The 144,179-nt window shown below is 34.1% G+C and overlaps 9 protein-coding genes and 2 non-coding genes across 15 annotated transcripts; 3 read left to right on the top strand and 8 right to left on the bottom strand.

Annotated features, from left to right (window-relative positions):
- Nucleotides 1-5,732: 5,732 nt before the first annotated feature.
- On the top strand, nt 5,733-14,549 carry LOC120623490 (chromatin-remodeling ATPase INO80). Of its 2 annotated transcripts, XM_039889532.1 has the most exons (7): nt 5,733-8,802; nt 8,869-9,080; nt 9,319-9,523; nt 10,575-10,696; nt 11,326-11,504; nt 12,985-13,088; nt 14,175-14,549. In XM_039889532.1, exons 1-7 carry the CDS (start codon nt 5,844-5,846, stop codon nt 14,474-14,476), a joined length of 4,083 nt encoding a protein of 1,360 aa, XP_039745466.1. In that variant the 5' UTR covers nt 5,733-5,843; the 3' UTR covers nt 14,477-14,549. The 2 variants fall into 2 exon arrangements, with proteins under 2 accessions (XP_039745466.1, XP_039745476.1); XM_039889542.1 differs by lacking the exons at nt 11,326-11,504; nt 14,175-14,549 and having other exon boundaries at nt 12,985-13,078.
- An 810-nt stretch (nt 14,550-15,359) lies between these two features.
- Nucleotides 15,360-22,716, bottom strand: LOC120625658 (putative uncharacterized protein DDB_G0282133). Of its 2 annotated transcripts, XM_039892777.1 has the most exons (7): nt 22,605-22,716; nt 21,657-22,000; nt 19,955-20,094; nt 19,346-19,521; nt 18,986-19,175; nt 16,923-18,523; nt 15,360-16,889 (listed from the first exon to the last, which is right to left on the bottom strand). In XM_039892777.1, the coding sequence occupies exons 1-7, from the start codon at nt 22,667-22,669 to the stop codon at nt 15,422-15,424; spliced, it is 3,984 nt and encodes a 1,327-aa protein (XP_039748711.1). In that variant the 5' UTR covers nt 22,670-22,716; the 3' UTR covers nt 15,360-15,421. The 2 variants fall into 2 exon arrangements, with proteins under 2 accessions (XP_039748711.1, XP_039748701.1); XM_039892767.1 differs by having other exon boundaries at nt 15,360-18,523.
- A 3,575-nt stretch (nt 22,717-26,291) lies between these two features.
- Nucleotides 26,292-43,522, bottom strand: LOC120626112 (hyaluronidase-like). The gene is made up of 6 exons (XM_039893404.1): nt 43,458-43,522; nt 35,277-35,620; nt 33,616-33,755; nt 31,291-31,463; nt 29,465-29,654; nt 26,292-28,499 (listed from the first exon to the last, which is right to left on the bottom strand). The coding sequence occupies exons 1-6, from the start codon at nt 43,514-43,516 to the stop codon at nt 27,579-27,581; spliced, it is 1,827 nt and encodes a 608-aa protein (XP_039749338.1). The 5' UTR covers nt 43,517-43,522; the 3' UTR covers nt 26,292-27,578.
- A 9,374-nt stretch (nt 43,523-52,896) lies between these two features.
- LOC120624387 (ATP-sensitive inward rectifier potassium channel 1-like) lies at nt 52,897-61,149 on the bottom strand. Its single transcript, XM_039890902.1, has 9 exons — nt 60,426-61,149; nt 58,224-58,350; nt 57,281-57,469; nt 56,900-56,971; nt 56,189-56,296; nt 55,356-55,462; nt 54,738-54,890; nt 54,000-54,119; nt 52,897-53,355 (listed from the first exon to the last, which is right to left on the bottom strand). Exons 1-9 carry the CDS (start codon nt 60,971-60,973, stop codon nt 53,010-53,012), a joined length of 1,770 nt encoding a protein of 589 aa, XP_039746836.1. The 5' UTR covers nt 60,974-61,149; the 3' UTR covers nt 52,897-53,009.
- Nucleotides 61,150-62,643: 1,494 nt separating this feature from the next.
- On the bottom strand, nt 62,644-73,036 carry LOC120626776 (ATP-sensitive inward rectifier potassium channel 11-like). Its single transcript, XM_039894488.1, has 10 exons — nt 72,353-73,036; nt 70,482-70,623; nt 69,550-69,741; nt 67,079-67,150; nt 66,703-66,813; nt 66,284-66,390; nt 65,869-66,018; nt 65,128-65,247; nt 63,669-63,767; nt 62,644-62,805 (listed from the first exon to the last, which is right to left on the bottom strand). Exons 1-10 carry the CDS (start codon nt 72,847-72,849, stop codon nt 62,682-62,684), a joined length of 1,614 nt encoding a protein of 537 aa, XP_039750422.1. The 5' UTR covers nt 72,850-73,036; the 3' UTR covers nt 62,644-62,681.
- Nucleotides 73,037-81,143: 8,107 nt separating this feature from the next.
- Nucleotides 81,144-103,680, bottom strand: LOC120626772. Of its 2 annotated transcripts, XM_039894472.1 has the most exons (10): nt 103,523-103,680; nt 100,916-102,217; nt 100,520-100,681; nt 99,798-99,996; nt 88,425-88,644; nt 85,487-85,614; nt 83,244-83,377; nt 82,565-82,655; nt 82,072-82,118; nt 81,144-81,300 (listed from the first exon to the last, which is right to left on the bottom strand). In XM_039894472.1, exons 1-9 carry the CDS (start codon nt 103,617-103,619, stop codon nt 82,100-82,102), a joined length of 2,352 nt encoding a protein of 783 aa, XP_039750406.1. In that variant the 5' UTR covers nt 103,620-103,680; the 3' UTR covers nt 81,144-81,300; nt 82,072-82,099. The 2 variants fall into 2 exon arrangements, with proteins under 2 accessions (XP_039750406.1, XP_039750396.1); XM_039894462.1 differs by lacking the exon at nt 82,072-82,118.
- On the bottom strand, nt 93,450-94,347 carry LOC120626778. Its single transcript, XM_039894520.1, has one exon. The coding sequence runs from the start codon at nt 94,341-94,343 to the stop codon at nt 93,828-93,830; it is 516 nt and encodes a 171-aa protein (XP_039750454.1). The 5' UTR covers nt 94,344-94,347; the 3' UTR covers nt 93,450-93,827.
- Nucleotides 94,488-95,832, bottom strand: LOC120626777. Its single transcript, XM_039894504.1, has one exon. It carries the CDS (start codon nt 95,448-95,450, stop codon nt 94,494-94,496), a length of 957 nt encoding a protein of 318 aa, XP_039750438.1. The 5' UTR covers nt 95,451-95,832; the 3' UTR covers nt 94,488-94,493.
- A 6,200-nt stretch (nt 103,681-109,880) lies between the features above and the next one.
- On the bottom strand, nt 109,881-123,450 carry LOC120624643 (NADPH oxidase 5). 2 transcript variants are annotated; one of them, XM_039891313.1, is made up of 20 exons: nt 123,414-123,450; nt 123,055-123,149; nt 122,450-122,561; nt 121,757-121,854; nt 121,408-121,528; nt 120,982-121,132; nt 120,637-120,847; nt 120,300-120,526; nt 119,227-119,415; nt 118,501-118,694; nt 117,977-118,113; nt 116,523-116,707; nt 115,549-115,654; nt 115,076-115,227; nt 114,796-114,904; nt 114,511-114,713; nt 113,284-113,423; nt 112,362-112,571; nt 111,041-111,238; nt 109,881-110,746 (listed from the first exon to the last, which is right to left on the bottom strand). In XM_039891313.1, the coding sequence occupies exons 1-20, from the start codon at nt 123,423-123,425 to the stop codon at nt 110,549-110,551; spliced, it is 3,048 nt and encodes a 1,015-aa protein (XP_039747247.1). In that variant the 5' UTR covers nt 123,426-123,450; the 3' UTR covers nt 109,881-110,548. The 2 variants fall into 2 exon arrangements, with proteins under 2 accessions (XP_039747247.1, XP_039747238.1); XM_039891304.1 differs by lacking the exon at nt 123,414-123,450 and adding an exon at nt 123,272-123,333.
- Nucleotides 123,451-123,703: 253 nt separating this feature from the next.
- LOC120627524 lies at nt 123,704-123,908 on the top strand. The gene has a single exon (XR_005658929.1). It is a non-coding gene; the product is annotated as a small nucleolar RNA U3 (small nucleolar RNA).
- A 19,736-nt stretch (nt 123,909-143,644) lies between these two features.
- On the top strand, nt 143,645-143,717 carry Trnar-acg. Its single transcript has one exon. It is a non-coding gene; the product is annotated as a tRNA-Arg (tRNA).
- Nucleotides 143,718-144,179: the final 462 nt, after the last annotated feature.

Raw genomic sequence — 144,179 nt, 5'->3', positions numbered from 1 at the left:
AGCATTTTTACTAACAAGCGAATCATTCTTATTAAATTTATAGACTCACCGTAAATGTTAATTGACAAGTCAACAACAAATACGGGTATATTAGCGATACATTTCACAGGCCCCGATTTCTGGTGTCATCCAGACGTCATAGTAACGGGAGCGTTCAGACCTAGTCTAAAAGCCTCGAGTCTGTCAGGGGGCACCCTTGGTTCACCCTATGCCTCCTGGCAGTGGCGTGCATTGCATATATGCAAATAAGCAGTGCATACCCTACCCTCAGGGTCTTAAAGAGCCTTCAGATAGGACCATTAAAGTTTTGTAATTAAAAAAACACTAAGTAAAAAATATATGAAAGCGCCATCTAGTAATGAGCGGCCAAACTTCTAGGTCAATTGTCGCTAGACAGGCGACAGCGCAACCAGCGCGCGCGAGGCGTATAGCGTACAAAATAAAAATCTTCTACTTCGTATTTTAATATCTAACCGTAAATGCTAAACATTTACCTTTTAAAACACGTAAAAATACCTATATTATTATTTAAATCTCATGTTATCGATTGCAGGGTAAATCAATTATAATAAATCACTCGACATATGAATACATAGAAATATCAAATAAAATAATCACGCCCAAAGAAAGAATCGTTCTGCTAGATGATGCGTGCAAGTTAGTAGTGTGTGTCGTGTAATGTTATAATCGTGCGCTTGTACTTACAAGATTAGCATCAGTCTTGTGTGAACAGTTTCATTCATAAATTCTCTAAGTGACACTACTAATACTAGACTAGACTAATAGACACCTATAAGACTACTAACACTAGACTAATAGACACCTATAAGCACTGCTTACGGAAGTGGATAATCAATGACGTGTTTGATTTTTTTATGAATAAAATGATTTGCTTAGTTTGTAATTGTTGTATACCGCCATTATTCTTTTTTAGAAATAAAAATATCATTAACAAGTGTAAATACCTTACAGTGTCTTTTAAGAAAATTAAGGAACTAATATTATCAAATTAGTCTTTCGTTTTAAAAATGAGTTATGAAATCAAACGCTGTCTTAATTAGTACGAATGAATAGTTTACGTTTTTCAGGAATCATTGGAAAGTGAGAAAGTTAACAATAAATATTGTTTTTATTTATTGTTTAAAATAGCGTTCTAACCTATACTTACAAAAAAATTAAAAACATATTTTGACTAATTTCGATTGCAATGTTTTCATTCATTATTGTTTACCTTCGAACAATGCTCAATGGCGTTGGTGATAAATAAACGGTTCAAGTGCATAAATTCAGTAACTTATAAAAGTTTGAGTGATAGTTCAATGTGTTATGGTTAATTTATAGTTTATTCATTCATTTTATATTGAAAGCATATTCGTGCGGCCTTTGTTTGGGTTCAGTGTGCCTGGAAAAAGTACTTAGAGAAAACTTTAATTTCTATCCCTATATCGTAAAATTAGAAATCATTCGCAAAGGAAGGTGTGTACCAATGTTACAAATATCCCAAAAAAAAGGTGATAAAGTAACACGTATGTTTAATAATAAATATTACGAAAACTATTCTTGGCTAAGCGGCTTTGTACACATCAATCGATTATTTTGCTTTCATTTTGTTTTATTGTCCAATATACGTAAAGTGTGGAATGATAAAGGATATTGTGATCTTAATAATTTTCATAAAGACGCTAAAAACATATGTTCGAAAAAAATCTTATCATCATCAGTGTGCTTAGAAGATGCTTGCGAATGGTGTGTCATAATTTTGTGACGTAAATCAGGGTATGTACTTTTATTCAATTAGCAGTAGATACACGATAGTATTAAATCAATCAAAGATATAACTTTCGTAAAGTAATTTGATTATAAACCGACATATCTAAAATCTAAATTTTACTTTATGTTTGTGTTGAATACCTTGTGCATACCCTGGGTCCAAGGGCTATGCACGCCACTGCCTCCTGGTCAGTAGTAGTGCTCAACCCCTGGTGAGCTTTAGTACTCGCCCTTATCACCTCGTGATGCTGTTGCAACCCTTCAGCTTTAGTTTATCAGCTACATTCCTAGTATTGAGACTCAAACGGTGCGAAGACGCATCCTGGTAACTTACTCGTATGTCGTTTACGATACAAAATATTATATTTTTATAAAGTAGTGTTTCATGACTAGTATCATCACGTTAATAAAGTATAATGACATATACACACACATTTTGTAACTCCAATCTCCAATCCAAGATGTCCGCCACTACAAAATGGCAAATTACTATTAATATATTTTAAACTATTTTTTTTTCACAACTAATCTATCTATAAGGGTATCAAATGAAAGGGCTTGACTAGTGAAATAATGGGCACTACATTAAAAGTCGGGCGTTTTTAAAATTTTAACATTATAATTATTTAGTAGATCATTACCGTGTTCATTAGTCTGTGGCTCTTCCCCAGGCAGAGCACGCTCCAAACATGTGCGGATTTCGTATCACGACCGGCTAACTAACATAGAGATGGATTTTGTATGCTAAGCAAATCGTGTTGGAGGCAAAACGTGATTTATTTTATTCTCGAATTCATAACAGGACTAGATCAAACTTTCTTGTGCACTGCATATTTTATAAATCCTATTTGTCACTGTCGAAGTCTAATATTTCTTTATTCAAAAACACCCTTTTGATGGCTATTTATGACAAAATAATGTGAACATGGTAGTGAGAGTTATGTAATATAGAAATAACCTTGCTTGTTAAATTCAAGCCCTGAGGACACCCTTGTTTGACACACTACACCCTTGTTATTTCGATTGCTCAACTCCTAAGAGTTATAGATTGGTTAAAAGGTTTTAAACTTATTTCAAGACTTGATCTATCCAACGGGTAGTTTCAGAGATTAGTGAGTTTAAATAAACAAACCAAAGACAAACTCGTTAGCTTAATTATTAGTACTAGTTGTTGCCCGCGAATACTTTTATATACATATCTTCCGGTTATTAAAAAACCGGGAACTTGTAATTATCCCGGGAAAAAGTACCTTCCTAAAACGATTCTTAACCTAGAACGATTTTATGTCCGCTGCAGAGGACTTAAGAAGTCATGTTTCTCAATTCCGCTGGAACGTTACATCCTGCCTTTCGGGGATACAAATCACGGAGTAGCTATCTTAGCCGTTTTAGCGGACGCGCGAACGGACTATCGTTTTAATTTAATTTTATTTAGAACTATTGTTTTAATATAATTCTGAACTGTCTATGAGAAACCATCCAACTAAATAAGACTGTATTCGTATAGGTACTCATTAGTCCGGTAATTTTTGCGGAAAGAGTAGGTAACTAAGTTAGCTAAGTAATACCAACTATCTGCCAAGAGTTTGCTTAGTACTGGTTTTTGATCGAGTTAAAAATATAAATATAAATATATTACGACAACGCACACATCGCCATCTAGCCCCAAAGTAAGCGTAGCTTGTGTTATGGGTACTAAGATAGCTGTTGAATATTGTTTATGAATATAATACATAAATACTTATAATATACATATAAACACCCAGACGCTGAAAAACATTCATGCTCATCACACAAACATTTTCCAGCTGTGGGAATCGAACCCACGGCCTTGGACTCAGAAAGCAGGGTCGCTGCAAACTGCGCCAATCGGCAGTCCGAGTTAAAAAGCCTTTTCTACATACACATTGCATGTCCGAATGCGTGCGCGCAGTTATAATTAGTTTACGTAGTGTCTTTTATCTCCCCTCGAAAGTAGGGGACGCGGTTTTACCCTTTCAGTATTTTACAGTCTAAGAGATCATGTCAGCATACTCCATAGTAGATAAATTGTAGATTTGGTCCATCGTGGAACACATTGCCTGCTAAAAACCCCGCCTAAGAAAAGCTGCCCAAACCAATTTTGATCTGTTCGATCATTAAAATCTTACATGATCTGAGTTCAAACCGGTGTAAGCCAGGTTGGTTTCTATCTTTAAATAATTAAATAAGAATTTTTTAATACGAAAGGATCAAATATTTACAATAATTTTAATTAAGAGAATATTAATAATTTAACTATAAATTACAATTTTGACCCTTTCTTGTTTTTCTTGATTTTACGTAGATATAAGTTTTATAGTTAAATAGGTATGTATTTTGACGTGTATGAACGTGTTCGTTGACTATGGGTATCATAAGCGAATCGGAGTCACACAGTGGGCGATGGAGGGTATATCTAAGTGATTAAATCAGGAATGAGAGATCCGTAGAACAGCCAGGGTTAGAGCCTTGGTGTAACGAGTCGCGAAGCTGAAGTGGGTCCCAAGATGCTGGCATGGCGACTTCGCACCCGTAAACGCAGCGTTGGTAGACCCCCGACGAGTTAGTCAGATGACATCAAACGAGTCGTAGCGAACTGCTGGACCCAAGTGGTACAAGACCGTGTTATTTGGAATTCTCTACAAAATACCTATGTCGAGCAGTGGACGTCAATTGGTTAACATGATGATGATGTATTATGAAAATTACTTTCTTGAAATTACGAGTGGCAGGTTTTGTTTGTCTAGTAGTTTATAATAATATTAAGCGCCCTTGTTGGTCTAGTGGTTCAAAGGAAATCACGAGGCCCTTTGGAATTTAGCGTTGATTCAGAATGCCCCTTGTCTTGGAGAGCACGTTAAGCTGCCGGTCGTGCACCTGATCTCTCTCCGGTCGTGTCGGAGAGTCCCATTGGACTATAAGAGTGAGGAAATAGACAATGCACCTGTTTGCGCACAAACTTGTGTACTGCATATCTCCCGCGTGGTAAGAAATTATCTCTGGAGTTGACCACCGTGGCTAAATCGGTCTCGGGAACTTTTTTTTTTTAATAATACAATTTAAAAAATTAATACCGATTTATATAGTTAATAAGACTCTGTCTCAATAATAATGCCCATGCAATATTGTTATAGTTGTATAATTTAATTGGGAAATGTATACATCTCCTCATGGGCTATACGTGGGGTGTACCAACCCTTCTTCATTAGCATTTTAAAACGGGGGCCACTCCATCAAATGCCGTACTTTGCCACGAATTAATGGAACAATCCTTCTTTTAGTCGGTATCATAAGATACATTATCCTTTAAAGCTCAAACTGCAGTTGAAATATTTTTTTATCGATAGATCGAGGGTTGCCACTGAACACGTTTTTATGAAAGATTTATTGTATTTAGGTCATTCCAATTTTATTTACAAGACAGATTGTGTCAGATAAAGGTTCCTATTGTCAAAAAATTTAACAGTTGAAGCCCATTGTTAAAACGTTAAGAGTCATATTTTCCCTTCACATAAAGTATTGATAAGTTTTGATAAGCCTCATAAAACTTGTATACATTTTAATACGAGATGGTTAAAGCATGACTTATTTAAAAAAAATCAACAGAACTCGAAAATATTCGTTTATTTCGCTTACGTAAATATTAATAATTTTTTGTACAGTATTTTGTTCTACAAGCAATCTAATAAGATTTAGATGCATCTTGTTGGTATTTTTAGATTCGTAATAGAGCAAATGCACTTTTGGCAGGCCCCTCTTCCTTGTTGCTCACGGTATGTCGAAAATTCTCATTGACTTTGCAATATTGGAACTTATGTCTACTGTCATTAAATACAAAATACAGTGAGGAGTATAACAAGTGACATTTTATGGTATGTAACGTTGAAATTTTAGGCCAAGAATAACAAGTGACACACAATTTGATCAGACGAACATAGAACTTGAGATTGAACAGTCGATGCTAGTCTAGAAATTCGATTTTATATTTAAAAAGTGTAAGTTTGTTTCTGTTAAATAATTAGTGATAGTGTACTATCTAAAAGTAAAATAAGATGAATAATAAGAAAAATAAAAGTAGAACACGTAGTAAAACTACCAAAAAGAGTCAGGAATCCGATAACTTAATAGAAAAGTTAGAAGATAGTGAAAAAGTTAATTTGGAGAGTTTAAATACAGATGAAACGAGAGTGCCAGATGTAGTGACTGAAACAGTTACCATCACAGATTCATGTCAATCGACTAATGATGTTCCTAAAAAACCTAAACGAAGTAAAAGTAAGAAGAAAAAAGATCAATTATTTGAAAATGTTCTAAACAAGGAAGAAAACGTTGAGGAAGATATTAAAGAAAATTCGGACAATGTGGAGAATATTTCACAGGAAAATAGCCAAATATCCCCCTGCGTTCGAAAAAACAAAAAGAAAGCAAAAAAAAGTGAAGAAAACTTAGAGCGTGTAAATCTGGCGTTCGATGAATGCACTGATACAGAACCTAATAAAGAAAAGTGTGTGAAACAGGAAATAAATGAAAGCACTGCAAACAATGATCCAATTTTGCAAAAAGATGACGCAACTCCTAAAAAAAAGAAAAAAAAGAAACACCGTCATGATTCAGAAAAATCAGACAAATACTATCCTTGCACATTGGCTTTTCAAAACTTAATTGAAACTCCAATTCAACCCGATAAAAGTAACGATAGAGTTGAAGTGCAAGCAATACATAATGATATTGTTACGGAAGATGTAATTGATTTTCAGGAATCATCACCAGAACAAAACCAGAATAAAGAAATAAAACCTGAAGAATCAAAGATTAAAAAAAAGAATAAAAAGGCTAAAAAGAACCCGCCAGATGAACACATACTCTCGGAAACCACTATATCAGAAAAAAGTATTCTAAGTTTTTCCGGGGATAATAATCTACCCTCGGGAAGTTTAGAAAGTGAAAAAAATTATAAAGAAACAAGCCCTAAACCTAAAGCCAAAATTATAAAACCTGTTCAGAAGAAACGGCAAACTAAGTCCGAAAGTGAATCTCAAAAACCATCAATGGACGAAAATATTGAAACAAATGCCAATGACAACAATAACAACGAAATTTCAAAACCAGTCACAATAATAAAAAATACTGAAGAAAACAAATGTCATCCAGATAACGATATTATAAAAGAAAATATTACCTCATCCAAACCAGTAATATACGATAATAATATGCATATTATTGAAAGAAGTCAGAGTCAATTAATTAAACTAGAAATTAATGAACCGAAAGATTCAAGCCCTTTCACAAACATTTCTGAAAACAAACAAGAAGGTGAAACTGCATTTAAGAATCAAGATGATGTTGGGTATGTCAAAGTAAGGACAGTAAAGGGTAAGAAAAAGCAAAATAAAAATACCTTATTGCCTGATACACCTGAAACGATTAAGATGAAGTCACAAGAGATAGAAAAAGATTTAGATATGTCATGTATGGAAAATAAAAACCAAACAAAATCTGAACAGGTAGAGATGCATAAAAGTATCATACCAGATTTAATTGAATACCCACGTTCTACGAGTCAACAATTTGTTGATAGTAACAATAAAACATTTATTCAAGAAATTACTTCCACAGAAGAAGTTAAATTAGACAGTTCTCATGATACACCAACACCTTTAATTCAAGGATCAGGAGAGTCACCAGAAGCAAACACCAGAAAAGAGACCGTGCTTATAAACGTAACAGAAATTGTTTCACAACCTACCAATAAAGATAAGAATGTGGAAAACGTTCCGATTTCTGAGAAAACTGATATTAAATCTAAAATGATTGAAGTGAATCGAGATATGGAGGAGTTAAGACGATCAATCGAAAGATCATTAGCTGAATTAACTGCTATGGAAAAAAGTGATACTGAAGTTGATAAAGAATTTGAAGAATTATTTCAAAGCCAAACTGCAGACAAAACATCAATAGAGATAACGGAAGGTAAAATTGATGATCTTGGAGATTCAATTAAAATTGTTGAAAATAGTAGAAAAAGTGAAAACATGAACAAGAATCTGGATTCAAGGTCAGACGACGTTAAACCTATACTTACTGATGAAGATATAAAAAACACAACCTTAGTAAGTAACGCTAAAACCGATGACGATACACAAAATGTTCCACCAGTTTGTCCAGCAAGAAGAGACAAAAACAAATCTAAATCCAAGAAGAAAGGAAAAAAAGAAGTCGTCACTACTAACATTAGCACACCCGTCTTTTCTGGAACTCAAACTGCAACCACGGAAAAAGATACTACCAAGAAGTCTGAGAAATCAGAACAAAAATCAGAAAATACTCAAGAAAAAGGCAAACAGCAAGCTTCAGGATGTAAACAAGACTCAAAATCTTCTCAAAACTGTGATACCTCACTAGAACCTATAGAAAATTTTGAAGACGCGTTAACTTCTAGTGTGGATGATATAAACAACACTTTTGAAATTATAGCTAAAGATGCTATCGAACCAGTGGTTCCGTTACAATACCACAATAATCCGAAAATAAATATAATTTCTCCAGCAGAAGACAATAATGAAAGAAAACATCAAAATCCTATAACACTTCCAAAAAACTTGTTAAGCCACCCAAATATTCCTGCACCATCGAATGACAAGGGCTTTAATAAGGAAAAATTTAATCCGCCAAATACAATACAAGCTAAAGTGAAGATAAAAGATTTAGTTGAAATTGAAATGGCTACGAATAACAAATCAAAGATGAACGACAAAAAAGAATTAAAAAAAGAATCTAACGGTGTTGATTTGACCTACGCTATGAAAACTAATGAAGATTTAATCTACAAGTACAGTTTTCGTAGAGTATTTCTTCAGAGTAGATGCCATGTGTGTAAAAAGGATTTAGTTCAAAGGGTGCCTTGTAAATTCTGTTCATTAGTGTTTTACTGCAGCCAAAAACATAAAGATGAAGATTGGTCACATCACCAATCGCTATGCTTTGCGGTATCAACCATTGCTCATTTAAGAGGTAAATATTGAAGCTATTCTACTAAAAATAACATTCAAAAATGCTTATTACTTATTAACATTTCAGAACAAAAACATATCTACGCGGATGCACAAAATATTTTGGGTCATGATTATCGCGTATTAAGAATGCAGACCATACTATCTTGCGAGAAGATTTTAAATAGAAAGCTGGTGCCTTGGGAGCAGGAGGCGCTCCTGTATCCTCGAATGTGTGGGGATATCAAATGTAGACAATGGAGACAAGAGCAGTTAAAAGATTGTGCGGGATGTGGTCAGGTGATACTTTTATTTGAATAATAATATGGCACTCGTACATAGGAGGTAGTATAGATGCTGGCTGAGGCTGTGCTAGATTTTATCAAAATAACCGATCTTGATAATATTTGGCATGTGAGTTATAGCGGCTTATCCGACCACCAAATAAGCAGATACACTCATGTTTTAAAACAAAAGTATGTTTTAAATATAATAAAACTTGAGTCTTATAAAATAATTATAGTATATACAATTTCAGATATCTTTCTGCAACGATCATCCAGAGCATCTACCGTCGTCACATCAGCGTTGGTGTAAATCTTATGCACTGTATCAAAAGATGGTAAATTACCAGCTGACAAAGGGTCGGTTGGAACCGCCACTTCCCACCAGGGTCTTGAACCATTATAAAATTCCTGGGAAGTTAAATGAGGTTTTAGGATCGATGTACAAAGAAAAAATTGGTAAGAAATATTTTAAACATTATTATTAGTCTTTTTTTGTACACCACATGTAGGAAAAGAATTATAAAAGAAAAACGAAACATAAAAATAGAAGAAGAATACGAAATATGGCTTAGTAGCGATCTCTGCCAGACAACCTTAGAGTTAAGATAAAAAAGAGGAGAACACACTGCAGGTGGTACAAAATATAAAATAAATACATACGAATATCTAAATACTGATAGATAAACTAATATACACAAATGCATCTAACATATAATAAATATTTAAAAAAAATAAAAAAGTAATAATATATGAATTATGTCCGACTATTTCTGTGATTGATTAGTTTATCACGTTGATTCTGTTCGACTGAAACTCCATATTTAATTGTGATGACAAAATATCGTATAATATTTACATGTTCATAACACATTCTATATTCCGTTGGTAGCTATTGATCTTCGTGAGGCTCCTAAATATTTTTGAACCTAATTCTTTTAAAATCGTTGAGTTTTTTATTCTGATCTTCCAATGATGCGAGTGTAGGCATAGAGCATTTGAGCTACATATATGTGCTACGAAATTATTTGAGAAGTGAAGACATTACCATACATTACGAAAGTTACTTCAAGAAATAATTATTATTCTTGATAAATCATCGAACGTCAGTGACTTGTCTATCCTGCTCCTGTGCCTTGTCCTTGTCCTATTCCTTGTCCTACAATCCTGCAATTATTAATCCTGCAATTTATACATAACTAAGCTGAGATTAAAATTCGAGAGGTATCTACGTCGCGCATTTTCATCTTTTTTTTATTAAACTACAATTTAGCCCTTGACTGCAATCTTACCCGGTAGTGAGTGATGATGCAGTCTAAGGTGGCAGCGAACTAACCTGTTAGGGAGTTTGTTTCATCTCACAATTAAATCTTTCGCTTTGCTAAACCGCTTATCAAAGTCGAAAAGATAAAGTTGAAACGGCGTTGAAACTGTGTTCAGTTTTTAAGTGAACGAAGATCTTTATGATACAAACAAAGAATGAGTGGAGGTATTTTGACTGAATTAACAGATATGGATGACATCCAATATGCAGCTCTAACGCAGATCGCAACAGCTCCGTTAACTACAGCTTACAGCCATCAACTCTATTCCAGCAAGATGAACTCTTCATACGCCAATGGGGCGGAAAAGGTAAAAAATAAGCCTACCAAAACCTAAAAGTCAGATTTTTGGTTTGCCCGTTTTTCACGCAACAGCGCAATGGATTAATTTGATTTTATATATGTATTTAATTCTGGAATCATTATTGACTTGATTAACTATAAAATAATTAGCTTGCCAACGCAAAATCCAATTTTCATAGGGATCCTTTTTAATCTCCTTAGGGATAAAAATCTAAAAAGCCTTTAGCCTATAGTTTTTCGCAAGAAATGAGGCTATCAAATGCAAAAAATACGTTGTTGTGTTAAAGCAATTTACACCTAAGCTTCCATTGTAACTAATCAAGTTGACACACTTAACTTTGGAGTAACGTAAATCTGACTATTTATGTGGAGCTGTTATATATTAACGTTTGTGCCTCCATACAAAAGGTTAGAGTTGAATCCTGCGGCGCAATCGCACCGTTGAAATGTCTATGAAGCAGATGTACCTATAGAAATCTTAAACCTATAAATATAATTACATCGCCTGAATATTCGCACGACGCGATTTGTTCCGTGTACACTATCCAGTACGTTAGCCTATAGGTATAATTACTATGTAGTTACTTTTGGCCTTGCTAGTATAAACTCACGTTACAATGTCTATATTTTATATAGAATTCCACCTTCACAATCCATTTGGTCGGCATCGAGCTACCATTTGAAGCAGATTCCCTCAACAAATGGGAGAAATTCTTCTTGCATCTGCGATCTGATGTGCAAGATTTGAGGGTGGTGATGGTTGGTCCAGATATTAATTCATCTAAGTTACCACTTGATTTGCTCGGCAAGATTAAGTAAGTTTGCATTTTTAATGTTTGACGAAATGAAAATATAAATAAAATAGATTTCATTGCAATACGGGTCAAACGCTAAACATTTAAAGTGGTTTTACTCTGTTGATCGGGGTAGAAGAATCTTACGACTAAATAATCTGTGATAATGCAGTTAATATAAGTTCATAATATTGCAGCAAATAATTTGGCAAATGAGGTTTTTGGGGAATCTGAATTTCAAAATAATAGAATCTTTTTTTTCGTGTCTTACAGAGTTTAATCATATTTCTCTGATTACAGCGTAGCTTGTTATAAACTCAAACATCATAAAACTTTATCAATATAACCCCTTTCTTTCGTCCATTTTTTTCCTTGCAAGCTTCTAGTTAGTTAGTTAATAAAGCATTCTGAATATTTTTTTTAAACTGCATAGAAGACTAAAGTAGCTTAACTTTTAACTAAATAACAATTTTTCTTTACCTTACGAGGTATGGAATCATCGGTGCGTTATTCTAACTTGCATTTGGTTGGATTTATATAAAACTAGCGGACCTCCGCGACTTCGTCAGCGTATGAGTCAATCGAGAAGTTAGAATATATCTAATGCTAACATCATAATCATCATGGGTAGCTATGTACCTATTATTATTTTACGTGATATTTTAGTTGATACATCCATCCATACATCCATCCTCACAAACTTTCGCATTTATTATATTATTAGGATGCATTCGATCGTTGTCCCATATACCTTGCGACTCGCTGTTATGTGTGAAGAGTTATGTACTTTGTCTCCGACAATATTTATCAGATCCTTATTAAAATAAGACCATACATGCTTGATAGTATACACTTTCAAATAAAAAAGAATGATTAAAATCGGTGCAAATTTAACAGAGATATTAAGTAAAATTGATAAATTTTTCATCTCATTTCCCGGAGGAAACTTATTGTTTATCGGGATAAAAAGTAGCCTATATGTTGACTCGGAATATAAACTACCACTATACCAAGTTTTATTTGAATCCGTTCAGTAGTTTTCACGTGATTCCCGGACAGATAGACAGACAGACAGAAAGACAGACAGACAAAAATAAAATAAAAATCTGTTTTGGACTCAGTATCGATTATAAAGCATCGGTCAAAATTTTCAAAATATATTAAATGTACAGAAATCTTTCAGTTACAGTTTTATTATAAGTGTAGATTTTATATTTTTAAGTGTCTTTAATTTATAGCAGCAAGAGCAAGCATAAATTCGGTTAGTGATTTCTACAGCCGAAATGTTACTTTTCATGAGGTGTGAGGTCTAGTGGATAATATTTAGGTATTAGCACCTATGTAGAGTCTTCATTTTATGTTTCAGTGTATTAGATCTGGTTCTCTTATCTTAGCATTAGTAAGAGGTCTCTAGAGATAAGTTGTGTGCCTCACTTTTGGATATAAATGCTAATATTGACAAAAAAAATGATAAAAAAGTAACTTTTTTATTTATTTACAGGTTATGTGAAAACTGTCGTACAAACAAACGGCGTGTATTATTTGATTTTCATGAAAGCTACCAAGACTATTACTTGAACGACGGTTTCGTTACACCTGATATAGGTATATAACCATAAATTACTAAATATGTATTTACTCATAAATTATATAAATTGTTCCATTTCTTGAATTAGAATGACGAGGAAAACTAGCCATCCTTTCGAACTTTTAACCTACAGAGGTGCTTTGTTTAATATTATATAAGCTGTGTAATTATACCGAGTTTATTTCAGAAGATCTATCTTCTAAGGTAAACACACACTAAATACTATATAGAGTTATTAGATAGGTAAAATTATGTTTTACATTTCATGGGAATATCGAGTTCATCTATTTTTCCAAGTGTTTTACTTCATAGCAAGGTTTCACAGATTTAATCATACAGATTTAAATTTGCAATAATCTCGCTGCGATTAAAGATAATTTTATTAAATTTCGACACATGGATAGCCAGATTAATTTAAACGTTTAAAGATACTACGATGATAATATGGTAATTTTGAAATGCCCCGCTACTAATGCAGAGTGGAGGACCTAATTCCTGTCCTTTCTTTTAGACTAGCAGGGCTAGCACAGGCTGAAGACAAAAACTATATACCCTGACAAGGGATATAATTAAGGTGTCCACCTGCTAAAGCACGGGAAAATGTAATAGGAGAAGCTTACCCCTGTATATTATTACACATATTTGGATTTTATTTCCGCTTGCGCGCCAGTGCTCTGAGAGTTGAGAAAGCTGGGGGAGAAGTAGATATCATTTTCCAGGGGATATAATTGTCTTCGCCCATGCTAGCCGGGCAACCAGAGAAAATATAGAAATTATAAATTCACAAATTATCTACATATAATCCCATATGACTTTATTTGGCAGAGGATGATAATGGAGATGATAATTTTAAGTCAGAAATTCCAGCTAGCTGTCAGTTTTGCTGGCAACAGCTACTTGAACTTTTGAAAGCCATGTACCTATGCTTTGGTGAAACCCAAAGTATTAAAAATCGATTCTGTAGTTCTAAGAGTAACGTGCATAGACAGATGCGCGAAAGGATTTTGATTTACAATAATATGTAATTAGTGATTAACAATTGCTTAAACTTTTGTTAATGTTTAAGAAGTCAGCGTAAGTTTAACATTTTTTTTTTTTTTCAGTTTGCGCTTTCAACCCAAATATACATAGATCATCTGCAAATAATATCAACACATGGCCCACTACAATAAACTTTATATTAAAACAACGAGTCCCATTTGTTCTCACTTCCTACTCGATAGAAGAGTTAAGAAGAGATCTAGGAAGAGTAAGAGAGTGCACAAAAGTAGATTTTAATGTAGTTTCTGAAATAAAATATAATCCTTTTGGTAGTGTAAGACCTGACAGAAATTTTATAACTGATCATGAAATACCATTACTATTTAAAAACTATTGTTTTTGTATTCTGTGTGGAACCCTTTGAATTAAGTTTTATAATTTATGTCTGTTTTGAAACTTTGCTATGCCTATGTGAATTAGAATAAAAGTTGTGTCACGAATAATGTTTTTTTTAATTTAACTAGTATTGTTTTTTGATTTTGTAATTTTGATGATGACCTACATACCCTACCTTATCTCAGAACTTTATGATTGCCTTTTCCGTAATGGATTTTTTCACTTAAGTTTGCTTTCAATTCATTTCAATTCAATTTAATTCAAGGTAGCTTGAACCTAAAAAGTAAAAAAAATATACCGTGATGGGTAAAAAGCTCTTATCTTTTCTAAATAAATTACTGGTAATGTATCTTTTTCTCAAGAAAAAAAAGGTTAAAATTTCATTGCCGGGAAAAAAGCACTGTGTGACGTAAGTGCCTTCTCTCTAAAGTATGTATGTATTTGAATTTTTATAAATCCTGAAAGTTAAATATGCCGTTAAGTGTAGCTAGAAAAGAAATCACTTTTTATCTTTCTGGTTGATGAATAAATAATTTGTTTTTATTTCATTCCAATACAACCCGATAAAAACCAATGTCCTTGCATGACTATTTATGGGCATCAGAACATAGCTCAGAGTCAAGCAGTAGACGATGGAGAGAGCTATGCTCAGGGTATCAAGTGATCAAATCCGATATGATGCGATGTGCAGAAAACAAAAGACAGCCGATTAACATAGCTCAACGAGTTGCCTAGTTAAGGTTGCAATGGGGTAAATACATAACTTGGAGGAATGGCAGAATTCTGTTAGAGTCATCTATTTACAGACATAAATTCAAGAAATAAGTTACTGCGTTTCTTTATTCAGAAGTTCTAGGGCTCTCGCTCTCAACTCGGACGAAAGGACGGATGGATACACATAAGAGTGCATAAAATTCAAGGACTTAGGATACTACCATTTATTGACATCCTAAAAGAACAAGTACAGTTAATACTAATAGCCTGATACATCGTTTTCTTCACTAGCTTCAAAGTTATCAACAGTGGTGTTTTTAATAGATTCTTCATTTTCAAGATTTGTTTCACCTGCGTTACCAGTCAATGGGGTATTTACAAAATAAGTAAAATCTTCTTTTGAAGTTATTAAATAGTCGGATACGTCGTTATTATCGCTAAATTTTGCTCGATTTGTTTCAATATATTTAGCATTTGTTGTTGTTTTCACAATATTATTTAAATCTGCTATTGTTATCAAATAATCGGACACATCATTTTTCCTATTAGCTTTTTCTTTTACGTTGAAAAAAGAGCTGTTGCTTTCGAGTTGTTCTTCTCGATTAACATTTTGTGAAGAATCTTTCGGAAAATTATTTATTATTTCATTGGCATTATCAGTCATTGAGGAGTTCATAGGACTAGAAAAATTTCCTGCTAATATCATTGAATAGTCCGTAATATTGTTTACTTCATTAGTAGTTTTTTCAATGTTAGGATAAGTCTTCATTCGACTAGTTAAATCTTCTGCTGAGATCATTGAATAGTCTGACACATTATTAACTACATATTTTGTGTTTTCAATGTTAGGATAGGTGGTGTTTTTCGTAAATTGTTCTGTAGTTTCAAGATTAATTTTAATGTTATTGTCATTTTTTGTTGCATTTACAGAGTTAGGAAAATTTACTGTTAATGTTGTTAAAAAGCCAGATACATCACTTTTTCCATTACCCTTGGCTTCAGTGTTTTGAAAAGAGGTGTGATTGATTCGTTGCTCTTCTTGCTTAACATTTTGTGAAAAATCTTTCGAATGATTGTTTATTATTACATCAAGATTACTAGTCATTGACGAGTTTGTAGGATTAGTGAAATTTTCTGCTAATATAATTATATAGTCGGTAACATTGATTACTCCACTCGTTGTTGTTTCGATGTTAGAATAAGTGATGTTTTTAGTAAATTGTTTTTCTTTTCCGAGATCTAATTTAGTGCCATTTCCATTAATAGACGTGTTTGAAAGATTAGGACAATTTTTTAATAAAACTATTGAATCGTTGGATACATTTTTAACTCCATAAGTTGTTGTTTCAATGTAAGCGAAGGTTTTATTTTTAGTAAATGGATCTTTATTTTCGAGATTAATTTTAGTGCCATTGTCATTGATTGATGATGCATTCATATTGTTATTAAAATCGACTATTAATGGTGTTAAAAGTCCGGGAACATGATTTTCTTCGATATTTGTATAAGACGTGTAATTTAGAAGTTGCTTTTCTTGTTCTACATTTTGTGCAAGATCTTCCGGAAAATTGTTAATTATTTCATAGACATTACTAGTCATTGACGTGTTTATAGGATTAGTAAAATCTTCTGCTAATATCACTAAATAGTCGGACACATTCTTTACTCCAATAGTTGTCGTTTCAATGTTAGGGTACGATATGTTTTTACTAAATTGTTCTTTATTTTCCAGGCTGGTTTTAGTTTTAGTATCATTCAATGATGCATTCATAGAGTTCGTATTATCTTCTATTAATGTGGTTAAAAAGCCGGATACACCATAAGAGGTGTTATTAAGGAGTTGTTCTTCTTCTTTAACATTTTGTGAAATGTTTTTCGAATAACTGTTTGGTGGAAGTATGTTTATTTCTAGACTGCTAGAATTTTTGAGATTTATATCGGTTTCGACATCACTTATTGATGCATTTATCAGACTTGTAGAATCAGATCCTACTGTTATAAAGTAGTCTGATACATCGTTTTCTCTACTAGCTTGTTTGAAATTTTGTGAATTGGGTTTCGAAGTGTTCGGTGTAGAGGAGGTAAACTCTAGGACACTTGTAGAATCAACATCTTCCAGAGCAATTTCAGTGTGATTGCTATTAATTGATGAATTTTGCATACTTTGAATACTTTCAACAATGATCTCATTTTCAGAACTTATCTCGTAGTGTACGATATTCCAGATTTCACTTTCACTGGAGTTCTTGAGTTCTTCATTATTGTTATCAGTCTTGTAAAAAGAATTGTTTAGTTGCTCCCCCTGTTCTATATTTTTTTTAATGTCTGGAGTAATTTCTGTGTAATTATCAATGACTGATATGTTCGCTGGATTTGTATTTTGATTTGATTTTATTAAATCATTCAAAGGATATGTTTGTGTATTATTTTTTGTTACATTAGAAGATGAAGTTGTACATTCAATTGTTATCGAAAAGGTTTCACTCTTGTTTTTACATTCTTTACTGTCGTTATTAGAGGTTGCATTAGTAGTTGTTGATGAGTTCAAGTTTCGATCTGTGTGATTTTGGACCATAATTCTGGAATTTTCATTCAACTGTTCAATAACTGTTTCAGTAATGCTTCCATTTTCAAAATTTGTTACGTATTTTACTATACTCCAGATATCACTTTCATTAGTGTTATTAAGCTCTACTCCACTGGCATTATTCTCGTAATAATATTTGTTAAAGTGCTGTTCCTTATCAACATTATTTTGGGTAAAATTAGTGTTTAATAGATTTACAAACTTCGTCAAATTGCTTGTAGACAGTTTTAATTGATTATCATTATAACTTCCATTATTATTCGTCGTTTCGAATAACGTTATAAGGTTATCATTTTTATTATTCAAAACATCGGTTAACTTATTTTCAGATATATTCCATATACCACTTTCCTTGATACCTTGAGAGTCTATTTTACTGTCGTCAGTCTCGTAAAAATATTTATTCAGTGGAAGTTCCAGTTCATTGCTATGTGATATATTCTTTGATATTTGTGTAGCCGGTATATTTTCATGGACATTATTGTCTTCACTTGATTTCAAAGTTGTTGTATGTGTCGTAGTTATAACATTAGTGGAATTATTTAGAGAATCATTAGAGTCATCTATATTTATAGAAAGTGTTTGTATTTTATTTTCGCGTAATTTATTGATTCTTTGTATATATTTCTTCGCAATGGGTCCAAATTTACTATTTACATAATTATATAATTGCTTGCATTTGTCAACTGTATCAACATTAGCTGAAGCTCCCCATACAATAAGACCAGATGCATTTTTTTTCTGTAAAATTTCAAGTACTGCAATAACGTCCTTCTGAAATTGTATTAAACAAATATTTTATTATCTTCTCTCAAGTACTTTTAACATGGAGAGGCATTATTACAGCCTTGAAGGGTAAGGCCGTTAAAGTATTGGTTGAGAACATTAAGTCAACACTCCCACACGACTATTTTGTAAAGTTATAACTGTTTGGCTGTTGACAATATCATTTTATTTTTTATCGGTGAGCAATAGTTGAGTGATATGCTTGTGGGCCTTGATGTTTAAATGTAGCTCGTTTGAAATATGTTTATAAACTGGAATGCGTTCCTGCCTAAGTTAAACACATTTTTCAACAATACATGGAATTTAATCACTTCGATGTAACATGCCTTGGAACATACCAAATCTCCATTGAATATACGGCTATCTCACAGACTGCAAAAACTTAGTAAGGTTATATTATTTGACAGTCTTCCAAAAGAGTTTAACTATATTAAAAATTGTGGAAAATACCTCTTTAGTGAAGCCTCCGTTTCTATACGTAATCCCGAAATAAGGTATAACTAGGTCCCCTGCTTTCTTCAATCTATTGGCTTCAGTGAGTCGACCTCTCACAAGCTTCTCAATCTCAGATGTTGAATTACTGGATTTAGTGTATACTGATGGATAGAGAGCTGTGCTTTCGGCCCATAGCCAGTAAGTTCTGGAATAAAAAATCATAAGTAACTTCCAACCTAAGTGTTTTATTTGTTAGTTTACATGATCACATTAATGTTTTAAGGATAAGAAATCTAATTTAATAGGTACTTATTTAGACTACTAAATAGAATAGATCATTTTAAATACAAATGATAAATAATATTGATCACAAACCTATCATTTTCTGCTTTAATATCTTTCGAACAGTGCTCTACAATATTTTTGCCTTCCATATTAAAACAATAGGGGAATCCATAGTAACCCCAGACTGCTTTTGGTCTCATTTGCTTTGCTGTAGACAATGTTTTTTCCATAAATACTCTTGCAGCATCTTCAAACCTTTTTGTCGCCTATAAAAAAAATTTTTTTTTTGAAACAGATAAGTAAATCTATTTTTGGTTTAATTTTTTTAAATATCACTTGCTTTAAAGGTGACGAAAAAAATCGTGAGAAACCTGCATCCATAACTTTCTCAAAGGGTGTTCTACCAATCCAAAATCGGCCAGCGTGCCAGCGACTATGGCCTAAACTGTCCTGATTCCGAGAGGAGATCCGTGCCCGGGGTTTTCATGAAATTAAAAACAATGAGTGGTCCACCTCCGTGCGTAGGTATGTCATTATGTCGGTAAAGCACGCAACGCAGAGCGGGGTCGGTCTTAAGTTCTTCTATAGGAGAGAAGACCTGTCCCAGCTGTGGAATAATTAATAGGCTGAAGAAGTTGATGGTAAAAATAAAAACTTTTCTAGTAAGCCTACTTGAATAGATTTATAAAAAGTTAGTACCTCCATTTTTTGCCATGAAGCAGGCCACCACCAATATTTCCTCTTCTCAATACTAAGTGAAAAGTCAGAGATAGGCGCCAGATTGCCCCATTGCTGTCGGAATATCGGGCGCCAGTCCTCCATATCCAATACACCGACTCCTGAAAACAAAGATTATCAATACATTTCAAATGACAGAAAAACCCACCTACCTACCACTTCCAACGTTGAGAACTTGTCATAAGGTTTTATAACATATATTAATACTTAGATAATACTAATAATATTGATAATCGCTTTGTTAGAAGAAGTCTTCATTTGTCTGGTCTGGTGGGAGGTGCGCTTGCGGATGTCTCGTTATGTGTTTGAAAGTGGACCATTTAGCCGGGTAATGCAGATTATTTTTTATTATTATAAAAATAGTAGGCCTTTCCTTAAATGCACAAATATTTTCCTATTATAATAAATGCAAGTTCAATTTTATCAAATTCTTCACAATTCTAATTAGTTTTGTTTTAAATACGAAAATACTCCCTTTATTATATTTTCCATCAGAAATAATGTAATATTAATATTTTAAAATAAACTGTATGCAGCAAACGATGCTGGCTGTATATTGGCATACCTTGGCGGGCGAAAAAAAACTGTCGCCTTTTTTTTCCGTAAATATTTTTGCTTTTTATCATAATTAAAAATATCGTCTATTAATAATACTTAATTAAAAATGTCGACTTTAAATTTGAAAATAACGCATTAGTAGATTTTTCTCCGCCGAGAATAATAATCGAGGCACGAATGGACTGAATCATCATCATCATTATCAACCCATTGTAGGGCACGGGTCTCCTCCCACAGTGAGAAGGGGTTAAGGCCCTAGTCGATCACGCTAGCCCAGTGCGTGCGTTGGTGGTCTCCACACACCTTTGAGAACATTATGGAGATCTCTCAGGCATGCAGGTTTCCTCACGATGTTTACCTTCAGCGTTGAAACAAGTGATATACAATTGGTTACCATGTAGGTACATAACTTAGACAAGTTAGAGGTGCGTGCTAGGATTCGGACTCGGCCCCCCGAAAGTGAAGTCGAAGTACTAACCGCTGGGCTAACAGCTAGTGAATAACCTGTTTCAACCAAAATCTAGAGAGCTGCCTTCAAAGCTTTCATACTGTGGAAAAACAGGGCCAGTTATTTTCTGATAAGGTATTTAAAAGTTTATCCTGTTTTTTCCTCGCAAGTGTACGATACTAGTTACCCCCTTCGGTTTTCTTAGCGCCTCCACTTTTATATTTTTATATTGCTTATGTATTGCATATACTGCCTCACCTGTAAAATGCAATGTAACCATATTGGATACATAATGTACTATTAATACTTATACCCTTAACGGGTTAGCCCGTTAAACCGCAAGGGTAAACTTGAAGGGAACCCGTGCTTAGTAAATTGCCACTGGTAATAGACCAGAGATACCTATTACCAGGTCAGACAGAGAAAATTTAGAAGTCATAAACTCCCAAAATTTTCACACCGGGTGAACCACTGGTCCAGGGAGGCAAATACAATATTTTCATAATATTCAAATCCTGTAAGTTATGATTACACTAAGTACCTAGTATATAGTATATAGTACCTAGTAGCATAGTTTATGTCATGTCATGTTCATATATATATAACTTCATGAAATTTCACAAATGTGCACCATAATATCTTCTGAAAAGGACTTACCGTTAAAATCTGGATCAGGAATCAATCTTATGATAGTTTCTCTAAGTGCAGCCAAATGCAGCTCCAAATTCCCCTCCTGAGGCAGTCCACCATTACGAACCGAGAATTTTCCACCGTCTCTTCTTAAAACAGCTGGTATTAAGCCCACATTATAAATTATTGTTATCGTTTCGCCTTCGAATCTGTCGTTTTTATTATAGGATATTTTAAATTTACGTAATAAATCGTCAAAGGGTATATTTTTGGATTTACACTGTTTGGTTGGAACATTCCAGTAAATTTGGAAGGGTGTGGTGTCAGCCTTCGGGGCGTCGATATCTGGCATATCGATAACGTAGTTTTCACTGCAACAGTAAATATATTAGTAGGTAACTAACATCTCGGCCGGATTTAAACCACCTAACGAAGTCATGGGCGTATTGGAAACAAATTATATTAGCATTGTATTATAAATATACTTATTATGTTTATACGCACAAACTGCATAATGCCTCATTTATTTATTTGATTAGCCTTAATCAGCCTTTTTTGTGTTATCTAGGCAGCTAGGCCCATACCAAAGACACAAAAAAGAAAACTATAACAATTTCTATATATAAACAATAATCTTATGATACTATATAAGGAAAGGGGGGTTTAGAACTAAGACTATGCACACTGCTCCAATAACTACGATTGGCAAGCTGATTATGCCTTATGCACCAATCCCGCAAGAAGCGAAGAAAGTCTTCGCAATTTCGGGAAGGGTGACTGGGGCTCATTGGCCAAAAGAGGCCAGAATAGTTACTAAAACGTAGATAGTGCTAAAGATCTGTTTGGTCTGGAATATAAAGATTGAAAAAAAAAATCCTTTTCGCGGAAAATAGCAAATTAAGCTTAATGATAATTGCAAACGCATATAAACCGATATAAACCGAACGATAAATTTAATTCGGTAATTATACGTACCTAACAAAACCGCAATGTACCGCGCTAACCGCCATGATAAATGTCCAAAATAATGATATTATCATTATTATAATTCAAATAAATTTGCTATATTAGGTTTAGCTTTATTACAATTTCCTCTTTACTCGTAGCAAGTACACTTTGATACTGGCGTTTATAATGTAATACATTATATTATAAGCCTATCTGGACGATATTAATTATGGTTTTCCCGTTTCCATATCCCTTAACTAATAAATATTATTTGAGACACGTTTAACAAAGTCAAAGTCAAAGTCTCAGTCTTACGATGTAGGTACCTACAATTCCGTACATAGGCAAGCCAAGCAAAGAGTCGCTAGGTACGTTTGTATGTTTCAAAGGGACACACTACTCTAGATTAGATAGATTTAGACTTAAGAGAAGAAGCAGAAGATGATGAAATACTTTATTGCACACACACAAGAAAATATGAATAAAATAAAGAAGTTATAGGGATGCAAAGGCAGCCAGCCTTTTTACTGAAAGCAATCTCTTACCGGCAACCACTTACAGTAAATAACAGCTGTAAGAGAGTGGGATAGTGCAAATATATATATATATATTTATTCAAAAATATATAGACATACATACACACCAAAATACAAATAATACACCTTAACGAAGACATTTGTTAAAATTACTCTACTCATAGGCTTTCAGACGACACTTACTCGTAAATATGGGAAGGGATTGACTTTTACGCCATACAAATTGAAGAGTTACCGACGAACTCTGTCCTGCAAAATGGGAGTACCAGACGGTTATCGTGGCGAGATCGGTCAGTCACACGATCCAGTTAGATAGATCAAATTTCAAAAAACTAGAGTTACCGACATAGCTGAAGTGGCAATGGGCGGGGCACATACCTCGGAGAACCGATGGACGTTGTTGTGATAGTTTCCAAAGTGTTGGACTGTCAACCCCGTACCGGTAAACGCAGCGTTGGTCGACCCCCCACCAGGTGGACAGACGATAAGGGCGGCCCAGAAACGTGTAGTTTGGAACGCCCTACAGAATATGGCCAGCAGTCAGTGGGTTTTTGACCACGGTATGCATAAAGAAGGAAAATGGCATAAAATGGAAAAATCCATCCCTTTTATGAGTAATACAAAATTTTGAGGGTATGCAATGCTTTTGTGCATGTATGAAGTGCACGCCACTGCCAGCAGTGGACTTCAATCGGTTGATTTGATGATGATGATGTTTAATTTGAATAAATACAGTATATGCGGCGCGATCCGATAAAATGAAACAAAATAAATACACTTTTGTGTATAATAGAGTACAATAGAGTACCTACCGTACAATATACTTTTAATTACAGTACGTTATTTTACAGTTGCTTGTTTTTTCCATATAATCTAATAAATACATATTAAGGAAAACATTAACACATAGCCTATTAGTTATTATCTACGTTGAAGTAGCGGTTTAGGTACCGAGTTAGTGATAATATGTAGCGATCTCCGTGGCGTAACGGGGAGCGCTGTGAATTTAAGCAGGAGGTCCCGTGTTCGATTCTCAGCAGGGGCATTTTGGAAATTTATAATTGCCGAATTTGGTCTGGTCTGGCGGGAGGCTTTGGCCGTGGCTAGTTATCACGCTACCGACAAAGAACGCCATCCGACAAAGAACACCGCTAAGCGATTTAGTGTTCCGGTGCGATGTCGCGTAGAAGCCGATTAGGGGTATCACTACCATACTCCCTAACAGGTTAGCCCGCTACCATCTTGAGCTGCATCATCATTTAGGTACCACCACGTGATATTTCTGTCAAGGGCTAACTTATAGAATAATAAAAAAAAGAGCTCTCCGATTTGCAAAGAAAATTTGCTATCAGTCTAGATTGTAAGCAGTGGCGTGCATAGAGGGTACGCACAGAGTATGCAGATGATATAAAATTAAGAAAATATCAATTACGTGTTATAAATACTTAAGGGTACGCTTTTTATAACTCTTACAATACCTATCCTTAAGTTTTTTAGAACTCGTACTGACGATTTTCTTCATTTTATATCATCTGCATACCCTGTGCATACCCTCTATGCACGCCACTGATTGTAAGCAAGTAGTAGTGGAGCTTTTTGCGACAGACGTCGTAAGGAGAAGTACTACCACCATGCATGCTAACACAGCATTGTTGCAATGCTGTGTTTCAGTCTGAAGCTTAACATCTACGTCATTGATGGACCCAGGGTGGCACTTTGTAGGACGTGTTCCTTGCATGCCCTTCGAAGTGTTGCTTATGGGCCATTGTTTTCCACTTACCATCAGGTGGGCCATCTGCTTTGTTCGTCAACTATTACTACTTATTTAAAAAAAAAACCTAAAAGCTATTTAACAACCCTTACTAATTTTAAATCCTTGGAGTAGGAATGTAACCTATTTGCTAAAGTAATCCGTGACCCCATTTTATCAACTGCCATGGTTGTCATTGCGTATTTATGTCACCTTTAATCAAAGAACTGTACACTGTTCTTTGTCTAAAAGTATTTGGTTGGTCAGTTATTGCTATAAAAACAAGTGCTTTATGAAATAGCCTAATAGCGTGTTTCGTCAGAATAGTCATGTAATTTCACACATTTTTATATTCGGTACCTACTAGCGAGTTAGCGACCTCGTTTGAGTACAGGCTTCTGATAAGTTTCTCATACTAACTTTTTGCCTTTATGAAGGTATGCATATTTCGACGGCAGACTGGCGCAGTGGGCAGCGACCCTGCTTTCCGAGTCCAGGGCCGTGGGTTCGATTCCCACAACTGGAAAAATGTTTGTGTGATGAGCATAAGTGTTTTCCAGTGTCTGGGTGTTTATATGTATTTTCCAAGTATTTATGTATATATAATTCATAAAAATATTCATCAGTCATCTTAGTAACCATAACACAAGCTAAGCTTACTTTGGGGCTAGATGGCGATGTGTGTATTGTCGTAGTATATTAAAAAATATTATATTATGCGAACGAACGAATAACGAACCCAGAAACTCGGTGATCAAGAGCAGACGCTCCCGTTGGGAGAGAGTTTAACTAGTGTGGACTGTTAGAGGCTACAGGTATATGATGAGGGATGATGAGGATTAGGTACTTACTTACTTATTATATTTGTCGTACTGACTACTTTGATCTCAAATATCTCCACCGTGTTTAGGAGTTCCAATTTCACATTTATTATATATAGAATATATATATATTCAAAAACTCATTTGTTTTTTCCTATTTTTTGGTTTTGGTTGGTTTTCCCTCCCTTGTCACTGACATGTTGATGAAGTTGTACACTTAAATTCTTAGGTACCCATACCGGGTTGAAGGTGCTATTGAGTTCGGCACCTAATTATAGAAATTTGGAACCCATAGTACGAGTTGGTGGATTAGTTTTGTATCGCCCTGTCTGTCCGTGTATTAAGGTCATTTTTCATTAAAGACTTGAGAAATAAAGTTGAATCTTGTAATGAATACCAGAATTAACAAACTGGTGAAAATAGAGATATTTTTACAGTCTCTTTTTAAACGCAATTAAATGTTACAGCCTTTCAAAGTGTATTTTTATTTTAAAACCCCCACTGAAGTTACCAAAACAAATTGGGATTTGGGTTCTGTGAAAGAAAACAATAAAACTTGTGACAAAACCTTTTATAATTCTATCAACTTATAAAAAAACTATATACATACAACAAACAACATTTATTATACAATAAACAACATTTTTTTAAACCTGTTTGGCACACTGGATTCCTGCTTCCATTTCCGATTGGTTCATAAATAAATAAGTTAAACCATAATTTAACGTAACCGAGTTAACTTGAATCTATGAAATTTAGCAATTCGAGATATATTAATAGCCTATTGTAGGAAAAGAGGTAAAATAATAACGGCCGGTGTTGTTTTGGTAGCTAATCAGTAAACCTATCTTAGACGAAATATAAAGGTACCTATATGCGTGTTGGCACATTTCAGCACAATTGAGTATTAGAAATAAAGTATGTTTATTTAAATCGGCCTGCCAAAGAACAAAATTAACCGGGTGTGAATCTACTCGCAGGTATAATCAACGCGTCGAAATACTAAAATCTAGAGAGTAGCTCGTAGTGGCAGAGCTATTTTCCAGATACGACGATTCGGACGGAGTCCACACGTATGAAGAGACTTCTTCATAAGTCAGTCAGTCAAACAATACTGTTCAACTAGTTATAATATACATAGCCAGCCAACGATACCCAGCACTAATCTGTGGTAAAGGATATTATTCTAATTAAGAACACCAGTTAAAAAAAAAAAAAACTTAATACATTATCAAAGAAAATGGCTTACAGGTAGATTTATTGTCTCTGTGATAGATTTAAATCTATGAAAGCTGCTGAATTGATCTGATCATCGTTCCATGTTTAAGTAGTTTATATTCCCCAGATTCGTACGAAGTGATTTCAACCGATGCACCTAGCTAACAGTCCATTTAAAATATATACAAGACCTCATAAAAAAAAAATTCCTCAATGAAAGTAATATTATTTTGAATCTCCTGGAATTTATTAGAGTCGATGAGCCAAGCAGGTCACAGGTAAAATGCAGTTTGTATCTTAAATGAAAATTATCGGTGGGTATAAAATAAGTAATGAAAACAATATTATTCCCGACAAGGCGGCAAAAATGCCTAATAATTTAAAACGCAATCAATACTCAAAATGCAACCATGATGTCAATTACAAAAACAAGGAGGATCGCAAACTGACGATTTTCTTTCGATATATTATCACTCCCACCATACAATCACTTTCAATAAATCCAATAGTTTGGTTAGCTTTTTTTTTGTTTAGTATTAAACCAACATTAATTTGTAGTGTTTTTCTTTTAAAAATCAGATGACGTCTTCATCGTAACTTTATCGAAGTGCCTATTTATTTCGATAACAATTTCAGCGATCAAATTAGGGTCACTATCATTTACCAATATTTGTAATTAAGTCAAATTAATCGCTGAAGTTACTAACTCGTTTTTGATGTCATCGCTGATAATAATAAAGTTCTCTGAGCTATCTGTTGATGTTATAGTAAAAGCGTCTGATGGGGTCAAATTTTCTGCTGCAGAAATGAAATCATCTTCTATGTCATTTAAATTAAGGTTTGCAATGCTTTCTGTTGTTGCATGATTAAAATAATTAGTATTTTCAACTATCATAACAAACTCATCACTTTTTGTATCTAAAACCTCATTTATTACATTTTCTGTTACAATCATTTCTGTAGTTGAAACATCCATAGAAATAGAGTTTTTCTCATTAGAAGTCATATCAAATATTTCTGCTTTTTCGGTATATAAATTTAAAATATTATTTTCTAAGCCTTTTGAATTTTCTATATTCTGCACACTTCTAACTGTGTGTTTATTATTTACTTTTTCAAAATTAAACGGGTTTGTCACTATATCCCAGAAGGATTTTTCATTATGAGTTATTGAATTCATATTACTGTTATCAGTCTTGTTATCATTACTCATTTCACTGTGTGATATATTTTCAATAATATTGCTTTGTGGTAATACAGCGAAGCCTAAATCCATTTTTATTTGTAAAGCCCCAATTGTAGTTGTTTCAGCAGTTTCTTTCAAAGTTGTTTGAACTGTCGTAGTTGTATCAGTTGTACTAACTACAGTATTATTATCTTCATCATCATAATTTTCGACATCAACCTGCTTTGTTTCGTCGAATATCCTATTTATTTGTTGTATATATCTCTTGATAATCGGCCCCAATGTATTTTCTACGTAGTTATAAAGTTCATTACATTTGTCATCTTGACTTACATCATTTGAACTTCCCCATATAATAAGGCCGGATGCTTTTGTGGTCTTTAACGCCTCGAGTACTTCAATTACGTCCGTCTGAAATTAGAGACAAATTTACTTTTTTACTGTTTTTCTATCTTTTCTTACCTCTTTTGATTTTAACTTCATTCCTAGCAAATAAATAATTTAAACGTTTAATCTATTTAAAAGAGCGATAAATATTCTTCATTTAAATTTATTGGTATATAAATTGGTAAGGATTCCAGTTTCTAACTGCATAATTAAGTAAAGTCTAATAATTTGAGCAGAGGCCATTCTAGTAAATAATAAGTAACTTTATGTAGGTACCTACCACGCAAAGATTATTAACCCTTATTAGTAGGTATGTAAGCATTGGTAGATAATCTTATTAGGCAGTTATTTCCTCGACGGTGCGTGGGTTAAATATAACATTAAGTACATAATATATTGGATATCAATTACTTATTATTACATGAACTGTATAAAACAATTTATATTTCTTTATGATAAAACAGAGGAGAACGCATGTTTTATTAATACTAGTTCTAGCTTCAACGTAATAAGTCAAATTTTAAATTCGAAAGATTGTACATAGGTCTAATTTCAATCAGACTAATCAGAGACCAAGTAAACCTTATCGCCTAGTGGGAGGATAAAATGAAATATAATTTAACAGCCTAACCTAGCAGAGACGTGGAAAGGTTTGCCGAGCAGGCCAAGAGGCGTAAATAGGAAAACCTTGATAGCAGTTTCATTATTGTGCCTTTTGAAGTAGAGACTTTGGGATCGTGGGGCCCGGAGGCTCGAGCTCTTTTTATAGAACTAACAAAATTCTGGCGATCCTAGAGACCGTTACCTTGGCCACATAATTAGTTTGGCCATTCAAAGGGGCAATGCTAGTTTATTTTAGGTAATATTTATAAAACTAACGTGAAAGTGATATTAAAGAAGCATATTTACAACTAACCTAGGTGAATATTAACTACTAAACAAATAGAAATAGTTTCTCTATTTTGAAAAACCTGTTATAAAACACTTACTTCACTCATAAAGCCCGCGTCGCGATATCTAAACCAGAAATAAGGCAGAACTAAGGTCCCGGCTTTCTTCACTCTGTTGGCTTCAGTGATGCGGCCTCGAACTAGGGCACCTAGCTGAGATGTGGAAAGGTTTGCAGAACTGTAAACTGAGGGGTATAAAGCTGTGCTTTCTGCCCATAGCCAGTAGATTCTGGAACAGAAAATGATATACCTAGTTATAGGAGAAGGGTCGTTATAATAAAGACCCTCTACGCTACTCCAATGTGGCTTTGTGGGCTATGACGATGTGATAATAATCACGTTAAAATAACTGGGACCGATGACTTTGCCTGCCGTCCGTAACTCCAAGATGTTACTGAGAATTTCCTTATAGGTATAACTTATGAAACACATATACCTATAGCGAAACGAAACTAGAACCTGGTGATCCGTAGTAGAACTTCTAAAGACTAAAATATAAGGCAGGTTTTAGTTATTATAAAATTGTAATAATTTATCATTTCATCAATTACAATACCTAAATATATCATTTGTTTACGCATCGTACAAATGAATTGCCAAATTCAATAAATTTTAATTAATTCAAAAGGTTCAAGTTATTAATTTCCGTAACTTCACTAGAAAATTTGCTTTTGTTGATTTGGACTAAGAGAACGTGAGGATCGACCTTTAGCATTTAATAAAAGCCGAAAGTTGTCTGCGCATGCGGGAAACGAACGATCGGCGACTGGGAAGTTAGGATCATTGTGGCTTCGGCGAGTAATATTATGTAGCAAAGGTGTAAAAATTTGCTAGTCAAGATGGTTAAAATAGGTATAAAGCGAAATTCTTTTACACCTATATCTCCTAGTAAATATTCCCATATCCTTCCCATATCATGTCATTTATTACCAGACACAAACTACGGTGGCAAGCTCCACCGAATATGCATTAAAAACTTTATAAAATTGTACCTATTTGTAACTACATTAGGATACCTACAATATGTTATTTGGGTAGGATTAAAATATATTTTCCGAAGTACCTAGATAGATTCATCTGTCATTACCAAACAAAGAACACCAACGCGACGCATAAAAGTGAGTACGAAGGTATAATAAACCAGATTAATAGTTTTTTTTTATATATACGCAGTATAAGAAGCCATTTAGAAGAACTGTTTTGTGAACTTATCCTTTGTTAATATTAAATCTTTAAAATAGGAACTGTTATTTTATTATGTACCTACAACAGTTATTGGTAAACTGTTATACATAAAAAATTAAGCACAACACCGTATTAGGTAGGTACAAAACAATATTATAGTACATATACCTAACTGATTATATCGCTATCTGACGACACCACTTTCTTTAAATTATTGGGATAAAATATAAATATTATGAAAGCAACCGAAAAAATGAAAAAAAAATACTAAAATAAATCCCGAAACAAAAAAAAATTACTTAAACATAATTAAAACCTCGTTAAAACATTACTTGCAGGAGAGAGCTTAATATAAAATTCACAACTCTCTCTATGAAATGTTATTTATTGGTAATATCAAGCCCGCCTTTTGATAAATCTGGATCGATCAGCGCTCTCACAGGGTTCCATTTGAAAAGTAATTTTTTTTTTTAATTTTAAAATATTTAATTAGAAATATCTATTTTTAAGCCGAAAAGGTAGGAATAAGTTAACAATTCGGTTGTTTTTTTTATGTTGGTGACCTCAGAAAGATATATGACATTGTAACTGAATAACTAAATAAATTAAAAAAAAAAACATTTTATGTAAAGCGACTAAAAAAGAAATAGGCAATCGTAGGAAATAGGCAATTAACTCACTTATCATTTTCTCCTTTAATAATATCAGAGCAATTTTCCACATTGTTGTTGGCAATGTTAAAACAGTAGGGGAACGCGTAGTATCCCCATATCGCTCTTGGACGCATTTGCTTCGCTATAGACAATGTTGTCTGCATAAATACTCTCGCAGCGTCTTCGAAACGTTTAGTTGCCTGGAATGAAAATATTTTTTAATTAGCTCAGCTATAAAACTACTACTAGCGTGAATAGTAATCTTGTTTCTGCTTCATCAGTGAGTTCTATACCAATAGGTACAGTACAGAATTCAGCACAAAGCGGGCGATGTAAAGAGCTATGCTCGGATTACCTCTAGGTCATCATAGTGATAGCATAGTGGTTCGAGTTTCTGCCTTCCTCTCAGGAGGACTGGCTTCGATCTACTTAAAATCAACGCGCATAACGTTGAAAGAGTTATGCGCGTTGATTTTAAGCAATTACGGTTATCCTTAACCGTAATTGCTTGCATCGGTATCGTAACCTGCATGCCTGACAGTCTTCATAATGTTTTCAAAGGCGGGTAAAGTCTATCAATCCGTACTTAGCTATCGTGATGGACTGCAGCCTAACGGCCTAAGGCCTTCTTGTTCTTAGAGGAGACCTGTGTCCTGTTATAAGCCGCGGTAATGGGTTGACGATGATAATGATTAAATCAGGAATGAGAACATCCGTAGAAAAACCGACTTAGCTTAGTTCAAAGATTCACGAAACTTAAGTGGCGTCGGGAAAAGCTCGGAGAGTCGATGGACGTTGAGGTCTTAAGGTTCGACCTTGCATCGATAAACGCAGCGTTGGAATACCCCTGACTAGGTGGACATACGGCATCAAAAGAGTCTCAGCGACTCGCTTGAAGCTAGTTGCATAAAACCGTGGTACTTGGAACTCTCTACAAAAGTTTCTCTCTACATTAGTGGACATCCATCGATGCCTCGCCTCGCCGATCTGAGACTGCATCAGCACTAACCACCAAATTGCTGTTAAGGGCTAAATTGTAGTTGGACAATATAAATCGCATTGGAGCAGCTCCAATCTTTCTCTCATACGCGATAGGAGGCCTGTGCCTAGTAGTGTATAATAAATAGGTGATGATGATGAAGATTATAAATCAATGACCTGCATATTATAATAAAATCGCCAAAAGCTTGGTTTAATGGTTACGCCACGTCAAGACATGTGCCCATTAATTTGTCAAGTCTTAAACTCTGGTCGTCCCTAATTATGCAATCTGTGTAATTAGGGCAACGATGCCGACCATTTAGGTATAATCACTCTGCAGTAATTTGTTTTAATTGTCGAGTGCGTCTTATGCAACATCTTGCCTTTTAATCAAATTCCCCATAGGTACTGAGCTACGCCTACTGAACCAAATATGGCTATCACGATCGTTCTGTGAATCTACGGATTTGTTTTAATTTGGGGAGTAGAGTAGATATAAATGATTAAAAGCACGTGATATTACTAAGTTCTTTTGTGTCCAGAGAAAATAATCTTCTTACTTTGTAAAAGTAAAAAAAAATGTTTGTTACAAAACAATACATTTGTTACAAACAAATAAGAAAAATTTCAGCTCTATCTGTTGGGGATGACTGCATTAAAATTCACTGGCATGGTTTGACTTAAGGATACTAGTATACAAACATTGCTTATTAAATACTGGCTTGTGAAAACCAGGCATGTTTGACTGGCGTATTAATGTTTCAGCCACTTGGATTCAAATGTATATTATTTAACGATTATAAACCAAGACATACTCAATTACAAAAATAATCTGCATTATAAAATAAAACGAAGAAAATTGTAATACATTTTCGAAAACACTACACACGAGGCAACGTTTATTAACCTTTTTAACGATTATTTTGTTTGTTAAATAATTCGACTGCCATTAAAATAAAACATATAATATAAGTTGGTTATATCACGTTTGTTTTTTATGACTTAATATAAATACGCGGAGAGTATAATATGCTAATTTCTTGAATTATTGCACTTCCCTTTCCCTTTACCTAGTATTATATTTGTTTAATAGATTCAGTAAACGTATAAAAAATAAAGATACATAAATAGTTTTGGTGGTTTACTTTTGGTGGATGGGCTTAACTCGTGGATTAGTTCGGTTATGACTCTGGAACTGGGTATCTCTTTATTTAAAGATACGCTAGACTTTGGACAATGATGCCGCGTAGTAATGAAGTAATGTGGCGATCTTTCAGTTAACGCTTCTCTGAAATGTTAGTTTGATACGGAGGTTTATTGATAAGTTTGTTTCGAAATGTTTTTGAACGAGTAAAGATAAATGGTAATTACCTCCATTTTTTGCCAAGACGCAGGCCACCACCAATGCCTTCTTTTCTCGATATTCATTGATAAGTCAATGTACGGCGTAAGTGTGCCGAACTGCTGTCGGAATATCGGTCTCCAAGACTCGAAATCAATAATCCCGACACCTAAAAGAAAATAAAAATGATACTTTGCATTACGTATTATATTTTACATAATCCCTACTAAAATTATAAATGTCAATGTAAGTTTGTTTGTTACGCTTTCACGCAAAAACTACTTAACCGATCCTCATTAAACTTTCTACACATATTTTTGGAAGTGTAAGAAGTAATATGGAATACTTTTTGTCCCGACATTAAGCTCGGTTCCTTTGGGAGAGGGTATGATAGTGTGTGACGATTTTACACCATAACTTCGACAAATTATAACCGATTTAAATATTTTTTTTGTATTATAGAGTTTATAATATGTGTTTAATTTTGCCCAAACTTTATGTAGATCTGAATGTAGTTGGAGATAGAGGACAGAACTCCTCAGCGGACAGCAGCAAACCTCTCATTTAAGGCATAGCGATACTGAATATTTTAAATTTTTTTAGAACTACAGCTAACTTGAATGCCACATCAAAAAACAAAATCAAACGCAGGCGAAGTCGCGGGCAATAGCTAGTCAAATATAAGATTTTTATGAGCGACTGGCGCATTTGCAACATGCTTTCTGAGTCCAAGGCAGTGGGTTCGATTCCCACTACCGGAAAGTGTTTTTTTGATGAGCATGAATGTTTTATCTGTTATTGTAAGTATTTATGTATATTATTCATAAACATTTTCATCATATATCTTAGTGCTCATAACACAAGTTACGCTGACTTTGGGGCTAGATGTCGATGTTTGTATGGTCGTAGTATATTTATTCGTTAATTTACATTATTAATTTATTTTTATCTACACAGATAAATCATTTTAAGCGTATGTTTATGATTCCGAAATATAATAGCCTCCTAAATAGTCGTTATGGGCAATTGAAAGCATAGCATAACCCAGGTGTTTTTAAACTTGTTCATCTTTTATTTGGATCCAGTGAACCTGATAGTAAATTAACTATCAGGTGAGATTATAGCCAAGACCTAACATAAAAAAAAACCAACATAGGCTACGTTCCTATCTTTGTTTTTATATTTATGAAGGGTTATGTTAGACAATACGGGTTGACTGAAATAACATTAGCTTTCTAGGTCAGCTCGAATAATAAATATTATTTATTACTAGCAGTTACCCGCGTCTTCGGATATCTAAACTAGTTTGTAAATAGTAAACTAAACAAAGAATGTAGATCACTATCTACTTTCTTTGTTTAGTCAAAAATGAAAATGTTCTATTAAAATTAGTTTAATAATTTCTGCGGTATAAAATAGACTAAATCCTTAAAACTTTTGCTACAAAAAGGCCTCTCCCAACGGGAGGGTTTGCCCACGCTGAGCAGACGGGTTGGTGATCGCAGTAGATGGCAGTAGTGTATAGAGGTCGCTGCTGTTCTCCGTTATATTACCTTAGTCGCCTCGCACAACACCTGCGGGAAGTGGGCGGCTTGAAGGCTTATTAGGACGCACTTATTATGAAATAAAATTGGATGCTTTAAGATAAATTATTTGTACAGGTTGAATACGATTTTTAAAAGGAACTTACCATTAAAATCTGGATTCGGTATAGACTTGTTCAAACTCTCCCTGAATGCGGTCAGGTGCAGTTCCAAATTCCCTTGCTGAGGCACACCTCCGTTTCTGTATCTATATTTTCCACTGTCAGCCTTAAATATTGCAGGGAACAAACCCGGGTCGTACATTATTGTGATTCTACCGCCATCGAAAGTGTCATTTTGGTTTTGTATGATGCCAAATTTTTCTAAGTTGTCAAATATCACGTTCCTGGACACGCATTGCCTGGTTGGCACGTTCCAGTAAACTTTGAACGGCGTGTTGTAATCCCTCGGGACCTCTGCCTCTGGCATCTCGATAATATAGTAGTTGTTGCTGAAATTAAAAATAATAGTTTTCGATGAATATCTTCATCGTTATTTCAATTGATTGACTCCACAGCTAGACATAGAGGTATTTAGTAGGGCGTTCTAAAATCTACGATCCTGTACACCTCGTTGGGGGTCGAACAACGCTGCGTTTATCGGTGCGGGGTCGCCATTCCAACACCTTGGAATCCCAACGTCCATCGGTTCTTTGAGCTATTTGCCCCGCCCATTTCCACTCCAGCTTCACGACTCGTTGAGCTATGTTGGTAACTCTTGTTCTTCTACGGATCTCTTATCAGCGCTAGTAGATAATTCCCCGGAAGAGCTCTGTCACAAAAAGCTGTGCAACTACTAAATCCAATTTTGCAGTTGAGTTGCAGTTTCGATATCTGCAGTTCTGCTATCACGGATACGGACTTTATTTTAGAACTTTTTAAGAGATACAATTCCGTCATATATTATTTAGACATAACTTCAACTTTTGCCAACATTTTTCAATGATAATCCGCTTCCATCTAATCGTAACGTTATGTTATATATAGCATATAGCCTTCCTCAATCACTGGATTATTAAACATAAGAAGATTGGTTCAATTAGAACCAGCATTTCCTGAGATTAGCGCGTTCAAAGAAACAAACTGTTTCGATTTATAATATTAGAATAGATTAGAATTGTTTACATGCAGTTTTCCTATAGGTAGTATAGACGAAAACGCGGGCAACATCAAGTTTATAATACGTAGCTATTCTTATGTTTTGCTCCAACGGTTTATAAACATTGCAGCCAAGTCCAACCTTGACATTGTATCAATCTCAAGAATACAGTCGAGTTCAATGGCCGCATTACATCATAACGCGTAGGTCGGGTTACCATGTTGTTAAGAACTATAGTACCTACCGGTACCTACCAGCATATCTAGTGTGCTATGAAATATCATGTTACTCACATAGTTTATTAGTTTACCTCCATATTGATATTATTAATTTAAGAGTATCTTTCTTATTTATTTTATTCCACTACAAGTTCGCCGGCTGCAATCAAACTTGGTGGCTCATACCATAAATCGAAGCAAACGCAGTTGTTGACGCGGGCACCACATGAATTGTTCTTAAATAGGAATTGATCTCATAATTCATAGTACGTCCATTTTTTTATCTTCAATTATTCAAAGGCAATAAGCCAGATACATATTTAACTAATCAATATTCTATGCACAATTTACTCCACTGGCGAGCTATTGATATATTGTATTAAATAAATAGACTTTTGTACACGATGATATCATGCGTAGATGTTGGTTATACATTAGAACTTATTCATAATAATTCCTAAACCTAAACCTCCTCATATTTCATTGTAAGCACCGCGCTATGTACAGTTGACTACAATTACGAATTTATAACCATCACAATTAGGGCAGATTTCACTGTTTTCTTTGGAAACTATGTTTCGTACAACGTGCACGTTTTGGTTCACATTTAAATGTCCAAACTGCAGCCCCAGAATCCAGTTAAACACGTAGAAACTGAGTTTGGCTTGCTTGATCGCGTTTCACGAAATCGGGTCTTAGTTGATTGTTAATATATATAAAGAGGTTCGTTTTCAAACGGAACAGATTTATAAAGTTATAAAAAAACTCAATAATTATATTTCATAATTTCGGAAAAATGAAAGGTTCAAAGCTAAGTCTGCGATGTAAGCATGAAATGGTAAGTTCCGTTCAGGTTTCCCATAATCATCATATAAACCAATGGACTCTATCTAGTCTCCACTGCTAGACAAAGGTCTTTTGTAGGGAGTATATTTGGGTATAAATCGCCACTTTAGCTTCGCGTTTCTACGAGCTACGTCGGTAACTCTGGTTGTTTACAGATCTCCTCATTCCTAATTTGATCACGTAGATATACTCCAAGCATAGCTCTCACCATCGCCAGTCCCATTCGTTATAGGATTTTTTTTTACGCCTGGCACATTGTGTAGTTCCTAATAAGTTAATCACACGTAAAAAAGGCACCTATGTTGGTTTGAAATCTAAGTTTTCATCGTTTAGGTTCTGCAACTATTTATGGTTTGTGGTAAAGACATAACATTTTGCTTATATTGGCATTTTTAAAGTGTAATTTAGTTTGGCTTCGGTTTTGATGTATATATATTTAATGATAAACTAAAGTAGTTTTAGGTAGACTGACAAAAATTTTACCAATTAATTTTGGTTTCCCATACACTTTAGTAAAGGCGATAGCGGTACAGGATATCGGGCTTCCTTTCGAGATGACCTCCTCTAACTTTTGGAGTTTTGTGCGATTTAAGCGATTACACACGCTTAAAAGGCGAAGGAAAACCTCGTGAGAAAACCTGTATGCGTGTGAGGTCTACCACTTGGCCAGTGTAGTGGATAGCGGCCTTAAACCTACTCATTCTAAGGAGACCCGCGCATAGTAGTGGGCTGGCAAGCGTTTGATGATAATGATAACACATTTTTGTTTTCATAATAATCCTTGTAAAGCGACAACAGTAAGAAAAAATATGTTTAATGTGGTCATGTGTACTTCCATAGAACGTAAATATTTATATTGATATGTCAAATGTGGGGCACGATTGTAATACTAGGCTCACGTTATCGAGGAAATCTGATAGTTTGGTTGAATGTGGAAGATTTCGAGTATAGAGTGCTTGCCACTGTGATCTTATAGACCTTTTTGGCTCTCTGAGCGTTGCCTTAACATTGCAAACTAAAACGCGACCATTTCCACAATTTTATACAATTTTTAGTCGCATGTAATATATATACCAATACTTTTATATAAAAAAAAAACCCTATTGCTTTATGTTTGAGGTAACTTTGACATTTAATTCTGTTGAGAAATATTTTAGTCAGACATGTTTTTTGGAGTCACATAACAAACAAGTGTGTTAAAAAAACATATTATACCTAGACTGGTAGTCTTAACGTATCGTCTGGCAAGTAGTGAAAAGTAGAGTATTCAACTCGGGGTATTGCTGCCTACGTTAAGGGCGCCCCTTAAACACTCGATAAACTCAGAATTCTAGATGCAAAACTGAAGTCCAGGGTCCAGGTCTTTTGTAGGGAGTTTCAAATACCGGAGTCTTCTTTCGCTTGGGTCTAGCGGCTCCCTGCGAATCGCTTGATGTTATAACACAAGCTACGTTTACTTTGGGGCTAGGCGGCGATGTGTGTATTATCGTAGTATATTTATTATTATTATTATTATCCGTCCATCTCGTCCATCTTGATTAGAATAGTTTTGTTCAATTCTTAAAACACCGCCCAAATCAGATCTATATTATCAAACTCTAATAATTTATTCTGATAATTTCTCTGATAATTTAGTTCACTACTAAAGCTTTATGCCTACTAATGTTTTCTGGGCACCTTGGATAAAAAATGAGCCAAAACTCGAAACACTGAGATGAGAGATGAAAAAATTGCGTAAATTATGGCTATTAATACTTCATACCATCAAGAATCTCTTTGTTGGGAAATGATTTAATACACAAAGTGAACGACCGAGGAAACCTTTGTGGACTTCGTAGGTACTTCCTCATTCGCATGAAATGAGAAAAGTGGAGACAAATGTAAACGTTATGAAAGTACTGTACATAATATAACAACAATTATACACAAAGGCGTGTGAAATCCACCAATCCGCACTTGGCCAGCGTGGTGGAATACTGTCTTAGCCCTTCTCATTTTGTGAGAAGACCGTGGGTCGCTAATTGGATTGTTAATGATGACTAGGCACTTTTGTACGATAAGGCCAAGAGAATTATTAGAAAAGCAGGTTTTACGCGAAAGCTTCATTGTATCTATGTAGTTAACTTCAAAAGTTTATTATTATGAGTCTTCTAATGGGAATTTGATTAGACTCATTCGGAAATCGAATCCGAAACGTTCATTTGAAGCAAACATTTGCACCGCTGCGCTAGCAATATCATATATTTCCAACGTGATTTTATTATAATATTGCTTTTATCATTTTCATAACGAACCAAGACTTCCGCTATACCTATTAGATACTCCGAGTTTCTCAAAATCGTATTTTAAACGTGTTTTAATTAGACCAATGTAATTAATATTAAAATCTCTAAAATTAGTCTGTCCATCATTGACTGACCTTTACCTTTAGGCTGGAGATTGAAGACAAAATAAGAAAGAAAAGAAAGTTGAAATTCATTAAGTCAAATATTTTTTAATGAAGGTTAACGACAGGCTACATTAATTACAAGCATCCTAAAACGCTATGGGAAACTACTATATAAGGAAACAAGAATGTTTTGTATATTTTGTTATGCGTTCTTAAACTAAAAACATCCATGAATGTCTCTCAGATACAAAACACGTGAGTCATTTATAGATTTCATTTAATTTCATAGAGTTTAGCAGATGAGATTATATTCATAACATAAAAAGTACGTAGATAAAGTCGAACAAGAAGCAAAAGCTATAAAGTTTAATTGACCTAAGATTGCCAACCTTCGTAAAGAGAACAGGCTAAGAAGAATAAGAAACTGATTTTTTTTTTATATGTCCTCTTCTTTTTTAAATACTTTATCTATACTAATACTAGCGGACCACAGCGCCATCTGTCGGGCTGATTTGTGAATCTAAACCATCCAGGGTGCCACCCAAACGCATAACAAAAAATTCAATCAAATCGGTCCAGCCGTTTAGGAGGAGTTCAGTGCCATACACACGCACACAAGAAATATATATGTAAAGATACAGAAATAGGTTTGAATCTCCTCTTTCAAACTACTCATCCTATTTGTAAAGCTTTGTAATTTTTATTTAGAATAGACCATCAGGGAGTAAATAGGCCGTAGTAAACGTAAGTCGACGAAAAAACATAATTATGAATGCTTTCTAAAAGTTGCAGCGCTTTAAAAAGGTTCATAAAAAGGGTATATTATAATATAATTATGTCTAGTCTATTTCACGAATTGATAAAATACAATCGTGTTAACGCGGGTAAAGCCGCGGGGCACAACTGGTGTTTCATAAAATGATATTTGCCATGTTAATTTGACAATTTCTCAGTGACATAAATTCTATTTTAGTTTTCAAATTAGCTCAAGTCTTATCATTTGAGGGGTACCTTAACATGAAATATAGACTTCATATTTTTCATCGGTGCTAACGTATGACTACAGACATCCAATAAATTGCAGGTTTTGTCATAGAACGCTAAATAAGTTTGCGCAATTGTTTGCCACGTCAGAAGACTCCCACGAAAACAGATCAGAGAAAATGCTGTAATAACAAATACCCAGACTGAGAGTGAACTATAAACCTCGACTTATAATTCCACAATGTACACCACTGTGCCACGGAGTCGTCAGTGGCCCATGTTATTGTCACAAGGTGTGATGATAATCGTTTTCGCATTCAGTAGAGCCACAATAGAGCATGATATACCTACCTGTACTCTTAATTGCTCTTCCATATTAGAAAGTTGGCCTATGCCCAGCCATGGCGCGTCTATGTAAATATGCTGAAAATTATTATCTTCTAACAAAGATAAAAGTAGTTTCATTTGAATACAAAACAAAACATCTTACTTATTATCAATAGACCTATACGGTCTATACTATACTGAATTTTATAGATATATACTAATATATACTAAATATACTACGACAATACACACATCGCCATCTAGTACCAAAGTAAGCGTAGCTTGTGTTATGGGTACTAAGATAACTGATGAATATTTTTTATGAATAATATACATTAATACTTATATACTAAACACCCAGACACTGAAAAACATTCATGTTCATAACACAAATATTTGTGTGATGAACATGAATGTGGTATATAAGTATTAATGTATATTATTCATAAAAAATATTCATCAGTTATCTTAGTACCCATAACACAAGCTACGCTATAATATTATCCAGTTGTGGGAATCGAACCCACGGCCTTGGACTCAGAAAGCAGGATCGCTGCCCACTGCGCCAATCGGCCGTCATTGATATTGAGATATTGCCGAGGTTATATCGTAATTACATTTAGTTAATATGAAATGAATACCGTGCAATCCATTCTTTTAACTGTTATCAATAAAATAAAAGCTGACGTCAAAATATAACGGACAACATTTATCTGTTATATTTGCACATCAACACGAACGTAGATAATATTTGGGCGATACTTGCTATCCAAGAAAATTCATTACTTCCCACGGGATATACAAAATATATAAAAACCTTAATCCACAAGATCAAAGTCGAAAGCAACAGTGTATAATAAAACAGCTGACTGAGCATTACTATGTCATTGAGTTTTAACAAGTATTTACTCACATAATAAACGTGATTCTTGCAAGTTTTGTTTTCCTGACAAACGATATTATTGTTATGTTATGTGACACCTTTGTTACCATCGGCAATGTACAGGTATATAATAATAAACAAAACCTCCTAATGTACTACTATTGCGCAACGGAAATCGAACGTAAGTAAACTGATAAAGTATTCAGACCGTGATATCCATAGAGATTCGGAAACCATATCAGAGGTTTAAACAAAATAGCTGTAACTACCTCTTCTTCTCAGTCGACTCTTGTCAGAGCGGTCGTCATTTAAGGGTTGTGGCACGCTTAACTGTTCGTCGCCACTGTCTGGCAGCTGCCTTTCTAGCACACTCATATAAGGGGACAGCCACTGCAGCCTTTATTTGGTCAGCCCATCTCATGGGCGATCTTCCGCGTGATCTGGTGCCCTCGATTCTTCCTTGGACAACCAGACGTTCAATGGAGTCGTTGTCTCTTCTGGATACGTGACCAAAGAACGTGAGAATACGAGCCTGTACTATGGAGGATAGACGTTGCGTGATGCCGAGTTCTTCAAGAATGGCCTTATTGGTCCGGAATGCATTCCAAGGTATTCTTAGCATTCTTTTCCAGCACCACATCTCAAGAACGTCTATCTGTAACTACCAGCTTAGGGTAAAAAGTAAAAAAAAACTACTGTTCGATCATACACCCTTCCTGCCTTTAAAGTTGTTCAGCCTCACGTGCCTGTATCTACATTAGCAGCCGCAACAGGGACAGAAAACAGCAATAATGTTGCTTTGCGGCAAAAATGAGCATGGCGGTAGTAAGTATTTCTCCGGACGAGCTCTGTCAAAAAAAGCTCTATAACTCTACCTCTTCTATAGCTGCATACATTAACATTACTACGAATTCTGACAGTGCATGCTTAGCATTCTTAGCATTCTGCCAATCAGAGGAATGGAAGATCACCTGATATCGGCACCTTCAATTTCATTTGCATTTTGTTATGAGACCGTTGGAAGATGCCGATCTTGAGTTTCGTGTCGGCTACGATGCGAAGAACGCGAGAAATGGACAGACTTGACTTAACAAAATAGCCTGTAGCCACAGGCTATCATTGTCTACTTGAAATAAAGAATATTTGCATTATATTTGATATTACGTGATGGTTTTTCCCGGGTAGTAGAGTACCACGCTGATATACTCGGCGTTAAAAATTATTTGTTGATTAGTGAACAAAAAAAAAATTAATTCGATTTTGTTTTTCATGCCAGGTGCTAACTCAAGAATCTGATGCTAAAAGTTTATGTTTGCAATATCTGGTCAGATAAGGTGTTACTAATTTTTTGTCAAAAAGCTTAAATTGTAAATTTAGGTATAACTTTTCTGATAAAACAAAGAATCCGCGTTACAAAGCTTACTTACTGGGAGGCTTGGTAAATATTTATTTGCATTTAGTTTATTGATAATACATGCCATTATAATAAAAAAAATTAAAAGTAATTTATTTCTTAATTAAAAAATATAAATTTGTAACATACCTAACATAATCGCATTTCACCGCACAGCACACCAAAACAAAAAACAAAAATAACAACATTATATTATAAAATAAAAAAAAACAACAATCAATAAAAATATTTAAAAACGAATAAAAAGGATTAAGTATTGTATCACTGTTAATATTTCTTAGATTAATTAATAATTATTTGAATTTAATATTTATTATTGCGAAAAGTTATGAACGTAAATTTCGCGCCATTAATGAAAATCGAACGCTGCGTGTACTTAAGCTCGCTTGTTCACGACTACAAGCGTTCAGCCTATCCGCTTTGCAATAAATACTCCGTGCAGGCTTCATACTCCAGGAGTATACGCATTATTTTTCACTTACAAGAAACCGACGTGATATGAATTATTTGCGTTGTAATGTTTAATGTGTACCGAGCTTTTATTGTATAAATCTTTTAAGTGTTGGACTTGCGTGGAATCGTAATGGTCTTTATACGAGTAGTCTTTAAACAACGTATATTATCGAAATTCATTGATGATCCCATGTTATAGATTTCATACTGCAATTGTGATAAAATATAACTAATAGTAAAAGAAGAATTATTTTCTCATTCCCAAATTATGACTGCATTTTAACGTGTCAAGAAATAGTCAAGACCAACCTTAGTACCTATCTAAGATTAAACAACCGGCCCTTTTGATCTATTGAAAGCCCACGTTTTATCGATTTTTTTAAACGTCAACGACGAGTTTATGTTTAAAAAGTAAACAGATACACCACATTTGTACTAACGAAAGTAAACAAAATTAAAATAGTATTTACATAGGTGGTATCTAATAATGTTTTGTGAGCTTTGTCGGTACTTTTTGCGCCCAAGTTAAGAAGGTTACATATATTATGAAACTGTGTTGTTTGCCACATAATAAATAACATAACATCATCAGAGTGATCGCAACAAAAAAATAAGGGTGTATTAAAAAATAAGGGGGTAAGCTATACATACTAAGTACTTATAGTAAAAGATGATTCTTATCTATATCTATATATATAAAAACAGAGCTTGAAAATTGTTATTTTTTCGTTAAGGTACAAGATTAAGGATTAAATTAAAAATAAATCAGTTAAATTTATTATAATCGGAAATAAAAACTACGAGTAGTCAGGCATATAGGGTATGCACTAAGCGGGCAGATGATACAAAATGGGAAAATCTCCAGATGATATCAAATAGAAAGCCTACACCTAAGTTTTTATAACGCCAATGCGAGCGGTTAATCAACCCAGTCAACACTGGGCTAGTTGGTCAATTACGAGCGGTCGCTCGTGTTCCTTTAATGTAACGTCATAGCAAGAATCCGGGATCAGGGGATACGAGCGTTTGATCAGAGTGGTTTGATATATATTTTCCCTAAGCAATGCCAAAACCAGTTTAACATAATTAAATACTAGTTTTATCGAAACAGAAGACACACAATTATTATACGGAGGATACATATTTAATACGGAGTTATTGAAGGCTATTTCAATCTACTGAAAATAGATTACGTGCTGAAAAAAGCGGTCATCGCCGGTAATAACTTATATTTAATATTGCCACGTAGAGCAATAAAAAAACAATGTCATAATAGTGGTAATAAAGGCACTGCTTGTGTAAACAGAACAATTAGATCGTGGAATACTAGTTGAGAGTCAAATTGCTACTAATGACTGGCTAGGTACCTACTGTTTAATAGGTATTACTGGTTAATATAACACCTAACGCGCTAAACTATGATCTCACTTGACGACACCTGGGGCCTGATTGTCTGACACATTCTAATTAAAATAAACCACAGTTTTGTAACTATATAAAAAATAATTTGTAACGATTTAAAAAAATTAAAGTAATGAAATACATTGCGTGAGCAGGTAAGATGATATCATTGTAATTTTACCTGCTCACGAAGCCTTTTTATTTGAATCTCGTGAAATGGATAGCTCTGCAACGTGGAGCTCCCTCCCGTGGAGTTAAAGATCTAGGGTCTAGGGTCTGGGATGAAAGTGAGAAATAAAATTAGGCTAAGACCTAATAGGGTCTGCTGCTACTTATAATCATGTTTTTCAAAACGACGAAAATATGATTATTCGAGTTTTAAATATAAAATTCGAATAAAAAGTTCAGATGGACGAATGTAAGAACAGGGATTAAGTGGTTCAAAGTGTTTTCGATATATTGCAAGATATGAAAGTGTTGTGTATGTGGTATATTAAAGTAACTTTTTTATATACCAATCTAGCTCTACGATCTCACACTTGAGATCAGTATGATATTAGTACAGATTACCTGTGCCCTGCGTTTTCACCGTTTTAGCGTAATATTATATAGTCTTTATCAGTAAATGGGCCATATCAAACCAAAAAAAATATATATCTAATGTCACGGGTAGTTCTGAAGCAGGTTTGATGTCAGATAGGCGGTTGGTCATAAAAATGATGCCTCAATGTCTTCAAATTTTTTTTATTAACATTTACAGTATCTTATAATTGATGGACCAAGCAGACGGCCCACCTGATGGTATGTGGAAAACCATCGCATATAAACAGAGCAAAACTTTGGAGGGCATGCAAGGAACACATTCTGCAAAGTCTTGCGTCCATTAACTCGAGTTCTAGCTTCATATTCCTGTAATTACATCGGCAACCGCGCTTTTTAGACCTAGATACAGCATAAAGTGCTGCTTAGCGGCAGTTATAAGCATGGCGGTAGTACTTCCCCAGACGAATTCTGTTACAAAATGCTCTACTAATACTGATAACTAAATTAAAAGGAGACATGTTGTACCGACCCCACAAAGAAGATTGGCAACATAAGTTATTCAAATATATATAATAATGTTTATAATACTCCCTTCAATGGGTAGTTGAAATAAAGACGAAATTGCGTTTCTGTGAAAATACAAGAAACAACATTTAAAGCTCTTAGCTCTTCAGGTCTTTAAAATCAAAATAATTTCTTCTTAAAATAAACTCTTAAATATCTTTTTTAAATGTCACTTATCACTGTAAAAGACATTGCTGACTTTCAATAAAGGTATATGAACTCGAGAAAAGAGTTCTTTACATATATAAGAGCCAACTCTTCAGCTTTATAGCACGACCTCTCTTTATAATTTGTAGGAGGTCACTAGTTTTATTCCCTATGGGGGCTCCTTCAGAAATTCTAAATTGCGTTGCTTCGGCGGTAACTAGTTACTACCTTATCAGGACCGCTGTATTTCTCAACGTTTTAGAGTTCCATTTTGTTGCCACGTGGAGATGGATTAAGGGATATAATCTGCCAAACTATCATGTTGCCATCTTAGACTGTATCGTCACCTATCATCAGTTGACTCCCCAGTCATGTGCCACCTTGTAGAAGAAACGTGTTACTATAAGTAAATAACTTCAGGTTTCTAATCTCAAGCAAATAACACATACTGACTAAAAATAAAATAGGATTACCTACTAAAGATGTTAAGAAAAATTAACAATGTTTGATAAGTATAAAATAGTTTTCAGTTTTATTATACTAAAGTAGGTACTGTCAGTTTAAAAGGTATCATCAACAAGTAAAATATGTTTGTTCTGCAACCTTTATCATAATTAAAATTTATTTGGACTATGGATTTTGTGTATATTTTTGCAAGTGCCCTTAATCCTTTAATTTCGTTAATCATTTATTCAGGTTTATTCAATGGAAAGTTTGTCTCTACCTAAGCTCTTTGTGATTTTCCTTCATTTTATGGTAGCTATGCATTACTATGTACTTTGCGTGGCGTCTATTTTGAAAACTCCCTTTACAACAACTAGACAACAACAGTCTAAATTGACGTCCTAGGAGTTTTTACTGATAGGCCTTTTACTCTACAGGGAATATAAACCTATAGCTTATTTTACCTTTTTTCAGAAAAGTCATTTTTGCTACATTTCCGTTACAGACATTATATTAGTCATAAGAGGTTTTATCACATAAGTATTTACCGTAAAGAATGACGTATTATCAACAGGTAAGTAAAATAGTAAGGCAGACTAGTCAACAAATCTAAAACATTCTTCCCTGTTCTATTTCTGTTCCGTTATGACCTCAGAGCCAATGTGATTTAAAAATTTTATTATATTGCTTAACCACTTATGGATATGATTTCTTCTAATATTCTAAGCGTGTATTTAATGTTTGTATGTACATACATTTCAACAAATGACTGAGGGGGAATAATATATCTTCTTCGTCTTTCTATCGTCTTTGCTCTTGGAGCTTACATTAAAGGAATCAACCACTATTTGAAACCTTCAATCACGTAAACATTGCCAGTCGCAAATACCCGTCCCGAGGACCTACTCCCGCTTTGCCATATTTAAAATACTTTGAATTTCGTATAAGAAATCACTGCATTAATACTATGTGGTTTAATAGCAGCACTAACAATAGCGTTGGGTAAGCAACGTTGACCGAAGTCAGTAAATGGATGGGTGCTGACTTTGGAAGTTTGCAAAATAATTTGGTATACATCAGTCTCAGCTCCTATCAGTAATAAAGAATAGAAATCGTTAAAGGAAGATCGAAATAGCATTGTTAGTTGATTGATATGCTAAATGTTAACCCAGAAAATTTAACTATTTAATATTTTTTATTTAGCCGTAGCACTGAAATCCTCATAAATTTGGCAGCACTTTATGTATTCAGTATCGTTAAGCCTTAAGTGAGGGGTTAGCTGCCGTCCGCTGGGATGTTCTATGCTCTATCTGCAATATAATCTCCAGATTAAAACGAAATTTGAGCAAAACTAAACTTACAGAAGTTCCCATGTCCTACCTCGTAGTATGAACTGAAATGGTGCAAAGCTTTATTTGAATTAATTTAGTAGTTTCACCATGATGCGAGGTTATGATACAAACAGACATAATAAAATGAAAAAAAAAAATTTAGCTTCAGTTTCCATTTTTGAGTGCCCTCCAAAAAATACTTTTTATATATCTGTACAGAATTCGACCCGTTACAGATTATAAGTATAGATTTAAACGAACATTAAATATATTTAATGCAAAATCGTTAAAATACAAAAATTAGGAATCTATTTTACTGGGAATGTATTATACGCAACAAATTGTTTGTCCTAATTCTAAAAATAAAAAGTAATTTATTATCTTGTTTAAATTTTGCAAATAAGCGAAATTTGTTGAACAATCATATTCATTTACATTACTTAGTTATTATTTATGAGGGTAATATTTTTTGTGGTCCAAATGGCCAACGGTAAACCTTAGGATTATAATCGTAAATTTTTATATCTACCGCAACAGCCTTATCTCCTTGACTGATGATTCAGTTAAAAAGAAAGGCGTAGAGAAACTGGTTGCTGTTTTTTTGTAAGTCGTTTATAAATACTATAAGCATAGTGTCTAAAAATCTACTCTAATAATATCCAGGTGTCTTTATCTGATGTGAATTTTCTTTCATTAAAAAAGAAACAAAATAATGAAAGTTGATTTAAAAAAATGTTTCTTTTTTATAACACCTCAATCATGTCTGTTTGCTTTATTGGCAAAGACCTCCTCAACCTTTCTCCACAGATTCCTTTTTGCAGCAGTTTTTACTTCATCGATCCATATCTGGATCGGCTTTCTTGTCATAAATAATTATAAGTGACCTGTCAAATTATTGTTATTTTTATTTTCAATTTTCTAAAGCCCTAAGTTAATAATGAATTTATTTAAAATGTACTCAACCAAATATAACTAACATGGATGATCTATTCAAGCAGGCTAAAGATGTTTTTTTTTTTTAAAAGAACCCATTTCCGACTTATTTTTGGTTTTTTCACTCGGTCTGTTCATTTTTGTCAAAAAAATTGTTCACGTTTTCAGTAAGTAGTTTTCAAATTGTATGTTAATAACCTAAGTTATAATAGACAAATGTCAACTGCTCATAATCATACTGCAGTTTGTCACTCCTTTTTTGTCACGAGCATAAATTGCTTACCTACTATAAACCTTAATCCCGCACTACTAGTGTAATACATTCTTAATTATTGTATAGTTTCGGTGGCCATCCTTGGTCTTCATAATCATCTTCATCACCCTTGGTCGTCAAACTGTGACGTGACTAAATGGTTGTTTTCGAAAGAATTCTCAAATTACACTAAAAAGTACTCAAATCGCTCTAGGTGTTTCTATAACATTTGAAGAGTTCCCTCAATTTTTCCAGGATATCTCCAATTGCAAATTAAAATTTGACCATCTCTGAGGTATGACATACGAGTACCAAAATCGGTGTAAAAATGGCGGAGCAATCGCGTAACAAATATACAAAAAAAACTCAGTCGAATTAAGAACCTCCTACTTATTCTTAAGTCTGTTGAAAAATGAAGTTGTCCAAGAATCCTTTGGAGATTTTACACTTTAATGATTTTTTTTTTACACTGATTTCCCGTAATGTTAAAATAAAATAATCTTTTAACTTGTATGGTTAGCTCTCAGACTACAACAGCACGATCACCTGACGCAGCATCGCACACGGAAACAAGTAATGCCCTACAATTATCATGGTAATTACTCATACAAGTGAGTAATCGACCATTGATCAATGGATAATACACATCAGCATTTTTATCCTGTCTCGCATTCAAATCATTGCAGCTGTTTTGGAGAGCACCGAAGTTTACGCTATCAGACCTTGCTTTATAAAGATTTGCTGATTTGGATTTTAGTATCATCTTTTATTATTGCCGGCTGATTGGCGCTGTGGGCAGTGACCCTCTCTGAGTCTGATGCAAAATGGATGTAATCATCAGATCGTAAGAGGCAAGTTAAACATCGTTTCAGTATACTCTACTCCAGCCTACTGCACCATATCGAATGAAGCACCCCAGCATCTGACTACCTGCCGCAGATTCCAATGCAAATCTCTATGATGCAAACATTGAAGATGCAGCATTTTAAGATCGCGCGGATTCAACTTGTTATTGAGAATAGCAGGTTTTCGAAAGTTTACCAATTAATGCAATCATACTTTCATTTTTCTTAAACCTGAAATCTTGAGTGAACTTAAAAGTTATATGCAGGCAACATAAAAGATCTCGTAGAAGCTCTTAAGTGCCACGTGGTGACAGCAGATACAGTTGTAACCCCTTCTCATCTCGTTGATGACGACTAAGGGAATGTAACGGTGAACGGACAGCAGCATCCTCTTTGCCACTACTACCAGTTACTGCGAGCACCAACCCATCTGCTGATTGTGTAAAAAGTTGGAAGAGGCCTTTAGTCCAGCAGTGGTCTACTATAGACTATTGATGAATGAATGAATGAGAATGAATACAGAGTGTATTGTATACTAGCGTACCCAGTCCCCTTCGCCAGGCTGGGTACTTATTTTGCCGGATTTTGCTTTATTTTATTTGAACAAAAAACTTACATCGTAAAATTTTTAATTGAAGTCTCATGATATACTCAATCATTTATTTCTCTCCGTATTCATTCTCTTCTCGAGCGGGTGACGATCATTATCTACACCCATGTACACCTAACAATAAAATATCGTCATAGTAAATAAAAGCTGTATTTGACAGTTTGGCAGTTCAAAAATAGGAGTGCTACGATCGTCACTAAACTTTTCAGGATTACTCGCCAGGTCAATCCGGAGATTCCCTGAAAGTTTCATTGAAATCAGTCAAGCCGTTTCGGAGCCTATACGGAACATACCCACAAACTTTCTCTTTTATATATATAGATATATAGATAGATAGATAGATAGACTAGCTGACCGGCGCAACTTCGTCTGCACCAAATTGTTTATAAGAGGTTTCAATATCTAAAAAAAAACCAAGAAACTAATTTTAGCGCCACCTACCAGGTCCAGTTTTATTTCCAAACTATGTTATTCGCGGCCGGGCGGCTCGCTGCATTTTTCTTGCTTTTTGCGTTTCTATACCCGTCGCAACATCTAAGCGATTTGTTCAATTTGAAAAATTTAAAAATGAATTTGCAGGTATATAATCAAACTTAATATTTATATTATTTTATTTGTTGCGCATTTATAATATTATTAGGATGGTACGCATGCATTCGATCGATGTCCCATATGCCTTGCGATTTACTGTTATCTGTGAAGAGTTATGCCCTTTATCTCTGACAATATTTATCAGATCTCCATTTAAGTACGACAATACATGCTACACTTTTAAATAAAAAATAGAATTATTAAAATCGATTCAAATTAATCGGAGCTATGGAGTAAAATTGATAAAAAAAATTATTCCGTTTCCAAGATGAAACTTATTGTTTATCGGGATAAAAAGTATCCTTTATGTTGACCCGGAATACCAGCTATCACTATGCCAAATTTTATTAAAATCCCAAAAAAATGTATAATATTATTTTGGAAACAAAGAGGAGAAATTTCAAACATTAGCTATTTTAGGATGAGTTGTTATTGATTGAGAAGTTTTATACCTAGTGGTGGTAGTACACTTATAAAGTAGTCATAAAGGGTAGATATTTTTACAATAAATAATCATACGTCTGTATAACAATTTAGACCAATAAACTGTTGCTAGCGACTTTAGCCGAGTTAAGTTCGGTTTTTTTAAATTACTTATCTATCCAAGATGTTTTTATATTTATATGAAATTTTTCTTACATAGGCATTTTATTATTCCACGGGTACAGTTGGCTTCTAAGGCTTTGCCAGGATAAAAAGTATCCTATGTACATGTGCAGAAATGCAGAATGAAGTATTGCTTGCATTCTGCACATGGAAATAGGAAACCAACAAATTAATATCTACACTTTCGCATTTTTTATATTAGTAGGTACTTATATAAATTCCTGCGTGTGGGTGTGTCCAGTGTAAGATGCACGCCACGAGATAACAATGTCGACCTATTTACTCTTGAAATGGTACACATAATTATTTGGTACCCTACGGACCTGTGGTTTCATTTATACTGTTTAAAGTTTATTTTATAGTAAGCAGGCATTAGGCTAGGCTTTTGCTACCTATATTTTGTCCTGTAGACGATCCACGGTTATGTTATGTATAGATATAGTCTTTTATTGTGACTCTGCACTCGGTAAGTACAATTTCGGTGTAGCCATTGTAATTTTGGTCTGGTGGGATGCTTATGCCGTGGCTAGTTACCACCTTACTAACAAAGAAGTGCCGCTAAGCGATTTAGTGTCCCGGTACGATGTCGCGTAAAAACCGATTAGGGATAAGTATGACTACCATACTCCCTAACAGGTTACCCCGCTACCATCTTAGACTGCATAATCACTTAACACCAGGTGAGATTACAGTCAAGGGCTAACTTGTCGTGGAATAATAAAAAAAAGACCATCATAATATATGAAAATCGACTGTCAATAAAAGGGATAAATTAATAGTTGATCGCTGAATTTCTTAAGTGCCGGCAAAATCTCTCCCTCTACTCTCAAATGAAAATAACAAAAGCTTGATAAAAAATAATTTAATTTCTAAACCTGTTTCAATATACTGTTTTACTCTATTTAGTAGATATTTCTATACCTCAAAGTATTTCGTAAATAAATTTAGCCTTTATTTAAATTAAAATTCACCCGCGTTTGCGGTACCTCTACTTTGACCCTCCACATATCTTTCTGGATAAAATCTTCTAAAATGCCATCCAAAACTTCTTCGGGTCGAATTCATATTGATTATCGGACTAGAAGGCACAGACTCTTCCGCCCTGGATAAAGTAGAAGTGTCCTCTTGATTTAAAGATATGCGTGTCAGAGATAAGTTAGTTGGGGTTGATAGTAGTTGTTGTGATGATTTGATATCCTCTTCGAATTCTTTTAGCTGGCTAGCGCTGCACAGAGGTGTTTCCACTTGCTCTACCGAGTCGAGGTGCTCAACGTCAATGGAGTATGCCTCGTGCTTCTTTGACCAACTAAAATTGAAAGTATTTATTACTCCCAAGGAGCGCCGAGCGGTGATAGCCTAGTGGGTAAAGTTTGGCTTTCCTTTCGGGGGGACCGACTTCGATCCCCAGCATGCACAGGTAACTTTAAGAGTTATGGCGTTTTTAATTTAAGCAATTTATTATCACTTGCTTTAACGGTGAAGAAACATCTGTGTCCTGAGGTGAGCTGGTAATTATGATGATAATTAGTTGCGGAGAAAACCCACTTTGGTTCTCTAAGTACTTTAAAATCTTTACAAATGTCTGTTTTAAAGAGGTTTTCCGGCTTTTGGCCTGAGACTGTACGTAGGAGACAGATACATCGATATAGGGTAGCAACACAAAATATCCCTTCTTTGTTTTACATTGATGCTATATATTTTTTAACATTGGTTTTTAATGTATCTTATATTTAATTAGGTAGGTATTTTTGGTAATATGAATTAGTGTTTTTACAGACGTCTCGAAAAAATAAATTTTTTCAGTGTAGTAAATTGTTGCGCACATATTTTGTCGTACAACTTAGCTATTCATAGACCTTAGCTTGACTGTAAAAGAAGGTTAAGGTAGGCCAAAAGGTTATGAAAACTGAAATTTGATTAGTCTTAACAATAGTATCAATCAATTCTTACTGCAATACGTTTTTGAATCTATATCCCCAAATGATTTCCTTGGATAGGTAGGATGTCCTGCTTTGGGTCACTGTTCCCATATTCTTAGACGAGCCGGTAAGACAAACCACAATTTCAAATCTAAAACAGAAAAAAAACAAAAAATATTTAAGCTAATTATGTTTGCTGCATTTCTGCGCTGAATGATTCTTTATGCATAAATTTTGCCAGCCCTTCTGTTACTAGACGAGGCAATTTAACACGGTATTAATTAATAATCCATAATTATAATACGTAAGTAAGTACTTATATTTGGTTTGTTGCTTTTGTTAGCTATGTTTGCCTTATGTTGTGCACTGTTTTGATGACATCTTAGAGATTTACACAGGATATATGGTAATAAATGTTACCCGCGTTAAAAAAACATTCGTTTCCTATGTATGGCTATACCGTTAACCTTATTTTGGTGAAATTTTGCATCCTGGAAACGGCCTACGGATATTTAATAGATATCCGAAGGAAATAACGAGTAATGTTATATAATCATCATCATATCAATCCATTACCGGCCCTCTACAGGGCACGGGTTTTTTCCCACAGTGAGAAGGGGTTTTGGCCGTAGTCCACCACGCTGGCCCAGTGCGGATTGGTTTTATATAATATAATTGTTATATTTAAAACTTTTTGGGATCGGAAAAATATCGTATCCTTCTGGATGCAATTATGACAAAATACGATTAGTTACGCAAGAAAAATTACCTCAAGTCCATCATATCTTGCGCTGTGAGATCATAGAGTGGGCTTTTATGATTTATAACATGTACTACAGTAATTGGCCAAAGAAGGAAAGCACGCCCTTCTTTTAGTTCTAGTTGGTGCATATAATTCTGTACTCTTTCTCCTTCTAATGTTCTGAAATGAAGTGTAAATAAGGAATAAGAAATGGAATCATTTTATTAATTTGGCTCGCATTTACTAAATTATAGCCGAACTTAAAAATACAACTTTTTCGGTAAGTTCAAACCCAAAGCTTTAGTAAAATTTCTTATTCTGAAGATGATCGAATACAAGAATATTATAAGTTCGTCGGGCATGAAAAACAATAAATAAAACCAATGTTGCTATATTTTGATAGATATAGATATGGTATTTAAGGAAAAAAAAATAAAAGTATACCTGCATCGTACTTTTAGATTTATCGGAACATTTACCATCTTAATTTGTTTGGCTACATTTTGTGCACCTATTATCGACGACACAGTAGTAGGTTCCACATCAATTTATTACACTGCTTTGTTGTTGTGTTGTTTCGAGTTTCTATCTATGTAAGTGGGTGGGTATAGATAAAATAAGAAGAAACAAGGTAATTTGTCTAACCTGATTGGCTTAAGCATGTATGCAGTTATTGTGCTTCCAATTAAATGTAGGTTTAAAAGATCCCATACTCTGAATTGCAGACATAGTTCACCATCGCGCAGACAAACCTATAATTTTTTTTTGTTAGTTCATTCTCTGAAATATTTTTGTACTAATACAAAAATATTTCAGAGAGTGCAGTACATTCAGTTTTATTTAAGAGAAGAACGATTTTATTATTCAGAAGTGGGATACAAACGAATAAACAGTTTTTCAAAAAGTTTCCAGTTTTTGGATCGATCTATTAAACGGTTAAAATGGCACCTGGATTATGGTTCCACCTAAAAATCTGCGCTGCGTACTTATATGCTTAGTAAGCCATTTAGCACAAGGCTGAGTTGGAATCTTTTACTAAGTTGAGCCATACGTGACAAGCATTATTCTGGCGCTTGAGAATTTGAGTACCGAAGTACTCAAGTTATGGAAGCGCTTGGTAGCACCTAACGCTAAGGTGTTTTTAAAACATTTGTGGCATAGTAAAAAATAAAGATATTTTCTGAAGATGAAACAGTCCAGCTTTCTTGCAGACAGATAATAAGTGCATTTTCGAATGAACTTTCTAATTCGAATCGGTAAATAGTTTGAGCCACGCACCTTTGACGTACTAAGCCTGACGTGCTTGTAGTAATACCTGCTACCAAGCCCTACAGATAGGAACACAGCAATGCTGTTTGGCGGGAAAAATAAGCATGGCGGTAGTACTACTACAATAGACATGCACTGTCACAAAATGATTTTGACACCTTTGGGATCTTAATCTTGTTAGTAAATTAGTGTTAATAAAAAATACTCACAGTGGCTTTCTTACTGAATCCGATGGGAGCACCTTGTCTATTAGGGCGTATCATTTTTGTGAAGAGCAAACCAGCGAGACCCCCCGACAATGCAGTCCCTGCTATTATCTGTAATAGATATTATATTTATTACAGTTTAGCTCGTGTTAGTGTAGATTTTCTCAAGCAAGAATTCTTTTTCTAAATGTTATTTTTGCATCTCTCAGGAATAGCTCCTTCTTTTGTGATAAAATATTTCTATGTCCTTTTTATGATGAGTACGCGAAATATAACGTTCATCGGTTGAGTAGTTAAAATGTTTAAGTGTAACAAGCAAACTCACATTCGTATTTATATCTATTATTTGTTGGGATTTATTAAAAATTCCAAATTAAGCCAAGATTGATTTAGTTGTTGCTAGAGGCTATTGTGAAATCCCTGGTGAACGTTACTCTGTTGGTCTTACTGGGTAAAAAGTACTTATGTTCGTTTCCAGGTCACCTGTATGTCAAATTTCACCAAGATTAAGCCGAACATAGATCAACAACCATACAAATAAACCAGGCTGATTTTAATTTATGTTCCTCCTTTATTTAAGGTCCGTGGGTCCTATTAAATAGGAGCTGAATTTCTAAATATTATATAAATTGACCGACCTACAATATTAAACTAGGTCCTCGAAATTTCAAAGTGTGGGTTTTAAACATGCTTAACAAACGTTAGTAAACCTACTTCAAACACCATTATGATTATTGCTTCAGGACATTCCTCATTTGGATATCTGACTCCATATCCGATTGTCATCTGAAAATAAAAAGAAAAAAATATGTATTAAATAAATGCAGAAATGCTACTTTAAATTTTGGATTTTAAAAACATAGAGCATTTCCGGATATTGCCTTCAGTTTCTGGAAATGTTCTAGCTTTCTCTGTTTTGTTTTTATCATTGGTTTTAGCCGACATCTTTTAAACCTAGGGCTCTATCAATAAACTTGGCATAACGTGAATTTTTAGAGGTTCTGTCACTTGAAGTGTAATAAACCATTGCTCAAGTTTAGAAATAAGTGAATAAGAAACAGTTTGACTGACTATAACAAATTAAAGTATTTTTACCTGCGTCTCCACTGACATCATGAGAAGACCAGCAAACGAGGAGGTACCCGTGACACAATGCTCCTTACCATCACCTATGTCATCCTGGTAAGAGGTGGCGACTGCATACCAGATACCAGCAAAGATAAACCAGAAGACAAAGTAAGAAAACACCATCATCAATATTATGAACCGCCATTTACTGTTGATCTAAAAATTTCAGTTTATATAAACTTAGTAGACATTAATTATAAGGATCATTAATTAATTAAATATACCGGCGTCGATACCCAATATCTCCCTGATGGTTATGATAATTCTCTCTGTTTTGAAGAGGGTAGGTACTGTTTCTTCGTTCAATATGCCTTTAAAATTGTAGGTAATATTGAAGAAACTAATGATGAGTTTTAGATAATATGTAGATGGTTAGATAAATAGCCAAAACTAAATGGACAGCTAAAACTTAATCAACGAAATCGTAGACTTCATCAAGGATTTAATGATTTTGTTACTAATATAAAAGGATTTAAAACTTATCTATTACCTAGAAACTAGTTAACTTTGAATTAGAAAGATACTTTCGCTTGCTTATCGCATGGACGTCGCATTCATGATGGGCATTACGACGCTAGTTACCCTATTTCAGAGATGTTCAGTAAATAATGTATTGGTAGTTGGCATAACTATGGACTATTTCTCGTGCATGCGATTTTAGTGAAAATGACTAAGAAAATAACTTTTAGCGTTCTTATTCGTTCTTTATTACTTGATAAGCAGTGATCGGGTGAATTGACAGGATCGCTTGCTTATCAGCCAACCATTCTGCCTCCACCTATTTTCTCCGAAGTCGAAATAAATTAGATATGTTTTTTATTATGAGCATTATACGCAGCATATATTATTTCATAGCAACAACTTTACACAATTAACCTTATATTAGTAATTATTAGCGGTTAATACTGACCACAGTATTAACTATGTCTCTCATGTACTTCATAGATTTGGCCGGTATGTTGCTTCTTACTGGCACGTTTTCTTCCCCGCTTTTGTGAACCACTCTTCTAGAACGAACGGGTCGACCGGGTTGCCGTCTGTAAATGCAAAACAATTTCCGTACTAACTACATAATACTAACATTATTAAGAGGAAAGATTTGTTTATTTTTAGTTTATTTTTTATCGATAAACCGAAAACTACTGTACGATTTTATTCATTCCTTAATTTTTCGAAAGCTATTCAATTCAGCAGTGACATAGGCTATTCTTAATTTTAGTAAAAAAAAATTTTTTCATCCGCGTAAGCTTTCTTCTCAGTCATACGTCATCTTAATCATACCAACCCATTATCGGCCCACTACAGAGCCCGGATCCCCTCTTACGATAAGAAGAGGTTAGGGCCATAGTCCACCAAACTAACCCAGTGCGAATAAGTGGCCTTCACACTGCTTTGAGAATATTATGGAAAACTCTCAGGTATGCAAGTTTCCTTACGACGTTTTCCTTCTCCGTTGAATCAAGTGATATTTTAATTGATACTGTCCACAACGCTGGCCAAGTATGGATTGGTAGACTTCACGCGTCCTTGAGAACATTACGGAGAACTCCTCACGATGTTTTCCTTTACTTAAATAAAAAACGCACCCAACTCCAAAAAGTTAGAGGTGCATGCTGGGGTTTAAACACGGTCCCCCGAAAGGGACGCCATAAAAAGGCTGGCCATAAATACCTCTCTGTACTTATTAGTACTTTAAGGTTTACTTTAATTAGTTAGATGTTAGGTCGAAGTAATGGTATTTGTAGGCGAATAATGGCTAGAATAATTATTATAGAAGATAAAATCTTCTAAAGTGCCAAGATTCAGCAGTATACTATCAGGCTCCATACTAATATATTCAAACCCGTTTCTAAAATAAAGTTAATCTCCCAGTACTTAGTATTGTGTCACTATAAACAGAACATAATTCCTACGGAAAAAGTAATTTGTAAAATTGCTTGCTTGAAACAAAACATTCAACGAGAACGGTTATTTTTCTTAAATGATGCATCGATATTAATACCCTAAATGAATTGAAGTGTAAACACCTTTCAATATTTGTAGATTACGGTTAGTAAAATTCCCGAATATGTTATTCAAATTCGTATCTTATCAAAATTGCTGATAAAATATTTATCTAAGTTGGTATTTTGATCGCAACGAATGAAATATTGAGATTTTGTATTCATTGGATTTAGGTTGTATTCTCATTTTCTGATAAAGGAAAATTTTACATATTCTTTCGGTATAGCACTATTTATTTATTCCCATAAATCTATTTTACATATATCGGCTTCCCTACTCATAGTTTTCACGCGAAAGAATTTTTACATATGTCTTACTTCAGCAAAGTGATCTAGCAACTGATAAAAATAAAAATTTTGCAATAAGGTGTCTTGTAACGGCTTGTTTTCTTGGGATAAATGCCTATATTACTCTGCGCCCTTTCTACTAACTCTATGTTAAAAAAAGTTGATTGGTGGCCTGATTAGAGCGTGAATGAAGGACAAACAAACCTACACCCTTACGCATTTATAATATTAGTGAAGATTATGACATACATATACAGTAAAGGCGAACAAAGCAGCGGGCACATCTATTACTTTCTTATTTTAAATACTGGCCTCAAAATGGAAAACTGGGCCACGAAATATTTCCGTAAAGTATTTAGATTCTCACTAAAGATAAATTAGTTCATCAATGAACAAATAAGCATTTCCCAAAAACGTAACTGTTATCTTCACAGCTTAGGTGTTATTTTAGGCATTCTTTAAAATATGTACTTACAAACGAGATAATGGATTATATATAATATACCTTCAGCACAAAATAAAAACTCTTGCCATAAAGAGCTGATTTAAGAGATTTCCCGTCAAATTATTTACGAACGAGCATAGAATAATCTATATTCCTTTAAATGAGAGAGTTTTTTTTTATGTTTAACCTATCTAAGTAACCACTTGATTTTTGGCATAGAATTTACGGAGACGGAGATTAACATAGGACCTAGTAAGACATCTATTTCCCAACAGTGGTTTACGTCCTAACAAAGCAACCGAGTAGTAGTTCACCTCGGGTGACCACGGGGCGCAGCGAGTGGTCAATAATTATATATTTAAGAATTTGGTCTTACCTATTTTTTTTACCTTTTTTGCTCCTTCTAGTGTATGGAGAAGAATAATCATAGTAGGCATTTGTAGGAACTGTATTTGTAGTTGTGTCATTGTCAATGCTCCCAGCCATTTCTATTGTATCGTAAATTTCGGCAGAATTAACAGAACCAACAACAGGTTGTGTCGATGCATCTGATATATTTCTTTTTTCAGAGCTTTTAGGAGACTCTGTTTCAACGTCTATTGTCATAACCAGACCAACATCAGCTTGTTCATCTTCACTCGAGTATTGTGAGCTGTATTCGCCTTCAAGTTGAGTCGTATTAGCATCTTCACAATTTATATTAGTAACAATATAAGGAAATACAATTTCCTTTCCTTCTACGTATGTCTGTGAAATTCTATAATGTTTTTTAAAATCTTCATTGGTGTAAACTTCAGTGTTTGTCATAGTTGGTATTTCAATTGACGATCTTTCAGATACATTTCCAATTGCTGCGGAATAACTAAATGACCTTTCAAAGGCTCGGGCTTTGCTACCTCTTCTTTCATATTGTATATTTTCCATCGTAACAATTTATATTTGGCACAACATCACTATTTTAACGTTTATATATATATCATTGATGATTTTTTGAAGTGCAATCTATGTGATTGAAAATCATTATCAGATTACTTTGGGGGCTTGTGTTAAAGCTTTGTTTAATATATCATTTATATACATTTTCAAAGTTTTCAGCTCGACTTGTTAAATTTAATTTATCACTTCTTTCACTTTTATACTTTTTTACGTTTGTTATTATTTTATTTTTTCTTTTACGATACTTTCACGTCATATATTTAAATGAAGAACATATTTTCAAAGAGTCGTGTTACAACTAAGTCAAGCTATCTACGTTCCGTCAAGATAACACCTTTATCCAATAAGATAAGGAATATTTGTTGATAAAGCAATGTTTCGATCAATACCCATGGCCTAGAATCTAGGTTTACTCAGACTTCACAAATACCCGCATTTCTTATTTGCTTTGTGAATTTTACGAGCCTTACTGGTTGCATCAATGTTTATATGTCAGTAGTTAATTATCACCTACTTCACTGAAGATGATACAGTCTAAGACGGATAGGGTAAGTCTACGTCATTGGTGATATCGCAACAGTCCTTTCTAAGAAATCCTCTTGCACTCGCACTATTTTTCAATACAGACCCGAGCTTGCACCCGAGTGAATTATAGTGTTCACCGAATTATGGGAAATAATTTCAATACCATATATCTTGTGATTACAAATTGTTTTCGTTCAGCCTAAAAACAGTACCATAAAATGATTCATTAAAATCAATCGTCTTCATTGAAATTATAATATAGTAATCACAAGTTGGCTGTCATGTAATCGTATAATAAAAAGCGTATATGGTGATAAATTCATCAAGAGATAAGTGAGGATAAGGTTTTGGCCTCGCAGTCGGGGTGCCTAAGTTTGATCCCCCGGCACCTACATCTAACTTTTCAGAGCAATAAGGATTTCGATTAGTCTTCACTTTGCTAACGCGGTCGATAGCAGCTTATGCCGCACAAATTCTGAGAGGACACCCGCACACTCTTGTTGTCCGGTAAAGTGTTTATAATGATGATGGTGATAAATTTATGAGAGCCAACTGTTGTCTTTTATTTTTCAAAGTATTTTAACCAGCATTTGGAAGAAATTTGGATTTCGTACCCAAAGGGTAAAAACGGACTCTAAGAGTCTGCTGTCCGTCCGTCTGTAGGTGATTTTTCACAGAAGATGTATTTCTAATGCCGATATAAAAGTAAATACTAAAACAAAAAGAATAAAACAAATATTTAAGGTGGCTCCCAAAAACTAACGTGGTTTTTTTTGCTCGATATTGATAATGGCAACAGATAGATGGACGCTTGAAATATTCACAGAATATTTAATTATACCTATAATATTCATTAAAAAAAAAACATCCTATACGGGATATTTCGCCCTTCTTATAGATAATGGTACTTAACTCTTCGTGCGCACGAACTTCATAACTTCTTTCACTTTTACATTTGAACCCCGCACTTCTCCGGCTTTAGCAGCCGATGGTTATGCCAAGTAAGCAACTGTCTCCAGTCTGATGTTGTTATTTAAAGAAGAAGAAATGTACTCATTTGTGTTTAATATCGCTTTTATTACGCACAATTATATAATTTTGATAACTAATATATGATTTTATTTTTTCCCAGTCCCAAATAACAAAATAATCAATTTCGTTTCTAAAATATTCAGATCTTTTTATCTTTCCTTTTGAAAGATGATGTTCTTTCGATCTGGAATGTAGACACTTTTTCACTGAAACTCCCAGGTGTGCCGGGGGGCTCCAATTTATCTTTCGGTGAGCCGGATACCCTGAAAGATATAATGAAATAAAATAAATTGTATCCCAAAAATTCATGCATTAATCATACGTTATTTGGGTTCCGTACCCCAAGAGTAAAATAGAATCCAAGTATCACTGTGATGTCCGCATGTCTGTCCGTTCGTCACAATTTGAAACAGTTTTAAAAAATAGTGACCCAACGTAATTAGGATCGATTTCTGCTGTTTTTTTTCTGATTGAGTTTTATGTATTATAAAAAAAATTGGAAAATCCAAAAGTGCACGACTCATAATGCTCATTTAATTATCAAATATTGAAAAAAAAAATATATATATTTAAGACAACTGTACTAGGAAAGTGATGCACAGGCGCCCCTGGTGGAATAAAATGTACATAATATCTATAGATATATCACCATCCATGTTAATTTTACATGGATATATATAGATATACAGTCTTGCAGTTTTCGTTTTTTATTAATTGCAATTTAACTACACTGAATTAATTAATCATTCGCATTCAGTGACCTACGAGTACAAGCGTCGATTAGACTTTAAAAAAAAAAAAATTTACTCAAATAATCGATTTTTTCACAAGTTAGAGTGTTTTCGGGTTTCACACATGACAGACTGGAAATTTTTTTGACCTATTTTGGTGTTTTTTTCCAATTCTATTGCAGTAAATCAATTTTTTTAAAGTATGGAATTAATCTCCATTAAATTATCTCGACAATAGTATGCAAAATATCGTGATTCCGTGAACTAACAAGGCTATAATAATAAAAATAGCCGCCGAAATGAGGCGAAAAAAATCATGAGTCGTGCAATTGAAACTAAAGCTTAATTGAACCATAGAAAAGGCTTTCAAGAGTTATTTTGTTATATACGAGTACCTATATAGTTCATAGGCACTACAATACGGAGTATCAACTGGCTCGATAGTGTTCAGCTTCGAGTGATCGATCACGTACTGCTGTCTGTGTCTGTCGTACCTAAAAATATAAATAAATAGATTACATAAAAAAAAACTGTAGGTTTCGTATCTGAAAAGTGCTTTATTTCACACTAACCCGTGGTACTTTTAAATTATGCCATCTCTTGTACGTACTCCAAATTGTCAATTCCCATAAAAAAATATTAATTTCTATTTTTTCATGTCCTTGGCCGTCTATTTTGGGTTTTTCTTCATTTTCTTTTTAGTAAACCATCGAATGAGCCTATGTAATATTTTAATAGCCTCAATACTGGATTGAGGCGAGCAACACAAATTTGTGCGATGCACTAAATATAGAAAGACAAGTATTTATGGAATCGATGGATAGATCGTGGTGAAAAAGATATGCATTTAAGAGGAGTGGTTATTTAATTGGCGGCTGATAGCAGTCAGTGGAAAAAGAAGACATGTAGTTGGTTGAAGGGCAAAAATAAGACATGAATGATAAAAAATCGTATTCAGCAAGCCCATTAACGGTGTTCGATTATCGAATTAGTCTTACTTTAGAGTATATATCAAGAATAAATTACTCCTACATAGGTACCCTTTGATCGAATTCAAATTGAACTCTAGTATGTAAACTAAGCTACTATCGATATTTTGCAAATTTATCAATCATTAAGTATTCCATCTTCTTTAAGATGAAAGGTAAGCTGATTTAAAGCAACGTCGTCAAAGGTTATTGCTTATTTCTGAAAACGGTGCTGGACATAAATTATTTTTATTTTCTCTATTAACATTATTTCTTTCAAAGTTCTGAGGGTATGGAATTATGATAACATCATGCATTTTCAGTAAAAACCTACGGAAAAATTTGTGATTTTTTTAATTAAATCCAAATTAATCTACATATCATCATCATCATATCAACCCACTACCGACCCACTACAAGACACGGGTATCCTCCCACAATGAAAAGGGGTTAAGTCCACAGTCCACCACACTGGCCCAGTGCGGATTGGTGGACTCCAAACACCTTTGGAGGATTATGGAGAACTCACAGGCATGCAGGTTTCCTCACAATGTTTTCCTTCACTGTTAAAGCAAGTGATATTTTATTTGCTTAAACGAAAATAACTTGAGAAAGTTAGAGGTTCGTGCTGGGATTTGAATTCGGCACCTCGAAAATTAAGTCAAAGTCCTACCCACTGGGCTATAACCACTACAAATTATATATATTTACGTATATTACATATATCAAAATAATTGATCATCATAATCGTATGAAACGTAAGACGACCACGGTTGGACATAAGTTGGTCTTTGTTTATGGCCGCTTTTGCCCAGAGGTTCCCTCCTACCTTATGATACACATAAGTAGCTAAAATAATTTTGATTATTATCAATATTAAACTTACGTTACCACTGGAGGAAAGCGATGTCCCCAAACAACTTCTTTCGGGAGATATGAGGTTTGGCTCTGAGTGAAGGTACCCATGGAGGCAGACGCACCTTTCAAGCTTACTGTGATCTCGTAGCTGAAATGTATACACAAAATTGTTTCTCAATAAAATAAGAATTACTAAATTAAATCAGTAATGACTTAATTCTTTGTATTTATTATCCTAAGAGATAATATTTGTTCTTAGTTCATCTTTATTTAAGTCATAAGTTTTTCACGAATTTATGAAAAAAATAATAATCTGCGAGGTCGATATTAAATCTTACAAACTTTTAGTTGAAGAGATCGTAAGGATCAATTTAAACTAAAATATTTTTAAGAAAATTGATCTAAACAAAAATAGGTTAAGTATTTAATTTTAGCTAAATACTTAAATGCAGTCCGAAGTAGCAAAGTCCTTAAATCCATCACATAGAATCTATGTGGGATATTAAGATTTCCCAATCTTTCTAGGTCTTTATATTGTATGGTACATTCAATCAAAAGAACTAGATTATACACAACACATACTACCTAGTACCTACCTGTGTTTGCACTTGAATGGAGAAACAATGGAACGGGAAATTGCTACTGTTTTTCAAAAGGCGCTGGCTATCGTAATTATAAATATGAAGTATTTATCCATCAGAAAAAGGTACGGTTTTAATAATCAATACAATCGATATTTTATAAAAAGTATTGGATACATTAGTTTTACCTGTTTTCAGCAATATTTTGGGGTGACAGACGGAACAAGGGGCTGGTTGCGTCGATCTCGTGTACTAGGGTAACAGGCCACAGTAGGAATTGCCGTTGCTGGAGAGGCAGGCTTCGTGCATAGTAGCGAATCACTTCGCTTTCTTTTGTCCTAGAAATGTATTCCAAAAATCGTTATTTAGGGTAAGTTCTATCTTTCTCGTATGAAAGAAATCTAATAATATTTTGTCATCATAGAAATCAACATTAAGAACATACATAAATAAAAAGATACGAAGATTATACATATACAACAGGAATTTCGTCTTGTCTAAAATAAAAAATATTTTTGTTTTAAAATAAAAATATGGAAATAGCAAATTTATACTCCGATATTTTTAAACTTATTCAACTTGTGCGTATAATATATGCCTTACTTGTGCGTATTGACGAAGTGTGCTGTAAACTCAGAACTAATAATGTGATCGTAGTTGAGGTCCCATGCTCTGATCATAAGACACAACCGGCCATCGCGCATACAAATCTGAAATAATAACAATTAAGAAAAACGGCAGTAAGTTAACTCGATGATATTCGCATCGTGCGGTAGAAATAAAGATTTTTTTTATGTTGTTTTTAAGTTTTGGCCTATCCGCCGACTAACCAACAAAAAACTAATTTTGTATTTTAAAGTTTCTTCAAACCATTATTACAGAAAAATCCCCTAGTAAAATTAAAAGCTCACATACTATGTTAATGGCTCGATATGTTTATAAATAAAGTTATAATAATCTTTTTTAAATTTTATAGATATTCTTTAGACATGATTATAAATTATTATATTCTCTGTACTTACAACAGCTTTTTTGCTGAATCCAACACCATCTCGAGACAACTTTTCTGGCCTCGTCAACTTAGCGTATACAACGCATGTTAGCACTCCTGATAAGCCGGTTCCGAGTATCAGCTGTAGTAAAGTGTATTTAGTACAGAAAACTAGCAGAGTATCCGTAATAACAAACCGAAATCAAACGAATAACAAGTTTTCAAGTTCATAGATTGACTTACAGGTACTTGAGAACTGGTTCGTAGCTTGATGTCTTTTATTATGGGCCTTTAATTGTATAGTTATTCAGCCAGCCACTATAATCGAATCAAATTCAAAATAAAATAGTTCTAAATGACCTATGGTAATAGAGCTCTAGTGCAAAATAAAATAAACATCTTATTACCTGCATAATGAAAAGGAATATTGATTCTGGACATTCTTCATCTATCGCGCGATCTCCAAAACCGATTGTAGTCTAAAAATACAAAAAAAAAATCTATGGATTAATTCTAAAATTTGGGTTTTCTTGTAGTCTGCTCATTTGGAATATATTATTGAACTAGAAATAATAATTGGTAAAATAGATTTAGTAGATAGGTTGGTAACGGTAACAATAATATTCAAGGTTTCGATTTTGAGCAAATCTGCTGGTAGCTACATGGCATCAGAAAGAAAGAGTGCAAAAAACGTGCTGCAACATGACTCAACAATAATTGAGCAATTGATCAATCAACATCTATATTGAGAACCGTCGCTTTACAACATTAAGCAAAAAGGGAGCAGTTTACGAGTAAATGCTTAATAGCTTACGTTAATGGTATCCGAGCTGGAGAGACGGTCACTCAGGTTCCATAATAATGTCTTTGACCATCGTGGTCGTTAACATTAGCTCTGTTATTATCAACCTAATTTATTTCTCACTAGTAGGGCCTTCGTTACTACAGAAAACAGGTACATTAAGCTTATACCCTTTTTTATACAACGATAAAGCCAGATGCATATGATTTTCAGGGAATCGAAATGGTTATGTGGGGCTTGCACCCACACAAAACTCTGTGTATCGCAATGCACATATAGGCGAGAGTAAACGATGCACTTGCGTATTCATCGCACTCCATCCACTCGTGTATGAGGGATTCCATCGTCATCTCCTTTACCGCAGGAAGCCTGGACTCCTTTCCATGATTTTATAACCGCTCTAGTGTGGGCTTAAGTAACGTACTCTTATAATTCGGTAGCAATTATTTTAAGAAAAACTTGGTTGTAAACTTCTCCCGCCTATGAGAGAAAAGGCCTGTACACCGACAGTAGGACATCATTAGGCTGGGAAGATTATTATAATTGGTGTAAAAGGCAAGGCAAAGGCAAATGTGCTCATCAAAGTAACTGAAAAAAGGACAGTTAGTAGTCAAACCAGAGCAATCAAATGACTTGCACATTCGCAAAAGGTAAAATCATCCTCCATTTTAGTTGCACAGTAGATTTTCTGTTGATGATGCTCTAGGGCATGATTCCTAAAGGGGAAAATATCTAAAATATAGATTAAGTTCTAAAGAAGGGGAGGAAGTAAAAACGGTAGCACTGGTAGACCTCACTAAAAGATAGAAAGTTGATTTGATGAGAGATGGGTCGCAAGAAGCTGCAGGAAACAAGTGGCACTGATTCTAAGGTTCATTTTGAAATTCCTAGAAAAGATATTATAATCACAATGATGACAATGAACATTACCAAAAAAAATTTTACAAAAGTATATAAAACAAAATTCTATATGCTTCCATATTGAACGAAAAGAGCGCTCTATTGTCAAGGTAAAAAACATAATTGAGAAATGTTGGCCATCTTGTTATAGGACCATTTGAGATAAGAGAATTGTAATGATTGGTCAATCAAAAACGATTGTCCAAATTTTCATAATTGGTAATAACCTGTCGGTATTACTGATCTGCACTATAACTGAATAATGAGCATAGGAAATTAAGAATTGTGAAATTGAAATATAAACTCGTAATAGGTAAGTGGATATTTTGTATTTTTGTACAGTGTAGAATAGTATGTTTATTATATAAAGTAGTTGCCGTAAAGGGTGCTTTGCTAACAAAAAATACATGTCGTGTACATATTGATAAGATATAATATATCAAAGTACCTATAACATGAAAAAATCACATCCAATTGTAACATTGATATCACTTACTTTGTAGTAAGTAATAACGAAACGGTTAGAAATAAGAAGTTACTGCCAATTTTGCATTTTAGTTAGTTTAGCACGTTCTGTACTACACTGTTTAATCACTTTGAGATAGTTTAAAAAAATCGCTGCCATTTCCTATTTTGCACCTTTTAATAGACGCACTCGTGAAAGACACGTTCCATTGAGTCGTTATCATTATCTCGGCAAATTGGCACGCTTGGCTATATTTAGTCTTGGAAATTTTACAAAGTATGTCAAGATTTGCGTTGTCTTTTTCTATCTACAGGTCCTGCAGTTTTCACAACAATTTTCATAGCAAATAATTGTTTCCTATTAAAAAAAATTAATTTTGCTCTAAGTATCTTTAATAGTTTTTGTATAAATAGATAATTAATAATTCATATAGGGGTTAATAATGGTCCTGTAGAGTAGAGTAACTTATAATAAATAATAATTAAGAAACAAAGAAAATAAATCTTTTTCTGCTTATGTTAAAGCGATTTCGAATGTACGAATGGAAGTGTTGATTATGTCAGTGTCAGTTTACCTCGAAGCCTATCGTGTGGCTAAGCCATCGGGACGTGAAGAGTGCGAGTTATTATTTTTTGATATAAAATAAAATTAGGTTGTAGTTGTATATTCGAAAAGTAAAAGACAAATATAACGAAAACATAAATATAGACCTGAGCTTCAACAGAAGCAAGGAAGATGGTAACAAAATCCTTGCCACCAGTGACACAAGAGCGTTGCGGTGGTTCGGGTTCAAAGTCGTAATGCGCGAGGGCTGTGATGTACCAGAAAATAGCAAACACAAGCCAGATGGCAAAGTGTACAATCACCGTACCGATGACAATCCAGCGCCAGCGTAAATTGATCTGTTAAAAAAATAGATTACGTTTGAATACATTTTGGTTCAAAATATCTTGAATTGTATATGCTTGCCCTTGGGGTTCGAACTTTTGCATCACTTCCGTGGGGGTAAATTTTAACCCTGCCACGCCTCTTACTTTTCTCGGAGGAAAAATCGTGAGGTAATCTGCATGCCTGTGAGTTCTCCATAATGTTATCAAAGGTGTGTGAAGACAACTAATCCACACTAGGCGAGCTAGTTTGACAACTCTGGGAGGATCCCCGAGCCCTATAGTTGATCCGTAATTGGTTGATAATGATGAATATATGCTTATTTATTTATAATACAGGTAGAAATATTATTAATATGTTAACATATTAAATGCAAGCAAATACTAAGACTGATTGTCATAGTCGACTAGCAAATAGGGGAACCATAACACCGGCAAATAATTTCAAGCATTTATTTTCACATTCCTTTGTACTTATTAGTAATTATAATATTTTGTTTAAAAATGTTGTGTACAAGAACAATAAAAGTTTGTTAAATTTCTATTAAATAATTTAAAATACCCAATACTGTAGACTTTCAATTTAGCAGCACATTTATATGCTATTTTAAAAATGGATTATTTTTTGTCGGCTACGGTAGGTTGGCGATAATGTCTTGAAATGTTAAATAATATTTCACGATTCCTTAACGTACCATCAGACAACAAAGATTAATTTAAACTAGTAAAGGTTAAAGTTAACATTTATTCCTTACCAATGTGTGAAAGGTATCGTTCAGTAAACGCATTTTCTCGAACGGAACGTTGGATATTAAGGCTACGTTTTCAATGCCATTTTTAGAGACCAGTCGCTTCGGAAAATCGCAATAGGCCTTATATCGGAAAGAAGGTTCAGTTCTAAAAAAATAAGCATATTAAAAATGATATTTTACAATTACTTCGATTCATTTACAAATTGCAATTTCTCTGTTACCTATGTTATATGTTGTATGTAATGTAATAAGGTACTCTACCTTATTTTTAGGGTTCCAACTTCCAAGCCACATAATGGAAAAAAGAACCCTAATAGGATCATCTTTTTGTTTATCAGTCTTTATGTCTGCGTATCAAGACCCTAGTTAGTATTTTTCACTGTAGATGTATCAAGTCAAAGTAATTTTATTTTTTTGCATACATGTAAACATTACATGGTAGATGATGGCGATAATTACTACATTCGCAATCTTAAAACTGAAGCTAGTTGGTTTCAAAGCCCTGGTCTACGAAGGACCGCAACTAACTTAGCCGGTTGGTACTTTTGCTATTACCATGTCACATCCTCATTTAAAACTATATAATGAGCAACCTAGTGAAAATGTTTATCCGAGTTTTTCTATCTATCAAGTTTGAGCTTAAAGTTTAAACTTGACGGATTCTCTCTCTTAATGACTTCTAAGATGCTTTTAAAAATCATGCGGCAGGTTACTTTAAAATTGTATACAATTTCCTTAAAACAAAACCTACAAAAAAGTTAAGCAGCGTGCACAGTGCAATTTCATTAAACTATTGTAAACACATTTTTATTACTCAAATTTAGAAATAATTTTCCTGCACGTTATTACATTTTCAAATATTTAATTGATCCTAAGAGGTTTAGATATAATTTATATAACTATTTGCTAGTAATTTTCAACATTTTACTTGGCACCGACTTAAAATGTTGTAGAAAATATTTATTTCTTGCTTTTTAGGTGTTAAACAATGACGGTTTTTTGTTTTTTTTTTTAACACTTTACAAGATATTGCTTTTCCCGAGGCCGGGGTGTTAATAGTTGAGAAGTTCTCCCATCACTTCACCATCAGCTTTTCATTGTGACAGGCATTAATTGCTTAGCAATATACCATAATTGAAGCGCAATCCGTGTTTCACTTATAATTATATTATAGTTCCATTGGCCATCCATGGTCTTCATCATTCCACTTGACCATAAGATGCTTTTCGAAAGAAGATGCACAAGTTCTTTTACATAATACTCAAATTGTTACATGTTTGCATATAATATTTCAAGATTACCCTCGATTTCTTCAGGATCTCTCTAACAAATCTTCACCAAATGAAAATGGGACCACCTTTGAGATATAAGATAAAATTAGAATCATCAATCGGTTTATAATCGAGTATGTATACAGTCGAATTGAGAACCTCCCTTTTTTTTTAAATCAGTATATTGTTTTTTTTTTTTATTTCTATTTTACCTACCTGTTTTTTGATTTATAAAAAAATAGCAAGAGAACCATTTTCGACAACCTAGAACCTCCAAATATTGCAAATGGACGTTTCGTTTTGTTGTCTAATAATTACTAACAAGTTTTTTTTAACGTACGGAATCCTTAATGCTCGAATCTGAATCACACTTGGATCATTTTTATTCAGAATAATGCTTGGATACAGTGGCAAGGACAACATGCTTGTTCAAGTTCATTATTTTATCAAAGAGTAAATATAAGCGAATTCGTATGCAAATCCTGACTACCGCTTTGTCACTTACGTATTATTTACATGCGAGAAGATAATTAAATGCGCTGCTGCCATAAATATATATTTAGACTATAAATGAATTAATTTAACTTTTATTATCGTACTCACCTTTTTATTAACCCACACTTTTTTATAGGACTTTTCGTGTGTATTTTATTATGATTAACAATTTTCTTTTCAACAATATGATTTTGGAGAATCTTTTCATTTGGTCCTTTCGTAATGTTGAGGCTCGTATTACTTTGAGTTATTATAATTTTAGGTAGCTGTTGAGATAGACGTCTTAACCTTCCAGATTTAAATTCACTTGAAACTGAGTTTGCACTTCCACTAGAAAACTTTTCATTTTCAACCTGATAATCTATGTTTGGAACTGGATTTAAGGATTGGGATTTTGGCACAGCGTATATAGCATTTATATCGGTATTTTTTATTCTTTCCTTTACTTCTGCAATAGTTTCATATCCAGGGTCTGGGTCGTTTAGTTTTATTTCATCCTCATACACACAGTGATCAACTTTGACTGTTTTTAAATAACTAAGGCACTCGTCGTATATCTGATTAATTTGTTCAAATTCTAAATCATTTGGCGTTTCATTATCCATGGTTGAGTATATTTTCTAATGTTTAATTAAAATATTTACTATTGTTTTTGTTGTTTACAGCACTGCATTTGTCGAAAAAATAATTTTCCTTGTACAGAATTTCGTTTGTGAATTTCACTTTTGCCAAAAACAAAATATTTTCTACGCAAAATGATCAAATTCTAACTGTGAACTCGTTTACTTTCGAGATGCGCTACGGGGGTAATACTGTTATCAGATGCTTATCTGTTATCAACGCTAATTGCGTGAGTGAAGAGCAAGCGCTACGCGGACAGAGCTAGACTGACCTTGCCAAGATGCTGTGGGTTAGTCTTAAAGACAATTCCGTTTCGATTTCTACAAAAAATATCTACTTCTCTTCTGTAGCTATCTTTTACGCTATTACTTGCCTGGAATAGATTGCTATGTTTTTATGTATTTAAATGTTGTGTACAAGAAAAAAGTTATCCATACATATAAAATATTTATGTTACGCTGTTTCCTGCGTACTTAGTCCACATCCATTACGGTTTTTTCAAATCCCGTGGGAACTGTTACTTTCCCTGGGATAAAAAAGTAGCCTATGTTACTCTCCATTATTTCAACTAACTCAAGTTAACCAAAAATAAAGTTAATTAGTTTCTTCGTTTGTATTCGCACTTTCGCTTTAATAATAACAGCTGTTGCCGGCGACTTGATCCTTAATACAATTTTGACTTGCCCTGAAATTGAAAGAAAACCCCGGACCGCGTATCTCAAACAGAACTTGAAAATCAGTTACATGATTCATACGTTATAAGGTCACAATCAGATACGATACAAGGGCTACATTAGTTTAAAAAAAAATACTTGCACAATAATTGTCGTAAAAATATTTTAAAAAGACAGTCTCTATATAAAATAATACTCTCTTCACATCAACCAAATTAAAATATTAGTAAGGACTTTGTAAAAAAAAATCTAAATAATGAACATATTGACCCTGGTAAACTATAAATATTTAAATAATGTTTGTACATTAGACACCAATACTATTATTAATACGGCTTCTTCAAATATTTGTAGAATAGCTCTACCAGAATTTCTAAAGGAAAGCAAGGTGATTATAATTCCCTTCTACGGACTCATTGTTTAGACAAAATGCCGTCATGTAGTACTCAGTCAGTATCCGGCGGTTAATCTGATTTACTTCATTAAAGACATCCTCTTTTGGGGGCATTAGCCCAAATATTTTGAAATGGTGTCTGGCAAGTTAATTCCGTGAGTTCCTTGTACATACCTAGTAGTTAGGGGCCCTATTAACCAGGTTCGTTCGTACTCGTGCTTATGAGATCGGCTAAGATCAGAAGATCATATCGAAAAAATTATAGTGTACCCTATATATGTATACCGATTCGAAGTGCGTGATTGAACATTGGTATGAAAATAAATATCAAAAGAAACATCAAAACAATTTTTATTAATTTCATTACATCGATTAATCGAAATAAAGGCTGAAGTTGACCGTATACATTTTAAAATTTAAACAAATATTTAACTTTTATAATGTTAATAAGGTACAAGCATTTATAAAATATATTTCAACAATGCTAACTTTAATAAAGAAACTGAAACGATACAGCAGTATAATTTTCAATCAACAAACAATAATATACTAGATATGCTGTCATTTTTGAGAAAGTATCGGTGAAAAACAAGTTCTTTACCGCATAATGTCATCTATTTTTTTCTGAAAATATAGTAATTTTCATCACAGTTGCTCGTAAAGAAAACCTTATTACATCGATATAAGGCTCATAATCCAAGATATTAGACACGCGTGTTTCATTTAAAAATACCGTCCTTGTGCTTTGTTTATGATTTAGCGATTGAGTTCAGAGATGACCTGATAAGTTTAGTTTTTCCTTAACTGCAAGTTATATGTATTAAGATGGACCACTTTTAATTTAGCCGGCTATTACAGATTTTTTTAACCAAACAAAGGTTTTATGTGGCTAAAAATAGAAGGCATTTCCTTTCATATTTATTAACAATCAAAGAGAAGGTAAAATATTGTTACCTTCTCTTTGATGAACGAAATTGTCTGTTATTTTCTCAGAACGTATTTAAAAGTTTAGCCTGTTGTTTTCCTCGCAAGTGAAATGAAAATCTTTGTATGAAACGCGTATGGTACATTACTTGTTACACTCTCGGCACGACTGTAAAATGATGCATAATCTACTAATTCGGGTTACTGCCAATATAATTGAATAATTGAAGGTTGATAAAGATATGAAATTATAGTAACAATAATATTGTGTGTGCGGGGAGGGGAGCCAATGAGAAAGCAAAAAAAGTGATGGAATATAAAAAAAAATATTAGCTAATATAAATTTAATTAAGCTGTTACATTCATTATTTTTAAATAGATAACAGTTATAAAGAGAACCGAACATTTTCTGTTAGATTTGATATGATGCATATCTATTATATTATTTTTGATAGAATTGTACACTAGTGAATAAAAATAACCAATTTTTATTACTAATTTAGGCTTATTGTTCAAATTAGTTTCGCCCACTTAATACGAGCATTCGATTATGTAAACTTAATCATTCAATCACATTTATGCTTTCTGTAAATATTTTTTTTTACATTTAAATATTGGTTTTATTTATATATTAACTTTAGCGCCACCAGGCAGTGAGTATAACTACAAAATTAGGTAATAATATGACACGTGAATAAAGTAAAAAACACAAGTGTTGTAAATTAAAAAAACCGAATATCTTTCTCTTATTACACACGTCTAGTCTAAATAACTAATGCTGACCTTGAAATATTAAATATATAGAAAATAAGATATAAATTTAAAAAAAACTTTTATAAAAGGTGCTGACCAACCCATGGTTCTATACCTTAGAATGTAAAGTATGAGTAATTAATTGACTGCTTCGTAATCTCGAATCGCATATCAAAGTATGCTTGTAAAGGATTTTGCTAATTTCTTAAAAAAACGCTACTTAGAGAAAATATGGATTAACTTTTCAAAAACTTTTTTATACTGTGCAAATGAAGGCCTTTCCGAGGTCTCCAATTGGTTAAATTCAAAAAATTCAAGGCTCGTCCGGGAAGTACTACTGTCATGCTTATTTCTGTCACCAAGCAGCATTGTTGCAATCCTGTGTTTCGGTCTGAAGGGTGTGGTTAGCAGTTTCATTATACTTGCATTAGGCTAAACACGTCCTTAGGTTGATCGACACAAGGCAGCACGTCACAGGACGTGTTCCTTTTATGTCATGCTTGTTGTTCTGTTTATAGGATATGTATGCACTTACCATCAGCCCGGCCATCTGTTTGGTCTGCCAATTAATATTACAAAAAAAGAAAGTTAAATTGAATTTCCTATAACAACTTTTCTTTTTGCACCAGTACTCATTGTATTTTTTTTTCTAAATGTGACAGCATAGATAAAGCATTGTGCGGTGTTAGTACATTCGTTTGAAATAAAACTGTTCATTTTTTTACGACTAGTTCATAAACTAGTGTTTAGTTGATTTACTATTTATTAGTTTTTACTCCCAAACAACAAACATAACACTATTTTAATGGCAGTTTCTAGTTACGAATACATTATTCTATAAATTACATTAGCTAAATCGTACCTACTTATGTTAGAAAAGCAAATTTCTATATAGATACTTAAGTATAAGGAATAAGAATTGGAGGATATATGAATTAAGACTAAATAGGTATTCTACGTATATACCTTGCAACTGAATTAAAGTATATAATACTAAAAGATTTCACAAATAGAGAAAATATTTTGGAGTAGATTATGGCATACGATATTTGATAAATATTTTATTTGTTTATCTAATTACAAATACTTTTTAATTTAGAAAAAAAGCCATTAACATATTGGAGAGTATTTGAGTTGCCAATAATTTTATCCTTGCCTAGACGTAACTTATCATAGTAATGGTTTGATGTATCTGTATTTTTCCGGTGTGTTTTCTGCGTGTTACAGGTGCACGAAAAAAAAGTATCGTCAAATTATCTTTAAATTTTAACTTAGCAAATATACTCGTAGAAGAATAGTGAGAATGCATTTATTTTAGGTCCGACTAATAGCATAAAATATGAACATTTTATTTATGTTGTAGTACGCGACAAGTGTAACAAAAAAGCCATCTTTCGGCAAGTCAATCTGGAAATGTGAGAAATAAGGTATAAAATAAAAAACCTGTGTATACTAATTAGTGTACTAAGTACGCGAATGTTTATTAAAATGTATTGGTGTATTATTGGTAAGAATCAGTACATAATATAGGTATCTCTCTAGTACATAAGGAAGATACACTTTTGTGATACCGATTAGTAATACGCGTATGCTAGCTTTTTTATATTGTAATATTTCCGGTAAATTTAAATCCAACCCTTAGCCATTAGCCAATCGAATAATCATGTCAACAAACTTTTTATGGTGCATAGCGTTCCGTTATTAAATGATGCCATATTTTTAAAGAACTTAGAAATGAGTAGAGCAGAGAAGATTAGAGCTTGGTAAAATATTAAATTCTATAGTACCATTTTTGCAATGCTCCTCAGAAATTTTCAGTAATATTAACTAGTGATTATGCCTCGTGGTGACGGCAGAAGAAAACACAGTTGTCGCCAACGGCGTATCGTACGACGCGACTAAGGGAATATAACGGAAAACGGGCAGCAGCAATCTCTGTGCTAGCAATATACTGCGATCACCAATCCGTCAGACCAGCATGGTGATTATGGGCAAACCCTTCCATTGGGAGACCCGTAATCTAGCAGTGGACTAAGACTAATACCTATTAGTCATTTTCATTACCTATTAGTCAGTTAGTATTGTATTGTATGTTATGTGATGAACTTGCACACTTGATAATCTTAGTATCAGCGTTCAGTTTTTGAGTTGCATCGATGCGGCCTCAGTATTCACGTTCGGCTGCAGTATGTAAATCGTGCGTTTTAGCAATGTTCGATACTGCATCGCTTGCTTCGTTTGATAGTTCCTTAAAATCACGCATTTAAGCGATATTATAGATAATAGTATTCAACATATAGGTAATATAGTCTTGCCATGTTACTGTTACTGGAATTCAAATATATAAGAAAAAAATATAGCAAAATCCAAAGAGTAACGAAACCACCGATCGAAGACCGTCGATGCTTATCTAATGCTTATAGTGTCGTGTGACATGTAAGTATGTTTTCTCCATAGCAACATGTATGTGAACAGGCGCATGATATGAGTCGACGTGAGACGTGACGTCTTATTAGATACACATTATAGCTAATTTGATAACATCTAGATGTTAAAGTGTAACTAGTTACACTGTATGCAAGAATATAATACTGAATTCACAGATACTATAGAGGATAGAAACATTTTGGAGAGCAGATAAAGGCATACGATTTCATATAAATGTTTTTATAATATAGTTGACTGTAATGTGAAAAATAATATTTATGATTAATTTTATAATATTTTATGCTTACAAACAATACAAGATTTTAAACAGTGATTAGGTAAGAAGTTTAAACCATTCACGATTATTCACCGTTAGAAGAATATTTTTTTAAACCTTTTTTTTTAATTAGGCATACTTTACTACCTAGTTACTGCTGTGTTTCTAGTTACTTTTATTAATTTCCTAAATTATGTAAGTACTTTCTCGGTGAGGTTTTGTCAATCAATTATGTTGTAACAATGTATGAAACAAAAATTAAGTAAAACGGATGTGTTCAGTTTTGTTACCTAAACACGACAAATAAATGTTTAAAAGAGGAATTAAACCTAAAAAATAAGTACGGCAACTCAATTACTGTCTCGACAATTAAACTCATTTTTAAATATCTTGTTTAAAGATAAAGAGATAATGCCATCGTGTATAAAGGAAATGAAAACCAGGGGGGTGACATTTATTTCAATATTTTTGACGCTCTTGTTTCAGAATATTTATAATCCTCATTATAGGAACGTCAAAGTTTTATAAGACAGTAATTTCAAAGTAATACTGGTGCGGTAACAGCTTTCTTAAATTTACCAGTAATAATTACTTTCAGACTATTCTAAATACTGTTATGATAGTTTTATGAATATGTGTCTATAGTTCTGTAGCTAGCTTTCTATATTTCTTGCATTAACTTGCAATGACGTTTATAATCATCACCATCGTTATAATTATGACAACTGAACACAGGTTTTAATTTAGAGCTTAGACCTATCGCCTACTTTGATGTGAGTTGCGGGCTTTTAAGATTATTATCACATGTTACTGATAAGAACCAGAACGAGTGACATTAGGTCCATTTCGATGATACAGAGTTTTTAATAATACTTGAAAATCACTCCTCTATTGCGAGCGAGCAATCTTGTACTAAGGCTATATGCCTCGGTATGCTCTTCAAGGCACGGTAATGGATATCACTCATATCTTAACTCGGAGCTTCTACTGATGATTTCTTGTCGTACATGTTTTCCACTAGACTAGCAAGTCAGTCTTATTATCAGTAATTTTTGTCAAAATTCATGCGCCAAATACTAAAAATATTTTGTTTATTAATCAGGTACATACAAGTTTTCTCAAAACTCAAAGTGCTAGTACGTAGGTATGTTTAATATTAAAATATGTGTTATCAGAAAAAAATAAGTAGTTAGGTATAGGTAACCTGGAATCATTAAAATTATTCATAATCAAACTTTCAGAAAATGTTGCCATAAAACAATATTATTACTTATTTGTCAATTAAGTAGCTATATTATTAGATATATTGAGTAATTCGAAATATGTAAAGCATTATTTTGGAACTATTTGATTGCTATTATATTAGTTTCTATAAATCTATATCTATAAAATGTTTAATAACTGACTTCGATCTTTCGCATTTCTTCACTTTTATCAGATTTTAAAAAGCTGAAAAGATATCATGGAAATTCGAATCATGCTATTTTCGATAAGAAGTTTTCCTTTCTATATTATACCTATAAAATAAAGTACCTAGGATGTAAATATAACATTGTTTCAACCAATTAAAACTTCTAACTTCCTTGAATAAAAATTCGTCACAATGTAAAATCAAAATAACCATTAATTTAAAACTTGTATGCTATTATTACTCATTATATTTTTTATTCATATTCTACATATTGCTCACACAATATGTAGTATTAAGTTCAGAGTTTTCACAACCTCATATAAATCCGATGAAAAAAAGATTTCATTATTTTGTTAACTTTCTTAAAATATGACAGCAATTTTATAGATAATGCAGCATAATAATATATTATAATATAGATTTAATGTATTTTCTCAATTTGATAGATACGTAATTTAAATATTTAATTTCATCTTCATTTGTATAAAATTTTGGTATTTATGTAGTTTTACCATATGGTGTTAATAAAAATTGATTGGGAAAATGAAAAGTTAAAAACACGAATAACCTGAATTCCAAAACAACAAATAAAACAAGTTCGAATATTAAAACAAAAGGAAAGGATATGAAAAAAATATATATATATAAAACAATTTATTACCAATATAATTATCAGTAAATGATTTTAAAATAATCATAACATCCAAATTAAGATAATATCTAGTTATATTTAATATTTAAGTATTTAAAATCACAACAATGGGTAAGTATAATATCTAGTCTTGTAAATATATTATTTAAATATATAAGGATTCATATTTTGTGGCTTTGCAATAATATTGTGTATTTGTTACGAAAATAATAAAATGTAAGTTAATTACAAACCAAAAATCAATGAAATGTGTTGCACAAAATTAACGGAACCAATTAGCACATACCGTGCATAATATTATATCTAAAGAGTACCCTGTTCTTTGCAAAAATCCACGTTAAAATGAAATTGATGGAAGATTGAAAAAGTATCAGTATCATATGAAAAGGCTTTCAAAAATTACACTATTATGTGGATTTTTGTAAAGTTGTGCAAGGGAACATAATTATTAAAGCCGCTAGTAATTTCAGTGGCTTACACGTTAGTATATATTACACTAATTTGTAGGTATATTTCCTATATAACTTTATTTATAGTATAATTAAAGTTATAAACATCATAATATAATTGTCTATCACTATATTAGGCGATATAAGTATGAAGGCGTTATTTGAATACACAAACTAAAAAAAGAAAGTAAGTGTGTGACGGAATTTAGAAGAATAAAAGGATTTTTAATTGAATGTTCTGAAAATGAAGTCTGTCAGTAGGTAAGTTTGTTAAAAAAACTCGAAATATATAAAACATTACTTGGAGGAAACAAGAATAATAAGAAAATAGATATTTAATAACTGAAAAAAAATCACAATAATATCTTAATCTAAAGCCTCAATAAACAGTTCATAAACTAGCTTTTCTACAGTAGATTGCTCATTGCATAATATTAGACGCTGTAAATGTCCCGCGGACTGAAGCTGGTATTTCTGGAAAATCAAAATTAAATATGTATACACTGTTTTCATATCTTTGACTCTGTATTAATAGTCTATGGACATTTTGATCTCATCAAATTACATGATCATCCATCAAATTATAACGTTCAATATAAAAAAAAAATATATATATATAATACGAGCTGTTACCCGCGACTTCGTCTGCGTCTGATTTTGTTTTTATCGTATTCAGTTTCGCTAAGCCTTAAATGAGTACATGTGACTGTCAATTAATTATATACAAATAATTTGCAATAAAATAAAATTGCGACTATAATTAAATATCTAAGCTATCCTATCTCTTAAGTTGGACCAGACTGCTCACGGTGTGCCAATTTAATTTAAAATCGGTTAAGTAGTTTAGGAGTCCATCGCGGACAAACATCGTGACAGGAGATTTATATATATTAAGATATAAAATAAGTGAGGAAATTATAATGGTTTTTAATCAAAATACATTGAATGCAAATTTTTCAACGCATAAGTTATTTTTGTGAGTCAATAGTTATAATCAACGAAATGTTTATTTTGCTTAAATCTGCAGTGCAACTTAGTTCATAATATTAATTAGAATGAGAAAATTCCATTTGAAACAAAATTAAATGAGGTAAAAAAATAAATGAAGTATATAAAATGTAGCCGATTAACACTAGCCGATTAAAGCTAAATGTATGTGTACCGAGTAAAAGGTATATTAAAAATAATATGTTATAAGATAGAGAATGGATTATCAAAGTAATGTTAGTAGAAAGAAAGGCATACCGATTATTTATGAGAGTTTTGGATACGGCTACACGTCAGTTGTGTACCTGGAAATGGAGTTAGAATGAATAAAGCAGGCAAAGCAAACCGAGCACTAGTAACATCGACTCAGTTTGGGGAGATATTAACGAACAACATAAAATTTAATTTATAATTAATGAGTACACAAAGTTATATTATGAAAAAGGTAAATATGGCCATGCAGCGCTCATTTAGACTTAAAATGTGAATATAATAAAATATGAAAATACAATTGGTGAGATAAATGCAATAAATGAATATTTTACCAGTTTTAATGCAATTTATTATGTAATAGAAATTAAAAGTAACATGACTAAAAGAAAAATATACGCATGCATGTGAATGGTGAATATAAATAAAATATATCATGAAATTACAAACAGTTTTCGCTATTAACATTAACAAAGAGGTAAAAACTATAGTTATTTATAGGAGTTAATTATAAACGAATTTTTATGAATTGAATACAAACCTGGCGCTTACTGGAACTATATCGTCGTCTGACTCAAGATCGTACGGATCTTCTCGCATGTAGCTCTTATTAGTGTAACCTCTTACGTCCACTGGAACATGTTAAAATATATTTCAATTAATTACAATTTTATTTAAATACTTATTATTTTTATTTCAGAACCAGCAAGCAACTCGCTGGCTATTCTGGCTCCGCCATTAAACTTCTCTGCTCGCAGAGTATAACAAATCTATATCAGCGGTCGGTGAACCGTATAAGTTTTATTACCTATGTAGATATTTTAGCATAGTAGAGCTTGTAGTCACAGAGCTCGTCTGGGGAACTACTACCACCATGCATTTCGATCTGAAAGGCTTGGTTGCCGATGTAATTACAGGCTTATCTCCTACGCCTCGGTTGCTGGACACAGGGCGGTACGTTGCAGGACGTGTACCTTCCATTCCCTGTGAAGTGTTGCTCTTTTTATAGAAGATGGTATGGCAAGTTTCATAAGACAATTAAAAAGTTTAAACAAACCAAGTCGTTACGTAAAAACTGTTTAAGAAGACAAAGTAGAATTTAATTTGCAGATATGTGTAGAGGTATGTCAGGCCCAAAACCAAGCTCTTGCACTTACACGATGCAATGACACGATACCGTGTAGCTAGTCTTATGGTCGAACGAGCATAACATTTCGTACCTTTAGTAGAGTCGGCATCAGCCCAGTTATAGTCAGTCTCGGTGTAAAGTGGTGGGAGCGTCTGGTGAGGCGTTGGATACAGATCCAAGTTGCGCTTTTCTTTTATACTCTCCGTGTCACTGAATGCTGGCATTCTGCAATTCATTTAATAAAATTATAAAATAACAGTTATTAATTTCACAAAAAACTAAAATTACCAATAATAAATTCGTGTTTGGCAATTTTGACTTTTCCTCTGTATTCTGTTGTTATAAGAAAGGTGAAATCACAGATATTACGACGAGATCTTGGTCGATATTCCGTATGACATGTTTCATACGTTCGTCTTCGATGGTCATTTCCAAGTATTTTTTTAATTGATTTAATATATTGTGCGTTTTTTCTTAAACGATTTTTATCCGTTTGTTGGTAAATTGATGAGAGAACGCTTTGAGAAACAACTGTCTATGAGTTTCTTTATATTTTACCTACTTTATAAATAAGAACCAATCAATATTATATTGATAATTTATATTGTTTAGGTGCAATAATAACAGAGTACCATAGTGCTGAAAAACATGAGAATTGCCACCCTTAACTAGTTGATCGGTTACATATTGGATTTAAATAGGTATTAGGAATCCAGGAGGGGTTTGTAATGATTTTATTTTCAGAGCAGATTCAGACTAATGAAAATGATTGATACGCATGTACCTACTTCATAAGTAAATACAATGATGCTTGTAAAGATGGGTAAAGTGATAACGATAAATGTAAAGCATGAACACTGATAATGCCTCAGCGATACCAAATAAAGTTTATAACTATAAGTAGATGCTTAGCGGCTACTAAAGTCACGGGAATTTCCACCGAAGTAAGTATGCCTGAGTATAGAACTATAATTATAATTCTTCTAGCTGTTGCCCGCGACTTCGTCTGCGTTTGATTTTGTTTTTGATGTGGCATTCAATTTAGTTGTAGTTCTAGAAAAATTTCAAGTATTCTGTATCGCTAAGCCTTAAATGAGGGGTTTGCTGCTGTCCGCTGAGGAGTTCTGTCCTCTATTTTCAACCACATTCATCAGATCTTCACAAAGTTTGGGCAAAATTAAACAAATATTATAACCTATATAGTACAAAAATATTTATTTAAATCGGTTATAATTTGTCGGAGTAACGGTGTAAAGTCGTCAAACACTTTCATCCCCACTCCCAAAAGAACCGAGCGTAATATCGGGATAAAAAATATCCTATATTACTTCTTACACTTCCAAGAATATGTTTACAAAGTTTCATGAGGATCGGTAAAGTAGTTTTTCCGTGAAAGCGTAACAAACATACTTACATTGACATTTATAATATTATTAGGGATAGGGATGATCTCAGACATGTTCAGTTCTAGGATGAGATAACATTGGTTCCTCAATACGTGGAAATAAATATAAATAATTCAATAATTTTCCCGCCTTGTGATGACACGCAGATCAGATACAGTTGTCACCACCCCTCCTCCTCCCGCGGGTATCGCCCGATGCGACTAAGGGAATATAACGGAGTACGGACAGCAGCATCCGCTGACGGTTCAGCAGTAAACTAAAGCACATTTGGTCAATCGCGCTCCATTTAAGGATGCATCAGCAGTCAGCACTTACGATCAAGTGGGATTGAAGCCAAGCGTTACCAAAATAATGTTTTCATGGTCTTCCAAGAAATCATGAGATGTATTCTCGGATATAATCCAGACTCGATTTCACCATTGTAACTAAACACGGGTAAAGTGAGTACAGCCTGTACTCAACGTGTTGAACTGAGTTCAAGGCTACAGTTATATTTGAACGTACTTATAGCAAAACGTGTTTTTGTTTAGCTTGGGTTACAAAGCGAACGGCGAAATCAGCCTTTGAGCGTTGCTTGAACCACAGCAAATATATTAAATAATATAATTCACTGTGCAAGAACGGATTCGATTTCGGTACAATTATATTTTTGCATTTTTAATGATTTCTAGGAATCATCATTAGAAATGAAATTGTAATTTAATTGCCTTATTTAGGAAATATCAGTGAATTTCCATTTATAGAATTTATTATTTCATCCAAATTTTTAATTAGCGGTAACTTTGCCATTTAAATCTGTCCCGGAAGTTTGACTGAATTGTATAAAGCGGACTAAGGCGTTTGAAGAAATATATATACTACTCATTAATAGTTTAAGTTTTGTCAACCTTACTTAGCAGCACTCGAAAATTTAGTGAATTATTGTTACCTTGTATAATTTTCGAAGCAGCTAAAGCGCCATAGCGCAAATGCAAGCATGGCCATGGAGATCACAACACCTCCAGCAATCACGAGCCACACTGTCAGTATACCTCTGTCGTTCGGCACTTGGTATTCCTGGAAAAAGTATAAAACAAACGTAAGATGCATGCAAATAAATTCACCCACAAGACTGGAACTTAAATAGAAACATCCCTACTAATATTATAAATATGAATGTAAGTTTGTTTGTTACGCTTTCCCGCAAAAACTACTAAACCGATCATCATGAAACTTTGTACACATATTTCTGAAGGTATTAGAAGTAATATAGGATGCTTTTTATCCCAAAATTAAGCTCAGTTCTTTTGGGAGAGGCGACGACAGTGTTTGACGATTTTACACCATAACGCAGTCAAATTATAACCGAAAAAAAACCTAACCTAAATTACATGCCACATGTCTTTCGAAAAACAAAAACAATCGCAGAAGAAGTCGCGGGCAAAAGCTAGTATAAATATAAATAAGGCAACTCTAAATTTCAATTTCCTTGGTTATTCAATTTTTTTTATATTTATCTATAGTTTAGCCCTTGACTGCAATCGCACTTAGTGGCAAGCGATGACACATCGACCTGTTTAGGGGGTATGGCAGTTACATTATATCCATGCCCCCTAAAATAGTTTCTACGTGGCATCGTACCGTAAAGCTTATGGAATGGCGTTAAGTTTTTATCGGCGTGTGAATCGATGCCTGCCCCAAGACCAGAGGAAATGTAAAACATTTAAATTTCCAAATAGTCATTGCCGATGATCAAACCCGGGACTTCGACATAGATAACCTACAACATTATTTCTTGCAATTTCTAAACTATCAATTAACTATTTGATAGATAAAACAATTATTAAAATAACCATACAGGTTTCATACTAAAGTACGTAATTTACAAACTGCTTAGGTGTATTTAAAGAAACATTTTCCTAACGAAAAGAATAGCTCTATATATCATTGCATTTTCATTCCCACATTATCTTACATCTCCAAGAAATGTCCTCGTGGTAAACTAGATGTTTAAAGTAGACAACCGTCTAACTTTAGTTATGTCATCCTAGTTGCAAATGAGCGATCATGTTTATGCGGAATATTAGTATGCGGAATATAACGTAAAATTTAATTTTTCAAAAATCAATATGAAGTGTTAAGTCGTAATCCAGGGGAGGGAAATTTGTCTGCCTACGACATACCTTATATACTTTTATCCATTCAGCCGTATAATATATTTATCATCGTAATATTCAAACATCTTCATTAACTAACGTTGTAATTTACTGCGACAATGTGTGGTTGTGTAAATATAGGTATCAGAATAGACAATGTATGTATCAGAACACGTTACAGCGAGCGCATTTTTTGTAAAGTTATGCATGAAAAAACAAAAGAACAAAGCCACGAAATCTAAACTGAAAAAGCTAGCTCGCCATTTTCCGTCGTAGCGGGATAGTGCGCGGCTCCAAGACAATTCCTCACCTACTTCGCCGGAGTATTGTGATTCTAATTCTTACCTTAAGCATTATGTGTTAGCTAGAATGTAAAGAACGTTGTTCGTGTTACGAGGAGCTCACATGTCCTAGTTACCCATTAAAGTAAATAAGAGTAATATTTATTTAAAAAGGACTTTTTAAACGTCATTTTTGTCTGTTTGTTGTGACTCTGCCACGTGTTCGAAAAGCAAATTGATACACGAAGAATCCGGCTAGAAATTAATTTGTGCTCTTAACCAATCCACAAATGTTTTCTGTACTTCTTGTAGGCGATTTAATAATGTAATACAGATTATGCTTTGATTCATTTTAATATTCGTTACTTTCGTTACTTAATGTAATATCAGGTCTGGGCAATGGGTCGATAACAAAAGACGCCACTTGATGCCACCCGTGCGAAGCTTGTACGGGTCAGCTGTCAGCTTGATATCTAATAACTACAACTAGTTATAATAAGATAGCTATAATTGACTTTACTAATAATGATAATGGTGTTTAAATTGTCGAAATAGAGATTGCCATAAATAGTAAATTACATTTATTAGCACTTAATAGTGATCTGATCTGAAATTGATCTTGTTAGGTGCAATGCACCTAACAAGATCAATTTTGACGAATGCGTGTTGTAGAGGTTTAACATTTTTATTTTTTTCGTTTCAAATTAATACCACAGAATACTTTGAACGATTAAGAGATCCAAACATGGAAAATCTATCGCTATTTATCAGCAATCAATATTAGAAATCGATATTCAAAAATTGCAACAATTTATCGTTTCAGAACTGCAGTCCACACATGTAATCGACCGCTATGAATCGTTTGCAATGTGGCATGACATAGAAATGCAAGTTAAAAGAACAGTAAGTTTTTCATGTAACTTGGGCATTTAGTTCAGTAGAGTTTTAGAGACTTACGCGAGATAATCTTGCAGGATACTTGCCAGATGAACAAATTCGTGCTATCTGTCGTTTGTGATCTTTTACGGCAGATTGCAAGGCAACGGATTGCCTCGTGTTCAGTTAAAAAAGCTGCACTCATAACTTCACCAATTTATTAACCGCAACGTTATAAGTAGAAGTTCTTGCAAATTGGATACGAGCTTTGACAGCTTTTGCCGAAAGAATATTTTGAATTCTGTTTATTGTTTATAAATTTTCCTTTAATTTTTAGCTATCCTATTTATTATAATAGAATTAAAAGTTTCAAATTATGCCGATTGAAGCTTTGATTAAAGATCCACTCACTCAATAGTATTCGATTTAGGTGGCAGGCGGTGAGGTGAGGCTTAGAGTATACATCAGAATTTGTTGAAAAGTATCGCATCGCTTTATATCTTATCAGGAGTTGAAAAATTTGTTTGTATGTTTGCATGCTAGTGTATCACCATTAACTTAACATATATCTTACCGTTATTCCCAACGATCTCAAACTTTCAACATATGGATCAGAATGTGAATAAATTTCCCACATGTTAGCTAGATCCACTGAATTAAGTCTAGGCTCCCTTTCTTCATCTTCATCGTCCTCATAGACAAGTGGAACTCCAAACCTCACTTCAACACATTTCTCGAACTTTGGCCAGTTGTGAAAGCATAGCGCCGTACTTGTAATCTGCGTCAATTCTAAACTGAAATTGAACAGAAAAAAAAACAATGATGTAAATGACTATAAGCTCCAATCACACACAACAACACTGACCTATGTGATTACAACTGAATAGACTGTTAATTCTTTGTTTTTGTCACCAATTGATTGACGCCATTTTGGCGTTGTAAATCAATTAAGAATAACTAAACACAATCGTTTCAAAGACACGCTGCGATCGTCAATAGCTTCAATCCAGTCTAAATCTAAGATAAGTTAATATTATCTGAACTTTCGGTCAATTGTTAGATCTGAACGAACTCATTCTATTGCAAAGAATCCTAGTAAAGTAAAAGAAATATAGAAGAAAACAGAACAATTTAAAAATAAAAAGAATATAGTTTTTTCTTTTTAATATTAGTCCAATGCGGATATACTAAAGTAAAATTTCTGTATATCAAAGCCATTAAACAGTCTATCTGGACTGTTTCCGGCCAAAGTTGATACTAATCTTGGCTTACTTCCAATCTTTTGCATTTGCCAAAGTAGGTACTATGTAGAGTCACTAGCTTTAATAACTGTTTATTTTCAAACATCAATCGCATTTGTACTATTACGTATAAATTGAATTAAGAATATTGTTTTCTGTTCCATTATTTTGATTTATCAACCGACTTTCAAAAGCTGGTTACCAATTTTTGGGGTCTAGACATATATTCGTTGGACCGTTTCAATGACATTATTTTTTAAATTTAAACCACTTTGCCGTCTATTACTGTCTCCGATAAATAAAGCAAACACGGAGACATTTCTTATCAACGAGTTTTTATAAGCCATAATTTGTTTTTCAAAGTTTTACTAAAAAGATAATCCTGTGGATGCTAGGAGTCAAATGTTCGACAGTCGTGTTCTCTAACATCACAGCTCTTTGATTAGGCCAATTACCTCTGGATAAAAATAGCTTTAATTAAAAGCATTCCCGGCGCTATTTCTAACTGCATACGAGAAATTAACTATTTAACCACAGAGATACAAATCTCATAAAATCTCAAAAATAGGAAATTTTTACGATAAAACAAAATAGGTACATGTTAAATGTTATGTTTGCTATCTGTGTTTATTAAAAGAAGAGTTTGTGAATGCAATATTAATGAATTGTTAAGACAACGATACGATAACAGTTTAAATTTATTAATGAAGATTTGTACTTTTCTCTAGATACTACTACTAGGACATTTTGAGAATGGTTTTTATACTGTAAGTATTTACCAATAATGCTATTTTCCTTGGATCGAAGGGTTTGCTATATATAATAACAAAGCAGCCTCGTTAGGATAATTAGAAGAATGTTAAGCTTATTAACGGGTCGATAATGAGAAGAAATTGATAATAAGAGATTTTTTCTGTCATGAAATTCTCAATGTTTTTTGATTTTTAGTATATGATCTGAATATCACGCATGGATTCTATTAATAATAATAAAGCTTCATTTTTTTAATATTAAATTATTTATCTACGAACGAACCATATTATTTTGATTCGGAAAATGAACGTGGCTAATTAAGGCGCATTTTAGGTTGCAACGTCACAATCCAAATTCAGATTTGCTCATGTCAACTGTCTGTTCTACATTTGAGCCTAAGCTCGAAATTCCTTCCTTTGGGTGAAGGAAGCTTGTGGAATTTTATGGAAGTTGTAACATTTTTATAAGTAATGGATGATGATGATAAAATATTGACATCGGAATTCTGACCTTATTATATTTTACTATCTGCCGTGCCTTAGAGTTAGCATACAAATGAATATTCATTTCTCAATTGCTCTTAAACGGCATGCTTGAATGGGAGAGAATGGGGTTATACTATATCGCTAAGAGGTTGTAGATATGCATTCCGTTCTTTTATTAGAACGATATTAGTGGTACTATGGTATGAGGCATAACTTTCGAGTTCAGTGTGAAAAATTTTAGAAAAGGCAATGTTACTGTGGTACATTTTCTTTGGTACGTTTCTTTTCATTGATCTTATTTTACTTTTTATTAGAAAATATAATGTAATGATTTATATCCATCTATTGTGAAGAATATGATACGCTGTTGTTGTTGTACTGTATAAAATTTAATAGCAGCTGTATGAAGACGATAGATGACGTTACGCTTAAAGATAAAAGCTTTTTTCCCTTTTGGTCTCGGTACGAGGCGAACCACTAGTATATGATATTAAGTCAAGCCAATCAACACAAGAATGTAAGTTATTCGGACCAAGAACAGTGGCTCAACTAATTGGATGAAACTAACAATGTAGTTATTAATCGTCTAAAAATAGTATACAACAGATGCTTCACCGAAAAAGCAAACTCGAGTTTGTTATGACACAAATATGTTATTAAACAGACTACGTGAGATTAGTTTGAGACTCGAGGATCGCTCCCGAATACCATTTTACGGGAGATCTACCGATTTCCTATCTCATATCGCGATAAACCTAAATACCAAGTAAGTAGGTACATTTATGTATGCAGTAACCTTTTTTGTATCGTACTTTCTTTGACAGATAAATTTGATAAAAGAAACTAAGCCCTGGCTGGACGAGTGGCAGAGGTTACATACATCAAGCGATTATAAGTATTTGCGATTGTAGATATATATAAAAAAATATAAAACAATGGCTTACAGATTTAATTAAGAAAATATAATCTCATTTTTAAATATTAGGTGTATAATTTGTAATTTAATAATGTTTTACAAATTGGTATACTTAGTTTTCGATCAGTTATTATGAATATTAAGCTTAATTTGCTATACTCCGCGAGAAGCAGGAGAGTCTGTTTGGAGTAATTTATAATTTTGTTCAATCTCTTTACTCCAGACCCAACAGATTTTCGGCAATGTACCTTCTACGCACGTTTTGCTCCTCAACAATTATTCATTGTAAAATCAACATCTCCTGCGGATGCTCCGGTTTTGGAGCGAAACGTCAAATATTCAATCAGTTATGTCTGTAATAGTAATAATATGTGGAAACTATCGGTATGAACCGCCGCAAAAAATTTACACAGAAAATGAAGAACTTGCATCCACAGAACTTTTTGTAATTGTTTATATAGAATATGTTTTTTGAGAACGTATCAATTTCATTTTAACCATAGACAGACAGGAGACGTGGGGGTTTCCCAACCATACAGTGGATATCCATTCGGTTAAGGGGACCTCTCACCCAATGATGACAAGGTACATTATAATTTATTTAATTAAGACGAGAATTTTTTTGTAGTTCTGTTTCGTTCCGTAAACTTATTTGTTACTAGCTTTTTCCCGCGACTACGTCTACGTTTCTTTAAAAAAAAGCATCCAGTGGGAACATTTTATTCTAGAGATGTGTGTCTCACGGCTGGTCTGCGATTGTATTATATGTACAGATAAATATAATATGATATATCTAAAAATGTAGGCATATAGATTTAGAAAAAACCTTATTGCATTCTACATAAAAATATGCGCAATTGATTGATAATTCTTGATTTATTTAGAAATTAATCCTAAAAAATTACCTTAAAAGTTTAATAATTTTATTATTTCTGCAACGCTCAAAAACTCTCGATTTACGTTCCAAAAAAATCGTTAAAATGCTTCCCTGCTTTAATAAAATATCTGGGTTATTTAAATCAACGAATAAACTTAGAAATACTTTTAGTTATTCGGCAGTGCATGATGAGCTTGAAGAAGTTGGAAACGTAATTAAAGTTACCAATAATTCAATATATAAATATTTTCTATAATATAAACCTAGCTTTCGTTGCATCACATGCCTTGACGCTATTGTTATGTAATTTATAAAACACAGGTAAAGCAGGCATTTAAATGTCAGACTTGTCTTAAACCTTACACCGATTATAATGAAGGTCATTTTATAAAATGCACGTAGTAAAATAGTTAGAGATAAACAATAATAAAATGTAACAGTAGCACACGTAAAAAATACATTTTAAAGATAATAGCTATTTATGCAACTGTGACTTTATACTAATTACGTACAGTTGTATACAATTTTTTCTACGACCGAGAAACAAATTAATATAAGTTCAATTCAACTCTTGTTTTTTGCTTTAATTGATATGAAACTTAAATAATAATGAATTTAAAAAAAAAAATTTAAAACAACTATATCATATTTTTTTCGTGATTACCCATCAATTGCTCATGTTGGGAGCAGATGAAGACCACGCATCAAGTTATGATGAACGGACTTTATCTAATTTTTTGAATTCTAGTCGTTGTTGTTATTTGATTTAGGTATGTAGATATTTAAAACATGAAGGAATACTAAATTTATAGGAAATGGACGAAAACCTTTTTGATAAACTAGAACAAAACGAATATACTATGTTGTTTTTTCACTTTTTGGAACACACAACGTAGTGTTATATCTTCTGTTTGCATCAAACAAAAAATCTTCGCAAAATGATTATGCCTTGTAAGCAAAAAGACAAGACAAAAACCCAGAGCAGGGTAGTTATTCATAACTATGAATTACTTTAATACACAAGTTCATGAGATTGAGTAGTAGTCCGCTTACACGTAGCCTAAAGTAAGAGCCTGAGAAGTGAAAAGAATAGTGAATACAAGCACATTTTTTTACAACAAATTGAGAGAGAAACAGTAGGGGATCTTGTTTGAAAAGCAAATCATAAGTTAAATTAAATTGTTTATACTATATATAGGTATTTAAAGCATGAAAGACGTATACGATATGATTTCTTCAAATGACCTTAAATAACGAACCATTAAACACAAAACAAAAGAGACAAAATATAACATAATATGTGAAATTATGTGGTACTTACCAATATTATCAGCATCTTTTCTTTTTTCATTTATTATCTACATCTCTTTATTTACAGGTTAATCTAACGAGTAACAATTAATAGGAAGAAAATTATTCTAGTTGAGACGGATTCGACTATTTTACCTAATTTGTACAAACTATTTTAATATATTTTAAACTTTTTCGTCACTATCTAACAAATTAAATCTTATCTTATGAACAAAGTAGAGCTCAAAGATAAAAACGAATCGTATTTAGTTCAAAATTTAGTCCAGTAATTCCCAGTCTTTTTAAATGTTATTTACAGCATTTTATAACTCGATATGTTTCTTTTCACTCTAAGGGGTAATGTCCGCCAATATTTCCACATTTTCATTAAAAATGAAAAATGCGAGGCTAAATTTCATACAAGTTTTTCTTCTGTGAATTTAACAGGTTTTCTTAAAACTTCTAAAGGGTTGGATTTAACACAATTTGTTTTGACTGTATTTTCATTATTATTAACATTATTTTTTATTTTATTTATAACTATTTTAGTGTCTTTAATTTCAGACTGTATTTCGTTATTATTATCGGCTTTTTCTCGTTCACTTAGATTTAAATCAGATTTAACCGTACCGGTTCTTTTACAATTATCAGCACAGTTTTTATTCTGCATTTGCGGATAGTGATGTAATATTGCAGTAGTATTAAAAGTAATTTTTCCATACTTCACATATTCTGCAGGTCTCTTATTTTCTTCTCTACTTGTACTAGGTGCACTTAGTTCTACTTCTTCATTCGGTGATCTTAACCTAATATTTGTAATTGGGCTTTCAACTGTGATCCCTTCAATAATATCTTTTGTTTCATCTATTAGTCCTAGCGCAACTTTTTTGCTACGCTTTAAATTCTCCATGTAAATATTATAACGATTCATATCTAAAGTATTGTTTTGTTTCAGTGGCAACGAATTTGGCAATTTCTTTTGAGGTTTTTCCTCGGCCGTGTATCACAACTTTTGGTTATTTTGGCTCTTGGGATTGCTCGATTCTTTTGCCGCAGCGCTGTCGCGCGCGGCGTTTGTTAGCTATGTCTGAGACTGCACCATTGATATACTAGTGGTCTCGGTTACAATTGTGGGAGCAGGAAATTCTTCTCGTGTAGAATCATAAATCGGAAATTCACAGCACAACATACATTTGAGAAATCTTGGAACCTCGACGTAAATAGCCGGCGGTATCGGTATAAAAGGTGACGTGGACGCTTTGTAATATAAATAATCAGGGTTATCTCTGTACTTTTCGTCCGCCGATCGTTCGAGTAACGGTATTCCAGATAAGAATAATATAATAGCCGTCGTGAATAAAGGCGATAATATAGCAATATATTCGATGCCCTCGATAACATTTAAAGCTAATATAAATATACCCCACCAGAGTACAACTTCGCCAAAATAGTTTGGATGTCGGGATAGGCCCCAAAGGCCATCATTACACCATCTTCCTTGATTTGCTGGCTCCTGACGAAACGCGAACTTTTGTAGATCAGCGTAAGTCTCAATTAACAAACCGATTACGAACACACCCGCACCAGCTGAGTCTAATGTTGTCATTGTTTTAGGAGCCTTAGGATATGAGTGATGCGGGGAATTAATAATTATAACTGGCAAGCTAACAATGTAGACCCATACCGCTTGAAAGGTGTAGAAGACAGCGAATCTTAAGGTGTTGCTTTTACGGTCTTCGAATTGTTTATCTCTTCCAATATGGTAAATTCTGTAAATTAAATATCCGGAGAGCCTCACACCCCAAATACACACAAACGCTGTAGCCATAAGTTGTCTACTGTCATAGCTTTTTAATGTGCTTCCTCCTTGGCCGAGAAAAAATGTTAACAATGCTATTATGATAAAATTGGCACCTCCAGTAAAATCTGTAACTTTATCGCTTTGTGATAGGGAGGCGATCATGAAAAATAGTATCTGCATCGCCACCGTGACCATTGCGCTCACAGCAAAGTTGTTTCTATCTATGAGGGGCTCCATTTTTATATTTGACACTAAATTTTGTAAATTTTGGCATCAGGGAATACTGACATCGATCTTTTGGCGCATTGCTGCATTTTAACACTTATGCTTATCTCATTTAGGTGCTATAATTGCTATTTTCACACGTTATTAACATATTTGTTGAGATAACTATATATTTTAATATATTATATTAGCGCGGATTTATAAGGCGTCGAGTTTATTTTATACGAGTGACTGTGTATTTGATTTTCAAGCGTGGCACTGTAAGCTTGTCCCGCACGAAAGCTTGCTACTAAAATAGATATGACGTTTACACTGCGCATGTCTATAGTTTGCGCAAGCGCGATACACACTCAATTGGAACTTTAGTTAAAATTTTATTTACTTTTCTTACTATTTGTTGACAAAACTTTTATATAAATGAACACACACACACTTCCCGTAATTAATATGATTGAAATTAAGCTTATACTATTAGTGTTAACTAGTCGCATTTAGAACACTTGAAGCTTTAGTTTAAAGTCAACCAATACAGACAAAGATTACCACTACCTCACTTCAGTGGAGAAATATGTATGAACGAATGAAAAATGTCTGAATTTGAATATAGAAAATTTTCTGATTTTCAAAATATTTAATATCTGATTACTAGATCGTGTGGAAAGTAAGCATTACATTTTTTGAACAAATAAAAATAAACTTAAACGTCAATTCGGTAGCTTTGTAGTGACTCTACCACCGGTTCGCAAGGAGAGAGCCGGCAAGAAATTCAGCTATCTTCTGAAAGGTAAAAGCAGAGCAATGTTTTGCTAATTTAGTACCTTTTTATTAAGAAATTCTTCTCTTGTATAATACCTAACCTTTATGTAATAAATAGGTTTTAGCACACAATTTTAACTCATTTAACCTTATGTATGGAAATTTCAAAAATTACCATACAAATACAGCACGCTTTACAAATAACTTTTGTTTGTTAAAATTTTTTTAACGGATTCGTGTGATCTAAGTTAACTTACATATAGATCTGCAGCTCTTATTTTGTTTTAAAAATATTGTCTTTTTGGCTCTTATTCTTATATAATTATGATTTGCTCCAAAGCAAGATACTGAAGGATTTTACTCTGTAAATCTAAGCAATATTAACAAGGTAATCTTACTGCGAGATACGAGTAAGTTAAAGTGATTCGGGAAATTGCCATTGTTAAATTTTAGTCTGCATTGAAAATTAAATATTAGAGGAATTAGGAAGTTAAAAGCGGATGTTTCCGCTTTTGTGCATAAATAAACTTTATGTGTAGAACTAAATATACACATTAAAAGTAGCCACAGTACAAAAATAATAATACATCGGGGATCTATATTGTATGCAAGCAAACTGCGTAGGCTATTATTTAGTTGTTGACGGAATTAACTATCTACACATACCCATGTATTAACTTATATCTATAAGATTCTTTAGTATAGGCCAGTTATAAGCTACCAGCTCGGGATAGTTCACTGATCTTTTTACATTAAAGAGAACTTAACCAGTGAACCTTTCATTTGTACGCAATAAAGTTGTTTAAATAAATAATCTTCTATTAGTGTTTCTAAATTAGTAACTACTTAAGATAACTATCGAACCTAAAAGCTAGTTATAGTAAATATAAATGGATAAACAAAAAATATACATTCTGTGTAATATTAGTAGCTAAATATACTTGTAGGAAAGATATTAATTTGCATCCCGGAGGCGGACACCGGAAACTTTTATCCCGGAAAACGGAAAAAAAACGGACGAACGAATGAACAAAGTAAGCTTAGTTGTTTCTTTCTTAATAATGAAGAGAAAAACAATTAAAATCGTTTTAGATTTACAAGGACATCTCCTACTCCGGCGTTTCGTTGGAGTCGTTATACAATAGGATAGTTTAATTATGTCCTATTACTGGAAGCTGGCCATATTTTTAGCAGGAAAATGAAATATTGCGTTTAGACTCATGTTCAATATACTGTTAGAGAACAATCTAGTTAACGAGTCACGAACACTCTTCCTCTTATCATGGGTGTCGCATGAGGTGACAAGGCAGCGTCCTCTGTGATACTTGTTCCATCTCATGCGGTCACCAACCCTCTTGACTAACGTTGTGATGGATTGTTTTATAGGAGAGTTCTTTTGTCCAAAGAAGAACGAGAGAAAAGGTAAAGTTTGGACATGCGAAGTTTGTAACCCATCCAATAAACATTACGTTAACATTTCTTAACAGCGCACTGTGTAATTGACTTGTTCGAAACTGTCTCATCAAATTAGCAATGTAAATACCATTCATCACATCAAAACAGGGTACGGGTCTTCTCTCAGGGTGAGGAGGTAGGCCTAGTGTGGATTGTTAGACTGTACACACCTTTGAGAACATAATGGAGAACTCTCAGGCATGCAGGTTTCCTTACGAGGTTTTCGAAGGCCTATCTCCGCTCGTAAATAAAATTAAAAGCTAGGAAAACCAGTTGCGTACGTTCAAAATATTTATATTAAGCCAATCATTGCATGGTATTTTGCAAATACTAAAGTTCCAAATCATTGTTAAACATAGTCCGACATTCGTCACTGTGTGAAAACCTCGGAACTAAATGTATTATTACCTACAAGCGTCATAATAACTCGCTTATCGAAATATTACTCCTTTGTAATTGTGACTTCTTACAGACTACAGTTGATTCGGTTTGACTACAGTTGTTGAATCATAGCTTTATGTAGCTAATAACATTATGGTAATTTAATTAGTTAATCCCTACTAATATTATAAATGCGAAAGTATTTGCTGGTTTATTCGCTTGTTTTTTTTTTTGTTATGTCCGGGCCAACCACGGACTTTAATGTTTGACACATATAATATAACTTTTATTCTAGAGATGGACATATCATAGTTTGTATTCTTGAAAAGCAACCGCGAATTGTCCCCTTTGTTTAAGAATAGACACCTTGTAAGCTGAATAAACAGCGAAACCGATCATAACAGAATTTTTGATAGCTTTAAACATTTAAAACTAAAGGTTCTCGCTGGATAAAAAAAAGGCACCAAAAAAGTCAACAGCTAGTCTAGATCATTATTAGATCATTATATAAAATGTTTTTTTATAAATCAGGAAATAGTTACACAGATGATTTTTTTTACTATCTTATCATAAAATTCAAGTTGGTGAAAGACAAAGCAAGATATTTCACAATCAAATATAAGTAATTAAATGTCAACGATAAGAACGGCTCTAAGTATCTATATTTTTTAAATTCCTATTGAAGAAAATCTGTTTTTCTTCAATAGGATTTTACGTTCTAATCGTTACAAGTTTATCACAAAAATAACAAGTATATTTTGTTAAATAAAGAGTAACATATTTAGAAAAAAAAAATGTTTTTTTTTTTTTGTTAAATGCTACCTTTTATTAATTCATTAGCTGTCGCTCTCGACTTCGTCTGCATTTTTTACGCTTTTCTAAAAACTACAGGTTGGCTTTTCCTAGCTGCAAAGTATTCTACGTCAGTCACCAGGACACAGCTCGAAAATTGTTGTCAAGATTGGGTTGTGAAGTACCTAACGCCGTGCATTGAAACAAAATATTGGATTTCAAATCCCGCGGGACAGATTTAATTAAAATGTTGTGGGTAACACTCATTTCACACACATTATAATCTATCACTATGAATCGATGTATAAAATACCGGCTAAGTTCGAAGGGAATTGCACATTAAGGGTTCTGTACTTAAGAGCATTAATAAAGGTCGTGTGAAAAACATAAAAAACCGGTGTCACTTTTCTCACATAAGCAATCGAATCCAATTTCGATAGAAAAGTTTTTGCAATGCATTGCACTCAAATGCGGCAAAATGTTGATAGGTTTGGACATGGTCAGTACTGTCCTTGGATGCCTTGAGCACAGTAAATATATGAAAGCAGTATGGAAACTACGAACCAACGTTCGAAACGGCTTACTCGCGCAGATGCACGCACCTCCAAGGCACCAAAGCTATTATCGCAGGATTTTAGTCAGGGTACTATATTTGGGACCTCGTCGGTGCGTGTGTGAGTAGGACCGGAAGCTGGAGTTTTTTTTATTCACCTACAGGTTAGCTCTTGACTCACTCACGTCATAAGATATTAGGCACCTGCAAGTTTTCTAACTACAAGCTATTAATGGGAATTATAATGGGAAACATAAATACAAATAGTTTGCCCGACCCGAGAATCGAACCCGGTTCTTCGTGATCCGCACATTCCAATCACTCTACCAACGAGACAGAGGCAGTGGAGTAATAATTGTAAATGACTTTCCGGATAGCTTTAGTTCATCTTAAAATATCAAATTAAATAAGTAAAGACTTACGTTGTATTGATACCAGGGTCAATGTTATTGTTGATAATGTAAGTTGCTGCCATCTGCGCGACGATCTGACGGAATTGTTCTTGGATCTGGAGGAAGCCTTCTAGAGATACACCTCCAAGATTTAAGGTGATAGTTTCAGGAGGTGTGGGGATCACCACCTCTGGCTCTGGCTCCGGTTGAGGTGCACCGGGTCTTGGGGCTGCATGCACAAATAAATAGTAATAGCTATGTATAAGTTTTACTTATTATTGTATTATTGTGACACATGACACCCCACTTTATTTAGGGGATTTTTTAAAATCGATATTTGAAAGTCGGTGAACTATTTTCAAATCTCGGTTCTCCCGTTTTTGTATTGAAAATATAAATATTATTGGTTTTTATGGACTCTAGTCCATGTCCATGTCTAGTCCATAAGATGAATGATTTGCTTCAGGCTAGTAAAAACAAGTTTCATGTACGAGACATGAAACTTGTTTTTTACTAGCTCTGCATTCAGAAAAGTCCAAATCTTACTTAGCTGGTTATTTTTCTATTATTTGGTTATACTTTATAACCATTTCAATTTTCAAGTCCAAATCCATATAAGATTGTGACAGACTGGGAAAGTCACACCATATGCTTAATTTTTAGTAACTTGGTAATAGATTATTTTTTAGTTACGATCTCGATCGTGTGATTAAAATCAATAGCAATAATTAAGTGATAATATTTTAACTCACCAACCATCCGGACACTAAAGCTAAAACCTCTCAGGACCTGCGGTCCAGGTCTAGCTTCAAATCGAACGAACATCTTGTCAACATCAAGGAACCGATACCGTCGTTCTTTGCGTAATGTGTAAGATAGTAGAAGACCGGTAGATCCAGATTCATCCACGCCACCTGAGAATAATCTCTAAAAGTAAAAAGGCAACTACCCTTACTCTATTGCTAATTCTGGCCTTATAGCTATTAAAATTATGGACATTTCCACAGATAAGGTCCTCCGTCAACTTAAATAAATCACAATCACAATCTGATAAGTAATTTCCAGTTACTTAATTTGAATCGAATATGTTGAATTGCAATTCTTAAAGGTAAGAGTTAAATTATTATTATTTTTCATCATTAATTTACCTGGCTTAAATAAAACATAATCTCCTACGTGGCCATTGACAGCTAAATCAGTAATATTCAACTCAATTCCCACTCCATCGCCCGTGATCATCCAATCAGTAACAGAATTTGTTGGATATGGGCTGGGATAATTATTTGACGTTATGACAGTAGGGCTATCTACTGTTAGCCAAACGTTGTTAGCGGTTCTAATATCATTTGGAGTTATTTCGGTTATTCGATTCGGAGAAGGAAAATTACTCATTAGGTTATTGATATTAGAACTTGATAAATCTTCAATGGTTGGCGTAGTAAGAGTATGTTCAGCGGTGCTACCATCTGGCTTGTTCATCAATAGGTTTCTATTGACAAGTTGATTGTCATATAATTTGTCAGGGATGATAGTTTCCTGCGTAATAAGTGAAGGTGTAGTTTCATCTCTATCCGGATTTGTGATTTCAGGCTCAGTTGCTGGCAAGGCATCATCAAGATATAATATAGGGTGAGAAGTATTTATTTCTTGCTCTTTTTTATCCTTTTCATCCACTTTTATGTCACCAATATCCTTATTATCCTCTGAAATGGTGATATTGTTGACAAGCATTTTATAAGTTTCATTCAATTCGTAAATTTCATCACCTATATCACTCAATTTACTCATGGCTTCACTAAATCCTTCTGCCCTAAAGTTTCCGATAGCTTGGTCCACTGAATCTTCTTGTTCAGTTTCCTTAGAAATCTCTTCATCATAATGTAACGAAGGATTAGTATAGTTAAAGGACTCTTCATCGGCATTCTTATCACTGGCCTCCTTCAAAAACCTTGCAGTTTCTTCAAGAATTTCAGTAAAAGTAGAGGTTTTCTCAGTGTTTAATTCCACAAGATCATCTTGAGCAAAATCATTTCCATTATCTTCATTTAAAATAGTTTTTGTGTCCTCAAATATTTTTCTATCAAGATTCGAATAACCTTCTTCAATTTTTTCTGGCATTACTAACATTTTATTTTGAAAAATTATACTTTTTGCGTCTTTATTGATGATGGTTTCCAGATGTTCCAATCCCATCGTAGTTAGATAATCTATTTTATTTTCATCGTCTGTATTTCTTTCAATGTCTAAATAATTTTCTTCACCAGCATTATCAAAGTCTTCCAATTCTGATCTGTTATCTTCGATCTGGTAATCTTGAATGCTGTAGCGCTTATTTGACTCTGTTGTTCTAAATTTACCATTTTCAACGTTATCTTTTGTTGTTCCATCAGTATATTCGTAAGAATCATAATCATACAAGGCATTATCTTCATCACTGTCGTCAGCCAAAGCTGAAATAAGACAGTTATCATGTAAGCAAATTATTCTTGTTTTAAATGATAGCTCTTATTATTTTTTAATCAAGTTGAATGTATGTAAACAAAATTTAGTGATTCATTGTACCTAGAATATAAGTTAGTAGGGATGGATAAATTTTAGCATCAGCCTACAAAGTCATCAACTATGAAATACTTCAACCTATCTATTCTTTATTTATATAACTTGTTGAACCTTACCAAATTTAGGTACCAACTCACGATCGAAATTAATATTTAGTGATGTCCTAATGCTTTTTGCATTGCTTTTTATAAGTGTTTAGCAATTTTTTTATATATATAATTAAAGTTTTATTCCAAAGTTGTATTCTAAAGCAGACAAAGATTTTGATCATTCCCTACCTACAGTAGGTACCTAGTCATAATGAGATTACTCTTGTATTATCTTGCACCAATTTTAACTGTATGGTACCAATATAAGTTGTATGGAAGTGCCTTGATACACAATTTCATGGTATTGTAAAGCTTTTTGAACAGATTTGTAATAAGTACATACAAACAATATTTGACTTGCTTTACTACCCTATTTTTGGCACCAAAACATCGATGAACACATACTTTAACGCACTTTATACTTCACCTATTTATACGCACTTTTTCAACAAAATTCTTAAGTGATCATAGAAAATATATTTCTAAAATTTGATGGAGACTATTTTTAGTTTACTATATAGGTAACTTTATTTAGCAAGTATATTTTACGTTCGACCTATTTAAAAACATCTGATGCCATCGTTCATATATTACTACCCGAATATCTCTTGAAATAGGTAAGTATATATACCTATATCATATTTAAATGTCAAATAGGTAATATAGGTATAAAGGTATTACCTCTTTCAAGAGAAAATCCGTTATCTCTTTGATAAACCATTTCGAATTGAATATAGTGGAATAATTTATCGTGTGAGAATGAGTCTTTGCTCTGTAGGTACAATACTTTACTTAAGATTTTGCTAACCTCAGTACATATAGTATACCTTCCAGAAAGCTTCCAGACTGCCTATCGTAGTCAATAAATTCAATAGGTACTTGTGTATGGAGTGCATAGGGCTCCAATGAAATACAAATATAGTACCTAAGTATAAACATTTAAAAAAATTATAACCAAAAAAACAATTCCGCTAAATCAGTGATCTAATTCGTCGCACAACCTTTAACACTATCCACGATAAACAACTCTCCACTATTGATCAAACCAAAAATAACTATAACAATCACAGTAAGGCATATTTTCATAATGGATAATATTGCCCTTACCTAAATTTCCGTAAATGGCTAAAAAAGCCACGCAAATCCATAGTCTTTTCATATTATCTTCCCACTGATGCGCGTGCACACGTCGACCCTGCGCCATACGTGAAATAACACTGCCGAATGAGGATTAACATTTAACTAGGTATGACAAATAATTCGCTATCATATAAATGACGTGTTTACACTTATTATTCGTATGGAAATATGTAATTGTTTTTGATGTTAATTACTTATACTATCCATCGAACTCATCCTATTGCGATGTTTGCCGTGATAAAAAAAGCGCGCCTTTTACCATATTCTGCGTAATAGAATATTATTTTGCGCTGCCGTGGCTCCATTACCTCATAAAAATTTATGTTTTTTAATTTGAACTTTGTGCCCTTATGGCTTATGTTCCCCCATCAACTATTATGGGCTTCTTTCAAAACCAGAATAAATAGGCGCCTTCTAGGCAAGAGTATTCCATCGTACCTGCATAGTTTTTTGGTATTCTTGTAGTCAATGCTGCAAGAGCTAGTCTGTAGAGCTAATATGTGAAACGAAACTTTTTCAATCATAAGCGATTCTTTTGATGACACTTGTAATGTGTATATCGATATAGAATTATTTTTCACATCGAACCTGTAGATATAGCTAGTGCATGTTTACAGATGGGTAGGTACACCTCTTAAATCCTAGTTCCGCATTTACCTAACCGTGAGGATCTGTCTGAGGGAACGACAAGAGCCACCTCTCTCATGCTGGTACTGTTGTGAATTCGTAATTATGATTGGCCACCTTAAAAGACATTCTCATGGGATGTGTAAGATTTTACTGATGGCAAGCTTTTCCTACCAGCACTTTTGAAACTTCAAATCTGCCTGTTCTAGTGACTCTACCGCCGGTTTTCTAGGCAGATTCTGCCGAGAAGAATCCGGAAAGAGCTCGTATGAGTTTTTGAACATTTCCAGTTTTTTTGATTGTTTATATGTATAAGTACCTATATACTCTTTCTTTATTTAGACTCGACGATTTTAATAGATTTATACCGTTTCTTAGATTAACGTGTCGTATTACAAATAGTACCTACATTAGAATTGTAAATATATACCTAGCTTATACTATAAAAATAAAAATAAATACAGTGCTATTCTGAAATAGCAATCTCATATTAAGCTCATACCTAGTACTATAATTTACTTTAACGATTGCATAATCCAAACCCAAGTTTTTAACTCTACCTAGCTTTCACAGAGGACTGGAGGACTGTAAAGTATAATCTAGGTTTATCCATAGAGTGGGAGAGGGCCAAATCTAGCAGTTTTGCATTATTTGAAATAGATAATTTAAATTGAATAGAGATGATATGATAGTTACCTCTAGAAAAGTACCTAGCGCCATCTTTACTTACCCATATTATTTTTATAAACGACGTCAAAAACATTGAAAGGTGCCAATCCCGCAGCGTCTATTCCAAGAACTATAACAATCAATCACGTAGTATCATGAATAACCATAAGATGTCTCTATTTCTGAACAGTTTGAGCTATATGTATAATTTTATGGTTTCCGCATTACGGAACTAGGCTAAACAATCCATCATGTAGTTTCATGAATGACCGTTAGATGTCTCTAGGTTTACAAAGTCTGAGCATAAATAATTTTATGGTTTCCGCGTTACGGAACTAGACTTAACAGTTTAGCATTAGTACGCTAGGTGTCGCTACTTTATTAACTGTGATATTTATTTAACAATAAAGAGATTTTTTCCTCCAAATTCTTCTAAGACTTCACTCTATAGAATAATTGATATATTAGGCTATTTACGAGAATCTAACTCCAGTCATGATGTGGAAGCGACTCCTGAGAGAAAAATGCGTAAATGTTCGTAGCCTTCAATCTTCGAAGATCCTTGAAACTTCCAGGTGTTGGAGAGGCCTTTTATCATTAGAAGTTAGGCAATATTTTTTAAAAAGACAATTATTCGATTTTAATCTTACTTCACTAATAAATATACTCATACCTACTGTTGTTAATAAAACTTATTGTTTAGGGCCAAAATTTTGCACATTCTAACAATTTGTAAAACGGTTAAGTACTTTATCGAAAATGTGGCATTCCTAAATTCGTTAACAACGATTTTTAACTAGAATGGAAGCCCTTTAAAATTTTTCTTCATGTAAACACCAAAAAATTCAATTTTATCACATTCCATGCAAAGCTCACGCTTGACCAAAATGTAACTAACTGCATACAACTGTTCTGTAATATATACAAAATAGTCGCAACTCTTAAAACGGTTTACTATATCTTCTTTAAAAATAACCCCATACCTACTTACTGATATAAATGAAACACTATAAAAAATTTTGTGACGTAATGTAATAATGTATAAATGTGATTTTATATGTTACTATAGGGCGTTGACACCTACAATTACTGACAAAGACCTTGATTAAAAATTTGACATTGTATTTTCGTGCAAACCTTGTATTTGAAGGGCGTCCTTGATACAAGGCCGCGTCCTTCTTCCAAGGTTTTTACCTTGGCAAAGGACGCCACCTTGGCTGGAACCTTGGATGCAAGGTTGGTGGCAAGGTTATGGACTCGCGTATTTCCGCGAATCGTCACTTATGGCAGATAGCAAATTACGTTGCTTGACGTAGCGTATGACGTGGCATGTACGTATGTTTTGTATAATGCGATAATAAATTTGAGTTTACATGTAATGTTTATTTATTTTTTTATCATTTTTTATTCCAATACAAGCTAGCCCTTCACTGCAATCTCACCTGGTGAGAAGTGATGATGCAGTCTAAGATGGTAGCGGGCTAACCTTTTAGGGAGTATGGTAGACCCCCTAATTTGTTTCTACACGACATCGCGACGGAACACTAAACCGCTTAGCGGGACGTCTTTGTCGGTAGAGTGGAAACTAGCCACATCCAAAATCTCCCACCAGACAAAATATTTATGGCTACTATGCGGTGATAATCTAGTGGGTACGACTCAAACCTTGCGTCCAGGGCACTGAATACGATACCTATAACTTTTAGGACTTTTAGGACGGCAGGGCACGGGTCTCCTCCTACAATGAGAAGGTGAACATAGGCGCACACCTTTGAGAACATTATGGAGAACTCTCAGACGTGTGCGTTTACAATTAAGTAACTATCACTCACTTAAACGGTATAGGTACAAAAATAAGTAAGGAAATCTACGTGCTTCAGAGTTCTAAATATTGTTCTCAAAGGTGGTTAAGGCCCGAGTACTAGACTATGATTTAGGCCCATCTTTTTCTGTGCCCTGCATTGGACCGGTAATTAGTTGATAATGATGAGGAAGATGATAATTTTGCTATTAATTTTAAATCGAGTAACTCACATTGTTGAATAATAATGATTCAGAACCATTTTTTATTTGTCCACCGTACCTACTCATCTATGACCCACTTCGCTGTAATGGAGTTTGACGCCGAGCGCACAAAATGTCTGATATGATATCGGATTATTTATATTTTTGTATATTATATCTAATCAAACATAATTTATGTAGATAAATAAATAGCTTTTTTCAATCTTTTTTCTTGTGTCTGTAACAAAGCTACGAGTAAATTCAAATTCAAATTCATTTATTTCAAGTAGGCCTACTTTATAAGCACTTTTGAAACGTCAAGTATGCATGTTTGTGTGACTCTACCACCGGTTCGGAAAGCAGATTCTACCGAGAAGAGCCGGCAAGAAACTCAGTAGTTGCTCTTTTCCAACATCAACATTTACAATCATTTTGCTATCTTGCGGGAGATGAGAGCGAGGCTGGCTGCTTCCATTCTACCTTGTCATTGAGGAATTCATCAAATGTATAGTAACCTCGCTGTACTAGATGCGTTTTTACACATTTTTTAAATGTATGCATTGGTAGGTCAAGAATTTCCTTAGGAATCATGTTGTAAAAGCGTATACTCAACCCCACAAAGGAGTTCTGCACCTTTCGCAGACGATATGCAGATATCACTAATTTATGACCGTTTCTGGTAAGTCGATTGTTAATTTCAGCTTTTGATTTATAAAGAGTAATATTTTGCCTCACAAAGACTATATTACTATAAATGTATTGCGAAGCTACTGTAAGAATACCTATTTGTTTAAATTTTTCACGAAGCGATTCGCGTGATCCAAGTTTATATATTGATCGTACGGCTCTTTTCTGTAGTATAAATATACTTTCAATATCTGCAGCTTTTCCCCACATCAAGATCCCATAGGACATAATACTGTGAAAGTATGCGAAATAAACAAGCCTAGCTGTTTCAACATCGGTAAGCTGTCTAATTTTCCTGATTGCATATGCAGCCGAGCTGAGTTTACTCGCTAGGCTTTCTATATGGGTACCCCACTGTAGCTTACAATCTAAGGTCACTCCTAGAAAAACAGTGGAGTTTTCTATTTCAAGTGTTTCTCCATTTATTATGATGTTTTTATCAATTTTTTTTACGTTAGGCAAAACAAATTCCAAACACTTAGTTTTTTTTGCATTTAAAAGTAAGTTATTAACAGTAAACCAGTCTGACACATGTGACAAAGCACGGTTTACGTCGTCAAAATTATCTTTGTTTCTATCAGTCTTAAAAATGAGAGATGTATCATCTGCAAACAGTACAATCTCACAAGTGCCCCTGACATGGTGTGGCAGATCATTTATATACACCAGAAACAATAAGGGACCCAAAATTGAGCCTTGTGGGACACCCATTAAGGCAGTAAATAAGTGCATGAGCTAAAATAAATCAAAATGGTTTTAAACAAAAGTTATTTAAGGAAGGAAAATAAACAAAACGTTTGAGTATGGGTAAAGCAGAAATTAGCGAAAGTGAAGTTAAGACAAAACCAAAGGATGCTTAAATTAAGAAGAACCGAAGTGGTGTTGTGAAGAGTTGTTTACATTGTTAGTTGATACCTCCTTCCCTGTTCTCATATCGCGTCGCCGTAAAAATAAATTCCACCCTCATCATCTGGATGCCTGATATTCCTCTACTATTCGAAATACCAGATCATATCTACCGAAACTCTTCGGTCTTCTGACCGAATTAGATTAGCTTTACATACAAGACAAGACAAGCCTAAATTTAAGGCCACATGAATTTTGTAGTCCTTTTTCAAATGCCAGAGGAGGAGAGTTTTTGTTATATTTTCTGTTAGGACCTGATATCGTTGAACAGGTGGGACCTAAGGGTCGAAAATAATAGTCAAAAAAGTGATAACAATCGCAGTTTATGTCATAAACTCTCGACATGATTATAGTAAAATATCTTTTAATATAAAACGTATAGCCGGTAACTTTCAAAATCACAATATTTTTCAAATAAACAATACAAAATCAAATTATTATTTTTTTATCTTGCATGATTACATAGGTACATAAACAAAAGGTACAAAATGTTGTTAGTTTAAAATAAATATTTGTCATGAATAAGTGAAATATATATATTATTATTGACAACACAACCACAGAGCCAAAAACATCGTCCTTATTTAGTAGTGCTAATTTGGGCACAAGAATAGAAGTTTAGAGAATTATAATAAATTATTTTACATAGTGGTTATACTTAGTAGGAGAATCACAAAAAAAATACAATTATTTATACTATAGTGATATTAGATTACTAAGTTCACTTTTGTGGCGACATTATCTTTCTAGAACAGAAGGCAGACTAAAGCACTACTCGTCTAAAGAGTATTTCGTGATATACAATAGTCATGCAACAATAGAAACATTTAATGATTTTATTCTTTAGTTTTTTGTTGTTCCTGAAAAGGATGGGATTTTTGACATTAGTGTTTTGGTTTGCCTTATCATTAACTTAATACATTTACTGTAATCAATAATTAATAATGTCCTATTCAATAAAAACATTCAATAAATAACTTATATATATAAATCTCCTGTCACGATGTTTGTCCGCGATGGACTCCTAAACTACTTAACCGATTTTAAATTAAATTGGCACACCGTGAGCAGTCTGGTCCAACTTAAGAGATAGGATAGCTTAGATCTTTAATTATAGTCGCAATTTTATTTTATTGCAAATTATTTGTCTATAATTGACAGTCACATGTTTTATATATATATACTCTATACTCATTTAAGGCTTAGCGATACTGAATAATTTAAAAACAAAATCAACCGCAGACGAAGTCGCGGGCAACAGCTAGTAACTTATAAAAACTTATCTAAATTAATATTTGTAACATACAATGCCACAATATGGATGATTGAGACTGGCACTTGCTAGACAAAATTATCTTATGCTCCTCATTTTCTTTCAACGTGGTTGCTATTCTGTATTGATTCGGAAACCCAAGTCTGCTTTTTATGTGTGTGTGTAATGTTCAACAACAATTAAACTTATTTTCAGTGATCGAATACTGAGACACGATTGCTATACCAGAATAGAGTATTTGACTGTTTTTATTTATTCTCTCAAATGAACCATGACGCTATTTTAAAAAAAATAATAATAATATGTATATTTCGTCACAGATTTCAGTTTTTTATATATCATTCTATAAACAAATTGTAATGAATAAATATGGCAAGGAAACGCTCGGTTTGGTGTCACGTGACTGCAATGGCGTCAAAAGTCTAAAGAAATGTAAAATCTGATAATAAAGAGAAATGTCGCGCGTTCTAGTTTTAAGGGCTTATTAATGAGAAACAATGGTTTAAAAACTACATTTGAATGTATAAAAAACTTTTGAAGTTCGTTCAGAGAATCAGAGAGACCCTAGTTATGAAGTTCTTGACATTGGCAATACCACATTGTTTACTCCATGGCGTTTGTGATCACGTGAACTTGTCTCGGAAAAAATAATTTTATTGTATGTCTTATAGAAAACGTATTCCTTATTTTTTAGTTACGTGTCATGAAATAACATTGAAAAATAATTATCTTTAAGGATTACGCTAGCACAAGTGATATTTTTAATACAGTCAAATGCCCTATGGGCCCCAGGTAGGTTTGTTGTCATTCATCCATAAAAGATCACTTTAAAAAACTTCCTTCCTAAAGTTAAACCCAAACTGGTCACATTTGACTCGCAGAATCCGTGCAAGTTGCGGTGGTCCGCAGTAGAACACTGTTATTTTCCCTTTGTGTTGTTCTTGAAGACGTTGGAATACTTTGTCCCAATTCGGACGGCCTGCGTTTGTTCGCGTTTTCAACCCTGTTATTAGATCACGTTTTTCCTGAAAATAAAAAGCCATAACTATTTGAACCGACTACCGAAGTGCTAAGAAGGATTTATTGAACAGACTATGTAAAAAATAAACGAAACGTTGCTACAACGAAATGATCGGAAACTGACGGTGATTAGCCCGGTCATGCGCCTGATCCCTTTCGAGTCGTGTCGGAGTTGCCGTTCAAGCGGACTATCAGAGTGAGGGAATAGAGAGTGCACCTGCGTATGCGCACACACTTGTGCATTTTAATATCTCCCGTGTCGTTGGCAAAAAATCTCTGTAGATTTTGTTTGAACTTACTTTTTCGTGCAACAAATCCAAAGCAAGCTGCAACCCGACAGCCTTCATGTCGCTTCTCTGCAAAGCGCTGGTGATGTACATGTGCATTTCCAGGAACCTCTCCCCTCCCGCTTCTGCTTGCTCGATTTCTAGTTGAGATAGCAGCGAGACAAACCACTCAAAAGATCTCTGTTCACGGTTGATCCAGAAGAAGTCAACCTGTGTACAAAACATCAAATGGCTGTAAGTGGCCCGTATTTGTTCCTTCTTTTTTTTTACCTTTTGTCATAATTCTAATCTATTCGCACTGACGTTTATTCGTATTTGTTTTACTTTGTCTCTTTTAGGGTTTTATATGTGGGTTTTATTGAAATTATGAATGAGCAATGTGTATCACATTGCTGCTGTCAAACCTCATAATATAAAGCCAAATCCTCAGAATCAATATTTGCGTCTATCCGATCATCAATATATCAATAGTTCAGTGTGGAACTTGAGAAACCAATTTTTTAGTTAAATGCAATAAAAACCAACAAGTCCGAGGAAACGAACTGGTTTTATTATAATACGAACATTTTTTTTCTAATAACACATTTTTTTAATGATTTTTCTTTTTGCAAATACAAATTTGCATACAAAGATTTTTGTTTTTTTTCAATCCATTTATGATATCGATTAATCTTATCAAAAAAATTGGGAACTCTTGTATTTACTATTTACCTGTTTAGAAGCAATATATCTATAAACATTTTTAAGTCGTTAGATAAAATTGAATTTTTAGACAGAGACAAACGAGATTTTCATATAAGTAGGTACTAGAAGTCCCCTCATTATATTACTGTAATCAAAACTATAGAAGTACTTCCCGGTGACCTATAATCTGAAAATTTGGCATGAAGCTAGACACTTTTGGCACCAGTTAAGAGAAAAATCATGAGATCGACACTTTCAATTCCTGTGTTGAATAAATGCCAGCAATAGAGGATCGATACTTTAAACTGTGGTTGTAGTAGAATTGCGCCAAGGTTGTTTTATTATGAGGACATTGTAAGGCAGCTTGGAATTTGAAAAAAGTCTGTTTACTTTTTAAAACTACCGGTGTAGAGATTTTATTTTTAGTGAGTCATTTTTTATTCCCATTACAAGATTGCCCTAGACTGCAATTGCCTGGTGTTAAGTGAAGTTACTGTCTATGATGGGAATCTAAGAGTATGGCAGTATTATTAAACCCATGTGCCTATTCAACCCTTGCACGAGCGAGATAGCTAAACAAAACAAATTTAAACCTAATAATATTTTAAACCTTTTAAATAAGTAAGTAACTTTAAAGATTTTTAATCACCTTCCTTAAGCTCATGCTATTCTGGGGCAGTTTGGTGGCAAAGGTATGGCTGCACTTCGGGCAGGTAGCTCTGTTGCTCCAGTAGCGGTACATTATTGATTGCAGGATGGAGGCGAAGGGCGTAACTCCAATACCAGCGGCTATAAGAGCAGCGTGTTGAGCTCGGAAAATGTGTGAAGACGCTGCGCCATACGGCCCATCCAGAAAGATCTGTGTAATGCATATACAGTTACATATATTGGTCAGAGAAGCAAGTAAATAAGATAACTCTTTCTCACCACTCATCTCTAAACATTTGAATCTACATTTTGTTACTAAGTAACGGATTAATTTTGGTTTACGTGTGTGGTACGTGTGGACTCATTCCCATAACCCATTGATTTTCCACTTCACTACAGGGAACGGGTATGCTCTCAGAATTTGAGGGCTTAGGCCGTATTCCACCAAGCTGGCCAAGTGCGGATTGATAGAACATTGTGAACATTATAGAGAAGTCCCACGCATACGGGTGTCTCACTATTTTTCCTACACCGTTAAGCAATTGAAATTAAATTAATTCAAAAGTGATATCAATATAACTGTCTCATGATAAGTTCATATGATTATATTTGAATGAAAGGATAATCCTAACAAACGTTTTTTGAACTTCTAACGGTCTATCTGTTTGCCGGGCTAATCTTCAGAATGTTAACTTACATTGACAGGAGTTTCACAATGATAGAAGATAAGAACAAGTGGAGTAAAGAGTGAAAGTATTCCACTCTTTTGTACAATTAAATACCTAAACCATTCTTGGCAAAATTATAAATAAAGATTGTTTGCATCCTCGAGAATGTCATAACTTTTTAGTCCAGTAAATGATTGATTTTTAATGGACTGAAACTGTCCGATTAAATAAAGAAGTTATCTTCGTTTTGCATACCTCCAATGGTTTTCCCACAGCATAGTTATCTCCATAGTCGCTGCTAGTGCACTCTGATGGTGACTCCACACTGATGCAAGGCTTATCCATGACTTCTACGTCGCGTTCTGACGACAGGCTCTTTGATAAGCGACGTCTAGCTGAATATGAATACATTAAGTTATTATTTGACAAATTAATTTAACCTAAAAATTATTACTAGACAAGCATTTTAAGTTACTGCTGGCAACATACGTCCCGTCTTACAGGAAATAAATTAGGAGCTTAGATCCATGCTGCCCTCCTAATGCACCCTAGTGGGTTTTATCACATACGTTATTGAGATAACGTCTTTCGCCCTACCAATTTCTCAACAACGAATTTATTCTTACTATTACTCTCGTTAATTTAACTTGCTAATTCAAAAAGCATTTCAGGTAAATGCTTTTTGAATTAGCAAGTTAAATTATTATCAATTATTTGACACACTATAGACAACTTTTTCTCATTCCTAACAATGGATATTGATTTGGAAAGCATAATATTTTTTTTCGAGGAAGTCAACACTATTTTAAATAAGGATTTTGATTATATTTAAGACTCTCTGATGATAAAGGGTTAAAGTAGGAAATTTTTGTAGTTATATAATTATATACTTTGATTTGACATAAAATATTCATGGTTTGAGATTTTTGCCTTAAAGTACAATATCATCACATCTTATATGTATGTTTGAACATTCGTTACATTTCATTTTTTTTGTATTTAGCTTAGATGTGAAACATTCATTACTGCAACAGTGCGTTGAGGTTTGTCAAAAAACAGTGAAAACGTCTCACTTCACTCCCGCGCAATGTTGCTAGCTCATAAACTTACTCCCATCTTCCAAATTTTATGGTGAACTTTTAGAATATTAGAGGTAAAGTAATTACTGCCAACTGCTAAATGGTATGAATGGACTAAATGGACTAACTTCCCGTTCGAGAAACACTGCTAAAGTAGAGTGATTTTTGATGCCGTATTAGCCGTGTACAAGGTTTCTGAATGATCTTAATTCTGTGATTTTTGAGTTCCAACGCGGAACTAGCATTGACGTTTATCATGTAATTCCATCATTGATTACATTTTGGTTCCATGTAATAAAGATGGAGCCTAATAATCCAAAAGTAATAAAACAAGACGAGCAAAAATAATAACATAAGAGCTTTTCTTAACCCATTATGTAAGAAAACTGATATTCTCACTTACCAATGCTCAGTATACTCTCATTGGACCGTCGCCTCTCCTCACTGGGTGGTTTACAAGCGATTATTGTAGGCTTCGTGCGCATGTAACGGAAGCTGTGCGCCAGTGCGCGTGTTTGTGGATCCGCACCGATGAGCTTTCGCGCACGCCGCATCTCGTACGCTGAGAAACTACGGGTGGATTCACTGCGGTGATAATCCCGTAGTCTGGAAATAAAGAAAGATATTATTTCCCAAAATTATCAATTAATCATCTGCTCCTGATTGAATGATTAATAATTTAACTTACGCTTGTAACTTTCTGTTGGTGCGTACGTCAGGCATTGACCGAGATTTTTCAAGAAACTTCAGCGGAGACAAAAATGATGGTCGCGGCAGTTGAGATGTTGGAGATAAAACTAAAAAAATAAATAATAACCATAATTAAGTAGATATAATTTTGCCATGGGCTATTATAACAGCTATAAAATAAACATAAGCAAATCCGATTAAAATATAACCAATCATTTATATCACTAGCTGGTTTTAGAAATTCTGACACTTTTTTGTAGGATATTAAAATTTCATACCAATAAATCCATTTTCAGTTTCTTCATCAATAGTGAAGGCTTCGTTAGTGTAGGCTACTGGGGAGAAGTCCACGGAGCGCTTCTTCGCACTGCCTGCAGACCCCTTTCGTTTGCTTATGTTACTCTGACCCGAAGCGCTACGAGTTACCTTCCTATTCAACGCAACAGTTATTTAATTTGTCTATTTATAAATTACATAAATAAATATAAAGATAATTACAAAAGACAGCGTTCGGGGTATACAGATAAAATTATATCAGTTTTATTATTTGACTCTCCTATATGGTCTGATTGCCAGCCAAAAAAATATGGTTGCAACAAACTACATAAAGTGGTTATCTTATAATATACTATATGATTTAATGCACACAAAAAAAAAACACTTATGCAACCTGTAATGTTATTCGTAATTGTTAGTAATTATAAAATCAATCAATTAAAAAATATATATCAGACAATGTTATGGGGCTCACTCATGTATAACCTCGTTGCCGTGTAGGCGTTCTTGTTCCGCTTCAAAGTAGGCGTAAAGACGATTGGTCCACTCGCCCACGCCTCTGATATGAAGCCAAATGTAATCTATAAAGTGGCAAAAGTTTAAGTCATTATCAACCCATTACGGTACTACTACATAAGAAGGATCTCCTGTCATAATGGTTTAAGCCGTAGTCCACCACGCTGGCACAGTGCGGATTGGTTGACTTAACACGCCTTTGAGCATTACGGAGAGCTCTCAGTTATGTAGGTTTCCTTACTGTGGACAACTCCTACACCGTTAAAGCAAGTGATAGGTACATAACTCCGTAAAGGTGTGTGCTGGGAAATGAACTTGCCCCCCCGAAAGCGAGGCCAAACCCTTAAAACTCAGGAACTCACCGCTTTAAAGTTTAAGTAAAAGTAAAATGAAGGAAATAACTATTTCCTACTTCGGTGTTTAAATTCCATTTATTAATTTGACAGCAGTATCGATATAAGCGTCACTTTGGAAGAGGTAACTAGGTAAAATTTCACTCATTAGGTATCTATTGTATAAACAGCTAATACCTATGTATGTAAAAGAAGAAAATAATAACTAGCGAAAACAGGACCATTTTAAGACAGGTAAGGGTAAAATTGTCCTCGTTACGTAACAATTGCAAAAACATCTAATACTAAGTGATGATGATACGTAAAAACGTAACAAATAAGGTAATTTCCCGAATGTGTAATGAAATGAACGGTAATTTATTATACATATTCTTAGAACGCTATCGACAGTATGTAGCATCGACGATGCACCGGAAATATTAGAAACAACAAAAAAGGTTAAATATAAAAGAACAAATGTACTTATTACTAAATTTAAAAATGCAAGAGTTTGATAAACCCCAGGAACAAAATCTTACTTTTGATCTAACATGTTAGATTTAACTGAAATACGCTTGGGTTACCCATCAAGATTCCTCACCTTCCTGATCTGGAGCACTGCTGATAGTAAAAGGATGCCATTCGTAAATCGCAATGGTAGGAATGTTTACGAACACGTAGTCCCCAGCATGAAATTCAAACTGAGGCGGCCGGCGCACCACCAGGTGTGTGACCCTTGACGGTAGCAATATTCCAGAAGCTATGTATGTTTTTCCAACTTCAGACCTAAAAGTATGTATTTTTTTATAATAATAATTGAAGGACCGCGTTGGGGGCATTACGCTGCGTTAACCAGTGCGTTAACGAAACAACTTTGCCACTTCAGCTTCGCGACTCGCTGAGCTATGTCGGTAACTCTAGTTCTCCTACGGATCTCCTCATTTCTGATTTGATCACGTAGATACTTGACGCTAGATACTCCTAGCATAGCTGTCTCCATCGCCCGCTGAGCGACTCTGAGCCTTCTTATGAGGCCCAACGCGATGGACAGATGACATCAAGCGAGTCGCTGGTAGCCGCTGGAGGCAAGCAGCCCAGGACCGTGGATTATGGAACTCCCTACAAAAGTCCTATGTCCAGCAGTGGACGTCCATTGGTTGAAATTATGATGATGATGATGTATTGAAGGACCAAGCAAATTCGCAAGGCATGCGAGATGTCAAATTCAAATTCCAATTCAAATTCAAAATTTCTTTATTCATGTAGGCCTATCACAGGCACTTATGAAGCGTTTATACATGTTTATATAATTGTATGGGGATGGTGATAACTTCGTACGCCAACTTAAACCAAAAGCTACGAGGATTCCAAACGCGCCCTGGTCTAAGAAGAGCCCACAACAAACTTGGCCGGGTAATTTTTTTTGTTATCACCATCTCACAGTTTATTTATATTAAGCTATGAAGCTAGAGCAATTCACACCCAAGCTTTTTTATCGTTCAAGTAATCCTTAATATTATAATAGGACGTTGCGGCCGTATGTTCTTCAACCTGAATCATAGGTGTTAAGCTTCACGTGCGTGTAATAAAACCGAAAAGACAACCACACCCTTAAAACCAGAACACAGCAATTCTGCATGGCGGTAGATAGTAGTTTCCCTCACGCTCGGTCACAGAAAGCTCTACTGTACTTATTTTATTACCTACCAATGCATAAGTTTAAGGAATCTGTTAAAACACAGTTATTACAGCGAGGTTACTATAAAATTGATGAATTTCTTAATGACAAGGTTGCACATGGTAGAAAAATGAATGTTAAAATGTAAATTGTTTATGTTGGAAAAGAACAACTGCTGAGTTTCTTGCCGGCTTCTTCTCGGTAGAATCTGCCTTCCAAACCGGTGGTAGAGTCACTACTAACGGACAGACTTGACGTTTCAAAAGTGCTTATATTGGGCCTACGTGAAATAAATAAATTTTGAATTTTTGAATTTTTTGATCACGCATATCATGAAGTTACTTAAATCATTACAAGGAATCAAGCTTTTTAAATACCTCATCCAAGCGAGTCTCATGATGCGCTCAATAACGTATATGGTGCCTGGAACAATGAACCATTTCCAAAAGTTCGGCGCGTGGATAATTAGCAGAATCCAAAACGGGATGTAGAGAAGATGAGCGAAATAGAACACCTGCAAATTATAAAACAATTTACACTTTCTCTTTTAGGTAAGGAAAAGTAAAGATTTAATCGAGTTTGGTATGACCCGGGGATCGAATCCAGGACCTCGTGATGTGCAGTTAAACATACACACCACCAGACCAACGAGACAGTATTTATAAGTTTATTAGCGTTTTTCATCCGCGTTTATTATATTGTTTACAAATCCCGTGGGAACCGTTTATTTTTCTGGGAACAAAAGTGGTAAGTCTCCGTCTGTTCAAGAAACTCCACGACAAAAATCAAGTAATTGGTTTAAAAGAAGGAGGTTTAAAAAAAGGAGAAACGGAGAAAAAACAAACACACATTCGCATTTATAATATTAGTAAGGATGAGTAAATGAGTGAAAGTAAATCACCTCAAAACATCCTCCTTTCCTGAGTGCAGGTCTTGAGGACACACCAAGTACAAACAGCGCTACACACAGAGCGATACCGGTGGGGTTTGCACATCCAGCACACAGGCCAAACAGACCCGGTCGAGTTGTACACACCCATTCAAAGACAGTGTAATTGTTCGCATTCAGTATTGAATCGTTTACTACTATCAGACCTGAAAATTGAGAAATTTTTATAAAATCGCCTTTTTATCTCGCGAAAACTTTGTTTCCCGGGATAAAAAGTTTTCTATGTCAGTCTCCAAGACAGAGTATCGCCAAGATTAGCTTAACTGTGAAGCTTAACCGTGCATAGGCACGGTTAAGCTTCACAGTTACGTATGTTACCTATGTAACCGAGACTATATTAAGATACTAACTATATAATTTGTTTAAAATTATATCAAAATCGCTGTGGTTAACAAAAAAATGTAGGTAACAAACAAATAGAGACATTTTCGAATTTATAATAATACTAGATTTGAATATAGTATTTAGACTAGTACTTTGTTCATTAACGAAACAACTTTGCAAACGATTTTAATTATTTATAGATAAACAAACTGTGTTTAGAAAACAGCAATGAATTTTAGTTTAGATTCAGTGATTTCTAAACTAGATTTAACAATATAGTTTTGAATAAATATTGGCTCGAAAAAAATACTTTATAATAAAAATAAAAACGAGTTTTGAAAAAGGAATACGTACTGAAGTTACTCAAGTGCATGATAGTGTGCCAAATGCTAAATAAAACAATTAATACACCAGTCAGCTTGTGCAGATAGATGTGATAGTCCAGTGGCAGTACGGAACCGAATCCTCGCTCCCTCAGTGCTGTTATACAACGACGGAGCATGACGATTAATACCCAGGTGCAGTTAAAGTTGAGACATTGGCCTGAAATATTATAATGTGACTTTAAAAAATAATAGTAAGAATGGAACACGTTTGAAAATCTTTATAATCTAAAAAACCTATGTACCAATATGAAACAAAATTCAATCTGAAATATCTTCGAGACCACCGTAACGAGGCATAGCACTTTAGATGATATTTTGTAATTTGTGTTTACTTCTTGTATTTCCTTACTTATTTTTTTGTACTTATTAGGGTGAACACCCCAACCCTATCCCGTAACTTTGGTCTTGCTTCGGTGATGGGTTGCCTAGTAGAAATCGCTTGTTAGCGATAAGGCCGCCTGTACCTGTCTAATATTTTGTAATTGTATTTTTGTTATCGTTTATTCGATGTTGGTGTACAATAAAGTGTATTTTAAGTAAAAATAAAATAAAATGCTGGCAATATTGACGCTGAAAAGCCACAGTTTTTCTTTGGTCTGCCAGCTATAGGATACTGTAGATTGGTTAGCCAAGATAGGTTTGTACTAATATTGAACATGATAATTTTGTTTAAAAAAGGAATGATGTCATTTGGATAAAGTTGTTCTCTTTCTTTTATAATATTAACTCGAGAAATGAATATAGTTCATCATATCAACCCATTACTGGCCTACTGCAGGGCATGGGTCTTCTCTCACAATGAGAAGGCTACCACGCTGTCCCAGTAAGGATTGGTGGTCTTCACACACCTTAAATATAGTTAATAAAAGCGAATTAGTTGGCTCAGTTTACTTTATCACTTGAGAAAATAACGCATCTCACGATATAGATTTACTATATTGATAATACGATATAGCCGTAGGAAAAGGTTTTATTATTGTATAAAATGTCATCTGGCTAAGGTATATTGCTTTAAAAAACTAAATAGTCATTCAAACTTACCACAAGCTCTAGCAAATATAACGAAGATATTCGAATCTCGATACTCCACTATCCTTGCCACGAATAGACCTAAATTCACTGTGAAGAATAGGAATAGATAGCTTAAGTAGACGTAGTTGTTCTTAAAGTATGGCAAGGATAGTTGGTACGGTTTCATTTTTGATAAACGATGCCGAAGAGTGCTTGGTTCTTTTTTTGGATTTGGCGGCACCAACCATCGGTCTATACTGGGACAAAGACAATTATATTAGAGTACAAAAACAACTTAATGTTTGCATCTTAATTTCCTCGAAAATTTTGTAATGTATTTTATATTATATGTCACAATGTAAGATACCTTATAGATAGGTTTTCCAATAACCCCCCGTGCGTGTTCAACTGGTCTCTTAAAGCCTCGTACGTAATGGCACCACGTTGTTCTGTGTCAGCGTCTTCAAACATAGCACTGGTGAGGTCTAATAGTTGTTCATCAGAAAACTGCATACCATTCTCTTCCATGCATGCACGCATTACGTGCTGTAATTCACGATGTTGTATGAGACCATCACCTAAAAACAAAGTTGTTATATATTCTTTAATACACATTATTTTAAAAGCAATATCGTCATTAAATTCAAGCTAGATTCGACGATATGACAGTAGAGATTTTGGCTACACCTCAGTTATTCGTGCATTATCTTACCGTCCAAATCGTAAACTTTGAATAGGAATCTTATTTTGTCCTCTGGAGTTTGTCTTCCGAACCTGTGCACGGCTGCGATGAACTCGTGATGTGATATTGTTCCGGAGTTGTCCTCATCAAAGATTTGAAATACTCGCTCAGTGAAAAATGGCTGCAAAAATAAAAATACTTTCAGATTTCGTATGTTATTTTTAGTTGTTATTTGTTATTAATATTTACAAATAGTTTCACTTTAAATCTAAGGCCACAAAGATTAAATAAATAGAAAACTTTGAAATACGGTCTCGGATTTAACATAAAAAGGATTACGCACTTTGATTAAATAAACATATAAAAGAGTTAATAACATACATATGTGAACAAAACGTAATGATGGTTTCAACAATACGTAAAAATAGTTTCAACAGCTTTAAAAAATTTACTTACATTTTTCGAGACAACAATTTTTTGAAATTGTTCTCTGGTTATCTCCTTCTGATCACCTACTGTTTGTCTGAAGAGCTGTTCCAAGCGGTCCACGCTAAATTTGTCGATACCCATACGTGGCCTAAACAAATATATTCAAATATCTTAATAACATATACAAGTAAGTCACCCTGACTATATTATATTCTATATTATATTACTAGTTAGTACGTTAGTTATTACTAGGCTGGGAGACCTAATTAAACTTTAGTAGGTACGTAGATGGTCAAACATTATTTCACTACATTGGTTTCCACTATAGCCGTGTTGCCTGTTTTCTTAATAAAGATTTTAAGGTTATCTTACATACCTTGAACTTGTAAGTGTGGAAAGAAACTCCATGATTTCATCGGCGGTAACGTAGCCGTCCCCGTCGGTGTCTACCACCCGCAAAAGTTTGTTGGTAACCTACACATTTATGGAGAGACATTGATTTAATATGTTACTAGTATTTGTAAGCTTTGTATATCGATCGATTATTATGAAATTAATTATTCACATATTGTATTTTATATCGACTTACTTATAAAATAGATATTGTCTACCGAAAACATCAAATCACATTTAGTTCTTGGACTCTTTGTTACCATTGATTATATTGGGTTCCATCGAAACTTTTTGCAGACTGAAAATATGGACCTTTACAATATCTTTTTTATAGTTGTATTTGACGGACCAAGAAGATGACCAGAGGTTTTTCTAAGAAAAGTCGAAAAAGAAGCGCTCTCCAATAAACAGAACAAAAATTCACAGGGCATGCTAGAAACACGTCCTAAAAGATCCCGCCCTGTGTCCATCAACCTGAGACACAGGTGGCCTCATGTGCCTGCAATTATATTTTAAATTTGGTGTTTCGTGGATCAAATTACAGTTGGTATCGCAGTAAATACCTGGTTCACAGATTTATAAAGAAACTGTGTTTACGACTTCAAAGAAACCCAAATCCACTACATGCTGCACAAGTATACTACCTACTATGTGTTTCACATTATGCTATATTTACCACTTTGTTTTTCAAGATAAGCTGAAAAGTGTCTAGTGTGATCACTCCATCTCCACAGAGCACGTACGCAACGCTTTCCACTTGCTCCACAAAGTCCAACTGTTTATCTTCGCTACAAAAAAGATCAAATATTAGAAAACAATAAAGTAGTATTTAATAGACTATGTAATTAAGGGTTACCTATCCTACCGTATAGGGCTAGCTGTTGACCGCAATGAAGAATTTCTGTCTTCTCTAAAATCAGACTTCGCGCGCTAAAATAGCCTAGATAAGTCCTTGCAAAAGCTTAAAATGTCTGCCAGAGTCCCTTCATAATAAGTTAGCTATTTAGCCTAGATTTAACCCGTAAAAACGCACAAGCATTGGTTTTTGATGAATAAATTATAAAACTGTTTTTTAAAAAGCCAATTAAAAGAGAACTATTAAACACTTAACCGTCGTAAATAATTACGAGAGTAGATAATATAGATGACATGACAATAATAACACGAAATTATTCCTAACACGAATTTTTTAACATAATTTTTAACTTAATTAAATTAAAACTAAATTTAATAACAATGCATCGAAGTTATTCAATTTATAAATAAGTAAGTAGTACTTACGTTAACCTCTGCTTCAAAAACTCGTACCAGTCTTCCTGCACCAGCTGGTCTTGTCTTTCCACGTCGAAAAGTCTGAAAATTCTTTCCAACAGATCCTGCGACAAAGATAGAGATCCGTGAATAACTGCTTCTATTACTATTATTTTTTCGATCACGATTGAGTATATATTATTGACACCAACAGAAAACAATAAATTATGTTATATTATATTACTACCCTCAGGAAAGAATAAAATAACAGTTGGTACATCTATGTTTATTATATATCAACCGTACACGATGTCATCATTAAAACGGTAATTTTTTACAAACTACATCTGATACGAATGGTCAAGGAGAATAATAATCAAAATAAGTACCCAAAAATGCATAATTTTTCAGAAATGTATCACTAAGTAAAAAAGCGCCATCTAGTGGCATATTTTAATAACTAAAAGTCAATACAGATCTGTGTGCCTAGATGGCGCTGTTCGAGGCTTTCAGACCGACAGTGCTTTAGCACGTGTCGCTATGCACAGAGAAAGTAATCAGAACATATTATACTAGATGTCACTATAACGTGTGCCATCTTAATTAAACGATTTTTTCAACAATATGAGGTCTGCTGAATTTAACATTTTATACTATAAACCCTTAACATTTTATACTATAGACCTTACTTCATAGGATCATTTCTACAGTAAGCTCTTCACGAGAAACTCACACCACGTGAGACTCACACCAGTCACGATGAGGAGACGTGGCGCGGTGTCCTGGGCGTGAGGTGGGCGATGGTAAAAGCTATCAGTCCTCGATGATCGTTCACTTCTCTCTTTCGAGAGAGTAGCGTGGGTCGCTGTCGCTGTCTGAGTGGCTATTTTTGAACCCCTTTATCTTTTTTTATTTAAGAAATACTCGTCCTCACGTGAAATCTTCACAATCTTCTCAATTTTACGTTTCCAATATTAATGTCATCTTTGTTATTAAGTTGTAGGCGCTTTATACAACGTTTAAATGAAACCCGAAATAATACTTCAGAGGCTTTAGAGGTACGTTATTTACTGTCTCTGAGACATAATAACCGTGAAACCGTTTCGCTAATAGTTTTTTAAATAGACCATTGCCATAGATTGAGTTGAAAGCAATCGATTACATATAGGTGTTGGAATGGCGACCCCGCACCGGCAAACGCAGCGTAGGTTGGTCCCCAACGAGGTGGACAGATGATTTAGGCGAGTCGCTGGGAGCTGCTGGCGGCAAGCGGCCCAGGACCGTGGATTGTGGAACTCCCTACAAAAGACCTATGTCCAGCAATAAACGTCCATTGGTTGAAATTATGATGATGATGAATCGAATATAGCCCTAACATCACATGCAAAAATAAAATCCATTTACTCCTGTCTCTTTATTAGGTACGCGTCGCGTAGCGTAGGTGCTATGCACGTGTCGGTCTTTTATACTAATACTTAGAATGTTTTGAATTCGTCTGTATGGAATATGAAACCCAATATAGCTAGTGGCGCGATGTACCTTTGTAATCTTTTAAGGACCACATCGGCTTTATAGTTCATTTAACATTCTAATGGCATCTAGTACCTACACGATACATAAACACGATGCAACAACTAACAACATAATGCGGTCTGTCCAGAATGTTGTCATTCTAATTAATAAGGACTCGTCACGCGAGCTGTTGGCATGTCACAAAACATGTCAGACATCATACCGCAGTCCACAAACGACACGAGGGTGACGACAAACGATCACCAATACCAAGGTATCGATTACAATTTCCTAGTCTTCGTTTATAAATAAATATAGGAGCGAATAGCTGCTAAACTAGATGTAGACTAGGAACACGAAGATTGTTATCTCTTGTTATGAATATCTTGTTATGAAGGTTGATGGTCTTTGATGTCTTTTTAGAATTCCATTAAAAAATAGCCCTTGACTGCAAACTGAGCTTCTGGTAAGTCATGACGCAGGCAAAGGTCGTAGCGACTAATGGACTAAACTGTTAGCAGCTATACCCAAATCCACCTCTTTACACGGTGCCGTGTAAAGAGACACGGCACCGTAAAGTAATTTTCAAACGTCATTATTACGCATGAAAAAATTAATCTTTATGAAAAAAAGTTATTTCATTATCAACATAATTTTATGTACATTTACAGCATGTTATTTGGACTCTTAGTTTCGGAGATCATTAAAAGTTTTAATTAAGGGACGTTCGGTTTACGTCTATGAATTAAGTATGCGCATGGCCAATTGTAGATACACCTAATACTACCGTTAATGTACGCGGGTGAAACCGCGGAGAAAAACTAAATATCATTTAAAAGTAAGGTCGTGAGTGACTATCGTACTGGATGTGTTTATAAAGTAAGGTAAAGTGTCATGTAACCGCCCCTTAGCCTCGTTTGAACCACTTCACCACACCAGGTGTTCTATACGTCTAATAAAGTTTATATTAATTTCCAGATTTACATAGAGACGACGACATGATATCTAATACCGTTATTAAGTAACATAATCGCTTTAAATTGTAACATGCGTTGAAGGTACCGGCTGTTTGGTACGCACTGCTCTGAAGAACATTAAATTCTATGATGTCGCGTTTTACCATTATAATCACCATATCATCCTATTACCAGCTCACTACAGGGCACGCGTCTTCTCCCACAATGAGAAAAAGGAGTTAACGCCGTAGGCCACCACGATGGCCTAGTGCGAATTGGTGGACTCCACACATCTTTGAGAACATTGTGTAAGTAGAACTCATTTCCCATTTTCCTTCATCATTGAAGCAAGCGATATTTTAATTAATTAAAACGCACATAACTTAGAAAAGTTAGAGGTGCGTGCTGGGATTCGAACTCGACCCCCCGAAGTGAAGTCGAGCTCCTACCCACTGGGCTATCACCGCTTCTCGTCGCGTTTAGTTTTTTATTTTCCATTTTGTAAAAATTGCCGGACCAAGCAAATGATAGCCATCGTGTATAGACGACGATCGCCTATAAACAGAGCTTCACTAAGCAAGGCATGCAAGGAAGACTTCCTACATTGTGCCACCCTGTGTCTGTTCATCAGCCCAAGGCGTGGGTACTTGTAACTACACCGGCTACCGCGGCCTTCAGACCAAGACACAGCAATACTGTAGAAAAAGCATGGCGGTTCTCTCTTATACGACTAGAACACAACAGATGAGAAATTAGGGTGAAAAAATTAGGACGAGCAGGATAAGACGAAGTTAGGTTAAATAAATTGCCATAACACCTTTGTGTCAACATCTTCGTCCCTTAACATCAGCTGAGAGCATATTCAAGCACAAAAACCTTTAAAACTCATTTCAAACTTTCAAACCTTCAAACTTACCATGAAATAAGAACATCTCTACGAGTAATTTATACATTTTCAATCGGCTACTTTTGATTGTTTTACTTTTGACTGAAAATCTTGTACAATTAGTTATTTGACAGTTATTCTACAAAAGTAATTTATTTAATAATATGGTCCACAATTCGTAGCATATTATGTACTAATTAGTAAAGAACCCAAGTTAAACGTGACCCATTTGTGAAAGGAAGTATGAGATATTACGAAGACTGAATTCGATTTCAGTCTGCAATTTTAAATTGTTTAGTTTTTGCTTCTTTTGCATATTCTTATGCATTCTAGAAGTCAACGAGCACATCACAAATTATATTTTTTTATTTTATAAAGGTGTTTTTTAACCCTACACTGAGATAAGCTAGCTAGTATTAGTGATTGGAACAATTTAAAAACAATACACAACAAACAGATATCATCTTCATCGTTATTAACGGGCATTATTTATTAGTCATCCCCACGGGGATAATGCGTTACTAACGATTCCCGTAGTTCTTGTGGGAAAGTGTGGATTAGACACACCTTTGGAGAACTTTATGGAAAATTCTTAAGTATGTAGGTTTCATCACGATGTTTTCCTTAACCGTTGAAACCAGTGCAATTGGAAATTCCTTGAATTGTAAACTAATATTTCTCTGAAAAGCTAGATCTGCATTGCCGTGGGTCTCCCGGCAGGCAGGCCGAAGCTCTTACTACTAGGCCTTAGTCACGAGAAAAGCTCTCATACTTTTATTATTATAGAAATTAAATAACTAAGAAAAGCTGACGTTTTTCTTAACGTTCGTCAAATTATCGTTGGAAGTAAATAAATTTACTGAATCGTGTAAAGCTGACAACACTTAAGTTTTAGAAATTTAGGCAAGGATAAAATATTTTTTTTTGCTGTGAATAACTAGATAGTTTATTATTAGTTTAAGTTCTTTCAACCTAATTTAAAGTAAGTAGATAAACCCACAACATGTATCGCAGAGCATGTATGCCAGAAATATTAATTTATTATCTATGGATAGGTAATTACAGGGCGTGAGAAGCAAACCAATCCCCTCGATAAATTACACTTCGGAAAATATTAGTACCTTTCAACTAGTTATAATAAGAGGTCTAAAGTAATCTATTATAATTTATACTAGCGGTTGCCCGAGGCTTCGTTCAATTTATTTTAAGTAAAACTTTACCATTAAAGATTTCGTTCACTAATAAGCAACTATCAAGTTTTTGATAAAAATACTGTAATTTTTAATCCACAGGAATTTTATTTAACCTCCATTTGAGTCCTTGGGTATATTGTAGTAAAGCTGGAACATACAAATAAGTCCTTTGAACTCCAAATTACCTTTATAATATACCTATTCCCTGACATAGATACCTGGATTGACGACCCCAGAGAAAATTTTAACAGTTTACCCCTACTTAGAAACTACTATTTAGAACCCTTTTAAATATTAAGAAGTAGACAGAAAGACAATTCAATTTATTTCATTTATCCCATAGGTATATAGACAATTAATTAAAAAGACACTGAGGGAAAAAACTAAAAGAGAAATAGTTCGGGCCATTCCCGTTTGCTCCAGTTATCTGACTACCCTATGTATGAATAATCTTAATATAGAAGTAATAATTGTACAATATTAAAAGTCAATATTAATCATGAAGAAACGGGCTTAACATTCGAGCAAGCCCCTTACAAGGTCATTATTCAGTTCTTATTAAATTTAATATAATTGATAACATCTGTCAATCAAGCAATTACGAACATTTTATATTTAATGACATTAACAGCACGATGTGAAGCCATTATGTCAAATTAACATGCTAATGAAGGGCTTGGCTTGTAATTCTTAAGTTTTCGATGAACGCAAACGTGAAAAAAAGTGACATTAAACAAACTGCTTATCAGTAAACTAGCATTAAAAGAAAGCTAATATGGTGATTACATCATCCACTGAAAGCGTGGTTTATGCTAACCCAGGAAGGTAAACCTACACGGTTCCAACGCGGTAACGTACCGGAACGCAATACCGTTTAGCGTAAACCACTTGGCGTAACGTATTTGTCGGGTAACTAGCCACAACCAAAGACTTTCACTAGACCACACCAGAGAAAATTCAGGAGTTTTTATATTATGCTAACCAAGCTAAGTCTCCAGACCATCCATCATAACTCAGTCCATTAAGATCTCATCTGCACAGATCTCTGTCATAGGAGAGAGGGAATAAGTCTTGGACATGAAACCTTACTGTTCATGAAGTTGGTGGTATTTAACAACTGACCATATTATGTACTAAGGATACATGAAGTATCAGTACCACATTTCCGAAAATGTATGAAAACTAAGATTTTTGCCTGACTCCCTTAAATTTTTTTAAATAATTATTGCTATATACCGACCAAATTGTTACAACGAATTGTTGAAAAGCAAGCGACAATTAACAAATCAAACCTTTTTGTTCCGTGCCCAGAGAATCCTATTACTAAGCCTCCCCTGGCTGTTTGTCCGTCCGTCCGTCCGTCTTCCTATCAGATCGGTTAGTTAGATATAGTTAGGTAGAGAGTTCCAATTTCAGAGAGTATGTATTTCATTTAGAAAAATATATTTGAAAATTAAAGGGAAATACCCATACAAAATACCTACGTGGATCTTCTTTACTCGATCTTCGATAATTAATTTTGAAGTGTTTTATATTGATCCCATAACACGGAACCCTTCGTGTTCTTATGTTTCCTCTGCAATTAATGCAACTTTATTACTGGGGTCGATATAAATAAGGTCAGCAGCAATTAAATCACCTACACCGATTTATGTAAATATATTTCAACTTGATTTAATAGGTATGTACTTATGTATGTAGCGTTCAACATCACACCTGTTCTACCGGATGCAAGTATCCGTCTGGTTGATATTGATGACAACATGATTTAATCGCAGAATAGCGCTTCAATCACATCTTACCGTTGCTTTTGGTAATTGATCAGTGAATCTCCAAACCAACTTAACTAATAATTATCCTACATTAGTATTAATTATTGCATAAGGTTATTTCATGTTTGGAAATTCACTAACTTTGATTCGTGTCGTGACGTGTTGTAAGCCATTCCATTCTATCTCCATTCTCCAGCAACTTGGAGTGCATCGTAGACGGTAGTGTTGAATGAGCAGCGATTCTGATTAGATCAACGCGTCGGACTGCGGTCACGTAATCTTTTTCCTTCCACGTTGCCAGTGACTACTAGCCTTTTGAGATTATCCCCGTCTATCCTGGCAATGTGTCCGAAGTACTTCTTCTAATAATTTAAAATGACTTTGTGAGATGGTGATAACAAAAAAAAAAAAACACCCGGCTAGGTTTGTTGTGGGCTTCTTCTTAGACCAGGACGCGTTTGGAACCCTCGTAGCTTTAGTTTTAAGTTTACGAATGCGGTTATCGCCATCATCTCACTACCGTGTGGTTCTTATGTACGCATCAAAAGTGCCACCTGTGGGCCTACTTGAATAAAGATATTTTTGAATTTGACTTTTGACTACTCTATAATTCGATTAAGGCTGATGGAGCCTAGTTTTTATGTTTCGTTTGGCAAGTATTAAGAAGTATTGAGTAATTTACTACATTTTACTTAGCACTAACATAAAAATGTTGTAGGAAATATTTATTTCTTGCTTCTAGTCGGTTTTTTGTCTAAAAAAATATTTTCCCGTCTTTTAGTGGGTAGTTATGCAATAATCTAAGTTATAATGGCAAAATGTCATAACACTTTAAAAGAAAAGAAGAGGTGTTAATGGTTGAGGAGTTCTCCCAGTACATCACCATCAGCTATTTAATTGTGACGAGCATAGATTGCTTAGCAGCCTTATACCATAATCGAAGCGCAACCCGTCTTATACTAATTAGTGTACAGTTCCGGTGGCCATCCACTTTCCACATCAGTTTTACCTGACCATATAGTGCATTTCGAAAGGCAATGCACAAGTTCATTTAAAAAATACTCAAATTGCAAAGTGTCTATATTATTTGGAGAGTTTGCCAGGATTCCTCAAAAAAATCTTTACCAAATTAAAATGGGACCACCTCTGGGGAATAATGTAACAAACAAAAAAAAAAATCATCAATTTATAAATATTGCGGAGTAATAATATAACAAACATACAAAAAAAAACCTCAAAGAACCTCCTTCTTTATATAGTCGGTTAAAAATATACAAATTTAAAATATTTAAATCTACATTTAAGAAATGGCTCTTACAAAATTCATGTTATTCAGTAAGATATATTAAGTGCAAGGAAATATTTCATTTTATTTATCACTTATATCGTCATTATAATAAACTTTAATAATTTATTTAGACGTCGCCTGGCGTAGATGTGTACGACAAAATATGCGTAAAAAAACACAAAATAATATATAATAATATTCAATATTTTTTCCAAATAAATACATTGGATTTGAATTTAACTGATTAATGATTAGATTAAGCTGATTGATGAGATACCAGAGAACAGCTGAAGCTTTAATTTAAATCGCATTTGTGACGCCTGATCTGTTATAATAATTGAGTTATAGGGATTATTTGATATGATCTATTATAGCTTACAACCTGAGTAGCTCACCTTATATTTAGTGGTTGTACCTACTATGGTTATAATCTTATTAAATAAATTTAAAAATGTTACGAAACGAAATCCAACAAAAATTAAGTTTATTTTTGAAGTGAAACTTCTTTAGAATCGTTGTGATCTCAAACTCGATGAAACTAAAAAATAAGTCCATAGAGACACAAACACAAAAATGAATGGGACCTATTCTAGTTACCATGGAAACTAAATAACAAACCTTACATTAAATTTTATCCTAATAGTTCTGATCCTAAAAGTTTTACGTAGGTATGCTACATACCCAATACCCCCGTCCTAGTTCCTCCTTACCCAGATGGTAGTCACGTGACTTAAGGAATATAACTCGACTGTTATAGGCTTTTGATGTATGCGTGAACGCAGCTTTTAAGTGGTTGCCGCGCGACGGTCGCTCGAAACTTTTTGCCTAATCTAACTGCAACCTGCAGTAACGTATGGTTTTTGAAAACCAGAATCGTTACGAGGATCTCTGTCATGTACTCAAGAATAGATCATCAAATAGCCTATAACAGTCTCTGCTGGACTAAACGCCACTAACACCGGAAGGTTTTGAAGATAATCGCCACGCTGGGCAGACAGCTTGGTGATCGCTGTAGATGATAGTATCACAGAAGATGCTTCTGTCCGTTCTTCTTTAAGTTCCATAGTCGCCTCGTACGACACTCGCGATCGCCGCGGAACGATTAAGGGTGGTGACAACTGTATTCTGATTCTTGCTGCCGTCAACACACGGCACCAAGAATAGATAATTACGCCATTAAGAGCCTACAATTTTTGTCGCTTACTTACCTACATTACTCACAAGTTGCGGCCTCACTTATGAAGCCTTTGTAAGTGTATATATAGCACTGCTACAGCGTCACCCTGATTTATGTTATTAGGTGTGATGAAAAGATAAGCCTTCGCACTGATTACCCAATGAGCAATGACACTAAGCCGAGACGAGACAATACTGCACCAAGTGTTGTAAGCACTTTCATTTTGAAGTAGACATAGACTTGCGACTGTCTACTTTGCTCCAAATGCCCTTATTTAATAGTCAATGTCATACAAAATCTTCAGATGACAGACATAATTTAGTAGTGATATCTTTATCAGCATAGTAGAGAAGAAAAAGGATAACACTACTAAATTATTTTTTCATTTCTGGCGTTAGTAGTAGCATTACACAATACCACGCAAATACTAAATCTTGTGGAATGCTCATAGTGTAAGGATATACCTAAGTTGATTCTTCTTCTTATAATAGCGAGGTGGGTTTGCGGTGTCATGAGGAGGTAACGCGATAGAACATCCCTTACTTTATTCTCTGCCTGCCAAAAGATTATACCAGACATACAGAAAGACAAGTCAGTTAAATTCAAACGCAGTTATATCAAAATACAATATCAGGCCTACAATAATGTGCCGTCAAGCGATTGAGCGTTCCGACGAAACTGATTGATGGTATGAGTTTAATATTACTCCTATACCCACAACAGGTTAGCCTGTTACCATCTTAGACTGAATCATCAGCACCAGTCGACACAGCAGCCAAAAGCTGACTTGCAGAAAAATAAGAACAAAGTTCTTTATTTGTACGTATAGGCCGCGTCTCAAGTCTACTCTACTATCGAGGTTAATCTGTCGGTCACGCTCAACATATTACGATACACGCATTCAGTTAATCCAACTAAGATAATATATTACAAATAATTATAAAGAACCGTTACTCATTCCTTATATGTTTACTATGTATTTAGTAAATAATTAATTGTCATCTACTAGACACGATTACTTAATAAATATTAAAAAGCAATTTATAGTTACAACACAGTAAATATACTTTAGTATATATATTTACTGTGGTTACTGTGAAGTTAAGACCTATTTATTATTTTTCCGTAATTTACACAACGATGTGTCAGATTTAATATTTAACGGCAGTGGATCGTGACAAAGAATAAATATTTCCAGAGTTCAAGGAGTCGTGAGATGTATTTTATTTTTAATAATGTAATTATTGCACGGCCGAAACTAATAAATGTTCTTAGCAACTCAGCATGAGTTGCTAAGAACATTTATTAGTTTCAGCCGAGATATCCGATTAGCTTTAAATTAGAATTTTTAATTTAATTGATTTTATTTTTCTTTCTTCTGTCTTTGTTTAATTTTAGCTTTTTCTTCACTCACTAATAAAAGTTGACTATTATCTCGTCATTTAAAGAACCTCTTCTTTGACCATTTGTACTTGATTTTAGTAGTTTCTGTAAAGATATTTCGTAATGTCTACTTTTGAATACAGTGATAGACTGAGAGGAGGTGCTGTGACAGACGGGCAAACTGACTGACAGGGAGTTGTGACTTGGTAACAGGATCCCGTTTGACATTTTATTGACTTCATATCTCAGCTCTGAGTTATTTATACAAGTATTATTTAATATTGCAAGGTACTTGTAGTTAGCCCGTTTTAGAATCCTCGTCTGTTTTTTTAATCATTAGTTAACCTTACTTTGAATCGTAAATTTTACAGATATTTATCTTAAAACAACTTCTGAACTTCAGATTTATATCTCTGTTTATAGATTACTTTCTGGACAAAATACAATTCTAATGGTGAAAGAGTTCATAAAATCGGATCAGTAGTTTCAAAGTTTATCGATTAGAAATAAACAAACAAAAAATGAAATAAATATTTCCTCTTAATAATATCAAAAACCTATTTGATACTTGAAAAATATTAGTTCTAGATTAGTATTTAATGTTTTACTGTTCCACTTTGTACTTTTCTGTCGAGCTTTAGAGACTTCTCCGGTTTATTGAGATGCTTAAAACGACTACCGCGTGAAAGGGTTATGGCGCGGGCGGTTCGAGCGCACCACGTGCTCTATTTATTTCCAATTAAAATACCAACAAACGTTGAGAAACATCCATCAATCACACTTGGCAGTAGTCAGGTATTGACATGAAATATTTACTCGCTATCACTTGGGCTGATTCATTGTGTTCAAACATAAATCACGATTCATTGTGTAGAATCATAAATCAACGATTCATAGCGAACGGAATATAAATCAATAGGCAAATCGATGACAACGCAAGCTAAATATTTTATGTGTGCATTCTATTGCCTATCAAATAGACAAAATAATCTTTAAAATAGTCTACATCGTCGGCATTGAATCATTGAACTCGATTTGATAAAATCGCTAGGCATTATGTTATTAATTGTGAATATTATACTGTTTAGTATGTGTTCTAGTGATTAAGCGTTCCAGTACGATGTTGCGTAGACACTGATTAGGGGTATTGGTTTAATAAAACTGCCATAACCCTCAATATACCCCCAATAACCCTCTACTATCTAAGACGGTTCATCGTTTACATTCAGGTTACATTGCATTTAAAATATATATATTGATTTATCATAAAAAGGACAGGTCGTGAACAAGTTGTCCATGTCAGCATCCTTCGTTTTAGCTTTTAATCTGCTTAGCAGCGTCTTATTAGCATCTGTTTTACTACCAATCATTTGCTAATCTAACCTTGTGTTTACTGCAACAATCGCCTTACCATTGGTCATTTCATACTAATTGTAAGATTTGAGGTCAAGAGCAACCAATCCAAACGTTTAATTTAATTGACTATAAAGTTTTGAATTATGCCACGCCCCTGGTTGTCGTATTTTAAGATTGTAATGGTAAGAAACCTTCATAGCTCTATCTACAGTTAATGTTTAAGTATCTATTGATATTCAGTATTTAAACTTCCATATTATAAGTAAGCGGTGATAGCCCAGTGGGTGAGACTTCGACTTCTCTTTCGGGGGGCCGATTTCGAATCCCGGCACCTCAAACTTTTCTACTGTTATACACAGTCTTGTAAGAAATAAAAAAACATGGGTTACATTTCTTCTTTAGTTTGTAAAAAGCTCCATTACATTGACTTTAAATGATTATATTATATTCAATAGAAAGAAGTGTGTGAGACGGCTTTCTAAAAACATGATCTCAAACAAGAAATATTTTTATTTATTATTGTTCAAAAACTGGATACATTAATCTGAAATACGTGACTCCCATAAGCAATACAAACCAATTAACCGTTGACTTCAGGTACTAAATAGCTTTTAACTAAAATCTAGATAGCGACTGGATCCATTTATCTGTCAGGCCGACACATGAAACGTATGTGCTTACTATGCCCACCTAGGTAACTGTACAGCTATTCGCTACCAAGGTTTCTCCTAACATAAATAATGGCATCGAGTTTGTTTATAAAGATATCGAGTTTTCTTTATTGCTAAAATATTAACGCTTTGTTTTTTTCCTCAATAAACCTCCTCCATTTTACTATCATTTATTTATTTTCATTTTTTTTTAATTCTTAATAATGCTTAATTATAATACAAACAACACTATTAAAATAAAAAAAATTAAAAACATCCACCCACCGCTTGTGGGTCTTTTCAATGCCCAAGCAACAGGCGGTCAGGGCTCCAGAGTGAGGAACCTCCTCTCAATACGCGCCGTTTTAAGGACTACTGCCTTCGGTATCCAACCCTTGATCCAACAACCAACCGAAAGCTTCTTAAGATGTTGGTGGAAGCTTTTAGCGAGAAGACTGAAGACTGAAACGACTATCGGACCAATTATAATACGATTGCTTTGTTTTCCTGTGCAACTTTAAACACAAAATTACATGCAAAGTTATTACAACATTTTTATTCTAATAATAATTTAAACGTGAAAGATTGTGGGGGCATGTATCCTGTATGGATGTTCTTTCGCGTAATAACTGATGAGCGTATTTGGCTGACATTTTCAATGACGATAGATAAGTTCCTGGATAAACACAATAAATACATAGGCTACTCTCTATACCCTGGAAAAATCCATAATTTCCGCGCATTTTGTGAATAACTCAATTTTACTTAGGTATCGTATTAAAGAGTAAAGTATGGTTGGAACTAGAATCCTTAGTAGTACCTTCTAGTAAATGTCTCCTGTCTAGTCAAAAGCGTAAAGCTTGGTCTTAAATCTGGTGTAAGCACTAATAAGCTGACAGTCAGCCTAGTTACATTTCAGTAAACCTATTTAAAGTGACTGCATTGGACCTATTATTTTAAATTCAATTTACTGAATCGGTGCCTGTTAAGCTAAAGGTCGATCTAGACATATCAGGATGCTTTCCGGGAACCAAACCACAAAAGCGACCGAAAGACATTCTTTTAGTTCTGTGTAGAAAAACTTCGTAAAAAACGTATGAAAGAAATTGGTATGATGGCTATCGGTTATAAATAAAGGGGTACGTCATACGTTTTACACAGTTCCTATTCGTACTACGCCATCCTGCTGACTGTTAAATTCCATCCACCTGACTCTTGAGTAACGGTTATTACGAGGTGTAAGTGGTAATTACCAGCACTGATGGCTAAACATGCTCTGCGAGGGACAGAGGAGAGATTAAGCCGAATCCAGACTATTGATCGCCTTTACTCGAGCATTGCAATTCTAAAACTAGGCCACTTCACCAACATTAGGAAAATATTTTGGTATAATATGTATATTGTATATATTACGAAAAGTAATTTTTTGCATTCTTCACCTTCTATTCAACGTCCCATCTACCAAGTCGCATCGCCCACCAGTACTCTAACTTCGTTTTTTCGACTCCTAAAGGTTATAGAGTAATGTTTAATAACCTATAACCTTACTCAAGTTAGTTTATCGAATGCACTGATCGCATGCAAAAAATATTTTTGATTCCGACCGGCAGTTTTAGAGATTAGTCCGTTCAAAGTTCAAACAAACAAAAAAGCTAACGGTTCAGCTTTATGATTAGCATGTTCCCAATTACTTTCGAGATTTATAACAATGGGGCATAGTAAGCACGACAGCATAATTATTGCATTGAGTTACATTACCATAAGTTAACAATAAATAAGAATAAATTGAGGGAGCGAGATTTTGGCGAGTTTGTACTGGTTGGTTGGTTGTATGTGTTTTATATATGTATGTTGTTTATAACCTTTGCACACTACCATAACTGAACTGCTCCCATTGCTGGATCAGCATTTTGGCTATTAAAACTAACAAACCGTTTAAGATAGGTTATTTGCATTTTTTTTTGCATTGCATTGATATCAATAGCAAGTTCAAGGTTATGTTTTATGAGTATTAACATTTTTTTTTTAATAATAGGAAGCTTTGCTGCATCTATTAAATAAATAATAAACATATTCGAACCAAGAAGCCAATTTCCAAGTCGAGCTGCTGTTTGTGAGTTCTTTGGGAGCCATAATAATCTTTATCAATTATTATCACATATTAAGTACTGATCTTAGCTGAGACTAGCGACGATGCGATGTCTCAACCTCTTTTCAGACAAACCTAATACTAATTTTGGACACATCCCGCGGGAACCCAAATGAAACCTAGTAATCAGTAGTTGAATACTTCCAGTAACCACTAGACCAACGAGGTAATACTAATCAGTACCACTGTTTTATGGTGTATAAGTAAGTACGTACTAACATAAAGGATGTTTTTGTGGCATATCTGAGAAAAAGCGTGCGCCTCACGGATCCCTGATAGATATCTAGTGAAGCTAACAAGCGCCCAGTTTCCATACTGAGTGTATAATTAAATATATCACGTACCTTACTAACTGACAGCTGCTTTTAAGGCGTAGTCACACTCTTTCACAAATTCCATCAAAAAAAATCACACCATCTATTGTAATTAACTTTTCGAAATTATATACGTTCTAAGTAATAAAAATATCACTTGCTTGAACGGTGAAGGAAAACATCGTGAGGAAACCTGCATATCTGAGAGTTCTTCATAAGATTCTCAAAGATATGTGAAGTCCACCAAAACGCACTGGGCCAGCGTGGTGGACTAGGGCCTTAACCCCTTCTCATTGTGGGAGGAGACAATGGGTTGGCTTATAATGGGTTGGTGTGATGATGATAATAGTAATTATTATCCATAATAATATTATAAATACGAAAGTGAGTTTATTTATTTGTTTTTCCTTCCTTAACTCGCGCCGGTAGATTGAGTTGAATGGTCGGAGAGTTACATAGACCCAGGAAATCAAATTCCCAAATATGATTGTTCCTTTAAACCATTAATGGAACAAAGATATTTTTACACAAAATATTGTCCTTCTTTTACGTTCTAAGTAGTTCAATGTAGCCAAACGACTTATTCACCGAATATCCAGATAATTTCAGCTATTGCTGTTATTTTGCATTAAAACTTCGTTAGACCATTAGAGCTAACAAGGAGCAAATTAAGGTATTATAGATTTGGTTTAAAAAAAAGGAGGAAAAGTTAAAAGTTTTAACTTCTAATTCGTATTAAAAATATTGTTGTGTTGTATGGCACAACCATTATAAATATTTTAAAAACTAAAGAAGGTAAGATTTTAATGTGGCAGATTTGTCGCACCAAGCCTTATTTCTGTGAGCTGGCACTAATTAGAACATAACAAGGATTTATTGAATATTAATACATTTAGATGATAGCTAATAATGCAGCTTTGTCTGCAATACTATCTTGCAAACCAGTTTATATCATTCCTGCGTTGATTTAATATGTTACTAGTAGTTTTAGCAGCAGTCGAGCTTTTTGTGATAGTACGTCCGGGGAAGTACAACGGCAATGCCTATTTCGACCGGCAAGAACCATTGCTGTGATCCGCAGGTTGATTACGTATCTCGCTACAGCAATGCGACAGGCGTAAATCTGGCAATCACTGCTGTCAAACGTCACTTTTGTTTATTTCATGTATGGAAAAGTGACGTTTGACAGCAGTGATTGCAAGATTTACGCCTGTCGCATTGCTGTCGCGAGATACGTAATCACCTTGCCGGTCTAAAGGGTTTGATTGCTGGTTTAATTAGAGACACATAAGAACAACTACGTCTCAGGTTAATGGACACAGGGCGGCACTTTGTAAGATGTGTTCTTTGCAATGTTGCCTGTTTATAAGCGAACCAACTTAACATCAGTTAGGCCATCTTAGCCATCAACTTGACCCATCAACTACTATGAAGTAAAATAAACATTCCTACATGAAGTTTATAACAAAAGATTTTCTAAATACCTACCTATAATGAAAATCAGCAGGGTGGTAACGTATCGCACGACGGGCTTGCGACCGGCGTAAATCTTGCAATTTTTGCTGTCAAAGGCCACTTTCGTATTTTTTTGTTTGAAAAGTGACGTTTGACAGCAATGATCGCGAAATTTACGCCTGTCGCAAGCCTGTTGTGAGATACGTAATCACCCTGTGAGTTCCAATATCGTACTCACCTACTTACTTTATGTTTCGACAAATAAGGATAAAAATATTTCTTTATCGTATTATAGTATTCGGTTAATGCATAGACTAAAATTATAGTTTTAGCATTTATGCGTTTTTGAAGTTGAATAAGTCGTTAAGTCGCAGAAAAATGTCTTACTATCTATAATATTCTAGAAAAATCGTACCTGGTATCCATTTTAAATGTAAATTCCAGTAAATATGTACGCGTATATGTGTGTCGTAATATGTGTAAATTACATAAACAGTGCTAACTAAATACTATTCAACGCCTTATAAGTACAGCAATAACAATTTGTATAAAAGCTGAATAAAAATTTATCGTTCTCTCTGAATTTTTTAGATTTTTACTTTAAACGATTTGGCTTGAAAAGGAATTAAGTACATCTACATTTCTAGCAAATACACACGACTTTAATTAATTAAAACCAAAATGTATGCAAAGGGTACATACAAGTAGCCGAAAAAAATAACTCAAATTCACTAATAGTTCTATTTATTGATTAAAAATGCTACCTACTATTCGTTTAATAGGTATACAGCAGACCGTAAACTATGTTAAATTTTGTTACTTTTGTACCTAATCAAAAGCAAATGGCAAAAAAACTTTTGAAACTAATAAATAATTAAATATTTAAATAGCATGTCACTATATGTGGTTACAAAGACCAAATCGGCTTAGAAAAACCGCGCTGGAGTCTCGTGGCAAGATAATTAAAATATCTCAACGCTCCCTGGGGTTTAGCGATCCCTTGATCTCGAGTAAAAACGATAACAGCAGTACTAGAGCTTCTAGTGACAGCGCTCTACCGGGGTAATAAATCCGCAAAGCTTTTTTCTGCCGATATGCAGTTCAGATCAGTCTTTAGGGCCTGGTTGCCTGTGTAATTGTAGGCACATGACATTTAACGCTTAGGCAGGTTCAAGGACACAGGGCGGCACTTTGTATTAAGTCCACTTTGTATGAAGCTCCTGCGACTCCTCCACCCCTCTAGCGTAGAAACCTGCAGATGAGGTTAGAGACGATGCAATCATCATCACCCAAAGCTCGGGTGTCTTTCAAGTGATACCGAACTGACCTTTACACCTGTAGTCAAAATGACCTGGAAAGGCTTAAATGACAGTACTGGTATGTTGCTCCCCACGTTAATGGCCTGGGTCAGAAGGCTCCACTTGTCAAGGGCATCCGGAGAAAATAACACCACCTAACTTTTTGTTAACGTTGGATGATTACAACCCGCAATTTATTTAAATAGGTATACTTGTACCGAACCCGAGTAATTGAAAGCTGCTCAGCTGCAAGGAATTGAGTGATAAATTGCTGCAATCATTTCCATATCCGGCGATAGTTTTGCATTCACCGATGCCATGGAAATAGATCAAAGGTAAAAAAGGGAGTCATTTATAAAATAGATTACCATTTAGCACTACGTTATGGTGATGGCCTTGTACCTACCTTTTTCTATGAAACGGATAGGATCTTATGGAACTTAATAGCGATAGGTTTTCTATAGTCGTTGTACGGTCATTGATTCGTTTATGGTTGTATTTAATGGGTAATATCCCACTGCATTGCTAATAGGACCTATACAATTATTCAAGACACGATACGAAAGCGCTGAGTATGGAATGAAATATAATTGTCGACTTGTTCGTTAGTAGAAATTATGTGAGTAGTACTAGTAGTCCTGTTATTAAAGTTTGAGAAGATTGTCTCTGATTGATCTGAGGCCTCAGTTTGGATCATAGTTAGGTTTATCTTCAACTAATCATTAGCTTGTTTATTAGTTTATTTGAAGTAATCCAATTCAACATTTTTAGCAAGATCAGTGGAAAAGTGCTAAAATGTATTGTGAACAAATCCTTTAGGGCATTAATATGAGATCACACATAGGTACGCATTTAGTTTCACATACCTAAACTAATCAGAAGCCAGCCCAAGGAAAAAGCAGTGCGAATTTTTTTATTGTCTTCTTTTACTTTTCTTTATAAATCGTGGTGATTTAAGTACACAACATTCAGTTGACTTGTAACCTTCTTATGGGCATGGCACATTCTAGGCCCTTTTTATTTAGTTTAGTGTTTTGTTGTTTTAGCCTACCTACTGACATTGTTTAAGGCTTTATGTATTAAAATAAACTGAAATACAAGTACACTATACTGTAAAATATAATTTAACTAACAGGTAGAATAGGCAGCCTTATCGCTCAAAAGAGCAAAATCTCTAACGGGCAACCTAGAACAGGACAAAACAATTGAGAATGAATATTCGAATTCAAAAATTAACTGAATGTACAAGTGAACCAAACAGCAAATATCTAAAAAGCAAAAAAAAAAATCTACATACGCCATACGCCGTAGTAGCTAGGAAGGAATGTTTTACCTAATAAATACATACATAAGCAATAAATTGTATAAAATACATACATAATACATTATATCATACATATTTAAGCCAAGAACGTAAAGGAAATTGACAAATGATAAATATAGATAGATGATAGATAAAGAAGTTTAAACGTACAAAAACTAAGAAATACAAAGTTGCATAAAATGGATATATGGAAGGCGCACGTCTTACTTGAAGGGGAATAGGTTCCATAGTCGATAGCCAGAGCTTCATCATAAAGTACTCAGAAAAGAAGGAAGTGGGTAATCTGAGAAGATATTTTTTTAGATAAGGTTGTCATCGGTATTAAGAGGGCTGCAGCAGTGAAAATTGTTATTGGATTATGAACAAAACCGAATTTAAGACGGATAGAGTATTCATGCGAAGGCAACTAGGAAGCCGGAGCACTAGCACTTTAATCCAGTATTGTTGTATGAATAAAGTACGTTAGTTACGTGTTTATTTATAAACACGACAAATTATAAAAGTGAGTCTAAGTTATTTTAAAAAGAGGCTGCATTCTAATAAAAACTAGGACAGTACTTCCTTTGACTACAACACTGATGGAATAAATATTGTCTACGGGAGATATCAAAGGCTTTTAAGATTTATAATCCTCAGCCACAAGTATCTAGTTGTGAACCATTAGGCCATACCATCCATTTGATTGCTCCTTATCACATGATTAAGCCATGTTTGGTGCCCTAGCCTTCCTTATTAATATCTACTGTATAATTGAATAGAAAAAGTTTGTTAGTTTGTCTGCTTCGATCATTAATGGCGCCTTATATGTGAAAGAACTGTGTATAGGTAATATTATGTTTTTATTTGCTGGATGTGGGTTTGAAAAGCAGTTATGATCAAAGAATTTTAATTAATAGATATAAACCACGTTGTAAGCGTGTTGCTGGCAGAGTTACGAGTTGAGACCGTTGCGCGTCGAGCAAATCCATAGGTGCATTGAATTCTTGTATATTTTTACCTGCTCTAAATCCCTCGATGGTTGATATGTATGTTTGACTAAGCCAGGAGCGCATATTTATGTTAAACCAAAAATTATGAGATACTAGGGATGTCTGCACAGTCGATTAGTATACCTAAATTCCGGGCCCCGGGGACAGTGGCGTGCACTTCATACGTGCACAAAAGCACTGCCTACCCTAAAATTGATATATAACTCGTATAGGAGGCGAATTTCAGACGTTTTATTAAATTTTCCTGCAGTATGCATACCCTGGTAAGAAACCCATATGTTGTGTATGGGGAGCATATGTTCCGATTACTAGCTGCTACCCACGACTTGATCTGCTTTTATTCTAAGGTACATAATGACGACGAAATGACTTCGGAAGGATTATAATTTTAGCATTCCACCTGTTGGGATATTACTACAATGATGACAGATCCAACATGGCGGAAATTAGATACAAAAATTTAAATGAGGCAAATGTCTTAAAATATATTGAATCTGGAATTTACAAGATAGTTTAAATAGACAATTGTACCGGGTAGGTGGCCCTGCGATTCCAATTTTTTTTTTTAATTCAGGATAGCATCTGTGGGGCCTTGCAGTTATTTATAAATTGCAATTCGCTGACTATATGTAAGTTGAAAAAGTTGCTTTATGACTTGGAATTCAAAGAAATAAATAACGCACTGGACTTGTTAAAATCCAAACTAATTACATTGGAATGTAACATAGGTAATTTCGTGAACCTACATAATAAAGGAACCTACTCCATACCATCATGAGGTTTTTATCATAACAATGCAAGAGTAAACAACAATTCAACAGAACATGCAATTTTTTTTTAAATTTTGAATAAGATTTCTGATTCGAGCAAAAAAAGAAACACGAGCTAAATTTTAACAATAGTGTTAGCGGAGCTTACGGCCCTGTGGCGCAACGGATAACGCGTCTGACTACGGATCAGAAGATTCCAGGTTCGAATCCTGGCAAGGTCGGAATAAACTTTTTAGTAAAATTTGAATCGTTAAAGAATTGATATTTTGTTACCACTTATTATAAGATTTTATTACGTATGCCAATAAATTTATGTTAGGTACTGGATTTTAAATATAAAATACCGTAGTATTTGGTACTTCCCACAAAAGACCTATTCACAGCAATGGACGTCAATTGGACATGTTGATGATGATGAATACATTAACTGCTATTTTAAGTTAGTCAGTTAGTTTCTCAATAATTTTATTTATTGAGAAACTAACTGACTAACCTGTTTAATTTAATTTTAGCATAATTAAAAATAAGAAAATTAAAATTTTAAAAACCAATCTTAATATTGTAATCCATATTAAATGCGAGCTTTTTAAATAGTACTTGACTATTTGCTTAGAGCTCATAGATTCGTCGTGTCTTGTCAATCATTTATCAATAATTTTGAAAATTAATTATATTCATTAATT

The sequence above is a fragment of the Pararge aegeria genome, chromosome 1 (genome assembly GCF_905163445.1).
Source record: "Pararge aegeria chromosome 1, ilParAegt1.1, whole genome shotgun sequence".
Classification (NCBI taxonomy): domain Eukaryota; kingdom Metazoa; phylum Arthropoda; class Insecta; order Lepidoptera; family Nymphalidae; genus Pararge; species Pararge aegeria.
This window is presented reverse-complemented; position numbering and strand designations above follow the sequence as displayed.

Coding starts and splice junctions, on each gene's coding strand:
- LOC120623490 (XM_039889532.1), top strand. CDS start 5,844: ATGAATAATAAGAAAAATAAAAGTAGAACACGTAGTAAAACTACCAAA. Junction 11,505..12,984: donor GATTTGCTCGGCAAGATTAA/GTAAGTTTGCAT, acceptor ATTTATTTACAG/GTTATGTGAAAACTGTCGTA. Junction 13,089..14,174: donor TTTCGTTACACCTGATATAG/GTATATAACCAT, acceptor TTTTTTTTTCAG/TTTGCGCTTTCAACCCAAAT.
- LOC120625658 (XM_039892767.1), bottom strand. CDS start 22,669: ATGATAATATCATTATTTTGGACATTTATCATGGCGGTTAGCGCGGTA. Junction 22,001..22,604: donor GTACATTGCGGTTTTGTTAG/GTACGTATAATT, acceptor TTACTGTTGCAG/TGAAAACTACGTTATCGATA. Junction 18,524..18,985: donor ACGGAGGCTTCACTAAAGAG/GTATTTTCCACA, acceptor ATACAATTTCAG/AAGGACGTTATTGCAGTACT.
- LOC120626112 (XM_039893404.1), bottom strand. CDS start 43,516: ATGTTGTTATTTTTGTTTTTTGTTTTGGTGTGCTGTGCGGTGAAATGC. Junction 35,621..43,457: donor GTGAAATGCGATTATGTTAG/GTATGTTACAAA, acceptor TTTTAATTTCAG/CAACAACTACTATATTATCG. Junction 31,464..33,615: donor CGTCTTGGCAAAAAATGGAG/GTAATTACCATT, acceptor TTTTCATTCCAG/GCAACTAAACGTTTCGAAGA.
- LOC120624387 (XM_039890902.1), bottom strand. CDS start 60,973: ATGGAAAATATACAATATGAAAGAAGAGGTAGCAAAGCCCGAGCCTTT. Junction 57,470..58,223: donor GAGACATAGTTAATACTGTG/GTCAGTATTAAC, acceptor TGAAATTTTTAG/ATCAACAGTAAATGGCGGTT. Junction 53,356..53,999: donor AGATTCAAAAACGTATTGCA/GTAAGAATTGAT, acceptor TTTCAATTTTAG/TTGGTCAAAGAAGCACGAGG.
- LOC120626776 (XM_039894488.1), bottom strand. CDS start 72,849: ATGGATAATGAAACGCCAAATGATTTAGAATTTGAACAAATTAATCAG. Junction 69,742..70,481: donor ACGATACCTTTCACACATTG/GTAAGGAATAAA, acceptor TTTTTTTAACAG/ATCAATTTACGCTGGCGCTG. Junction 66,019..66,283: donor CACTTCGTCAATACGCACAA/GTAAGGCATATA, acceptor ATACATTTCTAG/GACAAAAGAAAGCGAAGTGA.
- LOC120626778 (XM_039894520.1), bottom strand. CDS start 94,343: ATGAATCGTTATAATATTTACATGGAGAATTTAAAGCGTAGCAAAAAA.
- LOC120626777 (XM_039894504.1), bottom strand. CDS start 95,450: ATGGAGCCCCTCATAGATAGAAACAACTTTGCTGTGAGCGCAATGGTC.
- LOC120626772 (XM_039894462.1), bottom strand. CDS start 103,619: ATGGCGCAGGGTCGACGTGTGCACGCGCATCAGTGGGAAGATAATATG. Junction 82,656..83,243: donor TGATGCCGACTCTACTAAAG/GTACGAAATGTT, acceptor AACATGTTCCAG/TGGACGTAAGAGGTTACACT. Junction 81,301..82,564: donor ATAGTTCCAGTAAGCGCCAG/GTTTGTATTCAA, acceptor TTGATTTTCCAG/AAATACCAGCTTCAGTCCGC.
- LOC120624643 (XM_039891304.1), bottom strand. CDS start 123,304: ATGTACCAACTGTTATTTTATTCTTTCCTGAGG. Junction 123,150..123,271: donor TATTTTATTCTTTCCTGAGG/GTAGTAATATAA, acceptor TCTTTGTCGCAG/GATCTGTTGGAAAGAATTTT. Junction 115,228..115,548: donor GGCAACGAGGTTATACATGA/GTGAGCCCCATA, acceptor TGCGTTGAATAG/GAAGGTAACTCGTAGCGCTT.